Here is a 144,179-nt window from a genome sequence, read left to right on the forward strand (position 1 = left end):
CCTGCCATCTAAACCCTTTGGCTCTGATGGAAGTAACTCTGCATGAGCAGTCTGAATAGCCCAGACTAGCCTGAGCTTGTCAGAGTTCAGGCTAGCTTTGAAAAGCTCAGGCTAGTCAGAGCTAGCCTGAGCTAACCATGGATCAGCCATGGTTAGTACTTGGATGAGACACCACCAAGAAAGACCTGGGTTGTTATGCAGAAGAATAGCAACAAACCTTTGCTCAACTCTTGCCTTGAAAACCCCTAGAGGGGTCATCATAAGTCAATTGCGACTGACTGCCCTTAATTTGCCCTGATCAGGCTGGCTTGATGTCACCAGATCTTGGAAGCTAAGCAAGGACAGCCCTGGTTAGTACTCAGATGGGACTCCATCAAGGAAGTCTGGGAGTGTTGTTCAGAGAAGAAGGCAATGGCAGACCACCTCTGTTTATCTCTTGCCTTGAAAACCCTTGAGAGGTTGCCAAAAGGCTGTGTCTTGACAGCACTTTACACACACACAACTCTGTATAGGATTGTGTTATCAATATGTGGAGTGAGTCAGTAGATGCATAGATCCTAGGTGAAGCAAATAGTGCCCCCAGTGCCATTTTGGCTTGGGAAAACCGCAGAGGAAGAAATCTGAGGCCCCTTCTATCCATATTATTTGGTCCAAATATGAACAAGGATCTTGGGCACTTTAGAAACAAGTTCTCAAAGTAAGGTAAACTTAAGGTCGGGATCAAAGTGAGGTTGGGGAAACACTGACACAACATGTTAAAATTGTAACGTGCAGTTTGGCCCTTCGCATGTGTGTAATTGCAGCCATAGCCATTCTGTATTTCAGTTTAGTTTTCTGAAAAAGTGGCAGCTGTCTGTTCCAAGGAAATCTCAGTGGTCATTGGACTTGTTTTTTCTTCAAGCATACTAAGTATTACCTAAACCTGAAAAATCCTGTTTGAATGTGGCTTATTGTTTTATGTTTAAAGTATGTTATTACAACGGGGTATGTAGGTAGTTACCAGTAACAAGGAAGGATTTGTATTACTGGATCAGTCTATTTAATAGCTTGCATTGCTGTGCAATATTAATGAGAATTGTTGTGATGAAGCCAGTTCTAACATTATGCATTGTGCTTTCATCTCAGGGAGAAAAGTAGCACGGGTGGAGATCAAAGCTTTACATGGGGAGCTGCATTCCAAGATGGCTCTTAAGCAAGACCATGGACTGGATGTGATCTTCGGCGCTACTTTCATGAAAATGCAACAACAAAACAGCCAAAGAGGCAGAATGGGTCCCACTGGGAAATATGACACCATTAAATTCTGTAGAACTAGGGTTGGTCTGGATTGTGAGTCTGTATTCTTTTTAAGCCAATCACCTGTTGCCATCTACTGGTCTTTAAACAGTAAAACAGCTACCTTTTACAAAACAGATCTGGAGACAAACTACACCTTTGTGACAGATACTATTAAATACTAACAATTCAATCCTAAGCAGAGTTATACTCTTCTATTTCTACTAACTTCAGTGGACTTAGAAAGGTGCAACTCTGTTTAGGTTTGCGCTGTAAGCCTCTGCTTTTACAGTGCTTCATGCAAGAGTGGTAGTTTCTTTGTTCTTTAAGTGATGGGGAGGAGTAGAAATTAGAGGAAAAACTGTATCTGTTACCATGGTTCTTCAAGCTATTGTGACAAAAAAAGGAGTGGGAGCAGAGATCCAGAGATCTCCACAAGATCAGGATCTGATTTATTTGGCAACTTTAATCATATACGAATCAGGTTTTTAAAAACACATTCCCCCCTCTGTATGTTCTGGAAAGAAAGAAAAAAATTGGGACAATGTTGCTTAACTGTACATTGTAATTTTTTGAAATTACATAATTCCTTCAAGGAACTTAGTGCAGGCTATCTGGTTACTCCCCACTTTTGTCCTCACAAGAACCCTGTGAAGTAGGCTGACAGGTCCAACATTTCTCACAGAGCTTGGTTGCTGAAGAGGGATTTATTTTCTTCACCCTGACTGCTGGTGACTGTATCAGTTTCAAGTCCCTTTCCCTTTATGTGAAAGACCTTCTGACCCTCATTTTTGCTCTCCCAATTTGACACAATCTCATCTGATACCCAAGTTATCATAGGCAATTGCCGCATGCTTCGTGCCTGATCCTGGCTGGGTGAAGGGGGTGTGGGCATTGCTGCCTGTTCTGCTCCTGATCCTGGCTGGGTGAAAGCAGAGGGCAGGTATGGCCACCAGCTCCACTCTTGATCCCAGCTGGGTGAAGGGGGGAGGACATTTCTACCTGCTCCGCTCTTTTGAAGCTCCTGCCTCTGCACTTTCATGCCTTCTTCTACAAACTGTTCTTATACCGGTCAGCTTTCCATTTTGGAACAGTGCTGCAATGTATTTAAGCAGTGACTAGAGTAAGACAGTAGCCTACTTCTACAATCATACATAAGAGCAGGTCTTTTTTTCAGCGGGAACGCGGTGGAACAGAGTTCTGGCACCTCTTAAAAATGGTCACGTGGCTGGTGGCCCCGCCCCCTGATCTCCAGACAGAGGGGAATCTAAACTCCCCTCTGTCTAGAGATCAGGGGGCAGGGCCACTGGCCATGTGACCAGTTTCACTGAGGGCAATTTAAACTTTAAAAAACTCCCCCCTTGTTCCCACTGACCCAAAGTGATGTCATTGTGCAGTCTTGAGTTCTACCACTGAGTTCCACCACCTCTTTTCCCAGAAAAAAAGCCCTGGGCATAAGAGCATTGTTGCTTACTTATTACCATGCTGAAGAAAGCCTGCTTTATTGTTCAAAGGTAGAGAAGGGCCATGGCTCATTCGTAGAGCATCTGCTTTGCATGCAGAAGGTTCGAAATTCAATCCCCAGCATCTCCTGTTAAAAGGATCAGGCAGATCAATAGTAGGCGGTCATAGAGACTGTAGAGAGCCATTGCCTGTCAGAGTACCCAACATTGATCTTATGGTCTGACTTGTGTTCAAAGTTTATTTATTTATTTGACTTCTATCCCGCACCCCCGCCCCTGCAAGCAGGCTCAGGGCGAATTACAACAATAAAACATAATTTACATTTAAAAACATCAATAAAACAGCGGAATTCCCATTGATACCGCCCCCAGACAGTAGCCTTGCAACCACCCCCTGCCAGTAAAACACAAAGGGGTGGGTAAAAAGAGGGGAACAGGCCGGTTTGATCAGGTGGTAACTCACATGGGGGGGACACCAGATGCTCAAGCTGTAACTCATATGAGGGTGACAGATGATCACATGCCCCCTGCCCCTCCCGCACCGCTAGGAGGCTGGTTGGGAGGCTTTCTGGATGACTGCTGATCCAGCCTCAGCCATATGCCTAGTGGAACATCTCAGTCTTGCAGGCCCGCCAGAAAGATAAGAGATCTTGGCGGGCCCGCATATCCTCTGATAGAGAGTTCCACCAGTCAGAGCCAGGACCGAAAAGGCCCTGGTTCTAGTCGAGGCCAGTCTCACCTCCCTGGGGCCTGGGACCACGAGTAGATGTTTATTGGCTGATCTCATCACTCTCCAGTGGCCATGATGGAACATACTGTGGTGATGTGGATCTGAACCTGCCAGTCTGTTCAGAGAAAAGAATAAAGATGCAGCTTTCATTTGCGAGCCTTTCTAACCTCTGACAGATCATAGCTGCCACACTGGGGGAGGGGGGACTCTTTCACAATTTAATCAGCAACAGCAAACCTGGGAGGAGTCCTGTGAAATGCTGAGTCACATTTTTACTGCTAATGATATAACCAATGAATGAAAGCAAAAAACAAAACAAAACCCCAACCCCAAAGCAAAACTACAAAAAGTTGGAGCTCCCGCCTCATTTAATAAGAAATCAATTAACTCCTGGAAAGCCCAAAGACAAAACCTTTGAAGAACTGGTACATATGTTGAGACTGTTGGAGAATATGTGGCTGCTCCAAAACAGCTTTCTCATAATCAAAATTATGGTGCAACTCTGATCTGGCAGTTTTGGCCCATGCTAGCAGGGGGAATGAATGAAGAAAAATGCAGAGATGGTGGCTGTGTGAACAACAATGAACTCAGCTTTACAGCTGGACCTGGTCATGGAATAAGCAAACAAAACCTGTACATGATTTATAGGCATCATACCTGCAAAAACAGGGAACACCAAAATAAGTTCATAGGCAACACGCTGCCATGTATTTAAATTTGCAAAAAAAGTTCATGAAAAGGAAATGACAACACCTTTAGAAGGGTCTCATCACTGTGGAGGGATGCATCAAAGTCGCTCATACAATATTCAGTGTTAATGAGCAGGAAAAAAACCTGTAAATTGCCTCTGCTTTTATTGTACTGAATATGGACAATAGGAAGGGACCATTTGAAAACAGCATAGGATAGAATGTGACTCTTATGAGTCAAGCATCATAGAAGCCATATGAAAGAGGCACCTGGAGAGGCATTTTCATTGCAAAATAGTAAAATTAAATTTTGCATGCATAAGCAGTCACTTTTAAGATATTAGGAAGAACCATAATGAAGAATCCGCTGTATAAAGACCATGTGAGACAACTGCCAACATAGTGGTTCCACGCTGTGGTCCAAATTTACTTGATAAAGGATGGCTACATTTCAACCTTTCTCCAAATATCTCAGGGCAGCAATAGTTCCACCCCCACCATTGTTAATCTTCATAACTTTCTTTGAAGTACTTAAGCTGAGACAGAATGACTGGCCTAAGTTTACCCAGTCAGTTTTATGGCCCAGTGGTTTTTGAATCAAGGCTTCCCCAGCCCTAGCTCAACACTCTTAACTACAGAGGAGTTAGCCGTGTTAATCTGTAGTAGCAAAATCAAAAAGAGTCCAGTAGCACCTTTAAGACTAACCAACTTTATGGTAGCATAAGATTTCGAGGATCACAGTTCTCTTTGTCAGATGCATGGACTGGGATTGAATAGAGACGATGAATGGTTACTTCATTATCAGAAGTAACTGACTTCCTTAACAGAAGCAAACTGATCTCCATATCAGAAGCAGCGGTTTGCATCTACTCCTCCCTCCCCTCTCCACCTATATATCTGACCAGTTTCTTCTTGCCCTCCATGCATCTGACGAAGAGAACTGTGATTCTCGAAAGCTTATGCTACAATAAAGTTGGTTAGTCTTAAAGGTGCTACTGGACTCTTTTCGATTTTACTCTTAACTACTTTTCATTTGAACAGAAGAAAGGGGTACATCCGTTCAAAATTTCTTTAGAAAAAACAGGTGAATATCTGGCAGTTTTCGAAGAGGAGCTACTAAGTGCTTTGAAGGGCATAACTGCAACAACATATCTTAAACCCAAGAACCTACCGTGTCATCTTAAGCCCTAGTGTTTTAAGTTTTTTAATTGAAGCAAAAAGTTGGGACAGACTTGAAAAGACTTCAGGGAGCAGGTATTATTAAACTCGTGAAGACCGCAGAATGGGCAGACATACCTATATTAAAACAAGATGCCTCTGTAGGCATCTTCAGTAGTTGCAGATGGATTATAAATTATGCATTGCAGCTGGAAAAAGTCCTGTCCTGCAGCCAGAGGACCTGTTGGCATCCTTTGCTAGAAGGCAGTTGTGTACAAGACTGGAAAGGAGTCATACTCATATTGGATAAGGATTCCATGCAATGCATTATGATCAGCACACACATAGGACAATTTAAAGATTAGCATTCACCCTTCCTTACTCTGCTGTCATTCAAAAGGCCAATGAGAAATCGGCTCTGGGAATTCCTCATGCAAAAATATACCTTGCTGATGTACGCACTCTTTTTGGGAGAGAGGGCCCGTTGACTTTTACCTCGTAGCTGGCAAAATAAAAGCAGTTCAGGCAGCTGCTGTACCTATGAATGTCTCCAAGCTGAAAGCCTATTTGTGGTTTTAAAGTTATGGCTGCATCTTTTTTCCAAACTTATCAATGGTCTGCAGGCCTCTGTATATCATGCTTAAGAAGAATGCAACACGGCACTGAAGAGCTTTTCACGAAAACGAGCTTTTGAGAACACGAAGTGATTGCTACGGACCTCAGATACCAGTTTTAAATAAAGTTGGGGAGGAGTTTTCTTATTCAACAGAGGACGGATAGTTGAAATCAAATGATTCATCTGACCAACCTTGGGACTTGCTGAACAGTTCTTCATCACTAAATGGGGAAGGATTAGCTATTATATTTGCAGTACAAAAATATCATAAGAATGCACATGAACATAAATTTAAAATAAGCCCAGCCCCCTTATTTCATTAAAGAATGAAAGAGAAGCCATTCCACAAACAGCATGACTTATGACCTTGCTGGTCTGTGACTATGTGTAAGGTGCCATCAAGTCACAACTGATTTATGGTGACCCTATAGGGTTTTCAAGGCAAGAGACACTCAGAGGAGGTTTGCTGTTGCTTGCCTCTATGCAGCAATCCTGGACTTCCTTGGTGGTCTCCTATCCAAATACTAATTTGGGCCGATTCTGCTTTACTTCTGAGATCTAACGAGATTGGGCTAGCCTGGGCCATTCAGGTCAAGGCAGTCTGTGACTATCGCAGGATATATACAGTGCACTGATAGATTTGGAAATAGTGATATCTGGTTCCTCCCCAGGATGGGGAAGGGGTTCTATAAATCCAGCTAAGCCACTCCCACTATACCTTCCTGTTGCTTCAGCCACCCAGAGTTCTGTCTACCTGGTCCACCAATGGGAGAAGTGCCAATGGAAACCTACACTATCAACCTAAATGGAAACTCCATGCTCAGAAGTAGTATACATTTGAATACTAGTGTTGTTTTTTTAAGGGCCAGTGTTGTGTCTCTTATGGCCTTCTTGTAAGCTATAGAAAGGTGTGTGTGGCTGACAGTTGTGGGTTAGCGTGTCTGTCCCATTGTTACTTTTGTTTTCATTCCCTAAACACGGCTTTAGAGTCCAGCTGAAAGACAACACCTCTGTAGTACCAAAAGGCTTAGTAGACAGAACCCTAGAATTACTTTGTACAAATAATGGAATATTGGGAAAGTTGCCCTGAGGTTTTCTGCAGGCCAGAGGAGGTGCAGGATGCAGGGGTCAGGTGGGCCTTTTTGCTACAGTAGTTTAATATGTGCGTGTACTTATACAGAAAGGTTCATATAAGGTTGGGAAGTTAAAGAACCTGCTGCGTCACCCCTGGCCATAGTCTGAACTTATCATGGAGATTTCACACAACCCAAGCAGCCACCCTGGTTGGGGGATGCAGTTCCTTTACAACCCAGTGGGTTAAATACCAGACTAGGGTTGCCAGCCCCCAGGTAGTGGCTGGAGATCTCCTGGAATTACAACTGGTCTCCAGGTCACAGAGATCAGTTCACCTGGAGAAAATGGCTACTTTGGGGGGTGGACTCTATGAATTTATGCCATGTCAAGGTCCTTTCACTCCCCAAGCCCCACTTTCTCCAGGTTTCACTCCCTAGATCTCCAGGAATTTCCTAACTTGGAGCTGGCAACCCTGTATCAGACACTCCAAATAAAAACAGCTCTGACTATAATATGATGCCTCTAAACACAATAATTGAGGTTTTTTTAACACAAAAATGGATGTCCCTGAATTGAAGATGATCTGCCTGCCGGCTAGGTCCTAGGAAATGCTTCAGGACCAGCATAAGTGACCTGGTTGGCAAGGAGGGCTCATGAAGGCACACAGGCATTGAGCCCATCTGTCTGCTATGCCTCTGGGGCTGTTCCAGACCCTAAGACCTAGTTGACAGGTAAGTGGCATTGTCCCCCCCCCCAGCACTGCAGCAGAGATGCTGGGTGGTTTCCAATTAGCTGGGTCACATGACCCAGCAGTGCCTGAACTGAAGGCGACCTGCCTGTTTTAGAGAGCTAAAAATGTTGAATAATGTACTTTTGCTTTTGAGTCAATGCCCCTTTCAGCTTGCTGCATGTGTGGGTAATTTATGATCGAACTTTTATGGCCCAATTCAAGCATCGAGCCTCAAAAGAGGCTCTTTGAAAGGAACTAGATGTTAATTGTGGTCAAAGATAGCTGCAGAAACCTAAAAGTGGTGGAAGTACAGCACTGCAATCAAATCAAGCAGGTCTGGAGGATCCTGCAGAGCTTTCCAATAAAGATGCCCTTTGTTCAAAAATATACTTGGGAGCAAGAGCTTTTGTGTTACCAGTGAGTGCAAAAACAAGCAGGCAGCACATTAAAAGCTGATATTCATCATCTAAATCTATATACTTGCTTTGTCTATAAATAAGAGTTTCAAAGAATAAGTATTCTGGAAAGTGCTCCTGCTTCTCAATCCAAGCAATGTTCTCCAAGTGGCAGAAGTTAAAACTACATTTCCCTCCTGATCAATATTATACACTTGGACAGAGAAGCAAAGGCATTTAGTAAGGACAAATAATAAGACAGGCTATTACTTGGTCAGAAAATGAAGAGTGGGTGGGGGGAAAGAAGGTTGTTGAACAAATTGCATTCGTTTATTTAGTTAGCTCAATATTTAAACTACCGTGTTCCCATTATCATGGGAGGGAAGGCGGCATGGTATAGCCCAATCTTTTGGAGGCTCAGCAGGGTCAGGGATGGGCGACCACCAAGGAAGACTCTGCAGAGGAAGGCAATGGCAAACCACCTCTGCTTCTCACTTCCCTTGAAAGCCCCTAGCTGAGGTCACCATAAGTCGGTTGCAACTTGACAGCACATGCACACACATTCTCGTTATTAAATGGTGACTCCAGGGTCAGGTAGCTTAGGAAAGGAGATGAAAGAGCCCACCTGAAGAACTTGGAATATTCTTTGACATTAAAAATGCAGCCCCTGAAATGGCTGCACAACAAAGATTTAACAGTCTTCCTCACTGCTGTACTGCCATGAGAAAAAGGGTTGAACTTTTGCCTGTTACAGGACCTTTAAAGCATAGGACATCTATTATAAAATTGATACACCTCTCAGAGACCTACTTAAGGCAGTTCACTGAGTAAAGATAAATTAAGCAAAATTATTGTAGGTTGTGTCCAAGATTAATAAAGATTAAAACATTGAAAACAACATTAAGCACCCTATAATGCTATCAATAAAATAGCCCACAGGCTAGAAGCAGACCAGCACCCGCTAGAACAGAGCTCTTCAGTTAAAAATCAGGACAAAGAGGAATGTTTCTGATTTAGCATATAAGGGGCATCAAAACAGGCACCAAGTAAGCCTTAAAGGTGAAGGCATTCCACAGGCAAGGTGCGGCCCCTGAAAAAGCCGTCTCTTCCACCTACACACGGGTTCCACTCGCCTGATTTTCTGCAAACTATGCAAAACAGAATTATTCAGGAGGGCTTTCTACTCAGATTATAGGGACGAGTCATAAGAAATAGTTCAGAGAGATGCCTAGGCAGGGACAGGGACTATATGGTATGCTATTGGATAGTGTCCGCTGGTGTAGATATGCTCCTACTGGGTAGTCTCCACATTGCTAAAGGTTTTGTGTTAATCAGTTACGCTTTGTTTTAGAAAGTTTTCATCTCCATACTTCTGCTTTATGATTGTTTAAAAAAAATTCTGCCACGCCCTATTATGTCTGTTCACTGACTGTCCTAACTGTGGATCATGTTGTATTCCTGCTCAGTGAATGTCCTAGCTGTTGATTACTTTGTATTCACTTGCACTGTGTAATCCGCCTTGGACCTCAGCAAGCAAGCAAGAGTATAAACAAACAAACAAACAAAGCAGTTCACTCCTGTTATTTCTGTGTCAATGTGTGTTTAAGACATGTCTGTTTTCAGAGAATTAAAAAACCCAGCTCCTCTTCACTTACAGAAGTTAGGAGAGTTTTTACTTATTTATGTATAGTCCGCCTTTCTCACTGAGACCCAAGGCGGCTTACACAGTGCAAGTGAAATACAATGTAATCAACAGCTAAGCCATTCAGTGAGCAAAATACAAGAATGAACAACAGTCAGGACATCCAGATCTTTGTCACTCTCTCCTGCCACGACCGCGCAGCGAGACCACCACTGAACCGAAAATTGCCAGAGCACTAGGAAGGCTCAATTCCCCCCACCTTTGTTTTTTGTTACCGGTGCTACCGCGCAGGCGCGAAACCGACTCTCGCGCCTGCCGGTTGGAGCGACGCACGCATGCGTGCAGCAACTACCTCTCGCTTTCTTCTCTCTCTCTTTTTCTGTCAGTTCCTCCGGCCTCCTTCTCCTCCTCCCCTTTCCCGGCGTCCGCGGATGGGTTGACGGCGCGCATGCGTTCTAACGGGTTGCCGCCGCCGCTTCTGCCTCTTGTGTATGTCCGTCCCTCTCTTTCTCTCTCTCTCACTCGCCATGTTGTTGTGAGTCTCCCTCACGGCGGCGGCGGCGGTGGAGGGGGAGGGGCGGCGAGGGTGGCAGCTGGGGGCTAGTTCCAGGCAGGGGTGGTCCCGGAGGAGGAGGAGGAGAAGGAGGTGGAGGTCCCCTCTCCGCGTCCGTTACAGCGAGCAGCCGCGCCGCCAGACTAGCCCGTGAGTATTCGGCCGTTGGCTGAGGGGAGAGTGGAACGGAGCGCGCGAGGGGAGGGGCGAAAATTCGGAGGGGCGAGAATTCTGCCCCCTCCCTCGAAGCTCACGCACGTTCCATTGTTTAGGCCGGCGGAGGGGGGGGGGCGAGTGGTAGGAGGATGCGAGGCAGAAGGAGGGCAAAGGCTGCAGCTGCTCCGGGCCTGGCTGGTGGCTGCGCGCTCTCGTCCCCGCCTCCCTCCCTCCCCTCCCTTTGTGTTGTCGAAGTAGGCCTGGGCTGCTGGAGGCGAGGAAGCCATACAAAAGCAACAGCAGCCGCGGCGGCAGCGGGGGGTGGGAAGGAGGAAGAGGAGACAGGCGGTGTGGGTGTGGTGCTTGCAACATGGTGCTGGTGGGGACGTTGGAATGGGTGGGTTGCTTTGTGGTTTTCTTCCCCTCCCCGCGCCCCGGTTCAGAGAAGGGGCGTGTGCGTCTTTCGTAAAACGTCGGGAACATTTGAAGGGGCGAGGGTCTTGGTGGGAGGGAAGGTGAATTTGGGAGTGCGTGGGGCACTGTTGTGAAGGAAGTGGATGCATGAGCGAGAGAGAGATCTTGGAGGGGGGAGGGCGTTAAACGGGTTGCCGGTTTGGTCTGCAGGATTTTGAGTCCAGTGGGTATAAGTAACTTGCATGGGTTGTTTCTGGGGTGGAGAGGTCGAAGTCTTTCCTGCACTTCCCCTGCCCCCCCAGTTTGGGTGTGATTCGCCGACTTGAGGGGATGATGCGGGGTCTTGTAAATTGAATGGGTTGAAGGCCTGCTGTGTATTATGTAGGGTGGAGGGAGAGCTCTTAGAGCTACTTTTGTGTTTGTGGGTGGCCCTCTGCGTGCCAACATAAACCAGCCCAGTTCTTTTAACCTATTTAGCCCAGACCTGTTATTTAGGACCAAAATAGTTATTAATAGAACACGTGTGAAGGTTGCTTTCCTACGTTGCCTGGCAAGGTTACTTGTCTTTGCTTATGTTCTTATGTTCTTATGTCTTTGTTTGCCTGGCAAGAAAGGGATTGCTTTGTGTGCGTGAGTGTGTTTTGGTGCTCCTTGAACGAGGGTAGCTGCAACAAAAGAGTACGTGGAAGGGAAGTAGGCGTTTGATGTGGAGAAAGAAAACAGGAATGTTTTTGTCCTGTATAGAGGAAGGTGGCTTATGATGAGGGTTGTAGACATGCTAACTGTTGATCTTAAAAACCATTGGTTATGGCAACCCACAGATGTTATGGCTGTGGTGCTGTAAGCATGAATACTTATCAGAAGATTGAACATGTCATACTGAGGTGTTTTTTGCATGTGATGGAACCACCCAAATTGTATGCTGTGTGGGACAGCCCTTTCCCCTAGATTCTAAGAAATGCTTCCATAAAGATGTTACAGAGAGCCTAGGAGTTCATTCTGTTTTTTAAAAGCAGTAGCTGAATAATTTACTCAAAGCTCTGTAAAAAGAACTAGGGAGAAATTATTTTGTTGCTCGGGGTAAGAAAAATTGAGCGTATCTCTTTGGGAAAGGCCACAAGAAGTATGATATAGTCTGTCAAGAAACAGGAGCTACTGAGAGAAACGTGAACAAACTTTTATTAACAGTATCATGTTGTGCTGAGTAGATTTTTTAAAAAATCCTATGATACGAAAGAAAAATGGGATAATCAAGTAAAAATATTTCAGAGATCATAGTATTCAGGGCTTTTTCCATTGTGCAGTAGGGATGGAAAATTGCTGTATGTTAGATATTTGTTTACAATAGTTGTACGTATTGTGAAATGTTTTTTGTGAAATGACTGACATTTGAATAAATGTTCTAATAATTGTAACTTGTATAATTTTAGTTCATAAGACTGTAAGGTAATTGATTGCAGTGAAATGTTGGTCTTTAAATGTAAGCTGTTATAATGAGGACATTTTTCAGAACTATCGGCACATATCCTTTTACTGTATTATGTTGAGTAGGAGTAATATAACTATCTCTGGCTGTTTAAAATGAACAGTTGTTAAAAAACTATGTATTATATATTGTCCTGAAAAACGACACTTCCTCAGTTCTGTGTTAGCTATTATAATAGAGAATCTAACAAAATCAAAGTATTTACACAAGTACGTTTTAAAATTCATGTGATTTGTGTGTTGTTTCATTACTCCAAGGAAGCTTTCTAAACTGAACACCAGTAAAAACTTTAAATATATTCACATGATTAGGTTAATTGGTGTGGTTTGGTGGCTGCTTGTCTTTTGTGCTGCATTTCCACACTGATCAGAACTTGATATACAATCTACATTTGAATTGCTTTGGATGTGTCAAAAATTTGGGTTCTGCATATTACACTTACAAGTAATTTTGTTGTGAGTTTTAAGTAATTATGGTGTAGAGGTTAGCATATAGGGTTAGGATCTGGGAGAGCCAGGTTCAAATCTGCACTCTGCCATGGAAGCTTGCTGGGTGATCTTGGGCCTGTCAGACACTCCCAGCCTAACCTACCCTTACAGGCTCATTACGAGGGATAATATAGTGGGGAGAATGGTGAAAGCCACTTAGGGTCCTCATTGGGAGAAAGGCAAAGTATAAATGGAGAAAATAACTTGGGGAAGTTACAAAAACTTATTAAAGCATTTAGAAATAGACTAAATAGGTAATCATTTACTGTACATCCCCTTTCATATATGTTTGATCTGTTTCTATATGCAATACTATTTTCACTGTTTAAAAAATCAGCAGCTTGAAAAGAAAATAGGCTATTTCCTTCTTTGTGAAATAAATAACTTGCTTGTCAAGGGCCCAAAAAATGCAAATCGTGATTAAGACAGGCTGCAAAGAAGTTTATGGTTATACCATTTTGAAAACATCTCATTTTTTACCTGTGTTAGCTAACTTGCTTGTCAGAAGTATGTTATTTCATTTCTCTCTGTGTTGAGATAGGGTTGTTGGATGACTTAGAAAGCTGTGTATTAGTATTTATATTGGGGTGCTTGGGCAGGACTCTGAAGAAGTGGCATAGAAATATTCTAAATAAATTAATACTTTATAACTAGAGTATGAGTTAACTTTTAAAATTGTTTTTTAAAAAGATCTACCGTTGTTTAAAAATTTCCTGGGGAAGGCAAAAGTAGCTGGGTCTTTTTATCCAGGAAAAAAGTTACTAAGCATAACATAATAGAAGTTTATATGGGAAAAGTGAATAGAATAGAAGAATGTTCCTTGCACAATACTTGGAAGTGTATATCATCCTGTGAAGGTGATGAGCAGTAAGAACAGAATCAACAAAAGAAAGCACACAAGATTGCCTGAAGCAAAGCTATATAAGCATGGAAGCAAACTTCCGTATGTATGTTCCTAGCTGAGTAGAATAATAATAATATTAACAACAGCAACATTCGATTTATATACTGCCCTTCAGGACAACTCAACATCCACTCAGAGCAGTTTACAAAGTATGTTATTATCCCAACAACAATCACCCTGTGAGGTGGGTGGGGCTGAGAGAGCTCCAGTGAGCTGTGACTGACCCAAGGTCACCCAGCTGGCTTCAAGTGAAGGAGTGGGGAATCAAACCTGGTTCTCCAGATTAGAGTCCTGTCGCTCTTAGCTGCTACACCAAACTGGCTTTTATGCATGCAGATGGGGACTGCGCATGCAGTTCCCCAGTTCAGTGCAGGAGCTTTTGCGGCATACATTAGCCCTTACTGAAAATCCTGAATCACCCTGATCAGCTGTTTAGTAATGGAAACAGAATTGGATTCATTCCCCTTCCCTATTAAACAGCTGATTGGTGGGATTGCATATCTTTTTTACAAGAAGACTTAATTTACGTTGTTCTCAGTGCACAGTCAGTTATGTTGTGGTTCATGCAGTTAAATGATGGAATTATGACTAGTTCTTAAACAAAAAAACGGACACATTCATGGAGACTGTTAAATGGCTGTTAATCATACTAGCTAAATGGAGCTGCCATATTTACAGTATCTCTGAGTACCACAAGCTAGGTGCTTTTGCTTTCAAGGCCTGACTTTAAGCTTCCCGGAGATATGGGGAAGCTACTGTTGGAGATAAGAAGCTGGGCTATTTACATCGTGATTCATTCCAGCGAATTACAAAAAATATCTGCTTAATCTCATAGAATTTAAGTGTATTATTACAACCATAGTTGAAAAACTAAATTTTATTTAGGAATCGTAACTGCTACATTCATACACAGTTCACACAGTTCTCTTCGAACAGGTCTATGGATTTACATAGAAGATTGCTGATAATGTGCTTCATAGAGAAAACACAGAGTATTATATTAGCAGTGTGTGTTTCTGATAAAAATATGGTTGAGTGTTCATTGAAGTAAGAAACATTGCTTTCCTCTGTTTTTCAATAGCTGAAGGTAGAGATCACCACATATAGAATGATGAATTCTCACAGCCTATACTAGTTACATGGTGGTGGATACAGCTGTGTGTTCACTTGTCTTTCCTCTGCAATGGGAGAGTCCTAGTTGTACATGAAGCATGACCTCCAATACACCGGACTTTGTCAGAAAGTACTTCAGAACTGGAGTTGATGGCTAGATATATGCATATTCAGTCACATAGACTTAGCATCCAAATATTACATCTATAAAATGATGGCTTCTGAACATTTACAGTATTTTTAAGCCTTGGTTACCATCACATCTATTTTTGTTATAGCAAGTATAATTGAAATGACAGGCCTTCCACTAGCAATTTCAATTAAGCAAATCTTGAAGCATTTTTTTTGTTTCTGTTTTGAAATTACCACGGGATTAGGAGATGTTGAAGCACAGGGTACATTTGGTATCCAGTACCCTTGCCCTTCTGGGAGAAAAGTGAAAACACTGGCCTCTGTTTGATATTTTTTCATCATAAACTTTTTATTGGCATAAAATATAGTAAAATAATACAAACCAGAAAAAAACCCCGAAAGGTAGGTGTCAAAAAGGTAATATGAAATCTCAGCCGGTCAAAAACTATGGTAAGATAAAAAACACAAGAAAAATGTACATGGTAAAGTCTAAGTATTAGAAACTCCTGCCCTTAATTTACATACATGTGAAAGGAACTCAGCAACAGATGCAGCAATTTCAGGGGACTTGTCAGATAACAAAAAAATAATTTCATTAACAATCGTGGATTTTGCAGAAGACAGAAGAGGGCAAATCAGATGGTGACATAAAAAGGAGTAATGGGGACATTGAAGAAAGATATGTTGAACAGAATCAGGTTCATTGTATGAGCAAGAACAAACTCTTTCCTTGTAGGGGATACCCTTATATCTGCCTGTTAGGATAGCCGAGGGAAAGAGATTGAAGCTGGCCCACATGAAGGCTCTACGATGGGAGGCGATTACCAGATTAGAAAAGTACTGGGCCATAGAGTCATATAAAAAGGGAAGGCCAAAAGAAGTGGGGAACAAACTCCAGAGCAGCTAGCATTTTTTACATGGGTTTTAATGTCCCAAATCCTCCTTCAGACTGCCCGAAAAATGGCCATTTCTCCGGAGTTGGCCCAAGAATCCAGGTCAATGCCAAGGGATTTCGTTTTAGACACTATAGATTGTGACCATTTAGAAATATAGGAGTCAAGCAGGGAGGAGAGCAATAAGACTGTTGGGAGGGAGGCTAAAATGGAGGTGAAGCCAATACTTAATAACAGTGATCCACGCCCACGATTCAATAAGATGAAGACCCAACTTGGCGCAGAGAGTAAAGTAAGCTACAGAATTGGGAAGGCTAAGGATCCTGCGTAGAAAGATGGCATTAATACATTGTTCCTCATTGTTGAAGTTATGAATCCACACAGGAATCCCATACAGTAGGCATGAGATGGCTGTGGCCTGAAAAATCCAAAGCACAGCTGGGACAAATTGGTTACTTCTGATGGAAGAAGCGTGTTATGGCTGCTTAGTTGGTTAAATTAGTTAACCAAATGTCTCTAAAAGAGATGGGGTAGATAATTTTCCAAAAACTGAAACATTTTTAGGGGAAAATGTTTAAGTTTTTCCAGTTGCTTTCTCAAATTAGTAATAATAAATGGATACCATTGCTATTAGGCAAGCTTGTCAGTTTCAGAGTTGTAGTTAATACTTTTCAGGTGATTTTCCCTAGGAATTTTGTGAGTACATGTATGTTGTATTTATCCACAAAAGTAGGTTATGGATAAAATATATCAGTTTTTTTTAAAAAAAATTATGAATTTACCTATGCAGCTTACGTCAGAACCAAAGCTCAAATTCTTAATTATGTCTTCTCTTATATGGTGGGAAGAATATTATAATTAGTCTGATACTGAACTAAAAAAAAATGCAAGTGATAGTGAAATTTAGATGCCCCGGTGACCTCTGTGGTAGAGTTAAATTCTGTTGAAATAGATGAGTGGACAGCAGTTTCCATGATATATTATCCACCACTGTTAGGGTGTCTGAAAATTACAATACAATCCTGAGAAGTTGTACTGCAGTCAAAGCCCATTGGTTTCAGTGGGCTTACAGTGCAGTAACTCTGCATAGGATTGTACTAGTTTCAATCTTTGCCCCCACCCCAGCCCCCACTGACATAAAACTGTTATTTGGAGAGAGATAGGAACATTATTTTTAAATACACGTTTCTTTGTAAATATAGTAATGGCATTTAATGGATTTGCACATTCATATAACATCAAAAATAAATCATGTAAGGAAAGTACATGCTATATTTAAATTGTGGCTATAAGTCTAATAAAAATAATTTCCACAGCAGCATTTTTTTCCTAGTGAAATATTTCGGTTCGTGTACTTGTTAGTATTGGAACATAATATTAACATAGGGTACAATTAACATAGGGTACTTAAAAGTAAGTTAAAATAAACTTAATGCTAAATTTAATCATTCTCTATGTAGGGCTTTAGAACATTTTCTGATTCATATCTTTCTAGAAAACTCGTATCACTTTTCTCTAACACCATATAGAATACAGATGTCCTTCAAAAGGCTGAGAACAAAGGAAATGTGCAACAATTTTGAAGATGAGTTTTATTTGATAGATGAAGTGGAAGTGGAAGTCAAATTAGGGAACATAGCCTAGGGAGTATAGTCTTTTCCTATGCCATCTTTGGAAAGTACCTGTTTTTATTTACTGTGTTCAAGTACTTTCAGAACAGGTAGAAGTTCTAGTTAGCTGTGTTCATCTAAAGAAAAACCAAAACTCATGTGATACCATTTTTTACAACCAACGCAGTTGACTCAGAACTGTGTGCAGGCTTTCATGTTTTTTAGGACTCATCATTGGGCTTGATGGTTGAAAAGTGGGAAGAAAAAAGTTAAGAGTTACCGATACATTAAAACTGAAATTTTGTTGCACATCAGAGTACCACCAAAAACCATTCACAGATGAGTGTGGTATGGTTCTCAATAACTTTCACTTGACAGATAGTACCAGAACACTGAAAAGATTGGCCAGATATTCAGTCACATATTCACCAAAGACTTAGTTCCAATCTTTTTTTTATGGCAGGAACTCTTTAATATGTCTGTCATTTTATTTTATGTTTTATGAAGGACAGGACATCTTAGTACAGAGGTGCAAGTTTCCTGACCTTAGAATAAAGCTGACGCTTGAGCACATGTGTACCTAGTTATGTTGTTTGTGATGGGAGCTAGGGATTTTTTCCCAAAGGTGAAAGTATGAGGATTCAAGAAATAGGATTATAATTTGCTTCTAGGAAAAAATGTTTTTTATATATTGAGATCCGGACATCTGTTCTGACTACACATTTACTACTGGGTTATTATTTTATTGAATTTAACACACAGCAAGTTTCCCAAATTGCTTCGGGCTTTGCATTCTCTTAAGAAATATAGGCTCATATTTTTATCTACTTTTAACAGAATGGGGGTTGTGAATAAGACTGTCTACATTTGGATAACGGGTTTTTTTTTAAACAAACTGTGATTAGTCTATGGCTACATTCAGATGTGATGACAAATGGAGACAGAACACAAATACAGCTTGTTGCTGTGTTCATGTAACCTCTTTTTTCCTTCTGCTTCCTTCTGCATGCATAACTTGGTCCATAAGTTTCTGGTTTGATGAAGGTCTGGTTTATGGTGACATGAATGCATTTACCTTGACAAATTAGTTTACTCTCTACTCCTTGTTTGCACCTCTGTTTACCATCCTAGTTTGTGAGAAGTAAATTAATTCCAATTTTCTGAGGTGCCTCAGTTTGGATGTCACACTGAATTGGAGTTTGATGAAAAAAGAAAAAATTAAATTATATTCTGCAAATACAGGGGGATAGGAGGAGCAAGGAAAGTACATTACTACAGCATCAAGATATATTTATGCCCTAATAGTTTAATCTAACTGAATACAACCTACTAGAGGTAAGTAATAAATCTTTGTTCACAGCAGTCTTTCTTCCTTTCTTCCTACCAGCAGGGAGGTCATCTATACTGCCATCTCTCTGGCCAGGTTTCAAGGGGTGATGCTACTCAAATTGTGGCTTATGAATTCAGACATGGCAGCAGCTGTAGTTAGTAAAACATCTAAATTAGATTACTGCAGTGCACTCAACATGGGGCTGCTGTTGAATACTGTCCAGAAGGTACCAGCAGTGAGAAATACTGCAGCCAGAATGTTGACTGGAGTGGGTTCTAGAGAACATATCACTCCAGTCTTATTCTATCTACATTGGTTCCCAGTTTGCTTCCAGAACCAGTTAAGGACCATCTTCTTCCATATGAACATACCTGCCCACTCTGGTCATCTTTGGAGGCCTTGCTTCAGGTGCCCCCACAGGTGGCAACCCGAGAAAGGGCTTTCTTAGTTGTTTTACTGAAACTTCGGAACTCCCTCCCCAGGGAGTTTCATCTTTTTCCCTCTGTCATTGTCTTCCTCTAGCAAGTGAAGATTTTTCTGTTCCTTTGACGTTCCCCCAAATAAACTCACATTGGCCTGTCTTCCTGGCTGTGCCTGAATGTTTCTATTTTACTGATAAATATTTAGATATACATTTAAAATTCTGATCAAAATGTTTTGATGTCTGTTGTTGAGGGCCCTGTCTGGAAGGAAAGTCAGCATATAAATGTTTTAAATGAACAAATGCATATAAACTGTGATTAAAGAACTAGCCACAAACCCTGACTTGAAATTCAGGTAAGGCGCTAACCAGTAAATCCCAGTATGTTGTACTGTTTACAGCAGACTTAGCAACTAATTGGACTTTAATCAAACTGAACTTACCAAGATGTCTGAAGTGACTGACTTAAGGACATTCAGTGAGTTTATGATTAACTCTGAGGTTTAAACTAGTAAGTTGGATGCACTGTTTCCTATTCTTGACCCCCTACACTTCTTCTCAAATGAAGATGTAAATTCAAAGTCTTTGCTTGCCAGATGGTAGCTGTAGGGGCCTGATGGAAGAACTGATTAGTTCCTTTCAGTGTCTGTTTTTCAGTCCTGTGTCAATGAACTCTTACGTTTTGTTGGTATATGTTAGACTTCCTTTGTGAATAAATGATTATATATTGACAAAGTGAGGGACCTATCAGCCTTCCTGATTTTGGTTTTTCCTCCTCCCCCCTGGCAGCCTTTCCCTGGAAAAGCTCTGTGCGAGGCTGAGCCCAGTAGCATGATGCTGGCCACTGGGCTGGGCCCAATAGCACAGCAAGGAATCTGCAAAGACTTCCAACTAGCACCTCACTTTCCTCTATTCACTTCCCACTATTTCCTCTTTTTTCTTCTGGTGGCTCCCATGGCCTCATATTCCCATGCTCCCTTCTCTTCTTCCTACCCATCCACCTGCCTATCTTTAATCTTCCCATCTTCAGATTTATTTGCTCCATCTGTAAGCTGCCTTTCTCCATTATGAGGACCCAAAGCAAGTTATATTATTCTCCTCTCCTCTGTTTTATCCTCACAACAACCCTGTGAGGTGGGCTAGGCTAAGTGTGTGTGACTGGCCCATGGCAGAGTGAGGATTTGAACCAGGGTCTCTCAGATTCTTCTGTGAAACTGTAGCCCCTGCACCACAGTGGCTTTCATGGAGTGTCTGGTATTGAACAGTAACAAGCCACTGGACTTGCGTGAGTCATGCATGTTTTGTAGTATCAAGTTGCCTAGTGGTACTGCCAGGCCCGGCCCTGATAATGCTTTCCTCAAAGACCAAAACAGCCCTTGAAATGACCCTGCCTCATCCCTCTGCCTTTTACTGACAGTAACCAAGGCTTCAGCTGGCAATGCTGTACAGACATCATCTGTTTCTTAGAGGTACAAGTGCTGCTTATATTGAGGGAAGTGGATAAATCCCCACCACCACCACCACCACCGCCAGTGTAATTTTTTTTAGAATTCAGATTTTTCTGCAAACCTGAGATGTTTCTCAGTTATGTAGAACAATCTATATTTTGTTTGTTCATAATATCTGTCTCTGAATTTAAGTATCCGCAGATTTGGCCATGTTGAGAATTAGATATATTGATGGTTGATATAAAACATTTTATGTCTTGAGAATGAAATGCAGTGAGTGATTTTCCATATGTCTTTATGCTGCCATGTGTTTGACTAAATAGTGGATAAACTGATGCTAAATAGTGGAAAAACTCAGTTATAGTTCCAAGTAACTGTTGGTTTAAAATGTTGTCCTACAAATAAAAAACCATTTCAGTCATTGAACTTAATAAAACAGTATACTGAATTGGATACTGTAGAACATATAAAATTATTAACATTTACATTCCACCTGTCTCTTTTGACAGGCTCAGGGATGAAAATGAGACAATTACAGGACTGGAAAAGTTAGCAGTTACCTAGTTCAGTCTCTTGCTTTGAGGCATATGTTTGACAAAATATAAACAATATTTTGTTTATATTATTACAAGAATTCTCATGCTGTTTATAAAGCTATGTTTTGCTGCGTAGAGATTCAGAATTAGTGCAAAGTTGGAAACTCAAGTTGCAACTGCATCAATATATTCCCAATATATTTCTAATTTATACAAAACAAAAGGCATGTTTAACTGTACTAGCTAATTTTAGAACAACATATCTATTATTCAGCTTGAAATGTTAATTCCCAAAATAACTTGGCATATAAAGGGATTAGTCATAAATTGGTACTTTCCACAACTTTATATTAGCAAATGTACATGAATGTTAGTCATGTGTTCCACCAGTAAACTATAGAACCTCCTCCCCTTCAAACCTACTGTGTGTGTGTGTGAGAGAGAGAGGGAGAGAGAGAGAGAGAGAGAGATTTTAACAGTTGAACCTGGATTTATGATGTTTACTGTGGGTCTTTTTTTCTAATCAGTGTTATTGTTAATAATTCCAAAAGTGGGTAAGGGGAATTTCTAACCAGACTGTTTAAAATATTAAAGTAACATTTTGGGCACTGTTTTGTTATTTAAGAGATTTTTTGGCTAGTGAGTGACACAAAAGAATAGTCTGTTCATTAATTAAAAATTCACATGTTCGGTTAGCCAAAAATATTAAAATACAGAGGCAATCCATAAAGCAACCTATTGTTGCCAAATAAAAAACTTCCTCTTAGAGTATAAAGGGTGTCTTAGACTAGAAAAAACAAAACAGTATAAAATACATAAAGCAGTATTAAGCATAATGTGTCTATTAAATATTCAGCATAATTAACTGCATTCTTTAAAGTTCTGTATATTAAAAGTATGGGTTGTTGAATAGTATTTGAAAGATGGAATCCTGTAGCTTGATGACTCTCTTTCCCTAGAGTAATGCAAATTTAGTATTAAATTTTGTCCAAAGAGAAACTTAAGCTAGTGTTTCATATCAGTCCCTGTTCTTTATAGTTACCCTGACCTGGATAGCCCAGGCAAGCTCGATCTTGTCAGATCTTGGAAGATAAGCAGGGTCGGTCTTGGTTAGTAATTTGATGGAAGACCTCCAGCAAAGACCAGGGTTGCAGAGTCAGGCAATGGCAAACCACCTCTATTAGTGTCTTACCATGAAAATTCCACCAGGGGTTGCCATAATTCAGCTGTGACTTGACAGCCCTCTCTCATGTGAAATGAGCATTCCATGTAAGCTTCTAGGCATTAATGAGACATCCTGGTAGAAGACCAGTTGAATGTTGCAGTGATCTGGGGTTGGAGTTAGGGGTTGCCTCACTGCCAGAGTAATAATTTACTTCTATGTATATTTTCCATTAGGAGTTGTGAGTGTTAATTCACTCCTATGTTTGCAATAGAACTACCAGCACACAGATGGAAGAGCAACTGGGTTGTAGATGACACGTGTTTGTTTTACTAGGTAGCATAGTACCAGTATTCTCATTTGATCTTTTCATAGAGCTCCAATATCACTTTCTTCTTAGCAGCTTTCTACATTTTATTATATTTAGGAGAGTTCCTTTACTACTCTTAAAATCCTGTGAATTGTGCACAGGTTGGTTGCCCATTCCTTTTTCTTTTGGCAAAATAAGTACTCTTGCTATGATCTTTACAATAATAATAGGTTTGTTCTTTCTGGGTTTGTAAACCAGAGGGCACATGTGGGTATCTAAACTGTACAGGAGGTAGGATAAAGTTTTGAGGTTATTGAGTCCATATAGTCCATAAAATAGGGGCTTTGAGGTTGACCAGTCCTAAATGGGTGTAAGGCTTCTGGATGAAATCATCGTCAATATATCTAATTCTCAATATGGCTGAACCTCAGGGCTCTTAAATACAGAGACTGGGGCCGTGAACAGACGAAACGCATCTTTCTGCAAACCTGAGGAAAGCCGCGGATTTTCACAAAAATCTGAAATCTTAAAAAAGAAAAATAATCTGGGTTTTAAAAATAAAAACCAAATAGAAGCAGTGCCTGAAACTTTGGTTTCTGTCAGTAAGGCAAGGGGAGGAGGCAGGGCCCTTTCCAGGGATCTTTTGAGGGAGAACTCAATTGGGCCAGGTCCAGCAGCAGTCACTGGGCAACTTGCTGCCACATGTCTTGAATGACTGACCTGGCTGTTCACTGCAGTTCAACAGCAGCCCTTAGAGGTGTGAACCCCCCCCCCCCCAATCCAGGAGATCTGGGTTTCATTAATCTTCAAAAAATCTGGGATTCCTGAAATCTGGGAAAGATTCTGTAATCCTTTTAAGACAAATCAGGGAATTCCAGATTTATTCGGCTGTTATTCTCTCTCTCTCTCTCTCTCTCTCTCTCTCTTTTTTTGAATTTTTTTTTATTTTTTTTGTTACTTACATTAACTAACAATACAAAGGGAGAGAAGGGGGGCAGGGGAAGGAAAGAAAAAAAAACAGCAACATATAACAGCACTACACTACAAATAATGCTTTCCCTTCATACTGCCATTATTAAAAAATTAGAAGGATGGTTGTTGTGGGTTTTCCGGGCTGTATTGCTGTGGTCTTGGCATTGTAGTTCCTGACGTTTCGCCAGCAGCTGTGGCTGGCATCTTCAGAGGTGTAGCACCAAAAGACAGAGATCTCTCAGTGTCTCAGTGGAAGTTTTTGAAGCTGTGGACAAGTTTACATCGGGACCACAAAGCGTAGCATCCAGACAAGAATAAAAGAACATGAAAGACACTGCAGACTTGGACAACCTGAAAAATCAGCAGTGGCTGAACATAGCCTAACGCAAACAGGGCACAGTATCTTATTCCAGGACACCAAAATACTGGACAACACTTCCAACTACTTTGTCAGACTGCACAGGGAAGCCATTGAAATTCACAAGCATAAGCAAAACTTCAACAGGAAAGAAGAAACCTTAAGAATGAACAGAGCATGGTTTCCAGTTCTGAAAAACACCAGGCTAACAAAACATTCTATCCCCGACAATAGCCCTGCAGAGAAGATTAGCACATCAAGTACCAATCCATATGCAAAAGAACCTCCTCAGGATACAGTGAAGCCTCCCGCCATTAGCATTCCACACCCTGGGAAACTCTTACAGGATGACTCAGCTCAACCCCACCCCTCCTGAGTAGATACAAATGACCTACATCTTTTCCACACTGTGACACTGAGAGATCTCTGTCTTTTGGTGCTACACCTCTGAAGATGCCAGCCACAGCTGCTGGCGAAACGTCAGGAACTACAATGCCAAGACCACGGCAATACAGCCCGGAAAACCCACAACAACCATTGTTCTCCGGCCGTGAAAGCCTTCGACAATACATCAAAAAATTAGAACTTTGTAAGCTATTGATGGAGTGGTTGACCTTGCAAAATACAGATTACAATCCAAATTAAGTCTTCCTCCCCCCCCCCCCCCGGGCCTCGGACGCAGTTCTCTCTGAGCAACTGCAACCGCAGTGCTCGTTCCCCCCCCCCCTTCAGACTTCAAATCCTTTTCTTCTTGCTTAGTGTCTTGCTGAAATTCTTGGTTTTTGTCCTCAAAATCCCTTAGTTGATCTTCTGATGTTATCTTGTAAGCTTGATCTTTGTAACTAAACCAGATACCTTCCGGAAATAGCCATTTATACTTTATTCCACGTTCCCTCAGAAGAGCTGCAAACCTTTTATACTTAAATCTCCTTTTCCAAACTAGGAATGGAACGTCCTTCAGTATCTTAACCTTATTACCCAGAAAGTCCAGATCCGCATTGTATGAGTTATATAGGATAGTGTCTCGGATCCTCTTAGATGAAAAATCGATGATGATCTCGCAAGGCAGCTGACACTTCATTGCCTATTTTGAAGAAGCCCGACGGACTTCCAAAATGGCGCTTTTTACCTCTTCTTTAGTTGCCCTCGCGGGTGTCGCCAATAGTTCCAAGGCCAGATCCCTTAAATCCTCATTTTCCTCCTCTTTCACGTTCTGGAGGCGCAAAATTGTCTGTGTTCGTTCCACTTGTAGCCTGATCAGCTGGTTCTCCACCAGCTTTTTGTTCATTGCCCTCACGAGTGACGCATTTTCCCGAGCAGACTTCTCTGCCCCCTCCCACTGCTTCCTTAATGGTTTTCACTTCACTCTCAATTAAGCCCACCCTTTGATCTGTTTCATTCAGCTTGTCAACAAAGGGCTTTATGGCTTCGATAACCGACCTCTTCACCAAGTCCTCGAGTGACTCTCCTTTCCCCTGCAGGGCAGCCGTGATTGACTTGCCCAAAGCGGGATTCTGCTTTTTTGCCGCCATTTTAGGGGGGGAGGACCGCCAACCGAGTTCTGAAACTCAGCGAGGGGGAAGAAACCCGAGCCTTCTTAGCTTCAGATCCCACCACTCCTTCGCATGTGCTTGTAGTAACAGAAGGGATTCGCTTACTTACAGGCTTCTGCCTAGTTCTGCTCTTTGCCGTTTTCCATGGCCCGGCAGCACTCGAGGTGCCGCGCACGTCTGCCGGCCTCCATAGGAACAAACGGGCAATTTACCCCCTGCATCGATTTCAGGGGACTCTTCCCGCCACGTTCCGGACCCTGTCTCCCTCACTGGGAGTCCTGGGGGCTAATCTTCGCAGATCAGCCGCCCGGTCAGGCTGCTCGGGCGCTTCCTCCCGGACCTGCGGAGAGGAGCGTCCGACATGGCTGAGAAAATGAAACCGAATCCATTCGGCTGTTATTCTCTATGGAGAAAGGTACCTGAGTGCTAACTGGGTGGTGACTGAGAGGTCATTTTTCAAGAAAACTTCGCTACATTTGCAGGTAATCTACTCCTGACAATCCTCTAAAGATACCCACCCCAAAGTTTCAGGAAGATTGGGCCTGGGGTCCAATTCTATGGGCTGTGAAAAAGCGCCCCGGCCATTCTCCATTGTTTCCTATGGAGGAAACATTTCCAAGCAGGCTCACAGGCAGAAACACAAGGGCAAGACTGCTAGTGGAAAAAAAGTACACTCCCGAATGCAACCTCAACTCAGAGAGATCTCAACAGGAACAAACTGAAGTCCACCAAAATTCAAGTACTCCCTGGACAAGCTGCTCAGGCAGTCTCCATTGTTTCCTATGGGAGAAACACATCCAGACAGGGTCTTGGGCAGAAACATACAGGGACAAGGCTACCAGTGGCCATATGGAATCCTAGAAGAAATTGAAACCTGGTGTTTACCTGTCCCTGAGACTACACAGAGAGCAAGCCTTTCTTTTTCTTTGGAAACTAAGCAGCATATTTTTTTTTCAAAGCAAAGGACCAATTCCAGTTTCATTCCACCTCTTCAGTGACAAAGATGCTTCATAAGAGTGCAGGCAGTGTTTTCTTTGCATTTGCAGGACTTGTATTACAATAGGATGCTTGGCTTGGAATCTCTTGGTTATTTGCGATTGACTCCATCCTAGGGTTGCCATTTCCCCTCCAGAGGTGGGGGAATCCCCAAATCCCCCCTCCCCCCTGTGCCCACTTACTTGACTGGGGGGGGCGCTCCCGCACCACAAGAGCGGGCGGTGGCAAGATGCTACAGCAGCGGCAAGATGCTGCAACCACGGCTGCTCGCTCTTGCTGCCACCGCCTCTGTGCACCAAATGACAGCGGGCCATGGTCACGGTGAAAGCGAGCGGCCGTGGTCACAGCAAGAGCAGACGGTGGCAGCAACAAGGGCCCCTTTTGACCCAGGGGCACCCTTTGACCCTGCGTGATGGCATCACTCATGGGAGTGACGTCATCACACGAGCCAGGAGTGTGCGGGCAGAAAAAGGAAGCCAGGGTAAGTGCCAGCTCCCAATCCCTGCTGGGAGACTACAGGGACCTAGGGATCCCCTGTCGAGGGACTCCAGGTCCCTGGCAACCCTACTCCATCTTCATGACAGCCATTTTGTGGAGATGCTGACTACCATTTCTCAAAATTCCAAAAGAGAGGATAGGTTTGGAAAGATTGAAAATAGTTGGTTTGAGGGATGTAATAAGTTGATGTATTTGTGTATTTTAAATGAGCATTTTGTAAATGTTTATGTTGTGTTTGAAAAGGGCTAATATTGTACTGTTTTTAGTGTCAACAATTTTCTAGTTTAGGATGTTAGCGTTTGCTCCTTTAGGATTTTTCATGAGGTTAATGTGTTTGGGTTTTAGATCTTCAGAAATGCTGGATATGATTATTAGGCACCTTGGAAATGCACTAATCAAGTGATAGTCCTGCTAGACAAGTGTACTTTGTGCTGCAGTGTGCTTTTTTAGCCATTTAAAGCCAGTCATTTATGTCTTCTGTGCTGTTTTCATGCTCTGCTTCTTTAATTTTACTTGGAAGAATTCCAGTTGTAAATGTGACTAGTTTCTAAAGTTGTAATTAACATTTTCAGTTTAAATATGGATGTTCCATTCTAAAATATGAATACCACTAATGTAATGAAGGGATTTAAAGTTATTACGAGACTGAGAGTTCATATCAAGATACAAGTGGCTAGTGGGAAATAAGATTGTATCTTTAAGCAATAGATTAATAATACAACTTTTTACAACAATCATTTTATGGAATGCCATGTACGTAGCTATCTGTTACATTTTCAATAAAATTACTCTTGCTTGGGCTTGTAAATGTGAGTGAATCTGTGTTCAGTAAATCATTTAGGCACGTTCAGATATATGCTGATCACATTAATTTAGTGGTGGCATTCTGATGTTCCCTGGGATGTTTTCTCACATTTTCATAGTCCTTTTCCTACTGAGTAGATACGCCGTGAGTTCATTTTACTTTTTCCCGGCTTTAGTAATAAAATGTAGGGCATGTTGACTAGATGTGTTGTAAATTCTAAGAATGTGTAACAAACTCAACTTATATAGCCTATTATGGATTTAACATGAAATCACTTGTTTACTTGCTATTCTAATTTTCACCTTTTTTGTTTCTGCAGGCTCGCTCTGTGGATGAAATGAATCATGAGTTTCAAGCTCTTGCACTAGAATCTCGGGGAATGGGAGAGGTAAATACTTGTAGCTGCAGTTTACGGCATGGGTTATTTAACAATTTATAAACCACAGTTCCATTAAAATTGCTGCCCAAAGTGTTATACAACACTAAAAAAAGATGCAAGAACCATCCACTAAAATAAAATTAAACAGCACAGCTACATAAAATTATCCATAAAACAGAATTAAAACAAACCGCTGCAGCGTTTCCATTGCTGGAATGATTGCCACCCATGGAGTGCAACTTTTTCTTCCTCTACACTGTGACCCAAAATGTCTCCTGAAAGGCTGCTCCTGGGAGACCGAACACACAGGAACAGAGGGGGGGAGGGCATTTGGGGCTGAAGAGGTAGGTAAGGAGTGGGTAAGCGCTGTGCAGGCAGAAGTCATTCTGTTCTGGAAACACTCTGCTGGCTCCAAACCATTATCCAGATTTCCAGTTGGCCTGTAGAGATTGCTTATTTGAAAAAGCAATCTTATTGCTTATCTTCATTGTCCATATATCACATGTGATGGACTTTGCACATATGCGAAGTTTTGATTTGGAAACTTCTAGAACAAGCTTTTATGTGTGGAAATTCTTTTTCCTCCGAGGTATGTTCTTGACTGAGCATGCCTAAGGGGAGAAGTCATGTTTTCCTGCTCGTTCCTCTTCCACCTGCTGCAGCAGTGATATTTTTCTTTTTAAAAAATCTGTATATACAGTTAGATGTGTTTCCTCCTTTCTCTGTTCCTCCAGTTTCCTCATCTTTTAAAATCCTCTTCCAATTTATTTATTTACTTAGTGTATAGGCTCCCTTTCTTGCTGAGACTCTAGGTGGATTACAGAATATAAAACGATGAAATCTATAGGCTGTGCCTTCCTTCTGCAATGGATGACATGTCGGCTCTGTGCATTCATGTTTGCATTCCCTAGTTCAGCTCTGATGAAATTCTTCAAGGGCTTCACCCCCAAATACTCCATCTATACCACTGTAGGTATAACTAGTCCTGGCCCATCTAATGGGAAACTTGTGAACATCTGGCTACCTATGACTGAAGCCTCTTATATCCAGGGTCACTTCCCTGGTTGTAATATATTCAGCAAGGAGGTCCGGTGAACTCTGCATTGAGACACTCCTTAGTTGCAGCTTCATAGGGACAAGACTTGTTTTTTGCTCAGACAATTCCTTCCTGCCGAAAATTGTTTCTGGGTTCCATGTGAGTCATGATCTAATCTTCCCCTTAAGTAGTGCAGGTGGCTACATCAGTCCTGGAAAATGAATATGGCCCTGCATTCTTTAGGTTCCTGTAGGGCATTGTGCTTTTACTTGGATAGAGCTTCCACTTTCAGGAAACACCTGGGACTACTTGTTTACCGCTTGAGCTTAAAGAAAGGACAAAATGTGTCTTCCCAGTGGTTAAGACAGTCTATTCCAGCTATCATCAAGCTCTGCTATGAGTTGGCCCAAAGACACTTCCTGGAATACTCATAGTTTGTTTCACAAGGCCTGTTTCCACATCTCTGGCCTTCATCAGAAAGACTTTTTTTCCTGATATCTGCAGAATAGTGACCTAAGCCCAGTCTTTCACATTAGTGAATCAGGTTTGTCCTTCAACAACGCAGTGCTAAATGCATTCTTTCCTTAACTGTGCCTGTATCTGTTTCTGTGTGGGTCAGCTGGCTTGTCTTTTTCCATCATTTATTTGCTTCATTTATACCCCATCTTTCTCCTCAATGGTGACCCAAAGCAGCTTATATTGTTTGTCTCTCCTTTTTATCCTTACAAAAAAACTGAAGTAAGTTACACTTGCCTAAAATCACCTAGAGAGCTTTCCTGGCAAAGTAGGAATTCCCAGGTCCTAGCCCAACACTTTAACCACTTTGTGATGCATACAGCCCCCCAATGAAGAGAACAAGGTTGCTTACTTATTTCTGATGTCCCTTTGGTAGTTTGAAACAGAGTTATTACTTATTGACGAGAAGGAAAGGAAGTATTTACTAACTTGTTATTGTTGAAAGCGGCTTCTGTTCACCTTGATTGAAGTAAGCTTCAAGAATCTAGTACTGTGCCTGTGGCAGTGAAACTTTCCTGGGAAGAGGGCATGCTCTGGGAATTGGGAGGATGAAAATAAGATGTTTTCTGCAGTCTTTAGTTTTATTAAATTCTTTTCTGTGGCTCAGCTATATAACTCCCATAATATTGGCAACATCAGAATTCTCTTCATCACTGAGAAGCAGAGAAACATGAGACAAGAGTTGTAACTGGATTATTTATGTAGAAAGAGTAGAACATCCAATCTTCCTTTCAAACAGGAGACTGAAAGAGGTTATTTCACATTCACCCTTATTCTTTAGAAGTCAGTTGGCATTAGAATTCCCCTCTGTGGTCACACTTGTATGGTTATGATCAACTTTTAGTGTGCTAACTAGTTATGTTAAGATACAAAATTTCCAATGTACAGTTTTCTGATTCAGGCTGTAACAACTGCTAATTTTGAAACCATTGATGACAGACTTCAGAGCGAACTTTGTTTTGTCTCTGAGGGGCACAAACATCACTTGTTCTTGCCTGTTGCATCCCTCTTCTGTCCCCTCATGAGGGCTCTTGGAGGCTTCCTAGTTTTGGAAGATTTTAATCATGCTCTAATTTGCCGTGATACTCAAATACTGATGTGCAGGGAGGTTGGTGTGTGTTTCTTCCAGTTTGCCCAAGTGCCTACCTTTGAATGGCATGGCAAATTTAATCTTAATTCAGGGGAGGCTTCTAAAATTAGCAAGATTTCAGTTGCACCCCATGTGAGCAAAGGGAGGAATCAAAACCAAGTACGTGAAAATAGGCTGCATTCATGTTTGTTATAGACAGAGGTTTCTTGTAATGTTTGAAAATAACCATTGGTAAAATGGTGTGTCTTTTTTTCCCTCATAGCCAGAAGATGCTGTTATTCTTAGCAACTAAATGCTTGATTTTGTGTGCCAATCCAGTGTTCAAAAAGATGGCTCAAAAGAACTGCAAGCAGAGCTTTGCTCATGAGCCAGATATTTCCTTTCTACCCCTTCGCTTTTCAGTCCCCTGAAATCCTACTCCTGAAGTTCAGGTGATATGGGGATCTACAGTGGGAGCTTGCAAAAAAAAAAAAAAGTTCCTCTGTTTGTGCAAGTGGAAGTGTTATGTTGCTTGCAGAAGTATTTTAGATCTGACCCACAGTTACCAGTTCAACTCTTCAGGGTTTTAACCACAACTTTTCCTTGAGTTTCCCATGACGTTTGGGGAAACATTAACATCTTTTTTGCCTTCCAGTATCAACTTCAATAGGCTCAATTTTTCTAGCCTGTGTACTCTGCTGAGCTTTACTGTAACAATTCATCCATTTTTTGTTTTCAGTTTAGTAGTTCCCATGAAAGAGGATATGAGAGTTACTTAATAAATGGCATGTCAAAGCAGCGCAGTCACTTGGATTCTGCAGTAAATTCCTGCTAACAGAAGAGAAGTGGCAATTTTTGCCAGTTCCTGCCTCCCTCTGCAGATCTTCAGTTTGTCCCTCATGATGTTTCTGGAGATTTCCTGTCCCCCAGGAGCAGCCTTTGAGGCTTCAGTGGGAGGTGGGGAGAGTGACGAAGTCCCATCCCACAGGAGGAGTGCCTTCCATTAGCAAAGATTTACTGTAGGGGCCAACTGGGTCTCTTCAATAAGAAAACAGAAAACTATATCCCCTTACATATTCAATATACACACACACCCTGGTAGCCTCCTTCCCCAGAACCATAAAAAAGCATACAACGTTGTGTAGTAACACAGTAGTTTGTAAAACTACAAGCTAAGTGAGGAGGAAGAGAGATAAGAGCTATATAGCATTTTCCATGTGTTCATGGAAAGAGGCCTATATTTCAAAATACGCATTGAATCAGCACATTACATAGTTGTATAAATTTGGTTGTATTGCAGTACTAATATTTTTAGCAAAAAGATGCTGTGCTTATTAATACACTGCTTGTATTAATAGACACAGCATCCACTTCAGCTGAACCAAGGCTTCTAACTGCATAGGGCTGCAACCTATATTTTAAATTTCAATTTGGAATGCTTCATTGTATTGAAGTAGCTGACATTTTCTTTAGAATTAGTAACTTTGAAACTCGTCTATACTGAGTGGACTGTTAAATCTCCGTATATTTCCAGGAAAGCAAATCTATTTCTCATAGATCTAATAAGTGAATCATACTCAAAGTTCATGAAATATGAACAATTTTGAATGGATAGTAGTAGGTGTTTTATCCTACTGCATAACTGGAATGGTATGATAAGATCCTTTTCACACAAAAGTCTGAATGGGAATATGAAATCATTAGTTCTTTTTGGTGTTTTGTTACGTACTTCAAAAGTAGCCCATGTTAAGCATGTTGAAAGTGTAAAATGTTTCACAGATTGCTGTTTGTGTTACTGATAAACTTAAATAGTGCACCCTTTGAGTTAATGGTGTATCTTACAAGCGTTTTGTTATATAGCTCAAATGGGCCTGAATGCATGTAATAGGATTATATTGCTAACGATGAAGTTTGTGTACTAGCTTGTTTATGACTGAATTCTCAGCATCACATCATTTAGCATGGAATTGTTCCATTTGGTTTGATCCAGTGTTTCAGCAGTCTCCATATAGGTGGATACTGCTGGTTCTATCTAAAATATATCAAAATTGATCTGTAATAGTAGTGTTTTGAAAAAAAAAAATAGGGTGGACTTTGGCCAAATGTGGTGGTTGTGTTAATTATGTTTATTCAAAAATGGTAACTCAAACCAGCATAGAAATCTTAAGGAGGGGGTGTAAACTTTCCTTTAAAGCTGAAATATTTTAATTAAATTATGTAGTGATGGTATAAAATTCAGACCAGGAAATAGTGCCAAATGTATTGGCTCCTGCCAGAATGGTGTATGCTCGTTATTGTAAAGCCCACTACATTCTGGTGAAAAGTAACAGGTTCACTAAATACATGCAATAGGATCTTATGAAGGGAGCTTTCACTCTTGAAAGCTCCCATGATTGGAATCATGGATTAATTAAAGCATAGGAAATAGTTAAAATGGTAAAGTTGACTGTACTTCAACATTCCAGAAGAAGTTGGGAAATGCTGGTGTCTTATAAAATGGTATTGCATTTATATATTTTTAATTTGTGTAATTTGCATTTCAAATTTTTTAAAGGTTTGCAGAAGCGATATTTACTCACTTGTCTCTCCCATGAGGACCCCCTTCTAGCTGCTCTGTAGGATTGGAAGGCCCTCTAGGATAGCACAACGTGCCTTGGGTGATTGGGAAGGACTTGGATGAAACAGTTCCTGGACAATGACATCTCCCTTCTTTCTGTAGTTCCCTTCATCCCCACTTCATGGCACACTGTTCTGTAAAGTCACTTTCCCCAGAGGCCTTTTTATATTTACTTCATTTGTACCCCGTCTTTCTTCCCAAAGATGACTAAAAGTGGCTTACATCATTCTTCTTCATTTTATCCTCACAACTCTGTGAAGTAGGTTAGGCTGAGAGAGAGCAATTGGCCCAAGGTGACCCAGGAAGCTTTTGTGGTAGAGATGAAGTGCCTGATTGTGGGGAATGGGACGCAGGAGGGAGGAAAAGCAATAAAATCACTTCTGTGAACTCCATTGTCTTGGACTTTTAAAATGCTTGATAGCAAGTTTACTTTAAAAGGAAGTTGGAAACCAAGTTGATTTCTTAATATCTCTTTTATGCTAGAGCACAAAATCCTCAATTTATTATCCATATATGAGAATTAATACATATTTCATTTTTGTCATTCCCCTTTTTTGTTACTAGTTGCTACCTGCCAAAAAGTTTTGGGAACCAGATGATCCAGCAAAGGATGGACAAAAAGGCATATTCCTTGGTGATGAATGGAGAGAAACTGCCTGGGGAGCACCTCGTAAGAGATCTGGTTTTATGTATATATTTATACCATGTTTTTCTCCCCAGTGGGGACCCAGAGCAGCTGACAACACTGTTCTACCTTCCTCCATTTTACCCTCACAACTGCCCTGTGAGGTAGGTTAGGCTTGAGAGTATGTGAATGGCCCAAGCTTCCACAGCAGAGTGGGGATTTGAACCTAGATACTAGTTTGACACTTTCTTCAACTACTATCCCACGCTGCCATATTTCGTGGTGATGAATGGAAAGAAGCTGCCTAGGGAAAACCTTGTCAGTAGCGTACTTTCAAAGAACTCATGATCATTTACCTCCTGAAATGAGACTAGCTTTGCGGAAATTCAAATGAGAGTTACTTAATATATTAATTGTATTTAAAAAATTTCACTGAACAAGAATACCATTAAGTACAAACTACTTAATACTTAACTACTTAATAGATTGTCTTGTAAAAATGCTTAGACCTTTTATTGATGTCAGTTGTATCATAATAATTTTAATATCTTTTAAAAAAAAACAGATCACTCGATGTCCCAACCTATTATGGTTCAGAGAAAGCCTGGACATGTTTTTCACGGCAACAGTGAAGTGAATGCTGTCTTATCTCCTCGATCAGAGAGTGGTGGCCTCGGTGTGAGCATGGTAGAATATGTGTTAAGTTCTTCTCCAGCAGATAAATTGGACTCTCGGTTCAGGAAAGGAGCTTTTGTAAGTAACTTTGTTATATCAGCAAAAATACTAAATCAGCCACCAAATGAGCTGCACTGGCTTACCCATTTAATTTAGGAGTAAAATGGACTAAAATTTGGATTCCTGTTCTGATCTATAGGAAAGGGTTATGGTTTATAGAAGAACCAAGTCATCCTCAGCTGTAGCAGTGTAGTAACACCACACTGTTCTAAAAGCATACAGTGTAGATGGTTATTTGTACAGGTACGAGTATCCTCTGTTGCACACAGAAAAGAATAGCATGTCAGTGTACATGTGATGCTGTTGTTCATTTTACTTGTTTGATCAAAAAGAGTCCAGTAGCACCTTTAAGACTAACCAATTTTATTGTAGCATAAGCTTTCGAGCGTCTTGTTTGAGCGTCTGTCCCGTAGAGACCAGTGTCATCTTAGTAGACTATCCAAAGTACAGTATTCAGAGCTTCCATGTACCCAGCTAGGGCTTTTTACCATGAAGAGCAGCTTCCAAAAGTTAGGTGATACTCTAGAGTGGCTTCCAGTGTTAAGACAAGGGAAAGAAATCAGTCATTCTCCGTACTGTACATATGGAAGCGTTTGGCCGTGTCTCCATGAATCTTGGATAGTGTGTTGTTGACTATTACTCAGCTGATGTAGTAGTATTAGTGTATTTGCATATTTAAATTCACTGTTGAATTTTCTTCTCTTTAGCTGAGGACATGAGTTTCACGTTCATTCTTCTCAGTATTTAGAGGCCATAACTTGAGAATCTTTTTAGATAAGAGTGCATTTGCATGTAACTAAATGAACTAGTTGTATTCATTTGCTGAACACTTTCACATTTAAGGAAAAAATTAATACAATTTGATTTTTCATTACATTTTCATAACTTTTCATTTTACTTTATGTGATTTTAGTCTAGTGTAGTATTAACCATATTGTTAATAAAGGTTGAGTTGGTTCTTCTGTAAGTCCTAACAGCTTTCCTTCATATACTGGTAATAAATGTGACAAAGGAAAAACTGGAGAAATCAAAATATCTGCCAAATGCAGATTGACTTGATGGTGTTTACATTATAGTATAAAACTGGATTTTCTAAAGGAGTTTCTTCTATGTCCTGTTAGAAGATTTAGAATGAGGCAGTTTCTTTTTTCCTCAGGGCACTAGAGAACCTGAAACAGATGGACCCGAGAAAGGAGATCAGAAAGGCAAGTCTTCTCCATTTGAGGAGGACAAAAACAGAGATCTTAAACAAGGAGATGATGACGACGTTACTAAAATAAATGGCAGAGGTTTGCCGAATGGGATGGATGCCGATTGCAAAGATTTTAAGTAAGCCTTTAAATTTAAATTTAAGATGACAAGCGAGTCTAAGTATATCAGCCTCTATTCACTCTCCAATTATTTGTTCAAATTCTTTGTTGCTCTGTGAGTTGTAACATCTTGATGTGAGTTGCATGAAAGACAAATTCATCTGGTGGCTAATTGGGCTACGTTAAACTGTTGTCATCTAGGCTGTGAAGCATTTTGCATACTATTTCAGGCCATCTGTTAGATGAACAAAAATACATTTTTTGGAGATGAATAAAAACAGACTTGTATAATTTGATTGTCTGTTTTGTTACATCAGTGATTTACCTTTAAAACCTTTTATATTGTGGTTTATATTATAGTAACTGTACATAGCCTTTTACAATGTTAGTGGGGAAAGAATATATAAATATTTTAAATAAATTTAAAAAGGATAACATTAGAGGAAAACACAACAAGTATTAAAACCCAAGCCTTCAACAGCTGACCCATATAAAATGCTCAAAGATGCTTAGATGTCGAGTCTTCTGAGGAAGAGAGCCCTACAGTTGTGGAGCATCCATTAAGAAAATTTCTTCATATTACTCCATATAGGCGCATCTTCATATTAAGGCCATTTCTTTATTGAATCCGCTTTGGCTTTGAGATAGGATAATGAAGGAATGTTCTTCTGTGCATGCGTTTTGTGCAGTATGGTTATCTTGCTTTGTTGAGGGCTTATCCCCAAGGAAAGGTGTGTACAAAACTGTAAGGCTTAATAACCTTCAGTTTTTCAGCTTTATGCAGTACAAGAGATTTAGTTTTTTCAGAAGTCAGAAAAATGTTTATTGCATGCTGTATTGGACAGCAGTACAACTCTCTGTTCCAGATTTTCTCCCTGGTTCAGGGTGTTCAAGAGGGACCATGGCAGAACCTCTTATTTGACCAACATTACCTTTCCTATGGCTTTAACTTCTCTGCAGTTTCAAATCCTGCCCTCAGCAATTCTGGACAGTCATTCTATACAAATACTAATTGTTGCATGTTTATGTATTTGTGTAGCTTCAGTCCCAGAACACCTTCCATACTATATTTTGTTCTGCCCTTTGTATACAGAGCATAGAAATATCTCAGGGAAATCTTAAAAGGCATTGATTTTTCTCTTGTGGTTGAAAAATTAACCCTACTTCTTTCCGATTTGGGTCCTTTCATCTTTTATAGAGTAGCAGTTTTCACTGTGGCAGCCACAAAAAATTGGGCTCAAGCTGTGCTTAATGGTTGAAACTCCTTCACCTGTGTGAGATCCTTTCCATGACAAAAGATCTCTATATAATCAGATGTTTTACTTGGGTCCTAGGCATTTATCATGCTCTCTAGATGGAGGTCCCGTATTTGAGCCTTGGGGGCTTAGGCTCAGGACTCCAGCTCCTGGCCCTCGATGGGGCACCCTGAAAATGGAGGCACAGGTCACAGTGGTTGTCAGGTCTTTTTTCCATCTGCGCAGACCAGGCAACTTGTCCTGTACTTGTCAACCTGTGACTTAACTACAATGATCCAAGCAACAGGCATCTCTAGACTAGATTACTGCAACTCGTTCTACGCGGGGCTGCCCTCGAGCCTGACCTGGAGATTACAGCTGGTACAAAATGCAGCGGCATGTGTTATTATGAGAGTGGCGAATGGAGCACATATAACACCGATATTACGCGAGCTGCATTGGTTGCCTGTGGAGTACTGGATCAGGTTCAAGGTTTTAGTACTGACCTATAAGGCCCTATGCAGACTGGGACCAGCATATCTGCGGGACTGTCTCTCCCCATATATTCCCTGGAGGATACTCCAGTCAGGAGATAAACAGCTGTTGGTGGTCCCTGGCCCCAAGGAGGCCCACTTAGCCTCGTCCAGAGCCAGGGCCTTTTTAGTCCTAGCTCCCACCTGGTGGAACGCTCTGTCTACTGAGACCAGGGCCTGGCAAGACTGACTATCTTTTCGCCTGGCCTGTAAGACAGAGCTGTTCCGCCAGCCACATGGCTGAGATCTGGGGCTTCGCCTGCCTGAAACGAGGCTGGGGTGTGTGTGTGTATAAAATCTAACCCTCCCTGCGAAGGCTGTCCACCATCCTGTTTTAGTTTGTAAGGCTGACTGTATAACTAGAAATATGTTTTTATTTTGATGATGAATTTAATTGTTTTATGGAAATGGAATTTTATTGTATTTTAATGGGTTGTGATCTGCCCTGAGCCCACTTGCAGGGAGGGTCAAATAGAAATGTGAAATAAATAAAATAAATAAATAGGCTATTAGTCTCGGAATTCCTAATCTTTGCTTTCACAAATGTGGTAGTTTACATTGCTCCAAAGGGTTGGGGGAGACAGTGCAGAATATAGCATGGTGGGATGCAGCCAGAAGAGGAATTGGACTCCCTCTACCCACTTGTATATGTGTGAGCAAGCTCCAAAAAAGAAGCAAAAGGTCATACAACTAAGTGGAGAAGGTTTTTACTGATTCCCCTTCCTTTTTCAACCTAATCCCCAAATTCCCTACTGTTTTCTGATTATAGAGAGTGAGATACAGGAGGCAGCGCCTGGGAACCAGAGGAAGTACAGGAATTTCTTTCATGAATTTGTTCTGTTCTTAGAACTCATCTGTGAGACCTTTACTTTCTCCGAGAAATCAGTTTTAGGTGCTTGACCTAATATTAAGCACCAATAAAATGTTTAAACTTTCTCAAATTCCTTCTCTTAAAATGTTTCCTTTGTAAAAGCTGACATTCGTTTTCATTTTTCCTAAGCAGTCGTACTCCTGGAAGTCGGCAAGCCTCCCCAACTGAAGTAACTGAGCGCCTGGGACCTAACCCAAGTACTGCTGAAGGATTGGCTTCCCTTCCTAATCCTACAACCCATAAGCCTCTGGTAGAGGAGTTTTCAAACTCTGAATCTCAGAATTTGGATGCTATGGAACAAGTGGGTCTTGATTCTCTGCAGTTTGATTATCCTGGAAATCAGGTACAAATGGATTCTTCAGGAGCTGCTGTGGGACTCTTTGATTACAATTCACAGCAGCAGGTTAGTTTTTTTTATACAGGCATTTTAAGATTGGAACTACATTATAATAAATATGGGCTGCTACCCAAATGGCAGCTCCATATTGAGTTACTCCCCTTTGTGTCCTTTGCTACAATGCATTATATCATTTGTTTCCTCACGTTGTCAGCTCTGTGTCACTTGTTGATGAGGAAATGCCCAACATAGTGGTCTGTGCATCTTACTTAAAGAGGTGGGGAGCACGCAACACAAGACTGTCACTTTTAGCAGAAGCCTCATATAAAATTCTGTCTCACCTTCAAAATCCTTGACACTACTTGTGAATAGGGGTGTGTGCTTCGGGTTTCCGATTTGGAAAAAATGCCCAAATCGGACCTGATCTGTAAAGATTCGAGTGCTGGCCCCGTTTCGGAAAACCTGAATCAAAGCTTCCTGAAATGATTCGGGTCGCTTTCAGAAGCTTCGGGGCCCTTTAAACTTCAGCTGGCCTTCTGGGCATGCTGGAGGGGGGAAGAATTTAAAGAGAAAAACGCTCCCGCGCCGTTTGTAAACAATGCAGGGAGCCTTCTACCCTTTAAGTTCTCCCCCTCTCCCTCCAGCCAGCTGTAAAGGGGAAGAGCTTAAAAGGGTAGAAGGTTCTCTGTGCCGTTTGCAAATGGCATGCGGAGCTTTCTACACATTAAGCTGTTCCCCCGGCCCTCCAGCCATCTGGAGAGGGGAAGGGCTTAAAGGATAGAAGGCTCTCCACAGCGCACGGAGCCGTCTACCTGTTAAGCTCTTCCCCCGTCCCTCCAGCCTGCTGGAGAGGGGAAGGGCTTAAAGGGTAGAAGGCTCACCACGCCGTTGGCAATCGGCGCATGGAGCCTTCTACCTGTTAAGCTCTTCCCCCATCCCTCCAGCTGGCTGGAGAGGGGAAGGGCTTAAAGGGTAGAAGGTTCTGCACGCCGTTCGGAAATGGCAGCCATTCAAGGGGCAGGAAGGGCCAGAGGAGTCAGCTCCATGCTTCCCTGCCACCCAGTTGTTTGTGGCAGCAGAGGCGGCCTGGGCCCACAGGAGCCAGCTCTGCGCTTCCCCACTGCCCAGCTGGCTGCTGCGGCGGCGGAAGGGGCAGCACGGGCTGGGCAGGAGCCAGCTCAGCTCTTCCCTGCCACCTAGCTGATTAGCCTTCCCTCTCCCTGCCTGCCAGGTAAGTGGGGTGGGTGGGTTTCCCCGGGGGGGTGGGGTGGGGGTTGCTCCCCCTCAGTTAAGTATGCTCTGAATATTTACGGAGCATACCCAAAGCGAACTAAATACCGATTCTGGTAATTCGAGATTTCCCCCCCCCCCCGCTTCGGGTAAACCCCTACTTGTGAATGTTGATAGTCCTATGAACTGTGAAAGAACTGTGTGTGATTTAAATTCTAATGTCGTATTGTTTCAAAAACGATTAATGAAAATTTTAAATTGTTGCTTTCTCTAGCTTTTCCAGAGGACGAATGCTCTTACTGTTCAGCAGTTAACAGCAGCCCAACAACAACAGTATGCGCTGGCAGCAGCACAGCAACCACATATAGGTGAGATTTATTTCTCCAGCGCATGTCTGCTTCCAGTGCCAATGTGTAATTTAGATCTACTGTTAATGAAAAATGGGTTGATTTGGGCTGATCTGTTTGGCAGATGATATATCTTATTGTAAAAGAAAGTATGTAGGGTTTTTTAATATGCTGGTATTGGGTTATATCCAGTTCAACATTTCTGCTTGTGCTAGAGCTGTTGTGCAAGCAAAACTCAAGAAAAAGACTGTGGTAGCCACTGTGGTAGTCTCACTTACTGAAACCCTACTTGCATTTCCCCTTGTACTACCAATTTCTGGGCACTGTATAAAAGGGGTGTGCAGGGATGGGAAGATTCAGTTTTCCCACTTTGGAATTTCTGAATCAGAAATAAGCAATTTTCGAAGTAGCAAGCTGCTTCAGAAACCGCTTATTGACCTGCTTTGCCATGCAGCATAAACATTCGGAGCATATCGAAACTTCCCACCCCACCGGTTATTTCACCTAATGGGAGGGGGAGGAGGGGATTCCCTCCTCCCCCTCCCATCGGGTGAACTAAGCGGCAGCAGGATTTTCCCCACTTCAGCTGACCGGTAGGGGAGAATTCCCCCTCTGGCCAGCTGAAGTTTAAAGGGCCCTTCCCTGCCATTCAGGAAAGCCTAGAAAGGGCTGGTTCCCTGCCACTTGAGTGGCAGGAAAAGGGCCCTTTTAATGCCAGATGGCCTGCAGGGAAATCCCCCTCCCCTGTGGGCCGGATGAAGGCAGGAGAGGGCCTTTCCCCTAGGGCTTGCACAGCAGGGAAAGGGCCCCCTTTAAACGCCAGCTGGCCCACGGGGATCCTCCACAGATCAGCTGGAGCCAGCCAGAGTTTGAAAGCCCTGAAGCTTTGATTCAGCATTTCCAAATCGGGGACAGCATGCTGGGCCCAATTAGAAAATCCTGAATTTTTACAAATTGGGACTGGTTCGCGTATTTTTCCCGAATCGGAAACCCGAATTGCACATCGTTACTGTATAATACATGGGGGAAAGTACAAGATCCAACACAAGTAGAACAGCACTCAGTCCAATTAAGTTTCTGTTTGCGCCTTGCTGGATCCAAGCCATGGGATACAATATCTTACATTTGTTTGATGGATTTATGTATTGGTTTTAATGGCTTTTACAATGAGATTTTAATTTGTACGTTTTAAATTCATTCATTTCCCTGGTGGTCTTATGAGGGCAAAAAGATAGGGTAAAAATCTTAATTAAGTAATAATTGGCATAATCTGATGCTCTTAACAGTGTGAAATATTTTATAATCAGGTTTCATGATGCTGTATTTCAGTATATTTTTTAAAAATACCCACAGCAATCCAGAACTATGAACATTTCTTGCAGGTAACAACTATTAGATGGAGTAAAAAAGCGAAAGCATCTGCTCTTAAGTGGCTGGCTGGCTGGCCTTGAACCAGTTATAAGGACAATGTTTCTACATTCTCAGGGAGGGCTTCCCAAGTATATATATATAAATAAATATATTTGATATAAATTATCAAATTCTCTCCCCAAAGCTTAAAGACTTGGACATGCTTTAGGGGACATAGGAAGTTGAGCAGCTGAGAGTTGAAGTGTGGAGGGGCCATTAGCCTGCTGAAGTCACTGAGAGCTTACAGATTCCTGGGTAGAAAGAATGTTGGGTAGGATTCCAAAATCCCCCCCTTCCTGCCAGTATTCCTAGTTTGTCAGTTTTAGTAGTAACGGTGATGATCCTTTGCCCATCAGTAGGATAACAAAATGAGACCATTTACCAGGTAGAAGTTTCTGGATACTCTGACAGGAGAAGAGGGCTCCTCGTGTATAGAAAAAAATGTAATTTATAAAAAATGTAAAATTATGACTAAAAAGGCTTCTTGATGAACCCACAGGAATGTTCACAGTAATTGAGTGTCAAAAGGGGTAGAGAGAAAAGGTGCCTAATGAAGCCCATAATAGCCCAGAAAGGCTGGAAGGAAGTGGAATTAAGGTCGGAAGACTCATGCAGGAAGTATTCATTCCTTGACTACTGTGCTTCACCCATTATGCTGTATAAAAGTGGTCTAAAACCACAAAAGAAAACTCCTAGGAATCTGGCAGGGGAGTTAATTAGGACCAAAGGAGATGTCAACTCTCCTATCATCTCCTTGAGGTGTGAAGTTGTCAGAGCATCTAACAGTTTAGTTTTCTGGCATGGGAGGTAAATTTTGACTTAAGGAGCTACTTCTTCAGGCATTTCTTCTCCAACTCCACTTTCTTCATCCCCGACCAAGCAACTGTGCCAGATTGCTGATGTTCATGGCAAGGTGAGCAGGTGGATTGACTCATCCAGCCTTAGAGCTTAGTTGCATATCACTTTTATGGTGTGTGTGTCTCAATGAAGCATGATGTATCTGTGGCCTTTGCAATCTCATCAAGAGTAGAGTGGATTTCTTAAGACAGAAAAAAAAGATTGGTTTAATCCCAGTGACTGTGACGGTGAATGTGATGCTTGTTTTTGGTGAAATTGAACCTTTTGTTACTGTAACAGGTGTATTTTCAGCAGGCTTGGCTCCAGCTGCTTTTGTGCCAAACCCATACATTATCAGTGCTGCTCCACCAGGTGCTGACCCATATACCGCAGCAGGCTTAGCTGCAGCAGCCACACTAGCAGGTAAGAGAATGCCATTGCCAAAGTAATTTTTTTTCAGATACATTTCGTTTGGAAACTTTTTCTTATTCCTAGTGTCTGTAATTTGACCATTGGAACTCTTGAAAGATATAGGCTATTAAAGTTTTAAAATGGTACCTCCGGTCTCTAAAGTCTGAGATTAGAGTAGTTTGAGTGTACATAACTTCTCAGTACTCTTCACCCACTCTCTCCTGTTGCTGTGACTCAAATTTCATATTGTGAAACACATCAAATGTGAGGAAATTATCAATCCTAATAAAGATTTTGGTCCCAGAACACTCCGTCAGATGGGTTGTTCAGTGTATAGGCTTCAAATACCATTTTGTTGACTAATTTTCAAAGAAATTGCTTTTATTTTCTACAGTTTTTCAGTTAATTAGTGAGGGTGGTCATCTTACTTTCTCTCCCCCAACCTGCAGTGGTCATTGCTTACAGATCCAAGAGAATTGTAGGGAATTAGTCGTGGGAATTGTGGGAATTAGTTGTGTTTGGCTTAGTATTTTACTTCTGGGTGAAGATGGGTTATTGGGGTTTGGGAGCATAAGGGAGATAAATGTTGGAAACATCAGCCTTCTCCAACTACAATATGAAATATAAGCATAAAGAGAGGGACTCCTGCCCCCCACACCATTTTCCTCACCTGAAATGGCACCAGGGAAGTTAAATGCCTTCTTTGAGGGCTGCACATGCACTCAATGCTTGTACATCCAGCCCTCCTCAGGGCAAATAACAGTGCCCTGGGGCAATTTCAAGTTGGGAAAATGGCATGGAGAAGGGGAAGCAGGAGTTTTGCCTCCCCCTGCTCCATGGTCCTGATATGAATTGGGCCCTGCAGAGAGCCAGTTTGGTGTAGTGGTTAAGTGCGCGGGACTCTAATCTGGAGAATCAGGTTTGATTCCTCATTCCTCCACTTGAAGCCAGCTGAGTGGCCTTGGGTCAGTCACAGCTTTTAGGAGCTCTCTCTCAATCCCACCCACCTCACAGGGTGTTTTGTTGTGGGGATAATAATGACATATTTTGTAAACCTCTCTGAGTGGGTGTTACGTCATCCTAAAGGGTGGTATATAAATCAAATGTTGTTGTTGTTGTTGTTGTTGTTGTTATTATTACTTCTGAAAGGTACTTCTGAAGTAACAAGGCTTGCTTATTCAGTGATTGAATAGAATACTGCCTGCCTGTTCCTTCCTTGTATATTACCACCAGGAATACTTTGTGTACCATGGGTTGCTCTTTTAGACCCCACCAACCAGACAATCATTTCTGGTGATCTGCTATAGCTTTGCCGTTATTGATCGCCTCCCCGCTTTTGCCACCGTCTATGCTTGCTCTGCCCTTCTGAGGGAGGACAATCCCTTCCTTTTCTAGTTAGAGTCCAGGTAGCTGGCACCTTGGAGCATTTAGAGGAAGTGACACAATAAAGGGGTTCTGAGGAGAAGATCTGCATATGTCAGGTGCTGAGTATCAATAGGTAGGTCTCAGCTTTTTTGTGTGTTCTAATTTCTTTAGTTATTTTGAAGTTTGCATTGTAATCAGGACTTTTGTGTGTACTATTAATTACTAATACAAATTTTTTAAATCATGTTCAGCAGACCAAAATGTTGGTGGGTTTTCTTTTCAGGACCAGCCGTGGTTCCTCCTCAATATTATGGCGTTCCTTGGGGAGTTTATCCTGCCAATTTGTTTCAGCAGCAAGCAGCAGCTGCAGCAAACAACACAGCCAATCAGCAGGCTGCATCACAGGCACAACAGGGACAGCAGCAGGTAAATTGTGGATAGAAACCAATTTCTCTACTTGTTCAGTTTGCTGTATAATAGTTGGTACTATTGGGGGGAAATTACTGCACAAGATCTCTACGTTTGTTTTACTGGACAGTAACTTGTGAATGGACTAGGTTTAATTTCTTCATACATTACATTTTCCAATGGATCAGCAATTTTCAGTTCCTTTCCAAGGAAGAGGGCAGCTAGTGTTGTGAAAGCTCCTCCCCTGGTTTAAAAAAGTACGCCTTATAAACAGTGACTGTAGGGTCTCTGTTGAAGCAGAGGAGCCTCTCCCTTCAGTGTCCAGGTAACTTCCTCTCTTTGTATAGAAAGTAAGCTCCAACAGGTCTTTGCACTTGAATAGACAGATACAAAACAGCCCTTTCTAGCCTCCATTTTGCAGGTCTGAAGGGAGTGTAAGTGGGCTGCTGCCACATAAAACACCCCTATCAGCAGAAGTGATCACCACTGCTGCTTTCCTTTGCCTTTAGAGGGACAGAAACAGGTTACCAACCAGCAAGGGCTGTGAAGGAACCGGCGACAGTATTCTAAACCATGGTAGTCTAGTGCAAGACCTTGAAATTTCAGGTAATGCTCCAAAGAATGTCATAGGCCAAGAGCACGTGTAAAACCCAGGATGGGCACAGCTATTTCTTTACTTTGCTTTCAAAAACCATGGAATTGTTACCTAGACCAGGAAGTTCATTGGACTTAATCACAACACATTGGAATGATCTCTGTGACTCAAGATCAGGGTTTTTTACCAGCTGTAACGCGGTGGAACCGAGTTCTGGAACCTCTTGAAAATGGTTGCATGGCTGGTGGCCCCTCCCCCTGATCTCCAGACAGAGGCAGGTTTAGATTGCCCTCTGCACTGCTGGCGGCGCGGAGGGCAATCTGAACTCCACTCTGTCTGGAGATCAGGGGGTGGGGCCACCAGCCATGTGACCATTTCCGCCGAGGGCGATTTAAACTTTTAAAAACTCCACCCTTGTTCCAGCTGACCCAAAGTCATGTCATTGGCCTTGGGAGCATGCGTGCACTTTGCACGCGCACATGTGGTACCAGGTGCTCCACCTCCCGCCAAGAGTTGCCCCCTGTGCTGGCAACCCACTGAGTTCCATCACCTCTTTTCCCAGAAAAAAAGCCCTGCTCAAGATAGTGAATAAATGAACATCTTCTGATTTGTAGGCAACAGATTTCTCCAGAAATCTTGTAGGCAACAGATTTCTCTAGTCACAAAAAAACAGATTTTCCATGAACCGTGTCAGTCCAGTAAAATGTCTTGATATATAAAATATTCTCTAGGACTCTCATGTAATGGGCATTATAAAATATAGCGGGGTGATAGCCTCAGCTATGATTACATGGCATATATATGCTGTTGAGATAAGGTATTGTCTAAAAATGCACCTTCGTAAAGGCTTTTTTAAAATAAAGGGAACATCAATTTATAGAAATATTTGGTGTATGTTGTGTTTAGATAGATAATTCCAGTTAGTGAAACAAGTAGTTTGGATGATCCCAGATTGAAAAAGACGTCTCTGCCAAATCTCACTTTGACTAGTTTCCTTATGTTTTGATGTTCAGTTGTAATTAGCATATCAGCAGATAAATCATCCTTTCAGCAGTAGTTCTTGCATTTTTGTGACCACGGACCAACTGTCTCCTAACTGCACCATAGCACATTTTGTGTTTCTCAATAATGGCTAATTGTAATACTTTTTTAAAAGGAACAACCATAATATTATAAAATAGCGAGGAGAAGCTTTTCAATTGTCCAATACTCTTCATTAGATTTGACATTGTATCCCCTCCCCAAAGGGATGGGAGGGAGGGATATAACATATAATGAGAAACCTCCAAATTTGTTGACACTGTGTAGTTTGCTTACAATTGAAATCAGATGTTGCAGATTAACTATATTACATGGTGATGGGGAAATCAGATTTATCTGGATGCTTCTACAAAAAGCAAAACTTGAAGTATTTGTCTTTGAATTTATAAACACTTTCAGTTCATTAACCCTCTCCAATTTGTTACAAGAGACCTAGGAGTTCCAGATTGAATTTGATACGGCTATATTTTCAAAGATGAACACTTTGCTTTTGCTGCTTCCAATGAGCCTCTAGTCAATTTGATACCTGATTTGTACTTACTAGTTAAAAAAAACTAGAAAGAGAGTGCCCTTTTTGAAATGCTGCAGGGGTTTAAATTGGAGGCTTGCCTTAAGCAGGCTTCCATTTTAACCTGGCTTAGAGAGAGACATGAGAGACTACCTGGATTCTCTGTCTCTGTGGTGGTCTGGGACTTGGCTGGCCTTCTGGTGGACCCTTCTGGATTTTGGACTGCAAGAATTGGATTCCCTGGTGACTGACTGACTCATTGCTGGACTTCAGGAGACTGGTAGGAGAGTCAGTGACTGACTCACTGGGGTTTCTCTTTGCGGGGGGAAAACCCAGACTCACCGGGTTTTCTCTTTCCCCATAGGGAATAATGAAGAGTGGAGGAGGATGGGGCACCTTCTTTGGGAGGTCATAAAATAGCCTCCCCCAAAGTCCAATCTCCCTGAAACTTGGGGGGGGGATGGGAGGACAGGTAGGAGTAGGTCCCCTGAAAATGTGGTGCATTTTGCTTGCAAAATGCCACCCCAAGCCACTTAGAAAGACCCATTGTTTTTCCCCGTAGGGAATAATGGAGAGGGGAGCCATAACGTGCCCCCCCGAAGTCCAGTTGTTCTGAAACTTGGGGGGGGGGTTGTTAGAGGAGAGGTAGTAGAAGGTTCCCACCAAGCTTGGTATGATTTGGAAAGAAAATGCTCCCCCCACCCCCAGGAAGCTGGGAGCATGGTCCCCATTGAAAATAACGGCCAAATCTTTCCTAATCATATCTTAAGCGGCCCAAATAACAATTTCTGAAGCAGCTTGTCACTTCGGAAATTGCTTTATTTCGAATCTTTTTCCCGCTTCAGAAATACCGAAATGGGAAACTCAAACATTACTGGCACTGTTCACCCCTATCCATCAGTGGAAGGTGCTGATGGTCACTGACATTTTCCACATCCACCTCCCCTTCTGACTATGCAGAAATTTATTTGCAGGGTTGTGGGTCTTATGTGGACTAACAGTATATAGATCAGCAGGTTGCAGAGGGGAGAGGAATGGGGACGGAATCAACCTTTCTGATTCTATCAGCACAGCTTTGCTGATGGAAGGGGAAGGAAAGGATGATTTTTGCCCTTTCTTTGCTCTTTTGTGTATCATCTCAGCCTACATGGTCATTAATACAGGCCGGTCCCTTAGCCTAGGAATAACCTTTTACAGGGGCAAAAACACTGCTTGCGGGGGGCAGGAATGTGGGAAAGGTCCATGATCCTTGTACCTGCAAATTGGTGGATCCAAACCATTAAATGCTCTCAAAGACTCCCTTAAGTTCAGCCTTACTAAGTTTTGTAAAAAAAACGATGACAGGGGGTGATTGTCTTAATATGATTTGGAAAACCATTCCATAGAGACAGAGCAGCCAGTGGATCACCTGGTGACCGGGCAGTGTCGGACCATGGAGGAAAGAACAGTTGGGAGACCCCAGTGAGAAGAATCATGTTATCCTAAGTCTATAGTGCTTCCATATTTAGACAATTATAAAAGTGCAAATAAATTTTAGGGTTTTCCATTGCACTCTAAACATCTTTTCTTCTTTTTCCATCCCCCTTTTTTGTTCTTATGTCCAGCCTGGTGAAGAGTTTTGAGGGACCTGAACGCTATTTTCTGACATTTTGGTTGATCCTAATAAATAGGTATTCAGTTAATGTTTAGATTTTTTCCCATGGTCCAACATGACCAACCCAAAATTTTGGCTGTTTAATCATTTCATTACTCCAGCTAAGTAAGGGGGGGGGGTGGAGATCACCTTTATGTACGTGCTTTGGTTGTTGTTCTTGCATTACCCAAAGCAAACACAGGAGAGTCCTTAAATTGTTTCTTTGTTGTTTCTCAAGGGTGGCCATGAATTTAGCCACCTGGTTTCTTCCATTTTTTTCCTGGAAAAAGTCAAAATTGTATCCAGAAGTAGCGTGTTTATGCCTCTGGATATATGCTTGTTGCGTTGGACCCTCAGGTTCATAGAATTGCTCTTTTGCCTGAGGCAGGCATTGAGGAGTGTAGCTGTCATGTTTTTATTGTCATTGTTTCTGGGACAAGCATCCCAGAATCTTTAGCAGATCACCCAGAGGGATCCTAGACTTTGCAAACTGTAGGCAGTAGAGAGCCTGCTGCTTCAGTCAGCAGTGAAAATTGCCCTATCATCTGAGAGCCAAAGAACCTCTGACTTGTGAAGATGAGAAATGAGACATAAGAAAGAAACCAGTCTGGGATAACTTTTCTCCCAGGAATGCTTTCTCCACATTCTGGCCAGTGTTGTTGAAACTCCTGTAATCTGACCAAAAAAGATTAAGCTGCCAAGTGTACGCTATCCAGATTTGCAGGGATTTTTTTTCTTTCTACATCAGTCTGTTCCTTCTGTCTACCAGACTCTCTTGATCTTCTTTGTAAGTAATGGCGGTCATCCACCAAAATTGCACCATTGTTTGTGGTTCCCCTTTGCAGGCTCTACCTCCAAGATGTTGCTTCCCTCTGAGGTTGATGAGTTGCTTACAGATGACCAGCAAAAACATTGGGCTAGATGCTGCCTTAGGCTAAGGTTTTGATGCCTGAACTTTGACCCTAAGAGCTTTATCTTCAGCCTCAGTTCTTGCAAGGACAGAATTCACCTGGGCCGTTGAGATGCTATATGGATTACCTACACAGATCCCCAGGGCCCCAAGCCATGGTTATGTAGGATGTCCATTCTTTCTAGCTGATGCATCTAGGGATGGGCACCCTGTAGGTAGAAGCTAGGTCCATGGCTTACTTCTGGTGTGGTTGCCAGAAAGAATCTGTTGCTGTGCAACTGGACCTAAGGCTAACCTGGCCAGTGTTTCCTTGAGCTGCAATATGTTTGGAGACGGTCCCTGGAGAAAGTCCTATTGGAAATGAAATGAAATTTTTAATTAAAAGAAAAACTTCCCATCTCATTCTTTCTCAAAGACTTTCAAAGTATTGAAGAATACCCTCCACAGGATATAAACCCAGATAGAAACAGTAGATAAGAATCACAATATCCCATTCCAGAAGACTTGACTCCTCCACCAGTTTAGGTGCCACCATCACTGGTCTCCTGTGAAAGGGAGTCTGCCGATATCTGAAATGGTTCTATCAGTGGTTACTGGAATCCATTTAGAAAGGCTATGGCCTGGAGTTCGCCAGAATGTCAAGAGATCAGTATATCTAAATGCCCTTATCCAGTAATCCCTCTAAACATCACAGAATTTGAAAAGTAACGCTATCATATATGATGTTATCTTCATACTGTAATAATGTGTGTGATGATTCTTGGGGACCCAAATATAAGAATAAAGCGATTCCTTGCAACTGCCCTCTTACTAGAGATGTAACTATGAGCTGATAGCTCTACCTGTCACTTTTCCTCTTAGGGCTTTATAGGTCGCAAGATTCAGATGAATCTTAAATATCCCTTGCTAATCTTAGGCTTAGAGACTTCTAAATGAAGGCAAGCCCTCTTCTTGTGGCTGGGAGCAGGATCCTAGATTTATCCAGATTCTAACTGTAGGACTCTCATGTTACCTCTTCCATTTACAATACTTGAAACAAAACTGAACACGTGGCTGATTTGATCATGGTGAAACAAAGACAAACAAAACAAGATCCCCATCACAGCCTTTTGGTGCAACAGAAAGAGATTAAAAAGAAATTCTTAAACACAGAATACTTACCTTCTGTCATATTTGCAGAATTACCTCAAGAAATAGAGAGAGCTTGATTTTTACCTTCACAATTGCTACTTGTGGCAATTCTTAGAGAAGATGAAGAATAAGTAGCTAAGTCCAAAGAAAAAGTGAGGATAAATACAAGAATTTGTATATATTTGAAACAATAAGCCTAGATCCAGAGGAGTTAGCCGTGTTAGTCTGTAGTAGCAAAATAGTGAAGAGTCCAGTAGCACCTGTAAGACTAACCAACTTTACCGTAGCATAAAATTTCGAGAATCACAGTTCTCCCTCTGAGGCGGAGGACATCTTGGGTGATTCCCACCGTCCAATCGGGGAGGCAGGAAATGAAACATCTTTCTTCCTCTTCCCTTGTAGGTGGGATCACCCTTGGTTTCCCAGTTCTTTTCCTGCCTCAGGGGAGAGCAGTAGGGTATAGGCTAGCTCTGCTACCCTGTCCTACTCTTTATTCTTTATTCACCCTTTGCCTTTGCCTTTTCCCTTCCCACTTCAGCCTTAGAGGCTTACCTTTCCTTATTCAGCCCCTTTCACTACTCTGTGCTGTCTTCTTTCTTGGTCCATACCCTTATTCTTTTTACCCTGCGGAGAGGAGTCCTCTACTCGCAGGGAGACCAGGATGGCTACAAGGGAGTCTTCCGACTCTGAAGACTCTTTCATGGACAAGGCTGGAGACGGCTCCCTAGGACCAGTCCTTCCAGCGGCAGGGGACGATCCGGCGGGAACCGACGCGCCGCGGAGGCCTGATCGGTCCCCCGGGGAAGACTCGTCGAAGAGAGAACACCCTGCAACAAAGCGCCCTCGTCTGTCTTCACCCAAGCCAGAGAGGGCAGCGCGCCGTGAAAAACGAAAACAGACCGGCGAGATGGCGCGCAACTCGATTTCGGCGGGAACGGCGGCCAGCTGCGACTTCCCGCCAAAACGTGGCAACGTGCTTCCCAACCTCCCGGCGGGAGAACTTGGGCACGGATCGGGGCCCTCGTCGCAGGATCTCAGTGCGACGCCTTCAGGAACTCAAGTAAGTGATCCTTCTGAGGAACTGTCGCCCCAGATCTTGGCTGCCATCAGGAGGTCCCTTAGAGAGGAGATCTGGGCCATTAGTCGGGGGCAGACTTCAGATCCTGATCGTTCTCAGCCCATCCCAGACCAGCCTATTCCGGGTCCTTCTCACCAGAGAAGCACCTGGCCCACTAAGGCGGCCCGCAAACAACCTCTAGGCCCGACCACTAACAAGGTCTCGGCCTGCTATGATGAAGATCTCTCCCTCAGTGACATCTCAGAGGAGGGAGAATTTCTGTCGGAGGAGGAGCAGGAGTTAGACCCCACCACTGCCCATCCATCCAATAGGTTGTTCCAGCTGGAAGATTACCAATACCTACTCTCCAAGACCCTTTCAGCCCTGGACCTCAAGGATCCATCCGAGGGAGAGGAGGAGAGAGAGGAGCCGAAGCCCTCGGGCCTCAAGGCTAGACCCAAAGGGAACAGGGAATTCTTCCCCAGGTCAGACGAGGGTCCCAAACTGTTTCCCTTCCCTGAATATTTCGAGCGCCAACTCAAGGCTGAGTGGCCTACTCCTGCAGCCACAAAACAGGTACCCAACTATATGAGAAAGTTATATGTCTTACCTAACTTTGTGGACGAGCTCTTGCAGGTGCCTGTGATTGATGCCCCGGTGGCAGCGCTACAGTCTCAAGGTCTTCTCTCTGAGGACGGCCAAGGCAACATTCGAGACGGCCTGGATAAAAAAGGGGAAGCCGTACTGAAGAGGGCACACGAAGCAATGGCCATCTCCATCAAAGCCTCGGCCATAGCCTCTATGGTATCCAGAGCCTCGGTGGTGTGGATCAGGAGGATGATCCAGCTGCTTCCCAAGAACAACAGAAGGCTAGCGGAAGGAGCTAATAGGATTCTCAAAGCATCCACCTTCGTGGCGGACGCCACCTTGGACACCCTGTCCCTGACATCGAGGGCCATGGCATCTACCGCGGTCTCCAGACGACTACTCTGGCTTAGAACTTGGCATGCCGACATGCAAGCCAAGATTATCCTAGCATCTTACCCATTCCAAGGAGGGAAGCTATTCGGAGATCAGCTGGATAAAATATTGATAGAAACCAAGGATAAGAAGAAGGTCCTCCCAAGGTCCCTAAAGTACACCTCCAGGAGACCAAGCAATTACCAACCATTTCGCTCTCATCACACGTTGGCCAGAAACAGACAGGACCACAAGAGAGCCTGGAACCCTCCCAGGGGCCATCCCAAGCGGACTGGGTTTCACTCCAAGTTCAACAGGTCTCAGGGATTCCGCGGCAACCGACAGGAATCCGACGATAAGGGTCAGAAGCCCTGACTATCACGATGCCCCGGTGGGGGGAAGACTTCTCCTGTTCCGCAAGACCTGGGAGGAATCCGAGGCGGACGCATGGTCCTTAGAGATTGTGTCCAATGGTTACTTGATCGAGTTCGCCTCCCTTCCACCGGAACGTTTTATTCCTTCCCCCCTCAAGAAGAATCAGTCCAGAAACCACATAACCCTGAAAGCGATCCAACACCTTTTGGACATACAGGCCATCGAACCAGTGCCCCCTGCAGAGCAGGGGCGGGGAGTATATTCGATTTTCTTCACGGTTCCCAAGAGGAACAGGGACTGGCGGGCCATCCTCGACCTCAACTACGTCAATCGACATATCAAACTCAGACACTTCCGAATGGAGACTCTGCGATCCATTGCCGAGGCATTGCAGGAAGGGGAGTTCCTGACCTCGATAGACCTGACAGAGGCGTATCTGCACGTTCCCATCGCCGCACCACACCGACGGTTCCTCAGATTCTGCGTCAAGAAGGATCACTTTCAGTTCAGAGCACTTCCCTTCGGTCTGTCCACGGCCGCACGGGTATTCTCCAAGCTCCTAGTGGTTCCCATCGTCAAATTACGGGAGAAGGGCATTCACGTGCACCCGTATCTGGATGACATTCTGATAAGATCCGCCTCCGAGTCCGATTCAATCAGGGAGACAATGTTCACCATTCAATTCCTACAGAGCCATGGCTTCTTGATAAATCAACACAAGTGCTCACTGCGTCCTTCACAAAGACTCGAGCATCTGGGCCTGATGATAGACACAAAGAAGGGCAGCTTCTTCCTCCCGGAGGACAAGAGAGCCAAGACCAGGAAGCTTGCGTCACAGATAATCAGGCAACAAGCGTCTCCACTCATGGAACTCTCGAAGCTAATGAGTCTGCTCGTGGCCAGTTCAGAAGCCATCTACTGGGGCAAGTTCCACGCAAAGCCACTTCAGGCCTTCCTGCGCCCCTACCAATGGCAGATCGCCCAGAGGTCGAACATCAAACTCCAGGTACCAAGCTCGGTGAAGGAAAGCCTGGGATGGTGGACAATCGACGACAACCTTCGCCTAGGCAAGAGTTTTCTGTCACCAAAACTCACCCAACTCTTCACGGACGCCAGCCTGAAAGGCTGGGGAGCAACACTACACGACGTTCCTGCCCAAGGGGAGTGGTCAGAAACGGAATGGAGCCTACCCATCAACATCTTGGAGATGAGAGCAGTCTTCCTGGCACTGAAACACTTCCGGAGTGCGCTCAACCACGAGCACGTCCTGGTGCGGACGGACAACGTCGCCACCAAAACATATATAAACAAGCAGGGAGGGACCAAATCGTCCCGACTCCAAAGGGAGGCTCACAAAATCATGACCTGGGTGGAGCACAATCTTTCCTCCATCAGAGCGGAGCACATCCGGGGGATCCAGAATATCCACGCGGACTGGCTGAGCAGGGAGTCGCTCCAGCCAGGGGAGTGGTCACTGAAGAAGGAAGTATTTACCTTGCTGACGGAGCACTTCAGAACCCCGGTAGTGGATCTCTTTGCCTCACACAGGAACAACCAGGTCCCACGTTTTTACACCAGATATTTCCATCCACAAGCGGAGGACACGGACGCGCTCACTGCGTCCTGGCCCGACTCTCTGCTGTATGCCTTCCCTCCCTTACCAGTGATTCCAAAATTGCTAAGGAAGATCAGACAACTAGGAGCAACAGTCATCGTGATTGCTCCATGGTGGCCCAGGCGACCGTGGTTCTCCACTCTCCAGCTGCTGTCAGTCTCACCACCGCTGCAACTACCGGTGCATCCGGACCTCCTACAGCAGGGCCCGATCCGGCACCCTCATCCAGAATGGTGGGCGCTGACCGGATGGAAATTGAGAGGAACTTGCTCCAACGAGAAGGTCTTCCCTCGGGAGTCATCGACACATTGTTAGCGTCCCGAAAGAGCTCCACCATTCGCATATATAACTGTGCATGGAAAGCCTTCCATAGATGGTGCAGACGTAAGAAAGTGTCACCTCTGGATCCGACTGTCCACTCCATTCTGGGGTTCCTACAGGAGGGCCTCGACAAGGGACTTAGACCAGCCACCCTCAGGAGACAGGTTGCAGCCATAGGATCGGTCTGGACCACAGACGGAGGAACCTCGCTAGCGTCTCACCCGCTCGTTAGGAGATTCCTCAGGGGGGCCACGCTGTTGAGACCCCCGCCGGTCCATCATTTTCCTACTTGGAGACTCAATGTAGTACTCTCCGCCCTGACCAAACCACCATTTGAGCCGGTGAGAAGCGTATCCCTCAGATGGCTGCGGATCAAGACAATCTTTCTGGTTGCCATTACTTCGGCCCGCAGGGTATCGGAGTTGAGTGCCCTCTCGGCCCGTCCAGACCTGTGTGTCTTCCACAGGGATAAGGTGGTTTTGAGGACAGACCCTATCTTTCTACCCAAGGCGTACTCCACTTTCCATCGTTCTCAAGAGATCAACTTGCCATCATTCTGCCCGAATCCCAAACACCGTAGGGAGCGGGAATGGCACACTCTGGACGTGCGGAGGTCGCTCAAGGTGTACCTGATCAGAACGGAAGATATTCGACAGACGGACGCCTTGTTCATCAATATCTCACAACCAAAAAAGGGTCAACGCATGTCCGCCTCAGCGATCGCGTACAGTATTAGATCTTGTATTACGGAAGCCTACAAAGCACAGCGGATCGAAATACCAGCCGGAATAACTGCCCACTCGACCAGAAGCGCAGCCACCAACGCAGCTCTGAGAAGGAACGCCTCTGCGGAGGATATCTGCAAGGCGGCTACGTGGGCATCTTTAACTACGTTCATCAGACACTACCACCTCCACACCTGTGCCTCGGCGGACGCGGCCTTCGGGAGACGAGTGCTTCAACATGTGGTGGAAGACGAAGATACACTCCCACCCAGATCGTAAGGCACTGCTTTAGGAGCACCCAAGATGTCCTCCGCCACAGAGGGAGAACGGCGCCTTGGATACTCACCGTGAAGGGTCCTTCTCCTCTGAGGACAGGAGGACATCTTGCCCGCCCACGATCTTCGTCATATGGGCACTCCTCTCCGCATTGTCATATTTGCTTCTGTCTGATCGCGTAGGAGCCGAAGGGACACACTTGTTGGCTCTCACGCTCACTCTAACACTAAGTTACCTGTTAATTCTTGCATGCTGTTCGTATTTACTTACCTGATTATATTGATGTTTTCTATCTCACTCCTGTTGGGATCTAGTTTTTTTGATCTTTCCACAGTCTGTGTGGTACTGCTGGGGGGAGTCACCCGAACTGGGAAACCAAGGGTGATCCCACCTACAAGGGAAGAGGAAGAAAGATTTCATTTCCTGCCTCCCCGATTGGACGGTGGGAATCACCCAAGATGTCCTCCTGTCCTCAGAGGAGAAGGACCCTTCACGGTGAGTATCCAAGGGGCCGTTCTCTTTGTCAGATGCATGGAGGGTAAGAAGAAACTGGACATATATATATAGGTGGTGAGGGGAGGGGGGAGTATATGCAAATCAGTTTACCCTCCATGCATCTGATGAAGAGAAATGTGGTTCTCGAAAGCTTATGCTACAGTAAAGTTGGTTAGTCCTAAAGGTACTACTGCACTCTTTACTAATAAGCCTAGAGGTTCTCTCTCCTAGACTGATGCCTTGACCATCAGGCAATATTTCTTTATCATTTAGAAGCTAATTAGAAAAGAAGGCTGTGTTTTATATAAGGCTTGACCTTTGTTTATTCATATTCTTGAGGTGAAAATACCATCTTAATATTATTTATAAACTCCACTTTGAATTTTCCTGTATGTTTATACTAACCCAGAATGCCTTTTACATGTGCTTTGGCTGCCTTTATTTCCCAGAATGCAAGGTGTGCTGGCTTTTTGGCCTCAGGTTCGCCTCTTGCACTTCTAACCTACAACTCCTGGACATAGGTCTGTGCCTCCTTAATGCAAATGAGATTCTGGTTGTGATTGGGAGATGTCTAGGCATTTCCTTGGTTGAAGATAAGAGAGTTGGAATTCTTGGCTGACTTGCTTCTGTTGGTCTGCCCGCCCGAGTTCACTGTTCTCTGCTGCAGATTGTAAATCAAGCCTTATAGCTTCTACGTGTGCTAAAAATTAGGTCTGCTGAACCAGTTCTTTCCCTGGTAGTGGAGCATGAAGTCTTCTCTTCATTCTTTGAAATGCTGGAGAAAACAGGGAGACATGAGCTGTGTTAACTGAAGGTCAGCCCGTCCTCATCAAGTACAACTTCCTTATGCAATCTTTTAATCACTTTCTCTTAGACATGGGAAACCACCAAAGCTTACTTCCACATCCCCATCAGCAAGTGGAGATTAGATTAGCTACAAGTATCAGCAGTACCTATACTGGTACTGGTACATTTTGACTTGTTCTGGTGGCTTCAGTTTTGGTGTACATTGATGGATTGATGAGTAGTTCTCTGGAGAGCTTTGCACCCATAGCATAGTAAATTAGCACTAAGGGCTTGCTGGTAGTGAGAGGGACAATCTAGCTGCTTGCTTCCCAGAAGAGGAGGAAAGGAAATCCTGGACTTTAACTTTGAATTTCCTTGTCTCGAGGATAGCTTAGCATGTCCAAGTAGTCTTGTCTCATTCCCATCTTACATGTTACCTTGGGGAGAGGATGACCACAGAAGGCTTTGCAACTGCTACCTGACAACCTCCCTTCCTGATGTGGAGGGAAAGTTCTCTGTTCTTTGTACCTTTCAAAGTTGGCCAATTTTTAGCTGCGTATTGCAGCAGATGGGATTCTGTGTACTGTAGCATAGGACTTTCTTTACTTCAATGTTTGAATGAAGTGAGGCCCTTTTTCCTCCAGGTCAAACACAGATATTGCCTTCCAGTCCTCAGTATGTACTTTTCTCAACACTAGCTTCCCTTCTTCACCACAGAAAAAAGACAAATTCTCATAGGTATGTCCAGAATTTCTCTCTTCACCTGTGCTCATCTCTCCATTCCTGTTTTGCCTGATTTCTTAATGATTTTAGTATGAAACTGTTGAATTAATCATTTATGCACAATGCAAATTACGCTTTTGTGGGGCGGCAGCAATCAGCTATAACTTTACTTTTGATGAATTCTGTGGGAGGACAGTAATCCGAACTTTTCCCTATTACCGAAAAAGATTCAGTAAATGTTTTGTTGCAAAAATGTGTTTCCATTTGAGTAGTATGCTTTTTTAAATAATTACAGAAGCATGTTTTTAAAAGGATATTCATCGAAGTTAATGTCCAATTTTCTGCTTGAATTTTTACACACCACTACAAATAATAGTCAGTACACCTTAGACATGATGTAATAATCCCAAGTTCCCTTAACTGTGGTTGGGAGAGTTAGAGTATGGTCTCTTCCTTCTCCCTTCTGCTGTTGTCGTCAGAGCTAATCTCAGTGTAAGCATTATATCTTCATAGGTGTTATTGCCAGCCATGGTTAGAAGAGCATTTGCAAAATTGTTTGAGCTAACTACCTAATGTTAGCTTTAGTGCAGACTTAATGCTACACTATGGTTAAACTCGAGGAGGAGGAGAGTTCGCATGTGAGCAATTTAAACATCATTAGATCAGGATCATGATATCTGCGTCAGATCTTAGATAACTGACTGGTCTATCAGTTACACAAGACAAAAAGTAACAAAAAGCTCTTAATAGCAATCTATTAGGAACTTAATTTGTATATCCTTTCTTAGAATGGTTGTTTGGCATGGATCAGTGCCTGAACATAAAATATTGACATCTAGTCATGCTATACTTCCTCTCAAACAGATAATCTACGAGGAAAGAATCATAATTTATGTTCTAGCTTGTCAAAGGAATTTGAAGAAGAAAGCAGCCTTTGGGACAGGGCGCGAGAGTTTTTAAAGAATTGGACATGAATGTTTTTATTATCTGGGCGTGGGCCCAGTGTAGATATAGCAGCACTTGCTGGTCCGTAACAATTCGAGAGATTGGGAACGGCCTGCCAGACGAAGTGTGCTCCCTCCCTTATTGTGTCACATCAATTCCCTCGCGCATGACAAGATTTTAAGCCCTGGTTCAAAACTGGTTTCAAATCTTAAATTAGGAGTCCAGCCTGGCTTGCTTTACCTGTGACTGATATGACTGAGCCCTTAACTATAAGCTGTGGTTAGGGGAAGTGAAAGGAAGCACTGGAATAAGAGCATGTGATGTCCCAATCCCACTTTATCAGTAATTACAATTTTATAATTAATCTTAAAAAGTTCTTGCTGTTTCATTTATTACTCAGATATTTTGTCTTGGCTATATATTTCTTCTGGTCTCTTTTCTGTTTCTGCACTTCTATTTAGTAGTACTGAATTACAGAAAGACTAAGACCTTGAATTTGTATCTTTTATTCCATCAAAGTAGTCTTTGCCTGCTGTAAACATTTTCCTTGTTTATCTGTAGATTTTTTAAAAAAAATAGAACCCCAGATACAGTCAGTAGATGTTCCAGCATTTTATAATTTCCAGTTTTGTCCTTCAGATATTAAGCAAATAGTGTCGTCATTGGTCTTTTGTAGGTTCTTCGTACTGGAGGAAGTCAGCGCCCGCTTACTCCCAATCAGGGTCAGCAAGGGCAGCAGGCAGAGTCACTTGCAGCAGCTGCGGCAACAAATCCAGCTTTGGCTTTTGGTCAGGGTCTTGCCACAGGCATGCCAGGTATATAATGATGAGTTAAGGAAACTAAGAATAGTTTTAAGATGACTATCCTAAAATCTTGTGTTCACACTATACTGTTTGGATATGATCTCTTTATCATGTGCTTTTTTTTAGTTAAAACTTTGGACTTTCTACGCACTACAAAGTAATTACTTCTTAGTGGGATATGTTAAGTCAGAGGTTCACAACTCAGACCACTGAATGCTGTCTTACATTTTTACATGTCGAGGGACACTTTTAAAAAATGTGTATGCTTGCTGCAAGATTTAGACATATACGGTAAGGTTTATAGCCTATTTGGTGAGGCTGGACCCATGAAATGCCAGTGGCGTTGGAACTATATCTAAACCACGAGGAAGAAATGTGCTTTTATAGAGCATGTTGATGAGGATAATGTTAGTGAACACTGAGCTAGTGAGCATGTACAGTTTTGACTTGGGCAGAATTTGGCCATTAGTCCCGTCATTTATGTACAGCTGCACAAGATCTGAGCCTAGTTGAGAAGGGGAACCCTGGTTAACATTCATCATGATTAAGGCTGGTAGGATAGTGGCAGGATAAGAACATAAGAGCCTTGCTGGATCAGACTAGTGGTCTATCAGGTTCAGCATCCTGTTTCACATAGTGGCCAACTTGTTGCCCCAGAGACCCATTAAACAGGGCATAAAGGCTTGATGCTGCCTCCTAGCACTGGGTTTCATGGTGTCTGAATATGGAGGTTCACTTTACTCACTTGTAGCCTTTGATAGACCTGTCCTCCATTATTCTGTCTAACCCACTTTTAAAACCATCTTGTGAAGTCCACAAATTAATTCTTCATTGAATAAAGTATTTCTTTTGTCTGTCCTGTACCTGTTGTCCATTAACTTCATTGGGTGCCCTTAAGTTTCACTATTATATGGAAGGGGATATTCATGGAGTGTGGGAGGCATGCATTATTCTGCAGCCTAGTCCAAATGAGGAGGTCATCTCTGCATAAGCCCTAAGATCAGTAAACATAATGCTAACTTGTTTTAAGCACACTGTCAGAAAAAATGTGGATTTAATGGCTTCAATCCAAAGAATCACAGCTGGTGTGAACAGTAGGCTTTCTTGCCATCAGCTCACTGCAGCTCCTTGAATCCTCTAAAGCTTGTTCTTCCAGGTTGAACAGTCTTCCAAAATGTCATGTGGTCTGTAAGGTTTTGGGATGCTCCCTTTGACCACAAGCAGAACTACCTTTTACTTGTACAAGAAGTTCCTAGGATGGAAGCCATTATAAACGTCTTAATATGTTTCTGTATGGCATTATATGCTTGCTCACGCACGCACACAGACACACACAGACACACCCTCCCCCCCCCTTTCTTCAGTGCTGGTTCTAAAAAGTGCTTCTCTGAACAGCTTTTCTTTTGACCATATCAACTTCCTGCTCCTGGTGAACAGGTAATGGGATTTAGTCAAGCTGTGGAAGCAGTAACTGTGTATACCTGTGTAACTTTCTTTATTAGAAGATGAGCAGTGGCATGCAGAAATTGCTGCTTTTGCTCATGGGGAACATGGCAAAGGAAGAAAAATGAGTCACTATGATGGCGCATCACTTAAACTTGAGCCATTGCATAATCACAATGCAGCTTTGCTTTTATTATTTGCTCTGTAATATTTCCGTGACTCCGTTCTAGACAGCAAACAAAATCTTAAACACAGTTGCAGGAATCTTCTGACATTCAGAGTTTGGAGTATTCTCAAGCATTTAGGTTATTCTGTGACAATTTCAACTAAAAAAATGTTACTTTCATCTTTTATTGCTTTATCAGTTTATGGCTCTAAATATATCCAATCTAATGGAGATGTTATTTCGAGACACACTTAATCACTCACCATATTATGTGTGGGAAAGCTGTTTTATATAAAACCTATTTGCTATAGTTAGGGCAGATAACTTTTCAAAGTTTGAATCATTTTCTTTGTGCAACACCTTTTCACAGAATTTTTTGTAATGGTTGCCATATGAGATTGCAGTTCATTACAAAGTGTGTAAGTGAGAAACAAAGCGTGGAAAGGAGATAACTGTTTTGTGTTTTCAAGTACAAGAGTATTTTATCTGGCCAATTAGGTGCTGAGGAAGAGAAAATTACTTGCAAAAAGAAATACATAGCCAGCAAAGATTTTGATGAGTTAATAGCCCTTTTCAGTTAGAACAAAGATCCTCCTGATACATGCAATCTCCTTTTTTTCTGGAAAGGGCAACACATGGATTTTCAGCCCCATGCCTGATACTGGCATACTGAGGCTGAGAATTCATATGTTGCCCATTTCAGAGGAAACAGCAATTGCATGTATTGGGAGGATTGCATGTAGTGTCTTTTATCTGTATGAAACTGCTGAAAAGGGCTAATATAATAGTTTGTTTATACACACACCCGCACTACTGCACTGGAAAAATGATGAAACTTTGGAAGAAATGTTGAACTTCTTGAAGGGGGCTTAAAGAAATGAGCAGGCTTACATTCTTGGTTCTGTCGAAAATAGTACAGAGACTGACAGGCCATGGCAAATAATTGTGTCTAAAAAATTGATTTTTAACTATGTTGCTCGCTCTGGAACTTCAGGATAAAAATGGAGGCAAATTACATGATTGTCAGAACATAACTAGAGTAGTAATCCTTGCAAACAAATACCAAACTATTCAAGATAAATCTAAAGTAAGTATGGTAACTTTTTATGAGGGTTGTTTAGAGAAGATGATAGATCAGATGATTTTGTAAAAGAGTAACACTTGCTACTTTGTGTAACATTTTACAACAGCTCTTCCAAGATCATTCATTATTCAGCAAATTTAAAAACAAATGCAGTCCACAAGTGGTCTTTAGATGTTGAGGGCGAGAGTAGTTTATTTTTGCACCTTGAGAGAATAATAAGCAGTGCATTGCTGAGTTAATTTTTGGGTTGGATGGAGCCTGGGCAGATGTCAGCTTTGCTGACAGAAGAGGGAAGAGAGGACAGTTTCACCCCTTTCTCATTGCAGCCTTCCAACCTATGCAGGTCACACAGCTTTAGAATAAACTTTTCTGGGGTCATAAAATGCTGCTGGGAGGAATACCTGTGCACCTTGCATCTGTGGGTTGGAATGCCAATCAGTTGACTGGTAAAATAGTCAGATATGCCACCAAGTTAGGAGTGCCCTTGATTAAATATCAGCCTGTGATTTGTTGTTTTGCTATGGCAGGAGTGAGATTCTCCAGCTCTGCAGAAGTCAGGAAGGATTATACTATCATAATGCCCTAATTTAGGAATAGGCACCTCTGTCCTACAACTTTCTCCATAGAGCTTCTACTCACTCCTCAGTTTTAAACCACATATTTTCACTTTGCCTATTGGCCATGTGGTATAGCTGCCTGCTTCTCTTTTCAGGAGCGCAGGTCAGTAGGAACCAAGAAATGTGTTGCACCAAGCTATCATCCTAGTTGATTGTGGGCTGGGATTACATGTACCTAGGAATCAAAATTATCTCAGCATTTACTGCAGTTGCCATAAGGATGCGACCCTTTTGTGTGGTCTGGCCGAGGGTTCTGTAAAGTCCGTTAGAGGGACTGGACTCACAAGCCTCCTCAAAAATTCCTTTTACAATTTAGCATAGTTCTCTCTGTCCAAATGAATCAATGTGTTTAATACTTTTGTTTAACCAGTATTTCATAAATATGTGAGCTGTCAAATGCCAGCTTTTTTTTTTTTTTGCTCGTGTTTTGTGTCAGGTTATGTTAGCATAACTAAAGCTAATATATAAAACAGCACATAAATGCTATTTTTAGGAAATAAAGTAAATTAGATATTTCACATCCCTGTCAGTTTTCTAAATTAAGTTGGGTTCAGACTTTTAAAGCTTGTCATGCCCAATATCAAGCGTATACTAATAAATATAACACATGACCTATTGTAATACTTGATCTCAAAAGGCAATTTTTTCCTATTGGTATATTTACATAAAAGAATAGCTTTTAGCTCAGTATGTTGTATATGTCATGTATTTGACAGTTGTGGATTTGGTTTCAAAAATTTTAACTGTAAGATTGAACTAGTTTACATCGTATGTGTGTTTCATTTTAAACTTCAATAAGTTTAAGGTGGAACTTGTGGAAATGTTAAAATCAGTTCTAAACTGTCCACATCTTTATCTTTCCTCTGGTCATGTTTACATTTTGCAAATTATATGTGACTTGCCAATACAGAGTCTGACAGGGATCCATTTGAAGTGATACTGTACAAGTAGTGCTAATTAACATACTACTTGTTACTTAATTTGATTAGGAATTAAGTGGCTAGTATTCCAAGCGTTTGTACACAAGAATAAAAAATTCAGAGACCTAGATCTATGACCTGAGTCCTAGGTTGAGGTGGAAACATCTACTGACAGAGAGAAGATCTGACCATACGGGTCTGCATTTTGGGTGACAGTTCCAGCAATAATCACTTTCCTAGGTGGTTTATGTATTAGCAAGCCTCTTGCTGAGTCCTGAAAAAAAACTAGATGCGTAGTAATTCCTACTTGCCCAGTGATAGGACCATTGTTCATGTACTCACAGGATCACTTGTAAGTACTTGTGCAGCCAGTACTAGTGTGTTGTAAGTTTATATGTTCATCTGTAAAGGGTTTTTTGTTGTTGTGTTGCTTGTCACATTTATCCTCTAACAATGTATTCTGCATTCTTTACAGAAGAGCAGTAAAGCAGAGTGCAGTCAAAGCCTGGCCATTTGCTAGCATGTGAAAATGGTAGTGAAGGTAGTAGAACAGAACAGCACAGTTTAGTTTTATCAGTGCATTTGTAATATGAAATTACTGTTGCTCAGATGACTATATGTTGCCAGACAGATGGTGTATAGTTAGATGTTTACATGTGTCCGGCTCTCTGTCCCCCTGCTTGCTTGGGCATGACCCACCATTTCACCTGTGCTCACAGCTCCATGTGTGAGTACCTTGCCTTGACATTGCATGAGGCACAGAACACTGCACCTTGCCATTACCTCAACCAGGAGGCCCATACACATCTGTAGAGAGAGAGGACAGCCCTGCTCTTTTCCCAGGACTGCATATGCAGTCTACTACCACTCTGTTAATGGGTAACCTGTTCTTTTGAAGCAAGGGGAGGAAAGAGTGGTTATATTCTCCTTTGGGAAAGGCACACAAAGCTTACTCACAGTGGTGCTATAATTGGGTGTGCATTACTTAGAGTCAAGTTTCCTGTAGATGCATATGCAGATTAACCTTAGGTTGGTTATTTTAAATAGGGAAGCACTGGAAAACGGTATGTTGTCCACGTTGTATTACTGAGTGCTTCTTATGAAGGCATTTGTATCTCCTGGAAAAAGAAACATGATACCAAAATTCTGGGCCAATTGTGAATATACATTGTACACACAAACATTTCTGGGGCAACATACTTGGCTCTTAAAATTGACATTAAATGTACATTTAGGGCAGTACTCACCAAGAACTTCTGGCACTGGGGTTGTGCTTAATCCTAAGTGAATATTATCCAGCTGTGGAAAGCTAAAAGTAAAACATGCAATGATTCAGTGGGTTGGTTATGTTCATGTTCACCATTTAATTATCTGCTATAACACAGGAAAGCAAAATGGTCACAAACTGCTAATTATTAAGCTAAAAATTAAAACAGGGCAATAATAACAACATTCGATTTATATACTGCCCTTCAGGACAGTGTAACGTCCACTCAGAATGGCTTACAGAGTATGTTATTATTATCCCCACGACAATCACCCTGTGAGGTGGGTGGGGCTGAGAGAGCTCTGGAAGAGCTGTGACTGACCCAAAGTCACCCAGCTGGCTTCAAGCGGAGGAGTGGGGAATCAGACCCAGTTCTCCAGGTTAGAGCCTGCCACTCTTAACCATTACACCAAACTGGCTCTAATGTATAAGATGATACTTGTGAGCTGAAATAGAACTGCAATTATAACTTGGGGATAGCATCCTCCAACCCCTTAACTTTTGTCTGCATGCCACTCTCCCTCCACTGTTATCCTTCAGATCCCTGTTAGGCAACTCACGCAACATCAGTATCTCTTTAGCACTCTAGGAAGAGCAATATTTGGGCGCTCTCTCCAGACAGGCTGCTGGGAGAAGCTTATATGAGGAGGGAGGAACTGATGCAGTCACTTGCACGCCAGTGGGCAGTTTCTGTTAACTTCAGGCAGATGGATAAATGGCAAGTGGCCTCTGAGTCAAATATTGGGCGTTCTAGTTGTGTGTGCAGGTAAAGTTGGGAAAGAGGTTTGGAACAGCATTAATAGACAAAATAGCTTAGCAATCATCCCCTAGCTCACTGCTATAAATTTCTGGTAGACCCAAAACAAAGTGTTCATCCCCAAACAAATGACCTTACTAGCGTATGTTTTGTATTGGTTAGGCTATCAAGTGTTAGCCCCCACTGCCTATTACGATCAGACGGGTGCCTTGGTGGTAGGTCCTGGAGCCAGAACTGGACTTGGAGCACCTGTCAGATTGGTGGCTTCGACACCCGTCATCATCAGTTCTGCAGCTGCACAAGCAGGTAGGTAGATCTCCCACAGTGACTTCTAGCTAGTAGAGAAGCAGTAATTGTTATTGCTTCCTCTTTTTTTCCCCCAGAGAAAACACTCACATGCTCATATTTTTTCCACATAACGGACAAAAATCTCATATTGGATTGTTCATCTCAAGATCTGCATCTCTTCCGTGTCTTGATCCCTTTAGGTTCAGAGGGGTTGGTGCATTCTTTCTTGAATAGGGGATTGTGTGAAGAAGTATCTGGGTGAACCAGGCTGCATGTGGCTATGGCCAGCAAAAGGCTAGTAGCAGATATTATGCTGGCAACACGTTGCAATCGTAGTTGGCAACTTATGAAGAAAATGCTGGTGTCTACAGCCTGCACAATATTTCTGTAAATGATGCCATATCCTGGAAGCTCGTGGGAGGAACAAAACTTGCTGCTTGTCCAGTTCAGTGCTTTGAATAATTTTACTATACACTGTGGGTTAGGTGAAGAGGGAGACGTTTTCTCTGACTTTTTATAGATAAGCTGGACAAAATAGAGTAAATAATAAACGGTGGTTATTTTCTCATGCTCAGTTTGGTATTTTCTTTTAGTATTTAGTGAATTTTTACATTCGCTTCTTATACCCCAAGAGAGAGATGCCAGAAGTGATTAAAATACTGTCTCTGTGGTGAGAGTGGAGGTTTTTCCCCTCCTTTCATGCTGGCCTTTTGCAGAAAAAGCACAGTTCTCACTGTTTCCGCTTTCCATGAAAGTCTGACTTGAAGCAAAAGACACTCTGCCCCTCCCTTAGTTCTTTGCACATGCTGGGTGGGTCGTCTCCAAACAGGGGCTTAGCAGAAATGGCACAAATCTCATCGCTCCTCCCTTCCACAAAAGGCCTAGTGGAGAGTGAGAGGCCCTGCAAGTTCTCTGCAGTTTGTGGAGAACTCAGTGGAGACCATGTTTGTGAAGCCAGGCATCTAGAAGCACAGCTGGCCACGGGAGCATGAGAGGCTGTCAGATATGTAGAATATATTCACCCTGCTCAAAGTAATTTTGCCTTGTGGACTAGAAGGCGACCGTGCAGCTTCACTGAAAGTCCTTTGCCTAAAGCTTTCTGTGATAGTGGTGATTTTTCTCATTGGCTTTTGCTTCTGTGTAGTAGTAAGAATTTTCTCTCAGATTTATGAAATAGCCTGTTTTTTAGAATGAAAATGTTTTTGAATCCTATTGATGATGATGGAAAATGATGTGTTTTGCAGCTGCAGCAGCCTCAGCTGGAGGAACAGCAAACAGTCTTACAGGAGCCACGAATGGGCTTTTTCGGCCCCTGGGTACCCAACCGCAACAGCAACAACAGCAAACAAACAGTAGTCTGCAGTCTAATTCATTTTATGGCAACAATGCTTTGACCAATAACTCCCAGAGCAGTTCACTCTTTTCCCACGGTCCTGGCCAGCCAGGAAACACGTCCCTTGGTTTTGGAAGCAGCAGTTCTTTAGGTGCTGCTATTGGTTCAGCGCTTGGTGGATTTGGATCATCAGGTAAGCTGATTTTTTAAAAGAGGTTGTCTGAGCAGCTATGATGGAAAATTTGTTTTCCTATTCATTGAATACACTGTTTAATTTTAAATAAATGCTATACTTAGATTTGTAAGGAAGGTAGTTTGTCTCGCTAGGCCTTGTGCATGAGGAATAATGTTGAGTGTGTTAGTGACTGACAGCTTGTATTTTGGGCTTTTTTAATGGCTTATTTTTGTGATTGGTTGGTCTTGTACTCCTCAAGTTTATGTCCTTTAAGTGTAACTAGGGCTGCATTTGTCTGAGCAGTGGGCAAGAGAGATCCCCTCCCGCTGTCCATCACCCCAGCAACATCAGTGATTGGGAGTACTGTTAATGGAGGTGAGAAAGTGAGTTTCCTTTCTCAACAAATCACTGTGTGCTCCCCGGGCACATTTGCGGTAGCAATTTACCTACCATCCAGGATTGGGTTCTTTATAATGCTAGAGAATTGAAGTAAATGCATTCCTTTCCTTCTGTGCAGAGGTAAGGGGACTTCCTTTTGCCAGCTGTTAGTCTTTCAAAAACCTGACAACATACAGGCTTTACTTTATTCTGTTCAAAAGTGCTTAATTATTGTCATTTTATTTCGTTTTTATTGTACCAACAGTCTTTCTTACTGCTTTATTCACTGCTTGATAACATAAATGCATATATCACCCCTTTAAAATCATAAACGTCAATGTGGAGATTGGTTTATTCTTGAAGAAAATGTTAACATATGGTGAAACAAACCAGAACAGTCAGTAGTTGTTTTCAGTGCCGAGGAGGAGGAGAAGGAGGTATGAAAGCATACACAATTCTGTGCACTTTGCAAATGAATAGCAGTGAGCTTGCACACCTTGACCTTGGAAAATGTCCCATGGGAAACAATTTTTTAATATTTAGGACTACGTGTTAGAATGCTTCAGTTTCCCTTCAGTATCTTTTCTTTCAGTTGGTAAAGATGCCCCATTAAAATGAGCTGGCTGGCACAATGCACTGTAACAGATATCCTGCATTAATATGCAGAGCTTAAAATGTTTTAAATCGGAAACTATTGCAAAAAGTTAGGGTGGGGGAAATTAGAATTGTACTTCTGTCATTTTGGCATAAGATCAAATATTTAAATATACTCTTATGGCTAGCTTTTTAGGATTTATTTTCTCCAGTATTTTTAGTATGGTACAGAATTCTGTTAATAAAATAATCTTCTGGTCCTGCATAATTGGTTACTAGGCAGTCCTGTGCCATTTCAGAGTTAGTTTTGCTTATGCAAATCCTCTGTGATCACAAAAATATAAATATATTCAAATCCCTTTTTTTAAAAAAAATCCTGATTATAGCATCACTTTAAAATACACTTTAAAATATTTTTTCTATTATTGTATTTGTAAAAAAAGAATGTTGAGCTACATTTGAATACTAGTTTCTTGAATGACATATTCTTTTTTTAAAAAGTTTAGGAATTAGCTGGATTGTTATCAGTAAGATAAAAGTTTTACTTTTTTAACACATTCTTACCCTTTCTCCAAGATGCTTGGTGTTGCTCTAGCTTTACAATAATCCTCTGAGGTAGGAATAATAGTGACTTGCTCAAGACCATCCAGTGAGCTTCAAAGCTAACTTGGGATCTGAAACTGTTTTCCACATATAAGTGCACATTACCACATTATATATACACCAATAAAACTGTTATAAAAGTCTTTCAAACTATAATATCTTCACCCAAATGGCTTATTGTGCCATGTTAGTCTCTTAAGATAGCACATACCTCTTTTTGCAGATAGAAATTAATAACTAATCCTCAAGAACATGATACAATAAAGTTTAAAATAATAGATGGCATAATTGAAGACAAGAATGTTTATAAATCTTTTGCTACAGGAGAAAATACCCTACCCCAAAAAAACCTGTACTGTGTTTAGTCATATATGGCTGGTGGGCATTAGACTGAATCTGTGTGATTTAACAGTGAATTGCACTTATTTGGGCCCCTGCAACAGTTTTTAATTCAATGCAAAGGGGAAGGGAAAAATTTGACTGAAACGGGGGAACTCGCGTTTTTCAATTTAGTATATTGTCTCATACAAAACGGGGGTGCAATATTAAGATATTGCTATTTTTGTAGGTTCACCAGATAGGTAACTAGGCCTTCTCAGCATCTCACTATTGCACAACTTTTACAATGGTTATAGTTGAAGGTTTGTAAAACTACTTATGTGAAATGTATTCTGTTATACTGGGGAGTATGTGAATATTTAATTTAACTAGCATTGATCTAAGCTTCTAGCCCGTACATTATCTTCTATGAAGAAATTCTAGTTCCCTGTTTTACTCGTTCTACCCAGCCCTGTACTGTGCTTCTGCAGTCCATATCCTTTTACAATCTGCTTTTAAAATACTGTTGAACTTTTTGTTTACATCCAAGAATGCTTTCTTAGAGTGTGTGGTTGGTTTGTATGTTTTTGAGAAGTACAGTTTCCAGTGAGATTTTTATTTTAGCAGCAATTGTGAAGTGGATAAAACAAAATATGTGCCCTGTTGAGCCTTTCATGCAAAACAAATCCTTTAGTGTATCTAAACCAGCACCTTCAGGTTTGTCCCTTAATACAGTAGTTCAACTGAAACAAAAAACGAGGGACTGTTTGCAGAAATTAGTTCAATTTAAATGTCACCTTCATTGGTTCAAATGAACACAGTACGACATACCTGACTATTGGTCCCAAAGTCTGACTCCAGAATATTGAACTCTTACAAAAACTTATTAGCAAGTCTTAAGTGTATCAAGACTTGGAGGTTGTTTTAAAGTTCCTTCTTTATGTGAGGAATGCTTGTATTCATTTTGTGACTTATTAAAGCATGTGTGGTTATCACAGTAATTGTCTCTAGAATGATTTGATTGTTATAATGATTGTGATCACATCTGTTATTGCCCAGCTGTAGGTTGGGGCTAGGTTTGATTTGGTTGACACTGTATGTAATAGGGTCTTTTTATTTCTTCTTCAGTTGGCAGTTCTGCAAGTAGTAGTGCCACAAGGAGAGAGTCTCTATCTACTAGTTCTGACTTGTACAAAAGATCTAGTAGCAGCCTAGCACCCATAGGGCAGCCATTTTACAATAGTCTGGGATTTTCCTCCTCTCCAAGCCCAATAGGCATGCCTCTGCCAAGCCAAACTCCAGGACATTCACTTACGCCACCGCCATCACTTTCATCACATGGATCCTCATCCAGTTTGCATTTAGGTAAAAAAACCAAAGCCCTTTTTTGTTTGTATATGTATGTGTGTATATGTATTTATATATGTGTATAAATATTTTTATGTTGGGTTAAATGTGTCAATTTACCTCTTCAGTGAATCAATACTGTGTAGTGGGCTTAGTCCCAGAAAGTTGCTCAGTGCAGTCCATTTTTACTGATGTCGTCATTGAAAGTAATCAGCTGTGGGAGCAATAGCAGTTTTCCCTAAGACCCTCCAGACTTGCAATATAAAAACAAAGCTTGCTGCTTAGGAAAAAATCAGGTGGTGTTGTGTTTTTGTTGTTGTTGTTTGACAGGCAAAGGTATTTTCCTTGTTTATGTGTTAAAACATTTGTGTGCTTTTATGGAGTCAGCTTTAGGCTAATGTTTGGTGTGTGGTAATGATACAAGTTTTGAATCTTTGTTAAAGGAAAGCTCAAGTTAAGGTTCACAGTTCTGAAAAAGCTGCTGTCAGAACAACCAGGTTAATTATTTTGCAGTAAGTCTTTAGGAAGTCACTGTCAGACAGTTGGCAAAAATAACCTAATAGTGTGAGGGGAAATGGCAGCAGTATTTAGTTTATAATGCATGCTTTCCATTACGCCTACTACATCAGTAATACTTTCATTTTATTTTGTTTACACTGAAGTGTTTGAGCCAGTGACAATGTATTGCTGGCATTAGCATTTATTTATTTATTTATTTATTTATTTATTTTTTAAAGTTATATAATTGTGTACCTGTATTGGGGAGGAGGCGTAACTTACCATTTGTAATTATATATTCACCTGTTAAAGCCATGAGTAGTGAGTACCTTACATTTGTATTTTCTGCATTTCACAAATGTTACAGTTATTAGGAGTTTTATTTGAGTAGGACTTCTCCAGCATAAAGCAGGATCCAGAAGAGTTTCAGGAGGCTATTCACTGTTATGAAATGTTACTTAAGCAAGTATTGTTTGTTCCTTTCCATTCACATTTACAAATAGGCGATTAATACTTGGGGAAATGAGTTGGATCTTAAGTCACAGAATAGATCTTTCTCATCTCCCCATTCTTGCTGCATCCTCCGTATCTTTCCTCCAAAGAGTGGCCCGTGGGGGTTCAGGTACCCTCGGGGAGGGGAGGAGATGAGATGTATGAGGGAGGCTGCAGCTTGAGAAGAAAATCCATGAAAGTCATCGAACTCCCCCCCTCCCCACTTCTGCCTTATGCAAGTGGAAGTCTTTTGTTTTGTATAAGTATATCCATAGTATTGAACTTTTTAAATACATTATTGGTTTTAAGAGAATTCCTCAAAGAACTGGCAGTGGATTTGTTACATAAATTATGCTTTTTCTTTATTCCATTTTTCCTAGCTGGAATGCAAGGAGGCCATTAAATTTATCTTCTGCATGTACTTATGATTATTATAGCAAGATATCAAAGTTGGGAACTTCAAATTTCTGAGTATCAAGAGTTTGAGGGCATGTTAAGATGTTGTTTGCCATGGAGAAGTCTCAGTTTAGTAAACATTTCAAGGGTGTTTTTGTTGTTGTTGTTTTGCTGCACCCTTTGCTGGATGGAGAAAGTAATGTTTTTTTTCAGGCAGATGCCTTTGGATCTTTCCTTTGGAAGAATATAGAGGTTGTTTTATTGCAGAAGAACCCACCTTCAGATAAACTGTGGCTGGGATGCAAAGTGAACATGGTTCTTCCAGTCACCATTTCTAGTTGCCGCCCCTGGCATCACCCCCACCCTTTCTGATGATGAGCGGAATCTTCCAGAACAGGTTTCAGCATGCTGTAAAGGGAAATAGCCTTTCCTTGTGGACTGGAAAATTGGCATTTTGGTCCCACAGTGGTTCTTTGGATCACAGCTTGGATTAGACTTTGCTTTCTATCCACAACTGGGAGCATAACAGGTTCCAGGGCTCTCTCCAGCATGTGATTACATCCCTGCAAAAACACCTTCTGACCAGTAGGTAGTAGTTAAGCTTGTGTGTATGCTATACTGAAAGGGAAACTTACTTACTGCAGTAGTGCAATTTCTGCAGCAGTGAAGACTGACTGCTATGGTTTGTATAAATTACATCAATTAAAAACATGAGGCTATCTCACTTTGCATAGTTGTTCAGCTAGTCGTGTGAGCAGCCAAGAGCTTTAAAATGGAGGAGAGGAGAATGTGGTAAGCTGCTTTGGGTCCCCATGAGGAAGAAAGGTAGAATATAAATGAAGTAACTTTTAAAAAATTGTGAGGCACTGAAGTCTCACCCTTGCTGATCAGATTATTCAGCTATTTTTCTGGCTTCTGAGATTATACTAAACATTATGCCAAACTCTCTTAAGCATATCTTTGCAACTTTAATAGCTTAGAAACTTGGCTCAGCTACATATACAGCCTTTTTCTGTCCCAGGTAGCCTTCCTCCAGTGGAGAAGGCTCCACTCTTAGCTGAGCAGAGTTGAAGTATACAGCCCGCTATTCCTAGAAAATGAAAGTTGTGATTCGTAGGACGCTGAAGTCAGTGGCATGTATCCAGTGCACGAGCAGAAAGAAAAATATACTTAGGGTAGTTCTGCTTCCACAAGCAATAGCACAAGAGGTATAGCAGTACATAGCACTTAAATATAATATTTAACACAATAGTAATTTGCATACAAAATAGAAATAGTACCTGTGGAACCACAAGTGCTTTCACTGGTACATATGCTGGCTTTTTATGCTTGTTTAGACTTATAACACACACACAGTAGAATGAAAATACACTTTCGTTAGGAATCCAGTACAGTAGCCTGAATTCATGCAAATTTTAAAAACCAGTTGTATCTTTTAGTTAAAATTGGTATACATTCTTGGCTAGACAGATATCTGTTCTTGGATAATAAAAGGAATCTTGCTAGCAGAATAAAGAGATGCCACAGATTCCTACAAAGATCCATTTAGATGAGTATCAAGATTTTCTAACAATTTAATGTTTGGACTATTACCTTTGGCATGTGTCTATTTTACTAACCAAGCAACAGTGATTGCTTATAGACTGGACTTTTGCATGCAAATAGCTAATTAGTAAATGCAGCAATGATAATGCTGCAAAAGAGCAACCCAGATTGAATCTCCAGATGAATAAGCCTCTTATTGATTTATTAAGTAATTTCCATATACTATCAGGTGGGTAGAGGTATCATAGGATCAACATTACCATCTTTTTGTGGTGGCTAATGAGTTTTGTTTGATTCATTGTTACTGAGGGCACTGTACAGGGACAAAACTGGTATGAGTTCTATTATAGAATTATACTGTTGAAAATTTTTCAGTTACAGTCAAAGATGATCTCTCAGCTTGGAATTTTCAGCATCAGAAATTTTACACACACACACACACACCAGTTCTGTGTGCCACCGCTGACTCTCATCCACTGGAGTTTTTTGTTGATGGATTTCCTTCCACAGACTATAACTTCTTGCCCCCTTTTCCCCACTGTGGCCCCAAATGCTGCTCCTGTCCCCTGGAACAGCATGAAAGGGGGGGGAGGGATTTCAAGCTGCAGCAGGAGTGAGGAGGTGAGAGAGTTTTACTCTGGGCAGAAATCCTTCTACTCATGAGAAAATTCTGGTAGATCCAAGTAAGGGATTTAGAAATACTTAACTCTCAGATAAATGCTGTTTACTGGTAGGGTATTTGAATTGCCTAATTTGTTTTAGGAATCTTTTCTAGGCCCCATCAGGATTTTTATCACATTAGCAAAATTATGCCGCATGGCAAACACAGTATCTGTAGAGCTGTCCACAGTAGCAGCATTGAAACAAGAACACTTCATATATGAAATTATTTTCTATAGACTGGCAGTGAACTGAGCTGTCAAAACGCTTTCAAGTACCTCGAATTTTTACTATGGCTTTTTATAGACTAATATACTTGAATTGCTGTTTGATTCCAGATTTTACAGATCAGGCATCCTTTGAATGCATTTTCACCAGCACTATTTGAAATGGAAATATCAAGTCAAATGAATAAAAAGGAGGCTTAAGTAATTGTATGTGTTTTGAGCTGAATACACTTCATGTATATTTGTTAATTTTAGGCCCTGATGCAGAAAGTCCCTTTAGGCATGCAGGAGCGCGTGTATGCTAAGAGTTCTCACTTTTAAATTTCCCATTGCAGCTGTAGGTGCATTGAATCAACATGAACATCTGCAGGTCCCTCTGCATTTCAGGGGCAGCCTCTTGGTCAGTGTAAGGGACTGATTCCGGAAAGCAGGAATGTGTGGTATTCTGGACCAGGACTATAATCTGCTTAGCATTAACCCTGCTGCCACAAAGGAAAAAGTACTGGGAAGAAGTGTGTTTGCCTTGTTCCCCAGTATCAGAAAGGCATGGGAGTGGTCTTGATCTTGGAGGGTTTGCTTCTACATTTATATTACCATGCTGGAGAAATGGAAAAGCCCTAAGTTTTTTTCAAGACATCAGTTGCATCTCAGAGTACAAATGTGTTTGCCAGCTCCAGTTTGGAAAATTCCTGGAGATTTGGGGGCAGAGTCTGGGAGAGACAGGGAGCTTAGCAAGGATATGGTGCCATGGAATTCCACCCTCCAAAGCTGCCCTTTTCTCCAGGGGAACTGATCTCTCTAATCTGGAGATCAGTGGTGATTCGAGGAGAACTCCATGCCCCACCTAACCCCAAGTATAAGTTCATGTCCTCTCATTTTGTGCACTGTTCTGATCTCTCCCCCTTTTATGGATTGCCTCCATACCCTTTTGCTGATTCTCTGCTTCCTTACTTGCCTTGTCCCCATCTTCAGCTACATAGAACTACTGTGGCCATGTCTGCTAGAGCTGTATGTACCCTTCTGTCATTGCCTTCCCTCCACATACTGAAGGAATACTCATTTTCTTAGAGGAAGAGAGAGGCTTATTCTACAAAGCCTAAGATCGCATGGAAATTGCAGTGAAAATATCAACTGTTTGATTCTTTGTCACGTTTTTTAAAAATCACCAGGGCAGGATTTTCTGTAGAAGATGACTGAAAAAAAGATGAGACCCCATTCAATCAGTTTTACCAATAGTTGCCAAAAAAAATTGTTTCCAGGGACAATTTTCCAAAAAAGATTAGGACAAATGGTTTATATCCTTAAGCACGTGCCAGATGTAGATGTGATCGTGTTAAGTAATCTGTTATCTAGGAAACTTAAATTTAGTGTAAGTACTTAGCTTTATAGGGTTTTGTTTTTTAAAGTGTGCAAGATATTCCTAATTTATCAGTTATGCCTTGATTGTGCGTACTGATAAAACTATGAGGTGAATAGGAACTGAATTCTTGTGTCTCACACACACACCCATCACTATTAAGGCTGGGAATAGAAGTTATTGTGCAGATCAAAAACACAAATTTTACACTGTGCACTTGAAACACTGAGAGAGCAATCCTGTACTGTTCTCCAGCAAACTTGTCTGCCACCTACTGGCTTTGAAATTGTTACTTTTTAATGACCATATTCTCACATTTCAATCAATATTTCGTTGTCCATAAGCAGGATAAGCATATGTAGCTTCCTCTACATAATATCCAGAACAAGAATAGTAGATCATTTTTATTCTTCTGCACCTTCAGAAAAGAAGGCAGAAGAAATTTTTGGGAAATAGTCTGACATGCAAAGCTGCTTCATGACCAAGTCCTCTTTTTTCTGGGTGTTTAAGTAAATGCAAAATTAATGTTAATTTTTAAAATTTCACTTGTATATCATTTTTCTCCTAATGTCTCTGAAAATAGAGTTAGAATATTAAAATGACTGAAAGGGTTTGAGTTATTTGAATAGTTTATAACAATGTAGTACTATGTTCTAACTCACAGTTTGATTTATGGACCCATCTCATAAGTATTAGTCTGATGTTTTAAAGTTGTTTCATAGTCTAGCAAAATGTGGAATATATTCCCCTGTAATTGAATATGTTCTATAAGACAGTTAAACATACTTATTTATAATGAATGAATATCCCAAATTCTGCAAATTATTTTTAATTACTTGGAAGGTTTCTGCTTTTCCATAATAACTTGATTTAGCAAGCTTGTAATTTATTTTATTGATGAGACAACATCTTGGATTGTTTTGATTGGGCTTAACTAGCAGTTATCTACATTAATTCCTATTAAGCAGTCTTGATTTGTAGTTAGGATTAACAACTCATTTTTCCCAAACAAAAATTCACTTTAAAAATATTTATATCAAAGTGTTGTGCTATGGATTGGATCCATACTCTTGCCTCTCTTTATTGGGGTGGGGGTTAGGTATTTTAGTCGATACCTCGCTCCAGTCCCTTACTACATTTTATATCATTTCAGGGGTTCTTGACATTCAGAAGTACTTTGGGAGGGGCAATGTAGGGGGCTACAGCAGGAAAGGGAAGACAGGAAAGTCCCATTCCATTATCCTGTCCTACATTTCAAGTAGCTGTTCGATTTGCCATACTTTCATATCCCACTCAGTTAGCTCTGGATTGGCTTGACCTGTTGCTTTATAGGGCTGACGCTGTACTGGTAAAATTAGTGGTTATTTGCCTTATAATATTCTACAATTATCTTGTAAGCCTCCAAACAAATGCTTAAATTATATGCAGTGCATTGACTGCTGGCTAATTCACATGGTTAAGTCTTGGTGGAAAGTCTGCAATGTTAATAGTTCCTTCTGTTGGCAACTGTTTGATATGGAAAGAGGTGAGGTCTCATGTTTGCTTATCATGGAGCAGTTACATGGGCATTTAAGAGAAGTGGTAGCAAAACAAGTCAGAGCTAGATAGGTACAAGTTTGAACTTTGGAAACTTTTCCTGAATACCTCTTAATCATAATTTTATACACTTACTAGGTTTTCAATATTTTCTATGCAGTAGTGAGATTAAGAGGCAGGTGTAGTGAAGTGCTATAATGTCTTTAGAAGGAAAACCTAAATAACAGAAACTCTGGAGTGTTCAGTAGTTGACACCCTGATGATGTACTGTAATGTGAGATATTCCTTGGAGAGACTTGAAAAGGGTCGTTGGAATGTGTCTCGTCTGACACTGACAACCAACATACAAGAAGTTACGTTTCCTTTGATTTTGAAAAGGAAGATGCAGCGTTCTTGTTTTATGTTAGAGCTGTCTCAGTTTCGGTACTTCCTGATCATCATTAAGATTTGCTTGTTCCTTTCTGGAAATTAAGTGAAAAGGACGTGTGAAAAGACACTTTCTCATTATTCTATCCTTTCCTAGCTCTAGTATAACTTTAGTATTTTTCGCACATTTAAGAATTCTTACTGACAGAGCTGCTTTGTTGTAGGAGGACTGACCAATGGTAGTGGTCGCTATATCTCTGCAGCACCTGGAGCAGAAGCAAAGTATCGCAGTGCAGCAAGTACCTCCAGTCTCTTTAGCTCCAGCAGCCAGTTGTTTCCTCCCTCACGTCTTCGCTACAGTCGGTCTGACATTATGCCATCAGGACGTAGTCGGCTGTTGGAAGACTTCCGAAACAATCGCTTTCCTAATCTCCAACTAAGAGACCTGGTTGGACACATAGTTGAGTTTTCACGAGACCAGCATGGTTCTAGGTAAGCATTAGTGATAGTGCTAGACAGAGTAGATTTATGAGAAGAATGATTCCTTCCACTGGCTTTTTGAGGAAACCCGATTGATTTCTGTCAGTTTAACATTCAACATTTGTACTAGCTGGAGGCTCTGTTCAAACAGTACTTCTGAGATATCCACGGAAAGGGAAGGGGAGGTAACCGAGGTTACAAGCACCATTTTACTGAGAAGATCAGTATATGAAACTTTGTCAGTCCCATGCTGTTTACACTGGTTTCATCCCACAGAAATTGATGAATGTCTCTTTGAATTTCTCTTTGAATTGAGCTAAAGGGGTAGGAAAAAGAGGGATCTGATTAACTTCTAAAAACCTTTCAAATCCATAATAGAAATCCTAACGAAAGTCATACATTGTTTTAGGGCTGCCTCAAAGCAGCTTGCTTTGCTGTTTAACTGATGTTGAAAAGTAGTTTATTCAGTTTTTTTCATAACCTTTTTAACAAAACTGGCTTTGTGGTTTGCACAAAGGGGTAAAAAGAGGGAAGGAAGAAAGGGGAGGCCCACTTGGAAGAGGAAACGGACATATAGAAAAGAAAGGGGGAAGATATAGTCATGGGGCAAATAATAGGGTGCGCTCACAGCAAAACGGTCCAATTAGAAAATATCCCATTCCCTCATTAAAAAACAAGAGTTGGTTTCTATTTGGTCTTCGACTTCTCTTTTGGTTCTTGCTATCAATGCCTTTTGAAATTTTACAGTCCTTTAATGTATAGTGTCATGTAAATTTCTGGTGCTCGCAGGTTTATTCAGCAGAAGCTAGAAAGAGCTACTCCAGCTGAGCGCCAAATGGTGTTCAGTGAAATTCTGCAAGCAGCCTATCAGCTGATGACTGATGTGTTTGGCAACTACGTCATACAGAAGTTCTTTGAGGTAAGCGTGCATGGAAAGTGGTCTAGGACCCTGCATACAGCTTATGTCATAGGCATGCTGCAGTCTCTCATATGTACTAGATTGGTGCAGATTTCTAAAAGGTTCTATAAGATGATCTGCTTAATTGATTTTTGAATTGCATCTTAAACTTATAGGTGAAAATAGTGTGTGCACATGGTTGCAGTTTTAATAATCTAGTTAAGGTTGGTGTATGATTAAAATATATAAATTAAAGCATTGTCAATTGAGTTGAGAATTTCTGTGCAGCATGTGTGCAGAGCCCTGTGGCGCAGAGTGGTAAGCTGCAGTACTGCAGCCCAAGCTCTGCTCACGACCTGAGTTAGATCCTGGTAGAAGCTGGGTTCAGGTAGCCGGCTCAAGGTTGACTCAGCCTTCCACCCTTCTGAGGTCAGTAAAATGGGTACCCAGTTTTGTGGGGGTAAAGTGTAGATGACTGGGGAAGGCAACAGCAAACCACCCCGTAACAAAAGTCTGCCAAGAAAATGATGACGTCCCCCCAAGGGTCAGTAATGACTTGGTGCTTGCACAGGGTACTACCTTTACCTTTAAAATAACGCTAGTGTATATTTTTGCTGTGTTAATGCCAGGAAGTTGTATGTGTGGACTTTTTATCTGTAAAATTGCTATAAGGTGGGGGATGTTTGTTTTCAGAGCCAGTTGGGCATCTGAGCAATCAGCCTTATTGGAGTAGGTCTGGAATGCCTTGCACACTTGAGTCTCACTTTCATTTCCAGCTAGAACTGAACAGCTGAATGGAGATTTGCAGTTCTCTCATATTCTCGGCATTGTAAACATACATATTTTATTCTTACATTCCCCACATACATAAAACCCCAAAAGATAATATAGGTGAAGAGGCACTAGGAAGAAGAAAATTAGTGATAAAGCCATTGGGACTTTTCAGTGGCCAATCAAGAAAATATCGGGGGGGGGGGGGCTTTGCTGTCCTCAGTATACAGTTCATAAAATCTGGGTCGCCCAATTAATGTCTGAGATCCATAGCATTCCTGTGTTGAAATGAATATTTCAAAGGTTACATTTTTGAGATTGTAAAACACAATTGAACTACTATCCCTCTTGAACTTTTCTTCAGAATCTCATGCATGTCTTGCTGTTATTAATAATACCTTCCTTTTTCTTCTAGTTTGGAAGCATTGACCAGAAGCTAGCACTTGCAACACGCATTCGTGGGCATGTTCTCCCATTAGCGCTACAGATGTATGGTTGTCGTGTCATTCAGAAAGCACTAGAGTCTATCTCACCTGACCAGCAGGTAATTGTAAGTTAGAACAATATTTTTGTATTCTATTAAAATAACTTTTGCTTTGCGCTATTGTGAAACGTGTATGGAATTAAATATTGCATTCATTATAGAAAGTATTAAGTTTAGAGTAGTATAATTTTAAAAGCATACTTCAGGGGAAAGTATATACGATTTGCTAATGATTTCCTTCTTTTATAGAATGAAATGGTGAAAGAGCTAGATGGCCATGTCCTGAAATGTGTGAAGGATCAGAACGGAAACCATGTGGTGCAAAAATGTATTGAATGCGTCCAGCCCCAGTCACTCCAATTTGTTATTGATGCTTTCAAAGGACAGGTAATTAGTTTTTTAGTTGCTTTTTTGACCGCGTGAGTGTTGATTGCTTTCCATAATTGTATGCTGTCGCTAATATTGCCAGAAATCATCAACTTTGTAATAGTTTGATTCTAGTTATATAATCTTGATTTCATGAAGAGCTAATAATTTTCATTTATTTTGTGAAGAAATTGGTGATCGTGGGAGAAAAAGTGGAACTCAGCATTAGAAAACAGATAATTTCAGGGAAATGGGAAGGGTCTGATTAATATCCTTTTCTTCTGTGTAGAAGATTTCTTGTATTAATTTGTCTACAATTGATGCCCGTGCCACATTTTTAGCTAAGGTGAACACTTGACAAGAGAGTCTTCAACAGCAGTGTCAGGCTGCAGAGACTTACGTAAACCCCCCAGCAAAACCTGGTAGCCAGCCTAACATAACCAAGTTAATGTGGGAGGATCTCTGTTCTTCTGTCCCTTGTCTCTCCCCCCACCTCGCTTGTAAAACAGTTACGTAGTCATCCTGAATCTCCCCAGAAGGGGCAGTGTGTTTTTATTTTAAAAGAAAACAAAGGAAATATTTTAATGGAAAAACTAAAAAAAAATTTCTTCACTTTAGTGCTTCATGATGCTTTAACTAGAAATAATAGCTTGCACTGAATGCTTGCAATGATAGATCAGAAAATCTGGGACCATCCACCATATTTCTTTCTTTTCTTTTTTTGCTCAAGAGAAACTTTTGTGGAAATAGGATTGACCTTTTTAGCTAGATAATGTGTCAGCGGTAACAATATTTTTTGTTGTTTATCTATTTAACATTTGTACTCTACCGTTCCACCGAAAAAGTGTCCCCAAAGCAGTTACTATCAATACACTAAATATTTACATTTTTTAAAAAAAAAATTAAATTCAAAACTATATTTAAATAGTACAAAAATAATTCAGTGAAACACATACGCAAACCCACAACACCAAGGTCCTCCGGAAGGGTGTCTGTGGTGAATGAGCACAGATTCACAAATTTCCATGTATTGTTCTCTGCTCAGAGAATGGTCACTGTGTTCAAAAGTTTGTCTAGTTGACCCATCAACTGCTGGGGTACAATAGAAGGTATTTGGACCCAGAGACACAACTGGCATTAAGCATAGGAGTTCTCTGATAGGGATATTCTGTCCTTTATAGCCACTGGATCTTCATGTCACTGGCAACAAGATGCATAGATCCCCTACACAGTGGCATGGGGTGAGTGATGTTTCTGGTCACAGGATAACAAAATGTTGCTCTTCTCTGTCAGAGAAGCTTAAAATTCATATTTTGTGTGAACTGCCATTCAAAGTAGGAAAACAGCTTGTGTTTTTTTTTCTTTTGAAAGCACTCCATATATAGTCGGTATCTGAAATCTCCACAATAATAATCATTGGACTATGGCAGATTGGTTCTGTATTAAGGAAGTAAAGTATCCCTGTCTGAGATACTGTCTTACTTCCAGGTGGGTGAGATAAGATCTTTGGCAGTTCTGTTGAGTTTTCCCATATGCTCAGCAGTTCACTCATGTGTCAAGCTACATGTGGACCGCTCCTGTACAAGGTGTTAGAGGGAAGTACCTATTTCATGAAAGCCATTGATTTTTGTTACGATACTTTATACATGTTATGACATGGTTGGAGACCAAAATATCTGTTTCTGTACCACTTATGTCGTGTGGGCTTAAGCTTCTTCCTATAGATGGGATCCAGATTTGGGTATAATTAGTCTCACCACAGGAGAAATATGACCTCATGTGTCAAATGTTACACAATGAGTTCTGAAATGGAAAACAAGAATCACTCCCTCCCCCGATGTTCTACCTTTAAGCTTGTGTTTTTCTTTTTTAAAGACTACAGCAGTCTTTGTTTCATATGGAACAGAACAGCTATATGGCAGTATATGTGAGTAACTGTAATCGTGTTCTTTTAAGGTGTTTGTGCTTTCAACTCATCCTTATGGCTGCAGAGTAATTCAGCGTATTCTGGAGCATTGCACTGCTGAACAGACTTTGCCCATTTTAGAAGAACTGCATCAACATACAGAACAGCTTGTGCAGGTCAGTGTATATTGTGAAATATTGTGACTACAAAATAAATTACAAATTGCTAAATTTCGGTTACTAACGAATGTTAACAAAATAGAGCTTGAGCATTAGAAGTACATTCTAAAGAAAGATCGTTCCTATCTTCAAATTATTTTTTTAGGTTTTGGCTCAGGCATGATTGTTTTGCCCATATGACATCCAGTGTTTATATACTAGAACACAAAATGCATGAATAGTCTCTTCTTTATCTCAGCCAGTTGGGATTTTCCAGAACTGTATGTATTTAGTACATTTTTATCCATCTCTTCCTCCTCAGAGTGGCAGAAGTTGTTCTCCCCTCCTGTTTACCCTCACAACAACTCCAAGTAGGTTAGGTTGAGAGTGAGCTGTTGTCCCACCGTCATCAAACAAGCTTCATGGCACAGTTGGGACTTGAATCTGGTCTCCCAGATACTAGTCCAACGCTAACCACTATTCCATGTTATTTCATCACTGTGAGTCAACAAGTGTAACAAAAACTAACTTAAAATTATGTTACTTTCAGGATCAATATGGAAACTATGTTATCCAACATGTGCTGGAACATGGGCGTCCTGAAGACAAGAGTAAAATTGTTTCTGAAATCAGAGGAAAAGTTCTAACTCTAAGTCAGCATAAATTTGCCAGGTATGATTGATTACAGTGGGTTGGGTCCTTTTCTCCAATTGACTTTGCAGGCCCACATTGTTACTCAGGGTCCCCCAGTTCTTAGCTATTTTGCAGGGAACACAGTATAAGGCAAGGGTGTGCACCTGAAAGAGATTTGGTTTTCCCAAAACAGGAAAACAATTTGGAATGACCCAAATCCTGAAGCAGCAAGCTGCTTCGGTATTAGGTATTTAAACCATTTGCACAGCAAGAAAAGTGCTGCTTTTAAAGCTTCCCACCGCCTTCTTTCACCCAATGGGATAAGGGAGGAGGGAACCCCCTCCTCCCCTCTCCCATCGGGTGAAAGAAGGCATCAGGGAAGGTCAAAGTAGCGCTTTTCTTGCCATTTGCAAGGCAAGAAAACTGCTGCTTTCAAAGGTTCCTGCCATCTTCTTTCACCCGAAGGGAGAAGAGGGAACCTCCTCCTTTCCCATCAGGTGAAAGACGGTGTCAGGGAAGTTCAAAGCAGCGCTTTTCTTGCCGTTTGCACAGCAAGAAAAGTGCTGCTTTCAAACAGCAAGAAAAGCACTGCTTTCAAAGCTTCCCACTGCCTTCTACACAAAGCTTTCTGAAGCGTTACAAAGTGTTTCGGAAAGCTTTGCTTCGGTATTTCCAAATCAGCTCAGCAATGCTGAGGCTGATTTGGGAATACCGAATCTAACCAAACTGAGCCCAATTTGGGTTAAAAATCCAAATCAGAAACCCAAACCCCAAATATAAGGGTCAGGTCAAGACAGCAAAAATGCATTCTGCAAGCAGATCTTGCAGTTATTTGGATCCAACCCAGTAACTGAAAAGTTTTTTTTTTTAAATGTTAGGTGTTGAATGATTCTTGCTTTAAATTTTCCATGTTTTTTGTCCAAAATATATTCTACTTCCTGCCATCCCATGATCTATACCTAGGAGTGATTGCTTCTCTGTCGATTGTTCAAATAACAGGCTGGAGCTGAACAAGGAGACACTTCCAACTTCCTCCTGCCTTCATTGTAAATGGTTGCAGGTTCCAAGACCTAGCTTTCTTGTCCAGAATTTGGTTGCACCGCAGTAAAAAGTGGTGCTGTTGGAAGTGCAAAGCAACTTGAAGTCTTATGCTGCTTTCTTACACTTCAGTACTTGGAAGAGAACCTTACTTCCGGGTGACTAGTGTGGCAGCCTTAAACAGAAATAAACGTTGGAATAAATGGTTTAAATAAAATGAAGTATGTCCTGTCTTTAGTGCAAAGAGGTTATGTAAAAGCAAAAAATGTACATTGATTATTAACATGTGCGTGAGGAAATGCGTCACTTACGGAATTCAAGGAAGTCAGATTGAAAGTTTGTTTTAAAGCAGACTATTGAGGTTGCAGTGATAGTCTATTAAAAGCAAATATTGAACTTATGATTGTAGTGGGGAAAGTTTGAACTTCCACTTGTAGCATATCCTAGAGGCTCAAAAATTATACAGAAATGAAAACTGTAGAATTGATGCTTTTGTAAGCAACTTTCAAATGTTCAGGACTCTGATTATATTGTTCAGTAAATCAGAGTTGGGGCTAAACGCAAAATAATGGCAGAAGCTCTGTGTGTCCCAGTCACAAAGAAAAAGAGGGGCAAAGGATTGAAGGCTATTAGCAAAAGAATCTTTTAGGTGAGTAGTGCAGAACCTTCCTCCTGCCCCACCCCCAAGCAGACTTTCTTACAGTCTCTTCCCTGGAGGAGCTTGTCTTCACCACTGAGCTCTGGTCCTTAGAGCATGTTGGCTGATGGGGAAATGCTCAGGAACAGGAAGAAGCAAACTACAGCCATGGAGAATATTCTGTTAGGCCATCCATATGTATACTCTCAGTTGCATTTTACACAGTTCAGGTATATCCTTGTGATGGCATATCTGCATTCAGAACATCTAGCTTCCCCATTCGATGCTTGTCAAACTGAAGTTCGGGGCCCTGTCCTCACATTACCTTTGTGACATGGGAGCTGTATCACAGGCAATGCTAGCAGCGTATGGCGGTCTCCTCATACATCTAGGTCTTCTGATGGAATGCAAAGGTGGTTACACAACAATGGTGTCCACAGTGCAACGGCTAACTAAAGAACAGAACCTGCTGGAATTGAGATTAGTACAGCATAATGAACGTTACAGTGCTTAGTTTAAGTAGCACTCATAATTGTCACTTCAGATACTTTTGAGTGCAATTTTTCTGTTAATGACACCGTTTGTAATCTTTATTTTGTAGTAACGTGGTGGAGAAATGTGTAACTCATGCATCTCGTGCTGAAAGAGCTTTGCTCATCGACGAGGTGTGTTGCCAGAACGATGGTCCTCACAGTGCCTTATACACCATGATGAAGGACCAGTATGCAAACTATGTTGTTCAGAAGATGATTGACATGGCTGAACCAGCTCAGCGTAAGATTATAATGCACAAGGTAACTGGATGCATGTGCTTCACAGTTTTGAAGATCTTGTTGTCTTTTGCACCCAGGCAGGAACAGTCCTGTAACACCTTAACTAACAGATTTATTATGAGATAACCTTTGTCGACTAGAACCTATTTCAACATGTGTAAAAGATCATGCCCCAATCTGTTAGTCATCAAGGAGGGACAAGAATAACACAACGGTCACACTGAAATTTAAATTCAAGTTTCACATTTCCCATCCTTGACCACCTTATGACTCTTTATGACTGTTTAGTACTATCATCCTGCTGTGTTTAACTGTTTCATTCTGTAAGTATTTGTAAGCAGATTACTAGGATCTAGATTCTATATCTTCCTTCCTGCTTGCACAGTGCTGTCCTCTGTTGTGCTCTCTCAGCCCCACCCACCTCACAGGGTGATCGTTGTGGGGATAATAACAACATACTTTGTAAACTGCTTGGAATGGCCGTTAAGTTTTCCTGAAGGGCGGTATATAAATCTATTATTATTATTATAAATATGTGGACAAATAAACCTACTGTTCCCTCTTCTAATAAGATGAATAACCTACCAAGTTCTCCATAGTCACTTCTTCATAACTTTCACTGATGGTCTGTACCTATTAGTGTGTATGAGTTCACATAGTACTTCAGGATTCTTCTGCATTCATACTGTGTCCAGAGAAAGGTTGGGGGGGCACTTAATCAAACTGCCCTTATAAAATGCTCTTACTGTCAACCAAAATAACTTTGCTTGAACCTGTCCTTTAGTTGGGGTCACCTTGAATATTACTTGTCACTCTAGGTGTTGAAAGTTCTAGCACATGGATATGAGTTCATAAATATTGAAGGTAAAATAGTTAATCTGAAGGCGCTCTGTTTTAATAGCTTGGAATATTTCAGTAAAATGTCGTTTTTCTTGTTACAGATTCGGCCTCACATTACGACCTTGCGTAAATATACCTATGGCAAACACATTCTTGCCAAGCTGGAGAAGTATTACCTGAAGAACAGTGCAGATCTGGGGCCTGTTGGGGGGCCACCCAATGGAATGCTTTAAACACAAATTGGAGCAGCAGTCGGGAAGATAAATTTTATTGTGAATGATCAAAACATGCAACTTAACTGAAAATGTTGTGATTTTTTTTAAATCTATTTATTGACTTTTCATCCATTTGTAAAAAATTTTATTCATGTGTATATTTTTGGGGAATGAATTGCAACATATTGCCATTTCTTATCAGACCTACCGGATTGCATGGCTCACAAAGCACAGAATGCCTGTAAATGATGTACCTATCAGAATAGCTCTCACATTTTGTAAATTTTTACCTTGTAAAGTCACTGAATAAAATAGTTTTTAAAGGGAAAAGTACAGTATTCTTTTAATATACTGGCTTACAATCTGGTAGGTCTACCCAGCACCATAGCACAACATGTTTATATAGTTGTATATAGAATTAGTTTTCATTTCTTCCCTTTGTGTGGAACCTTTTTTATAACAGTTGAAAATGGAGCAAATACCGAATTATTATTTACATGTTCCAAAAAGTTAAGTTCTGTATTTTGGTGGTTCACAATTTGTAATCCAAATAGCAATCAGGGCACTGCAGATACCAGTAAGAATGATAAAATGTGAACATTAAGGAATAGTTTCTACCTTTCTTTCTCTGGAAACACTTTTTTTACTCACAGTGCCCTTTTTCTCTAGCAGTGTATAAAAGCTGTGTATATACTTAAATATTTAATTGATGTGAAGGGTAGGGGAATAAAATCAAGGTGGTACTTCTGTTCAACAATGTACTGTCTAGGGGGGAAAAAAGTAAACTTGCGTCGAATCAGCAGGCAGTCTGGCAGTGCAAGAGAAGCGTGTGTGTTGCTTTGCATATATAACTAAGACAGGATTGGAAAATGTTGAGCATATGTTTTGTGTTCATGGTCAACACAAACCATTGGTGGTTAACGGAGGAGAAAAGGGGCCACTTAAACTTGATAGCTCAACATCTAAAGCATGATTAAATATTCAGATAGCTTTTTGCTTCCTTATAAATATAAGCATTGTATAAGTATAGTTAATAGATGTAAGTTTACAGTTTGTAAACAACTTCTGTTTTCAATGTTTTACAAGCTTTGCTAATTGAGTAGTGATGCTTACCTTTGGTTGTACAGATGTACATTTGTAAACCTTCATGCTGTAAATGTAATTTGTTTTACCCCTTTTGGGAAGAAAATTTGCATTTTAGTGTATATTCATATCCCTGTCCCTTATTGCCCTGACATAGTGTTGTATAATGTAAATTTATTTCGGCAAATCAAGACTGATTTTTTAAAAAATCTATCTTTATATGGTTTCAAAAATATGAACCAGCTTTCTTTGATCTATTGTGAGAAACTTTTTTTGTTTATAACCTAACTATTCTGTTAATATGGACATTTTGGGAAATAATTCATCTTAAATATGAGAATAAAAATTAATGGACTGAAATGCCGACCACACCAAACCAGTGCTTCTTCCATCTTAAATGTGGCACGATTTGTTTTTGTACAGAAGAGTACTGTATTTTTGAACAGCTTGTTTCATCCTAAAGCAAATATGTATGATACTGTCAATTTTTCTCTGAACATGACACTGTAACAGTAAGATAAAGATGTACATTTACAAGCGGCCTTATGTACATTTCCCAGTTTCCTTTTTAAGGCAGAATTGTGACCATATGTGTATAATTAAAATCCTTTTTAATCCTTTGCCTATGAAAATGTTTTGGAAAGAAGCTTACTTTGTATATTCAGTTTCTGAAAGATAAAATACTTTGTATTCTGTTCAAGTCAGTATTTTGTGTAAACCCTTCTTTGTTTTAAGATAGGTGCTTTGTCTCAGTGGTTGGAGGTAGTGACGACTAGATCATATGAAAGCCTTCTGTGGGGAGGCAGGACGGTAACACATCTCATGTATACAATGCTGTTAGCTTTTTATCACACTGCCTACAGTTCATTGGCTTTTATTGCATCTTTTGCTGCCGTGTGGCTTGACACAGGCTTCCTTAATATTTCAATTTAAATGTATGTCTCATTTGAATTTATATGGCAGCTTCTTCCTTTTTCCTTTATATATAACTTTTAAGATACCAAATTAATGACAGTATTTATATAAATCTCTTTTCCAGTAGAAATAAAAACCAAGTATTCTGCACTGGATTTTCATCAAAACTTGACCTTGTCATCAAGTAGACATAGCTGTTCACTACTTCATTGGGACTGGGGAAAGGAGGGTCATAAATTCTCCATCTTCTATTATATATAAAATGATCCCTACATCTGTCTTAAACAGCCTTACAACAATTCAGTATTGTTCAGTACGCATCAGTCTGTTGAAGACCCTTTGGATGGCTCAGTGGGATATTTATTCTCTGATCCAGAATGCTCTCTTTTGTTACCTGACCAATGGTTTTCCCAATCAGTTTAATTAAATATATTTGCACAGTAGATATGTGGGAAAACGGGAGTACTTTTTCTCACAATATTTAAGAAATGTCTTTGGTTTTAAGAACCGCTATGCTTGTTTTCCCTTCAGTCTTTTCTCTGATGTAGATTTGGTTATGAAACATTTTGCCTAGTCTGTTTAGGTCTGCTGTGCCTCTAGGCTGCTCTTAGTTTATATTCAATAATGTAATGTTCACTTGTAATATGCTGTAAAGAATACAACAAAATGAAAAATGTGTGAATAACTTTATGCAACATGCTTGGTCTTATGTTTTGATTCCTACCCACAATTGTTGTATTATGCTCTTGGCTGGCATTGCTGTTTAGTTTCCTTTGGAGACCCATAGCTGCTGCTATCAGAAAGTTAAAACTGCAGATTAAATTTTCTCTCTTTTTTTCCCTCTGGGTTCAATAAGTTGGCAGACAAATGCATTTTTCCCTCCAAAATTTCCCATATTTTTATACTTGCTGTTTTGACCTTTCCCTCCATATCATTTAAATCCAAATGATTTAGCTGAATTGACACAGTAAGAGTTGTCCTCTAACCAAAAGGCTTTCTTACCTGACCATGTACTGGTGTCATTACTAAACAAGTTTAAACTGGGAAGGGAAAAACGTGATAACCCAACATTTTACATAAACTAACCTAAATTGCTTGTGTTTGCAGTTCATGCTCAGGGAAAGTGTTGTTCTGCTGTATTAAAATACTAAATAGAATAATTAGCTACAGAATCTGTTCTAAATATTCCCTGGCATTTCTTTTGTTGTCACTGCTATTCTGTTTTCCATCTGTAAAAATCTATATAAAATAGCAGAAGGCGAACAAACAGCACAAAGGAATCTTTGAGTAGATAAGCATAAAAGAATGTGCACACTTCTGGTTTTAGGAACTTGTTTGTCCTCCTTTCCATCCCAAGTAGCTTATCTACTGCAAACCATCTCAGCTTACAATTAAGTAAAATACTACCTTTAGTGTCATGGCTCTTGCTAAGCTTATTTGAAAAGGTAAGCTTATGTGATAGGTTAGCAAAACTATATAGACATGCTGTACAGTTCTCTCCTAGAATGCCACCTAATCATTGATCATTCGGTAAATTACAACTTTGCTAAATCCCCCTTTAATACTTTATTTAGATGAATTTGAAATAGTACTGATTGTGTGTCAGAATACAGCGGCAATCCTATGTAAGTTTGGAACTGCAGGACATAACCATTAAATAGGTCGAAGCACTCTTATTACTCAAGGCTGGCAAAAACGTTCTGATTCAATATAGGAATGAACAAATCAAAGTCAATGATCCCAACAGCCACTGTAAGAGCTTATACGCCCTCAGAGATTGACTATGCCTGGCAGAACTTTTTATTTGGAACAACAGACCCTTTCAGGCCGGATCACAATGCTTTTGAAAGACATTGGGGTGTATGTTTGCATGCAGAGGAACTGTTCAAGAAATTACTCCAAAGCCCCCTTGTGGACAGTCAGTATGGTGTAATGGTGTCAGACTAGGATCGGGGAGGCCCAGGTTCAGTTCCCTGATCCCCCACTCTGCCATGGAAGCTCACTGGGTGATCTTGAGCCTATCACACCTTCTTGGTCTAACCTAACTCACAGGGTTGCTACGAAGATAAAATGGAGGAGAGGCGATTGAAGGAAGCTGCTCTGGCTCCCTATTGGCGGGGGGCAGGGAAGGGTATAAATGACTTCAATAAATACATGAAGAACTAGTGCTCATTCTTTGGATCCAGATCCAGGTTCTTACAGTAAACTCTTGGAGTTTTAAGTGTCTCATAATGAGAATTGCCCGGTCTTGGGTGGCCCAGGCACCTCAGCAGTTAAGCAGTGTCCACCCTGGTTAGTACTTGGATGGGAGACCACTGAGGAAGACTGGGGTTGCTATGCAGAGGTGGGCAATGGCAAACCACCTCCTGCCTTGAAAATTCCAGCACAATTCGCCATAAGTCAATCGTGACATGACAGCTCTTTACACGCACGCACGTACGTACGTACAATGAGGTTTTTGTTCATCCTTAGTAAATTACCTGCTTTGGAGAACAAGGAGGTGTAAGCTGTCAACTTGTGCCTTTCTGTTCCCTAACTGATCTGTCTGTAATATAATGTTTACTCCATTGAGCAACTGGAGGCCACCTACACTTCCTTGTTGTCGGGTTCGCCAGCAAGATTTTCATTTGCATTTTGCTGTAGGCTTTCAGATTAGTCTCTCCGCCCTTTCTTGTCTGTGTAATGTTGAGTCATACATTGCACTGTCAGAGCCACACCCCTTTGTTTAATCCGTCTACATGAATTCAAAGGTCTCTTGTTCATTTAATTTCCTTTGACAAGACTCTGTGCCTAATCGACTATCCAACTACCTGCAAGGAGTGTTTTCCACTTTCAGAGCATTGCCTCCTGAAAAAATTGGACATTTTCCAGCCATTCAGGTTAAAGGTGGGAGTTAAGTTTTAAGTGAAGCATGAGTATTAATTGTACATGCAGGATACTGTGTCTCTTGCAACAAATTAAACAGTCATTTACTGGATGTTATTTAAGAGATTAACATACCATCCGGTTGAACTAAATGAAACAGTTGCTTTATTTTCATTTTATATTGTTTTAATGTATAGTCCATCTTTCTCACTGAGACTCAAGGCAATTTGCAAATGCAATCAGTAGGTCAATTACAACATATGCTAGCATTTGAATGAAAAAATGTTTTGTGCTCCTGCAAACCAACATTTTTATCCATCTTCCTGATTTCCCAATATTTCAAGCACAAATGCAAAGCATAGTTGCTCTGGGATGGGAGTGCCGTATAATCATTTTTACCTGCTAAAACAAAAAACCATGAAGTCATCCCAGGACAGGAAGAATTGCAAAATATGTGTAAACAAGGAATTCTCAGGGCTACCTCATCCACACATCTTCCTCCTCAGTAAAGAACAGCCCCAACAGAAGAGCTGCTCCTGTGTATCATTGCACAACTTCTAAATTGCAAAATGTTCACTCTCTCCAATCAGAATGGTGGAAATCATGAAATAAATAGTTGACTGGGCAAATGTGCGACTCGACTCTCAAGCCCCGTGGCATTTTTATGATGTGTAGATGTCAATTGTAAAGTAAACTTTTTTGTTACTAGAATCTGTGGATTGCAATGATTCCTGAAAGCAGTAACCATTTTGCTTGTGTTGTCTTACTGAAGAGTTGATTGGCTGCTTGCAGTGGGATAGAAGGGGTATGACATCTGCATAGGATCAAGCCAGATGAGTGTCTGGATTGAATGACATTTGTGTGCAGAAACCCAGAGGATAAAGCAGTAGAAAATAAAAGTTGGTGACCTAGGATCAAGAGACAATATCCAGAAAAAGAGGGCTTGGAGAGAGTGGAATTGAGAACCAGAAGTTCGAGGAAGGGTGTTAAGAGAAGGTGATTTATTACAGGTTGTTTAGACATGGTCACGATTGCAGTTCATATATCAGAGAGATCCTTCAAGACTAGAAGAGAAATGGGTCACTGCTGGAAGATCGGTGATCCTACCTCAAGGACATTCTGCTTGTTGAAGACTTGATAGGATCAAGGAATGATGTTCTCTAGTGCTGGCTGGACCCATAGGGTCGTGGACCACAAATTCTAGGTACAGTGGTGGACATTCTAGGCTTGAGCTTTATATTGCAGAACCTATTCAACAAATGAAAAGTTTCCATTTACTTGATCAAAATGCTTATGGTATAGTCATGAGGGCTCTTGCAATTCTGGCTTGTCCTGTCCCCACCTTAGATCACAGGCATTTATTTATACAGATAGAGGCGTACCTTTCCCTCTAGAGGAATTGTAATTGTGCATTGTAATAGATTTCTTTTGGATACACTTTATTAGAGATGAGGTCACAGGGGCAAGGGGTCTGCTCCTTTCATCTTCTCTACACTGTTGACTATTACTGTATTACAGTATCAATTACCTGTTTGTCAACTTTCCAACCTGACACCCATTTCTAGCAATAAGGGTCTTGACTATTTCAATCCATTTTTCCAACTGAGGACTGTGTATTTCTCATTCATTGTTTCTACTTTTCTTGTTTCCAAATGGGAAATCTTGCAACCTTTTCAGCTCTACTTTCTGTGGAAAATCTTCCATTCTTATTCTTTTCTGCAGAACAAGTTTTATTGTTGAGTATCTATTGACAACCAGTTAGGGCTAGCCTTGCCTGTCACTTTATAGAGTCTTGCTCACAGAAATGATACATTTTGCATGTTCACAGGAATATGACTCAAGGGATGTGTAGTGGTTTAGACAAGCCAAATGTTGCCAACTATTCTCTACCACTAGTACTTCAAGGTGAGCCATTAATGATATTCTATTAGGTACAAATAGGTAGGTGGAGGATGCAAGCATCTGTCTCCAGATTAGAATGGCTGAAATTAGACTCTAGCCTGATGGGGAGTTCACAAGAATTTGGAAGCTCTTACATGGTTTTATGTTGTTTTATTTGGCCGTAAGAAAAAAGTATTGCAGGAGATACGTTTTTGGATATTGCTTTGGACCAATGTGGTTACCTGAAACATCTGTTTTGGAAAAACCTGAATTTAACCAATAGTGAGAGAGATTCTTCAGCCACTGTAACAACTATCACATTTTCTCCCTCTGTGTTCAGTAGGATCTCAGAGCCAAACTACACAAGATGAATTACACGTATATGACACGTAAATGCACTTGCACATTTCCCCCTGTTGCTTTCCTGTTCACTCGCTCACTGCGATCACACTGCACTTGATCTGCACTCGATCCCATTCTTGAACTGGTACATTTCTTCTCCATACCACTCAGACAAGAGATGGTATCCTATGATGTACCTTCTCTTCACGCTTGCTCAAACCTTCCTCTTTAGCTTTTCTGAGAGGGAGACTTGTTTACATAATTGGACTTATCAGGTGAAAAAACCCTCTGGTTTTCTTGAGGGGGGACTAAAAAGTGGGGGTTCCACACCTCTGCTAAGATCTTGCACCCTGGACTGCCAGGAAGTGGGGCATCTATGCAAACGGGGGTGGGAAATCCCCATGTGCAGGGGACTTACTCCTAACTGTCCTCTAACGACTCCCCAAGTTTCAGGGAGATTGGACTATGGAGAAGTCATGATCTATGTTTTTCTCAGTTGCTGTCAGTTTTTTCCCCCTGCAATAGGAACAAATGGGATGGCCAGGGGCACCTTCTTTGGGGGGGCATAAAATGGCTCCCCAAGGTCCAATCTCCCTGAAACTTAGAGGGTCTTTAGAGGACAGTTAGCAGTAGATCCCCTGAAAATTTTGTAAATTTATTTTGTAAAATGCCACCCCCATACATACCCCTGGATAGCCTCCATATTTTTCCCCATAGGTAATAATGGAGATTGGGAGTGGCAGGAAAAAGTTTCTCCAGTTGCTGTTTTCCCCCTGAAATAGGAACAAATGGAGTGGCTGGGGGCACCTTCTTTGGGGGACCATAAAATGACCCCCTGAAGTCCAATCTTCATGAAACTTGGGGAGGTCTTTAGAGAACAGCTAGGAGTAGGTCCCCAGCAAATTTTAAATAGAGAACTTAAAATAAAAAAGCATCAAGTGAGCCACTGAGGTACTAAAATCTACAGGGAGTTCTCGTGCTATTTGATCACATCGTTTTACACTGGGTAAGCCGCCCTGTATCTCAGGGGAAAAAGTGAGCTACAAATACAATAAACAAACTTATTTTACATATCCAAAATAAAAACAATGCAGGCCTTGGGTTTCCAATTCCAAAAGAGGAAGTGTGTGTTAAGCTTGTGTGGTTGGCTTCACCTCTTCTGGTAATCATTTTGTGGATGTGATCATTATCCTGTGTCAGAATTCCAAAAGTATCTGCAGGCTTGAAAAGGTTGGAGACCTCTGCTCTGTGGTAAAACCACAGTGTTTCTGATGATTTCTGGGAGTGGCGTGACCTCACTTCCGAGTTTCCCCCAAAGTGATGTTGCGCTGTAGTGCTGATGCTTTGCCCCATGTCACCATCTCCCACTGAGTGCCAGCCATTGGTTGGTAAACCTACTTGGGAGTCCAAGGAGTTTTCCACATGGGTTTTTCCCTTGGTTTCCCTCCAGCTTTTCCTTCCATTTATCCCCTGATTTCCACATATATGGTTTTCACTTCAGGTTTTTTGCTTTCCCTGATTTTTTTCTGGTTCTTTTTTTTGTTTGTTTGTTCTTTTGAGAATAGAAAAAATCTATTCTAAGTTGGCTTCCAGAAAAAGATTAGGGTGATAGATTTTTTCTTAGTGATAATGTCTCTTTTAGTTTTGTTTGTCCCGCCCTCTCCCACCTACCTCCAAACCACTTTTCGATGAGTGAGCGTTCGTCATCATCAAACCACATCTTTTGTTTTTTAATCTTTTTTGTCATTTCCATATCAACATATCAACCTACTTTTGTAACAATGCATGCAGCAGATGCTCTGAATTCTCAGCTTTCATTTTTTAAAAAAAGTAAGTTTCTAGCTCATTGTGGATATATTCCTTTTCCCTTATATTCCTGCAAAGGGAATTCAGAGAATCTGTTACATGTATTGTTACAACAGTAGGTCTATACAACACTACGAAAATGTTTTTTTTAATAAATAATTTTTTTCAAACAAAACACAAAAAGCATCATCTAAACCACAGACATAACACACAATTTTGCATAAAATAATAGAGAACAGAGCATATAATAAAAGAAAAAAGGATTAAACAATAAAAGAGAAAAAGGAAAACAAGCTATGTTGAATCAAACTGTGAATAGAGGACTTTTCACATTTATCTTGCACACTATAAAACATAGAGAGGAAATCATTAAAGGCATAGGGGAGGGTTTTTCCCCCCTGAAACTTTTCTATATATACTACAAATCGAATCTCTTTCCCATAACTTGAGGAAGGGTTTAGATAAACGTTGGTTTGGGGTACTGTTCTGGTTAGTATATGAAATGAAGTCTTGCCATGTTTCATTAAAATCTGACATTCTGGCATTACCTTTAACAACTCTGAGTTGATATGACAATTTTTCTGCCATAGCAGAGAATCTGTTACATGTATTGTTACAACAGCAGGTCTATAAATACTATGAAAATGATTTTTTAAAAAAAATTGCAAAAGGCCTGAGAACCCAGTGCAATGCGAGGAGGTCACTTCTAGTACCAGAAAAAGCAGCGGAGTTTGAAAAGTACACAGCCGCCACTGCTCTAGGCTCTGTCCCAATAGAGGTTGGCTTACCTCACCAGTGTCAGCCTTAGCCTCTTGGCTCTAGGTCAACACGGTTGGGGCTCTCTGGTTTGGAACAGGGGGGTGGTTTTTAGGTATTATCAGGGCTTTTTTTCAGCTGGAATGCGGTGGAACGGAGTTCCAGCACCTCTTGAAAATGGTCACATGGCTGGTGGCCCCACCCCCTGATCTCCAGACAGAGGAGAGTTTAGATTGCCCTCCGTGCCGCTCCCCTCTGTCTGGAGATCAGGGGGCGGGGCCACCAGCCATGTGACCATTTTCTCCGAGGGCAACCCACTGAGAGCAGAACTACAAGTGACAAAAGGCACAGGTTGGACACTTGTCAGCTTCCCTCAAGTTTTGATGGGAAATGTAGGCAACTTGGCGGAAAGTTGGACAAGTGACAGTTGAAAAGTCCATTGGACAGCAGTCAGAGAGCCAAGCTGCAAGACCAGGACGCCTACATTTCCCATCAAAACTTGAGGGAAGCTGATAAGTGTCCAACCTGTGCCTTTTGTCACTTGTAGTTCCGCTCTGAGTTCTACCACCTCTTTTCCCAGAAAAAAAGCCCTGGGTATTATTATTAATATTAGTTATTTGATTTATAGCCCTTCAGTGGTGGAGCTGATCCCCTTTTAGGCTTCCCCAAGACTTGTCCTTGTGTTCATTTTTAATCTTTTTAAAAAATCCAACCCTTATATCAATATAACATTATAATTTATAAGCATGCACAAAAAATTAAAAGGGGGATCCTGTGATGTCAATACTGACACCACCAATGATGAAAGTACCTTCACTTGAAAATCTTGATTAAGGCATGTGTAGAACCAAATGAACCGACTCCACAGCTGTAAAAATGCAAACGGAGGGCAGACACAGGGAAGAACCATACCCAAACTGATTCCAAGGCTTGGAGATTGACAAGAAAATCAGAAATAAATGCCTGGAAAAGCCCCAAATTGTACATTTATTCAGAGCTGGCCCATAACATAAGGAAAAGGGAAATGATGGTTCTTCGTAGAGGAACAAACTCCAGAGATGGAAGCTGAAGGTCATAGGACTTGCAGAGCAGTTTAGAATAGGGATCCCCAACTTTTTGAGCCCATGGGCATCTTTGGAATTCTGTCCCAGGATGGTGGGCACCACAAAATTGCTGCCACAGGAGGTGCCAACCACAAAAAGGCAGGGAGCGAGGTTATGCATATCTCTAATAGTAGCTCTTCAACATTTATACCTCTGGTGAATGACAAGAGGTGCTCTCCTTGTAGCTGGGAATTTGCAATAGCCAGGAGTTTGGAATGATGTCCACCAAAGCCAGGAGATGGTGACATCTCTCTAGCTGTGAACAAAAGGGCCATTGTCGGCTTGAACTTACAGATAGAAAGAGGGCTAAAACTTGGCTATCTAGCATTAGATGGAAGGGAGATTGTCCTTTGGGGTCTGCTGCAGAACTGCTTCTGTTGTGCTATACTGGCTTTATTTGTAAGCAATGGAAATATTTTTAACATTACATACATTTCCAATGCCTTCTCGTTCTAAGGAAACTGAACCTGGTAGTGCTGCCTATTTAACTACTAGAAGCAGGGAGTACACAAACAATATTCTGGTTGTTTCTTTCCTTACTGCATACTTTATTCAAAAACACAGAATGGGAGTTGTCGTTCCGGACCATTCATTTCAAGAGATTACATAACTGCTTTGCTAAGAGCACGGGAAGGGAATCCCTGAACAAACGGGGGGAGGTCCTTCAGCCTGGAGCTTGTGAGTCATAGCACGTATCCCAGAAAGTGCCTACAAGAGGGTGGCTGAAACGCTTGCTCAGCCTGGACAAAGGGATGGCCACAAGCACAGAGCTGGCTTCAAAAGGGGGTTAGATAGATTCACGGAGAAGACGTCCATTAACGGCTACCAGCCACGGTGACTAAAAGGGATCCTCCATATGCAGAGGCAGCAAACTTCTGAATTCCAATGCTGGGAGGCAACACCAGGAGAAAGTCTGGACCTGTTGGCCCTCCAGAGCACTTGGTTGGTCACTATGTTGACCTACATGGACCACTGGTCTGTGTCAGCAGCAGGCTCTACTTCTACTGCGTGTCTGTGAATCTCTCTGAAGACGTGTGGCTTGGGGCTGAGTCATACTTGCTCGTCCATATTCAGTGCCTCATCACTCACTGACTCACTGCCAGCTGCATGAACAGCCTCTGTTGAAACACAGTTTCAGATGCTAGGGAAGCTCTGGCAGCGATACTTGAGCCTCGATGGCCACTTTGGAATCTGCAAGTTCTGACAGGACAATGGAGTCATCATCGCCATTCATCTATGAACTGACTCACTGTCCGCTTGAAAACAGCGCTACATAGAAAGGAGAGCAAGCGGGCCCCTTCCATTGCTGGCCTAAAAGTTATTGTTCGCAACCAAGGGGACCCGAAGGAGGACCCAGTGTGAAATGGCTGAATTAGAATTCATTAACAAGTTCAAGACTACCACCCCCTCCACACACACATCAGCTTATCTTGTACTAGATTTTGTGTTAATCCTACTTTGTCTATCTAATAACAGTTGGGGGATGGTCCTTACCCAGTGTGAGTAATCTGGATACTCTTATCTATTAGATCTTGCTTTAAATCAACCTCTTTCTGTGCCATCTCTTCCCCGCCTTCTGTTGTGAATTTTAAAGCATCAGACTAATGGCTATATACTCCCAACACATCCGATGAAGTGAGCTCTGATTTATAAAAAGCTTCTGCTGGAATAAACTTTGTTAATCTTGAAGGGGCCATTCCATGCAGTCACCCATACTTACCAGCTATTTCTTCATCCTTCCACCCCTCCACCTCCCACAGGAGGGAAGGTACCAGTCCTGGAAAGATTGAATAGGAAGTGGCTTGAAGGGAAAGAATTAAGCAGAGTCTCCCTCTCTCCCACCCCCTCCTGGTCCCTTGCTCTGGGATCTGCTTTACTACTAATAAAAAAATATCGAGAGAAAGGGAGACACAGCTTTATGCAAAGTCTGGCACAGAGATATATTCGACAATATATCTGGCACAGAGACTCAGGTTTGGGTCACACCTGCAGAGTGATAAAATGTGTGGTGCCACATCAGGCCACAGCTGGCAGGATCGTCTTTGGGACTGCCTCCCCCCCCCCACCATAGCAAATAGTAAAGCAGCGCAGTAAACAAAAAGAGGAGTAGAATTTTTTTTTCTGTTGGCCCTAGATTTCTGGCTGCACATGAAGGAACATTTAAAGCTTTTCGCTAAGAGTTAACTCACTGTGTGTGTGTGCTAACAAATTGTAGCTATTCTGCGTGGTTCCGAAATTCACCATAAGCAAAATAATGGTTACCAACTAATTATAGCAAAGCATGCTATAAGTGATCCCAACGAATGTGATCAGTAAAATCATGCCCAGGGATATGCAGCTGCACATTTTTGCCTCTCATTAAAACTGCTAGTATTACAAGGAAAAAATTGGCCTTTTCATCAAGAAAATGGATGCAGACATGAAAGGAGGAGGAGAAAGGTAAGCAAAATTGACATACAACATTGGTGTGAATTCAGAACACTTTTTTAAAAAGGTGGTGCTGCATAACTTTGCAAATCTTCTACAGTCACACAGATATCAAATTGAGACTTGATACTCAGCCATGATACCCACAAGTGTGTTTCCCAATGCATTTGCTTCTTACCCAAAGGCATCCCTTCCTGAAAGCAGAGCCAGTCTGAGCCTACCTCTGCTTCACTGGAATAGGAAGTGGTCCAGAAGAGCTTGTTCACAGGGATCACTCATTTAAAAACAGCTGCCTTCATGCCTGGCTTGGAACTAGGGTTGCCAGCCCTCCCCCCCCTACTGGAGATGGGGAATTCCCCTCCAACCACTGCCCCCCCTGCCACCACTCACCTGGCTGGTGGAGGAAAACACAGGCCACAAGCATGCAGCAAAATGGGTGCACATGCACTCCGCAGCGGGCCCCAATGATGTCACTTCCAGGTCAACCCGGAAGTGACAGGATCTCACTAGGGCCAATTCTTCAGAAACTGGCTCAAAACAAAGTGAAAATGTGATGCGCACAGCAATTACATCTGGGTTACACTAGAGCTGATGTCATTGGGGCTTGCTGTGGAGCACGCACACACTTTGCACATGAGCATGGGAAGAAGACCTTCTACCCTAGAACACTCTTATAGTGGACAGCCTGTTGCCCTGCAGGTCCAACAAAAAGGAGATAGATACCAAGACCCTTCAATGCTGTTGCCTCCCAGCACTGGTATTCAGAAGTTTATTGCCTCTGTATATGGAGGCTTCCTTCAGTCACCATGGCTAGCCATTGATGGACCTGTCCTCCGTGAATTTAGCTTGCCTTTTAAAGCTATCTATGCCATTACTAGCTTCAATGGTAGTGAATCCTACCGTTCAATTACTCATTGAGTAAAATACTTACATTGGTCAGTCTTGAACCTATTTGCCAACAACTGGGCGCCCCTAAGTTCTAGTATTATGGAGGGGCACCCTTTATCTATTTTCTCTGGTGGTGGTGGAGAGTGCCCTCAAGTCATAGTTGACTTATGGTGACCCCTGGTGGGATTTTCATGGCAAGAGGCAAGCAGAGGTGGTTTGCCATTGCCTGCCTCTGCAACCCTGGTCTTCATTGGAGGTCTCCCATTCAATTACTAACCAAGGCCAACCCTGCTTAGCTTCTGAGATCTGATGAGACCAGGCTCACCTGGGCTATCCAGGTCCATAATTTTATAAACCTCTTTCACGTCTCCCCTTTGCATTCTTTTTTTTCTATCCCAGAAAGTCCCAGACCTTCCAATCTTTCCTCATAAGGTGCTCCAACCCCCTAATTATCTCAGTTGTCCCCGGTACCTTTTCCAGCTCTGCAAGTGTACCTTTTGAGATATGGTGACCAGAACTGTACGCCATAGCTGTACAGAAGGGCATTAGAATATTGCCCATTTTATTTTCAATCACTTTCCTAATTATTTCTATCATTCTATTATTTTTTACGGCTCCTGCACGCTGGGTCATCATTCATCAGTCCCTCCACTACAATCCCGAGATCTTCATCTCAGGCAGTTCAGATCTCATCAGCCTATATTTTAAATTAAGTTTTTTTGTTCAAATATTCACTGCCTTGCATTTATCCACACTGAACTTCATTTGCCATGTTGTGGCCCACTCACCCAGTGTAGATAGATCCTCCTGCAGTTCTTCACTATCTGCCTTGGTTTTCAACATCTTCGATAATTTGAGATCATCTGCAAACTTGGCTACTACACTACTCACCTCATTCCAAAAGTGCCCACAAGTTCAGCAAGGCTCTAGTTTTCTTACTGCATGTGCAAGATGTGTTGGAGCACTTCTAAACCACCATTGCTCACGGCTGTCTGCCCTGAAGAGTGAAAGATCAGCAGCGTAAGCCTTTCCTTGTTTATTGCGACATGGTTGCCAAGTACTTTGCAGATAAACAAACAGCCTCACAGACATACTCCAGACTGGATGATGTTGCTTTGTTGTTATGGCTTGGAATGCATCAAACACTTGCAGTCAGAACTTGCCAATGAGGTTGTTTCGGGAGAAACAGGAGCTACCACTTGACTGATCATATCCAGCCAACGTGCAATGATCAGTTGAAGTCTTCATCGAGATAAGGCGTGGTCTTGTGTTGTGTTCACAGCTGTGAAACTATTCCTAAAGGAACCTCCCCTGGGGACCTTAATGATATTTCTGATATCAGTCAATCGCTTTTGGGACAAGTTGCTGATACCTGGATGACATGGATTTTCTAGGCCCACTCCAATCCGGCTCTCAACTTGATTTTGAAATGAAAATGTCCTTGTTCGTCTTACTGGGAGACAGATGGAAGAGCGTGACCCTGTGGGTTTTCCTCAAGTCCTCAGCTGCCCTCAATACCATGATATCCTTTCTCAAGTCCCTCACAGGAGTGGGGGGTTGGAAATACCGTGCTCCAGTGGTCTCATTAGCAACTGACCAACTGTGGTGGTCCTTCTCAGCAAGTCCTACCTACTTTTCATTCTTTTAGAAGAGATGCTACCTTAAAAGTCTATAGTAGTTTCATTCTTTAATATTTTTTCCTTTAAAAAAAGATTCTGCCGTAAACAACCTTTCTGCAGAAGTGTCATAGATAAATCTACAAACACCTACGACAGGTGTATCGGGTCGATCGTTTCCTCAGGCAGCCCCATCCATCTCCACCGCTGCAGTTAGTTCTCCAGTAAAGAGAAGGTTTGGACTAAAATGCAGGTGTGCGCCTGGGGGTGGGAGGAGGCGTGTTAGGAGCAGAGAAGAAACAAGAGCAAAAACCTGCATGGTAATTAAGAACAACAACAACATTGTATGTATATACTAATTTGGATAGATTAGAGCCACAGAGCGGTGAACAAAGCCAATATTATTATTATCCCTGCAGTGGAGCTGGGGCTGAGAGGAGGGGCTTACCAAAGGCCACCTGCTGAGCTCATAGCAATAGTGGGAGTCAAACTAGCAGAGTGCAGATTCGCAACCCAGCCACTTAGCCACTATGCTACAGTATCTCTCTTAAAGTCCTTATTTAAAAGAAGACAATCTAATTTTCTAAGGAAAATTTTAGGACTGCCGTCATGTGTGCCCTATGCAGCTATTTGTTTGGAGACCAACCAAAGACATCTTGAGACAAAAGCCTGAATTCTAACAATTAAATTCTGGCTGCGTTTGCACTTCAGGAGCAGCCCCAATAGTCTTATTGCATACATGCTAACTGAATTCCAGTCTTCTACATGGTTAGCTGATGAAAAATCTCTGTAATCGGGCTTTGCCTGATGAATTAGTTTTTCTTTCTGAGAGGTCTGCATTTGCTTTGATTAAACAAAGACTGGTAGATATTGAGATGCAAGAACTTAGGAGCCTCACCTCTGGTAGATGTTCCCCTCTGAGATGGGGGATTTCCTCTACTGGTTCTTTGGCAGAGTATTTTTCTGGTTTGACTTCCCCTCACCTTTGGAGAGCATTTATGTTAACGCGCTTTAATGTTCTTCCTTCTGTGGTACTCCATGGGAGGTTTAAGAAAATTCCTTACTACACAAGGTATTGTGCCTGTGGCTTGAGGGATATAGGAAGTACTGAACATGTACTCCTGTACTGCTTATTGTATTGTGATATCCATGCCATTTATCTAGAACCTTTGCTTCAAAACCATGAAGGTCAATTGGACGACAGTAAGACACGCCTTTTACTATCCACACATAACCCTGGGATCATTGAATCTGTGGCTAAATTTCTTTGTTGTGCACTGAAGAGGAGAAGAATGGTTTAAGTGATGGGGCAAGGGATTTTTTTTGTCTCCTTGCTGACTGTGCATATATATGTCCTGTTATGCCAATAAAGGTATTCGATTTGATTCTTCCTTTCTAAAGACTGGCTTGATAAAATATATGAAGTGGCAATAATGCCAGAAGTTTTTTTTTTTAAGGATTATTGGTCTATTAAAATCCAGTTCGATCTTTTACCTCTCTTAGCAAAAACTAGAGTATCATCTAGTTCTTTGCAAAAACTTAGCAAAACCCAAGTATTTATAGTTATTTAAAACATTTCTATGCCACATTTCTATCCAATTCAGGCTCCCCAAGGAAGCAAACATTAAAACATTAATACATTTCAAATATTAAAACATTTCAGACAATAAAAAGCATTTAAATACAAATATGTAAAATATTGAAAACAGACAAAGGATACACACACACAAACAGTATTTGTTAAATGTATTGTCAAAGGCTTTCACGGCTGGAGAACGATGGTTGTTGTGGGTTTTCTGGGCTGTATTGCCGTGGTCTTGGCATTGTAGTTCCTGACATTTTGCCAGCAGCTGTGGCGAAACATCAGGAACTACAATGCCAAGACCATGGCAATACAGCCCGGAAAACCCACAACAACCACAGTATTTGTTAAGTTTGAGAGACATTAGATTAGGGGGTTTCTGGAATGGCAACTGAACCCTTCTATGCTAACCTAAAGTTGAGAGCTGCTGTACCACAGTGGTTAAGTGATTTGCTGTGAAACAGCACTCTACTGGTTTGAATCCCACTACTGCCATGAGCTCAGTAGGTGGCCTTGGGTAAGCCACTCCTCTCAGCCCCAGCTGCATTGTGGGGATAATAATAACACTAACTTGTTCACTGCTCTGGGTGGGGCACTAATCTGTCTAGAAGAGCGGTATAGAAGTTCTATTATTATCATCCTCCAGTCCTCCTCCTCCTCATTATAATAACCAGGGGAAAAATATTGCCAGAATGGGTTGCTTGCCAGAAGAAGAGTTTTTATTGAAGGTTAGGAGTACTGTTTTCAGCTAGATGCAAGTGTGAACTTGTAGCCTACACATACACACTTAGAAGCCAAGTTGTCAGACTCAGACCCAGCACAGCAGCATGTATAGTATGACTCCTTCCTTCAACCCTTCCCTGTATTATGTCAGTCCAAAGGAGGTAAGGGTGGGTGATATAATCTAGTAACTTGGTAGTGCCAACTTAATGTTGCCAGCCTCCAAGTGGGGCCTGGAGTTCTCCTGGAATTACAATTGATCTCCAAACTACAAAGATTAGTTCATCGTTGTGTCTTCTGTGCAGTCCCACATGGGAACTGCACATGCACAGACCTGGCCTGCGCATGCACAGTGGGACTGCACAGAAGACCACTCAATGAAAAATAATTATAGATAGGTGCAACCCTCTTTTCATCATCATGTCTTCTGTGCAGTCCCATATGGGAACTGCGCATGCACAAGGCTGGCCTGTGCATGTGCAGTTCCCATGTATCCCTGCACAGAAGAATACTCGATGAACAACAGTTACAAGTAGGTACAACCCTGTTTTCCCCTGGAGAAACTGAGCTGCTTTGGAGGGTGGACTCTATGGCATCACATGACTGCTGAGGCGCCTCTCCTCCCTAAACTCCACCCTCCCCAGACTCCCCTCCCAGATCTCCATGAGTTTTCCAGTCCAGTTGCTGGCAGCTCTAACTGGCAGAGGGCCTACTACCTCGCTACAGTCCGTCTACCCTGCTGTCATTCCTGCCTTAGGACCAAAGCACAGCATGGCCTCTAGGCAGGCAAAAGCTCACTTGTGACGGAACCCACTAGGGAAAACCCCAGAGAACACACACACACACACACTCAGAAAATAAGGGAGGAATTGGGATTCGTTTTCGTTTTCGCGGCCATGTCGGACGCTCCTCTCGGCAGGTCCGAGAGGAAGCGGCCGAGCAGCCTGACCGGGCGGCTGATCTGCAAAGGTTAGCCCCCAGGATTCCCAGGGAGGGAGTCTGGGTCCGGGACACGGCGGGAAGAGCCCTCTGGCAAATCGAGGCAGGGGGTAAATTGCCCGTTTGTCCCTATGGAGGCCGGCAGACGTGCGTGGCACCCTGTGTGCTGCCGGGCCACGGAAAACGGCAAAGAACAGGACTAGGCGGAAGCCTGTAAGTAAGCGAATCCCTTCTGTCACTACAAGCGCATGTGGAGGAGTGGTGGGATCTGAAGTTAAGAAGATTCGGATTTTTTTCCCCCTCGCAGAGTCTCAGAAGATTGGCGGTCCCCCCCCCCCCGCTAAAATGGCAGCGAAAAAGCAGAGTCCTGCTCTGGGCAAGTCAGTTTCGGCTGCCCTGCAGGGAAGAGGGGAGTCGCTCGAGGAACTGGTGAAAAGATCAGTTATCGAAGCCATAAAACCCTTTGTTGACAAGCTGAATGAAACAGATCAAAGGGTGGGCTTAATTGAGAGTGATGTGAAAGCCATCAAGGAAGTAGCGGGGGGGGGCAGAGAAGTCTGCTCGGGAAAATGCGTCACTTATGAGAGCAACGAACAAGGAGCTAAAGTTGGTGGAAAACCAGCTGATTGGGCTGCAAGTGGAGCGAACACAGACCATTTTGCGTCTCCAGAATGTTAAAGAAGAGGAAAACGAGGATTTAAAGGATCTTGCCTCGGAACTTTTAGCGACACCCGCGAGGGCAACTAAAGAAGAAGTTAAAAGCGCCATTTTGGGAGTCCGTTGGGCTTCTTCAAAATATGCAATGAAGCGGCAGCTGCCTCGCGAGATTGTTATTGAGTTTTCATCTAGGAGGGTCCGGGACAATATCCTATATAACTCATATAATGCGGACTTGGACTTTCTGGGAAATAAAGTCAAGATACTGAAGGACATTCCATTTTTAGTTCGGAAGAGAAGACTTAAGTATAAAAGGCTGGCAGCTCTCTTGAGGGAACGTGGTATAAAGTACAAATGGCTATTTCCGGAAGGAATCTGGTTTAGTTATAAAGATCAAGCTTACAAGATTAATTCGGAAGAACAGCTAAGGGATTTTGTGGACAAAAATCAAGAATTTGGGCAAGACACCAAGCAAAAAGAAGAAGATTCGAAGCCTGAAGGGAGGGGGGAGGCAATGAGCGCTGCGGCTGTAGTTGCTCAGAGAGAACTGCGTCCAGGGCCCAGGAGGGGGAAAAAGATTTAATTTGAACTGTAATTTGTATTTTGTAAGATCAACCATTCCATCATTACTTTATTAAGCTTTAATTTTTAATTATGGCAGTATGAAGGGAAAGCATTGAAGTGTAGTGTTTAGTGTTTGTATGCTGCCTTCCCCTTTTTTCCACCCCCCCTTCCCCTTCTCTTTTTTCCTTTTTTCCCTCCCCTTGTATTATTGTAGTTTCTTGTAGTTTACTGTTTTAGATGTTAAAAATAAAAAATATATATATAAAAAAAGAAAATAAGGGAGGAATTAATATAGAGAGCTACCAGTGGGTGGCAGAAGGTGAGTCTGCATTGTGAAAGACAGATGAACCGTCTATGGATAACTCTGGTAGTAGAGGTACACCAAGTGCTAGGTGCAAAGGAGAGTGTTTGCACATATCACACACACACACACACACAATGCAGCAGGATGCTTCTGGTTTCATAAACCTTACATCATGGACACGTACACACCAAACTTTGATTCTGCAGCCACCGCACCAGGTGAAATTGTACAGTTGCCCACACAGGTATGTAAAAAACCAATCATGGGACAAAGATGTGAATGGCCATATCATGTGATGATAACAGCAGCTCCCCATGGAGTACAGCATAGTAGTGAATGGCCACCATCCCTCAAAAACATATCGTTATCATCCACAGGGCCCTATGCTGTCTCCCAATCCCTTATAAGATCCTAGCACATGTGCTGGGAAGAAATGAGAGGACAGGTAGGGTGTCACCTTTATTACTAGCATGGAGCTACCACCCTGGGGAAATCTACTCTCTGTGGTAGCACAACATGGGAGATCTTGTGCTCAGCACCCCAGCACCCTGCTGTTGCTCTGTGGACCAGCAGGAGCAAAATGGGTGGGGGGATTGGAGTTGGTACATCACTTCCGGCATGAACCCAGAAGTGACATCACTGCATCAGGGCAATGTTCCAGGATCCAGAGCCAGTTTGGCATAGTGGTTAAGAGCGCGGGACTCTAATCTGAAGAACTGGGTTTGATTCCCCACTCAGTCACAGCTCTCTCAGCCTCACTCACCTCTCAGGGAGATTATTGTTGTGGGGATAATAATAACATACTCTGTAAACCACTCAGAGTGTAATTTTAGTGGCACAGTTTATGCAACCAACTAAAGAAGACTCTACCACTTGTGTACCTCATTATTGTCAAGTGCTGTAAATATTCAAAAGTGTTATACAAATGCTAAATATGATGATGGTTTGTAACTCTAGATTCTGCCTCTTGCATCCTCTACCTTTTTGTCCCTGCCTTGTCCAGGTCACTACCTGTTGGTGCCCCTGATCTTCTCCATTCTCTGCCTCCACCTCCTCCTGCCCTCATTACCATTCACTCACCCACCCACTTTTCACCTCTCCTGTCCCCACAGGGCAGGGTGCCAGTATGGAGAGACTCTGACCTGGCACACCTGCACGACTTTTTGCCGTCGTCTTCCTGCTCAGTGCTCACCCTCCAGGAAGGAAGTGGCACAGCCTAGACAGATAATTCATTAGGAACTGGATCGCCACAAGGCAGACTGACTGGCAGACTAGGGAGATTAAGATGCACATTGTTTCAAGAGATGTGCAAAAGGCCAGTCTCTGGGCTGAACTGGATGGAGGAGTCTGCGAGACAGACTGAAGGAAGAAATCTTAACAGGTTGCAGTTGGAGAAGGCTAAGGAAGATTTTCCTTGCCCCTTTTTCTTTTGATCATTCAAATCGATGAAGATCTCTGGAGAACTTGAAAGCTTGCACAGTTTGCTGTGTTAGTTTTGATGTTTGGGTTTTGTTTTGGGATTTTTCTGTGGATCATTGCTGTCTCCTGCGTTTTCTGTCTACTCTGGCAATAAAATAATCTAGCCAAGTTCTTCTTCTGTCTGCTGGTCATGGGATTTCAAAGGGAAAGGGGAGTGGTGGAGGGGCAGAGATTCTCAGCTACATTAATGCTGAAGTGAGTCACAGTCTCTTACCTCCTTCCACACCTCCTCCCAATTTCATAAACTCAGTTTCTCTTCTAAGCTAGCCCCAATCTGCTTTTGTGTCTCAGGACTGAATCTGTACAGATTCAGATATTGTAGATACAAAATACAGAGCAAATCAGTTTTGGAAGGCACAGAGGTGTAGCAATTGCAGCCACTCTTTTAAACGCATGCAAGAAGGGCTGGATCAGGGCCTTACTTGCATGTATTTCAAAGTCCAAGCAATGGACACACGTTTAAAAAATAATCTGCTCCTCATGGCTTTCATACTTCATTATCTGTGTAACAAATATAGTATGTAAGAAGCAGCTCTGAGTTTATGAACAAGCTAGAAACAGCAATCCAAGGTAAGTTTTTGTTTTAATGTACAATCGAGTGGGCTCGTGCTTATTTATATATAATTACTCTTTATCTTCTCTAGACCTTGGAAGAGAGCAGGGTGCATAAATTAAAGAAAGTACAGTTTCTAGCCCCAGTTAGGAAAGAGGCAGAAATATTTCATTGTTTTGTCTCACACAACTCACATTAGAATGCAAAACCGGGCTTGCCTTCTGCAGGCATATTACTACAAGGTCTTACAATCGCTTCAGGGAAACAGCAAACTCTGGTTTGAGGAATCCTGTAAGGGCCAAGCTAGAAGTGATGAATTACACTTGAATGGCAAGTGAACAGACTCACATGTATTCCTCCCTGTTCACTTGCGCTCCACTTGATCGAGTGGAGCGCAAGTGAACAAAGAGGAATACATGTGAGAGCGGGACCACAAGTGACGCCTGACACAGGTTGGACACTAGTCAGCTTCCCTCAAGTTTTGATGGGAAATGTAGGCATCCTAGTCTTGTAGCTTGGCTCTCTGTCTGCTGTCCAATGAACTTTTCAACTGTCACTTGTCCAACATTCCGCCAAGCTGCCTACATCTCCCATCAAAACTTGAGGGAAGCTGGCAAGTGTCCAACCTGTGTCAGGCGTCACTTGTGGTCCCGCTCTGAATCTGTACACTTGCCATTCAAGTATAATTCATCATGGCTAGCTTGGCCCTGAGTCTCCCTATCCCAGAACACACTAGTTCAATCTGACAAGTAGGAGCATCATGCCTCATGCAGCACAAAGATGGGAAAGGAATCCTCCACAAGAATTAACGAAAGGAATAGCATATCTGTTACTAAAGAGATCAGGCATATAGTATATAATGGTGCCTTTTAAACACGATACAAGTCAGGTGTTTGTGCAAATGGAGAACCACACCTTATATATCGGCTACATATTTACTGGTCATCATGAGCAAAGCATAAGCAGAAGGGAATATGGAAAAATGGTGACAGATCAAGATGGGTAACCCTGTTAGTCTGTCTGGAGCAGTAGAAAAGAATAAGAGTCCAGTAGCAGCTATAAGACTAACAAAATTTGTGGTAGGGGTATGAGCCTTCGTGAGTCACAGCTCACTTCTTCTGAGACAGTTAGAATGTGAGTCCTTCCGTCCTTATATCTTGGTGAGTGGAGTGATTTCAGATGCTGAATGACAATAGCAGGTAAATGACAAAATCCAGTGAATGACAATAGAAGGCGTGATTGGATAAGGGTGGGATATGCAGAGAGGTGATGGGTGTGGAGAAATCAGCATTGGTAATGAGACAGGAAGCCTAGTGTTGCTTCCACATGTCCTAACGTCCTGCCACATGGAACGAGGGCGTCTTCCTAGCCTGATTTCTGACATCATCGCGCCACAATCCTGTTTTCGTGGCACAATGATGTCAGAAATGACGCCAGGAAGACGCCCTTGTTCTGTGAGTGTGACATGACGTTAGGACGTGTGGAAACGACCCAGGTCTTGATTCTGCTCTGAACCCCTGCTCTTTCATGGAAGCTTGCTGGGTGATCTTGGGCCAGTCACCATCTCCCAACCTAACCTACACCAGAGGGTTGTTGTGAAGATAAAATGGAGGAGAATGACATGAGCCAGTTTGGGTCCCCATTGGGTTGAAAGCCAGGGTATAAATGAAGTAAATAAATAAATCATGGCAAAGAACTTGCATTGCCTGGCGGGCAGGGGGGGGGAGAAAGAACATGAGAACTCTTGCTTCAGTCTCCTTTCCTCTGGTCCACACCTTTATAAAAGGCAGTAGAGTGGACTGTTCTGTAACTGCTTGAAAACTAGGCAGGGTCTCTGTTCCTTAAGCCCAGTAAAGCAATATGGGTCTCACTTACTCTCTTTTTCGGCTTTGTGGCTTGCAATATGGCTGCCGTGCAACAAATATCCAGTGACTGATAGGTGACATGCCATGGTATTTAGCATCCCTCCTGGTAACGTGATGCCGTCCTGCCTGTAAGTAGGATCATGAATGAGGCAGGGATATTTAGGGGGAAACCCAGGAAGGCTGAGTATAGTAGGTAGAGTTCTGGCCTCGGACCTGGAAGGCCCGGTTTGAATTCCCTCCTCTGCTTTGGAAGTTTACTGGGTGACGTTGGGCCAGTCACCCCTCTTTCACGAGGTTGGACTTGGTCCCTAAATCTTTATTCATTATTCCTTCCAACCACAAATATGGAGGATGTTAAGAAAGCCTCATATTTCAAAAACAAAACAAAACATGGACCACCAGAAATCATACAACCCATTATTCATGGGATTCTGACCGACACATCACCTTACAGGGCACAGTCTCCAGCGTGTGTGGGTGCATGGAATGGGGTGGCCCTAAGCTTATTTGGGGGGCACAGGTATCTCCAGGGGTTTTTTTTAACCAGCATTTCTTCTCCAGGTATGCCCCTATGGAGCAGTTAGATGAACAACTGAGCTCTATGACCAGGTAACAGCATTTGTAGATCAGTGTCCCCCAATGGGGACGTACGACTTGTGCTTTGTCCACTGCTTATTTTGAGGTTCAGAGCCAAGCCACAAGTGACGAATGACACTTGCCTGGCAAGTGAACAGACTCACCTGTATTCCTCCCTGTTCACTTGCGCTCCACTTGCGCTCCACTGTGATCAAGTGGAGCACAAGTGGAGGACAAGTGAACAGGGAGGAATATACGTGAGTCTGTTCACTTGCCAGGCAAGTGTAATTTGTCACGTGTGGCTTGGCTCTAAGAGTTTTCTAAGGACCATTAATATTTGTGGTTGGATTCACAACTAAAGAACAAAGAAATGTAATTAAACAACTGGGAACCAACTTTAGCCCCCTCCTCTTTCTCACAGGGTGGTGGTTGTGAGAAAATCAGCGTATAAAAAAATAAGCTGCAAACTTTGGAAAAAAACTCCTTTACCATCTTCACCATTTGAGTCCAAAGTGGAAAAGAAATTCTTTGAGTGAGTGACTAAATAAGTAATACTTAGGGAAATGCAGATCCCATTGTCCTCCAGCAGTGGTAGAACATGGGGTGGAGGAGGGGGGCTTGGTTAAGGACACCGACCAACCTGAAGCTGAAAGAGTCTACACGGGGAATTAATCAGAATAAAGGGAATGAATTTCAATAGTCCCACTTAGATTCAAGTAGGTAGCTGTGTTGGTCTGCAGTAGAACAGCAGGATTTGAGTCCAGTGGCACCTTAGAGACCAATAAGATTCTCGGGGTATACGCTTTTGAGTGTCAAAGCTCCCTTTTTTAGTATCTGAAGAAGGGAGCCTTGATTCTCAAAAGCCTGTACCCTGAAAATCTTGTTTTCTCTAAGGGGCCACTGGACTCAAATTCTGCAGTCCCGCTCACGGAACTTTTCCGCTGCAAATGGTTTATAGGATCCTGAAGTGGAGAGGGGGGCTGAAATTAGAGTTGGGGTGCCCAGCTCCCTCTCCCCAAAGCTCTTCCAGATAGGGGGGGAGGGAGAGATTTTGTTTTGATATTTAATAGCCACTGTTGTTCAATGCCACTCATGTCTGGGACTAAATGAGGCGCAGTTTTCTACAGACTGTGGCAGGATTTACAGTTGTGAATCTGAAGTTGTAAACCTGTGCATGTTTACTTGGCATCAGTGCCACTGAAACAGTGGGATTTTCCTCTCTGTGGACATTGATAGGCTCAGAAAGCAATTCATCCATAGCAGTTAACAATTTCTACAAGGTATCTGAAGAAGTGAGCTGTGTGACTCACGAAAGCTCATACCCTACCACAAATTTTGTTAGTCTTACAGATGCTACTGGACTCTTGCTCTTCTCTACCGCTACATGGTGAAATTGGAAAACATGCAAAAATCTCCATCTGCTTACAAGGTCTGTCTTTAATAAATAAACGTTCCCTTACACTCTTCACAGATCAAGGGATGAGTTTAATACTTGGAAACCTGTTGAGATTTCTAAGGAACGACTCGCCACTGGATTTTCTTCAGCGTTGTTGGACTGTTCCCTTTAGTTTAGGTGTCATACCAATCCGAGTCCACTTCGGGTTGCCAACTTGTTCTAACAAGGGTACTGTGCCTTTAAGAGCGACCTGACAGCTCGGAAAAACCTTCGCGTCATTCCATTTCCCTTCGAGCAAAGTAGGCAGGTGTTAAAGGCACGGGAGCCAGGAAAAAAATAAAAGCAACACTGCTCCTTTTAAGTCTAATAAAAAGATATCACGTTACCTAGATTTCAAACTCCTCCGGGGTAAGGAGCTCCCCCGCCCGTGCTTCTCCTTTTACAAAAATAAAATCTGCCTCTCATTCAAAGCGAAAGATTTGAAATCTTGACCCAACGTGTACCCGACTGAAATCAATCAGCCTGGCCCGAATCGACCTCACCAGTTTTAAATCCAAACCATGGTCCTCAAGTGCTTTGGGAGCTCGAAGACAGCAAAGAAAACAAATCGACCAGGCTCCGATCGGCGTAACTTTGAATAAGTAGCAGGCGGCCTGCCGTGTCACAACATAACTCTACCCAGAAATACCGCCCCCCCCCCCGTGTTCAATAGGGGTAAACGTGCAGAGAATTGCACCCTCGCGGTGCAAACCGATATACGTTTACTCAGAAGTGACTCTCACTCGGGCTTACTCCTGGGTAAGGGTGCCTAGGATTGCAGTCTGTTGCCGTAGCACCAAAGAGAACGAGAGATCCCGTACCCTCCACTAGAAAGTGATCAAAGGAGCAATCCTAAACAGGTCTACTCAAAAGGAAGCCCAACTGAATTAAACGGAGGAAAGTGTTTTTTAGGACTGTAGTCTCAACGGGGCTTCCTTCAGTTTCGGATGAGATTTATTATGGGCAGAAACTTCCGTCCCTATGAATTTTTCCAAGGGTACAACATTGAAAACCAGGACGCGTATGCTCGTGCTTACTTCGGAGCAAACATCCTCGGGCTGTTTAAACACAACTGAGGACATGCGAACCGAACCGAACATTCGCAGAGCGCAGCGTCTTCGCTCGGATTGCTTTTCTGTCCCTCCCAGGTGCCGTTCATCCTCTTATTGGCCTGGAGAGAACGAGTTTTAATCCTCGGGGAGTGGGATTAGGATTCCCCCTTCTTGCGCTTTAGATCCCGCTAAAGCCTCCCCTGCTTCCCGATTCTGAGGCTGGGGGCCAGGCAAGTCCGCAGCCCCAGCCGCGCCAAGGCACCCCGCGCTGGTTCTCAAGGGCAGGGCCGTGTGAAACGAGCGGGTTGCGCAACCCACCCGTGGAGGTGAGGCAGACGCAGTAGGTTGAGCAGGCGATGCCCGCGTTTCGCCAGACCCGGCGGGCGGAGGAAGCGCTCCTTATGGTCAGAAGGAAGAAAGGCGGGGAGGGGGCGTGGCTGTGTCCTCCGGTGGGCGGGGCCTGCCGGGTAGGTGAAGGTGGAAGCCTTGGATTTATCTTAGAAGGCAGGCAGCGCTCGAGCTCCGTCGCGAGTCCCCCCTTGGGTTTGCCAGCCGCGGCGCGATTGGGAAGCGAGTGCTCCAAAATGGCCAAGAGGCTCCTGCTGTGCGCTTTGCTCTTCAGCTTCCAGGCAGTCTCGGCGGTAAGTGAGGGAGGCGGGACGGTTGCAGCGATGCGGCTCTGCTGGCCCCTTTCGCCTGCTTGGCTACACGTGGCCGGGAGAGGAGCGAGAAGGCGCCCGCAGCCTCCGGGCGCCGGGGTGGGCTCTTCCCGAGAAGGGAGTCGTGGGCGCGCGGAGTTGCTTTCTTTCCTTTCTTAAGCCGGCGGGGAAGTTTCCCAAGCCCCGGTGGAGCTGGAGGGAGGCCAAGGAGAAGAAAGAGCCCGCCGGTGCCGTCCCTTCTCCCCGCGCCCGCAAAGCGGTTCCAGCTGGAGCGGAGGGCAGAGTGCGCGCGAAGGCGCTTTCTCCCCCGCCCCCCTTGCTTTCCCCGGGCTGCGGGCTGCGCCCCTCCCTTTCGGCGGGGCTTGCAGGGGCTTAAAACCCGGTTTTTTGAGGGGGGGGGCTCAATGGCCTATTGTGTCGGGTGTGTGTGAGGGGGGTGTAACCCAGCCGAGGCTGCCCCTGAAGGCTTAATTCAAAACAGACCGTTGACTCTCATAACCTGACTGGAATTTCGCTCCCCTCAGCCTCAAAGCTTTCCCCCGGTGTTGAGCCGCCTCTCCCCTTCCCTTCCTCTCTGAAGCTAGCCGGATGTTCGCTGAGGTGGTGCTCTCTTGCCACCCCTGGGTTTGAACTCTTACCCCCCCCTCAAGGCAGAGTGCTCCCCAAACTGGCCACCTCTTTTACCTGTTAGCTTTTCAGAGTGTGAGCTTTTGAGAGTCAGAGCTCCCTTCTCCAGACAGAGGGTTCCCCCTCGAAAATCTTGTGGGTCTCTAAGGTGCCACTGGACTCAAATCCTGCTGTTCTACCCACACGGCTGTCTACCTAAAACGACATGGAAGATATTTCTCCAGATTAGAGCGAATGCATTGTGTGTGTGAGAGAGAGCTCTACTCATGGCAATGCTTCCCATCTGAAAAAGACTGCATTTTCACATCATGGGAAGCAGTGATGTCTGCGAATGAGTCATGTAAATGGATGGCCTTGGGATGGCTGTGCACAGGAGACTACTTTACAAAGATCAAAGTTGTTCTGATATCGTTGATGGAGTTAAGTCTTGGAAAAGAGTGTTGACTGAGTATGTGTCATGGCAGCTGCTAACCAACCCTGGTAGTTCCTATTGTGGCTTGTGACTGTTTCTCTGGCTTAAGGAAAAGAAAAACCAAACGAGCACTTCACCAATATTCTGAGCTTAAGTATGGCAGGTTTCATTCTATAGTAGTATAGAAATGTGCAATAGTCCTCTACCTTTGGAAGGAAAAGCAGGAGATATCATTTACTGGATAAATGGATCCTTAAAACCAAACTTGTTCTCTGTGTGGTCTAAATAAGAAGAATAGTAGAATAGTCTTAGCAAAAAAAATTTAAAACCTCAACACCTAAACTTGGAGCACTAATACATCTTCAAAGAGATTCCCCCCCCTTGTGCTTGCACAAGCAAGAATTTTGTGTCTTGTGTATTTGACTTGGTTTGTGTGTGTGGTTTTTCTCCCCTTCTTCCCCCAAGATTATTAAATCAAATACCTTAGATACCAGCGGTAAAATTGACACTTAAAGACCAGAAGGCAGACGGGAATTTTCTCAAGAGCATTTGCTTTCTTGGTGTCCTCCCAATTAAACATAATGATTAACTTGCTGCCCTGCTGTATCATCAAGAGAGGGCATAGGTGCTTGTTAAGTTGCCGGCAGCTTTCTACATCGGTGCCTCTCAACAGATGAAATTCTGTATGCTTAAAAAATTGCTTGGTTTTCTTGTTGCTGGGATTAGAGTGTGAGATCTGGATGCAGACACTAAAACTACTTTCTCTGCACCTTCTCCTGTTTGCCTGCATGATACTTGTTGCTTGCTGATCTCAGACATGGCTTCCCACAGTATGACATGTGGAAGACTTTCAGGCTGTCTAGGCATGTTGACTTGGGAGTGAGTCCCGTGGGCAAGAGGGTGTAAGGTTTCAGCACTGAATGTCAGAACGGGTACCTTGTATTTTGGCAAGCGCAGTCACAAGTTGCTTACATGCTCCCAAAGAACTTAGGTGGTCCCCCACAACTTTTACTAAGTGATAAAAACTGAGACCGTGAGTCTGCAGCTGTATCCTTCTGAATATGCTACAGCTGCCAAAGTTTGGCTGTAGCATCTCTCTTACAAGCTGAGGGCCTCCAAGGAATCATGGTTGGAGTGTGTAGGACAAAATGATTGGGAGAGAAATCCCTGTGTCCAAATATTTCAAGGTCAATTCCTGTTCCTTGGAGGATGCTCAGTTTCCCTTAACATCTCAAGGCTGCTTGAGTATGCTCATCTTCTGGCTGTTTGGTGGGAATTACCTTGAATTACATTGTCCTGCCTGTCTAAGGAGTGCCATGGAGTACACAAAAGCCCTGACCTTGGCGTGGTTTCACTGCCTTCCTGATAGGTACTTGACCATGAACTTCATTGTTAAGAGGGAATGATTGGTAGGTTTTTTTTCTCCGTACAGCAGCCAGCAGATGTCACCACTGAATAAACCATTTGGTAATTTAGAACTGCCACTCCCCGAAGCTTTTAACTTGACTGTAGAAAGCCTGCATTTGGAAACTCCTTTTAAAGCCTCATAGGCTATTGGAATAACTGCTGCAGCACACATTTCTTCAGCACACATTGCTCCACTAGAAAATAAAAGTTTAAGCTATATGTATTCTGTATCTGCTTTCAAGACCAAGGCAACAATTGGTGTGTGTGTGTGTGTGTGTGTGTGTGTGTGTGTGGAGATCATCTTATCCAAATTTCTGCAAGGGTTAATCCATGGGCATGCGTGTCATTTCTTGTAGCTTGTACAGATATTGATGGCTTGTAGATGGATGAATGTACAAATTGACTTCACCAAATCATTGTCCTGGGAGTGAAGTGAGAGGTGGTATCAAGTTCTCTGTGAGTTGATCTGCCTCTGGTTCATTCACACATGCAGGTATTCATATGATGAATGGGCATGCCTTGGCTGGCCCTGAGGCCTGTTGGTGTCAGAGTAATTATTTCTAAGTTATAGTTCTTGTGATCATGGCTCAAGTGTGCATAATTAAGAAGGTATATCAGATGCCTCAGGGGTTAAACTTTAGGGTCATACTGATGCACCTCTGGAACAAGCTCATCTATTGCAGGGATCCCTAACCATGTTGAACCTGTGGACGCTTCTGGAATTTGGGGGACAGACGATGGCTGCTGTAACAACATAGCTGCTATCAGGTCTGGTTCCAATTACAAAACATTGGGAAGTTCCAGAAAATATTAGGAGGCTTTAAGCCAAGCCATCCCCCTATGAGGAAGGTAGCTGTTTCCCAGGGAGAACTGCGTGCTGATCACAGGCGATGCCTCTTGGTCTGTTCTGAACCACGTCTTCCAGTTCAGGAGACAGAAGTCAGGGCTGGTCCTTTGCCTTGGGGAAGCAGCAAGGGGGGGGGGGTACTAGTGGATGCCATGTTGGAAACCACTGATCTCTTAAGTACCTGTGTGAGAGTGAGATGCAGAATAAATTACTTAGCATGCTTGCAGCTCGACTTAACTCACTTAAAAAGATCCCCTGGGGCAAAGGTCAGGGTATGCTCCCATTTCTTGCCTATATAGATGCAGATGCAAGCGACTTATTGATAGAGCAATAAAAAAACAGCTAATACAGTTTCCAAGGACACTGCTGCCTCATTTCTGTATGTTGAGCAACAAACCTGCCACGTTGACAGAGAGCCAGGTAATGCTCCAACTGGTTCTTCCTCTACTTCTTGGTTTGTTTGTATATGCAAGCTTCAGTCTTAGCGTGCTCCAAATGTTAAGATTAGAGTTGACATCTCTGCTGCAACCATGTCTTTATTTAGCTGGCATGCTTACTTGAAAGTAAGCGATTAGCTCTAACGTGAACCTGTTTAAGATCTTTGTGTATAATGTGCATTTTTCTGTGAACATGCCTCAGATCTCATGTATGGGCATTCTGAGTTCTGTAGTGGCATAAAGAAAACATTTTCACTTTTTCTGGTAGTACTTATACTCACGAAGTTTCTCAAGTTTTGCTGCAATTCTGAGAACAATTTCCTGGGAGGAAACTTCATTCAGTAGAATGGAGACTGACTTATGATCATACCTGCTTAGGATTGTTCCTACAGCTGTCCTTGGTAGACTTAACTATCTCTCCCCATCTTGACTTACACCTACCTGAGTGTTCCATCTCTATTTTGGGGCCTGTAGCTGTCACTATAACAATGGTGATGGATAGACAGTTGAGGCATGTAAGATAGTTTGCAGCTCTCCTAAACTTGAACGATGAGTTACTACAGCTTTAATAAGGCTGCTTATTACTAGAGATGGGCACGAACCGAAATATGAACCAAAATTAAGCACGATCCAGGCCGGTCCATGGTTCGCGAACTGCGGTTCGTCAGATCCCATTTCTGACAAACCGCAACAAACTTTAGGCTGGTTTGTTTGGTTTGTTTTTTGGTTCGTAACTGCAGACAGCCTGGTGCCAATCGATCAGTTTCCTAAGCAACGGGATGGACTTCCTGCAGACCTTCTGCTGGCCCGGAAGTGACTTTCTGCTGGCCCGGAAGTGATGATTTTCTGACCCGGATGTGACATTTTCATGAACCAAACGAACCGGTTCTCGAACCAGGGGCAGGTTCTTGAAAGTTCGTGGTTTGTGAAATTTGATGAACCACGAACCACATGGTTTGGTTTTTTCGGTTCGTGTCCTACCTATTACCTGAAACTGCTTTAGTGATGAAATATTAAACTAAATTGGGGCAAAATATTGAATCTTCCTATGGCACAGTCTCATCTGTGTGAGTCTAAGAGAGGTTTCTAACAGTGCCCTTTGGAATGCCACCTTCGGACAAACTTGTCTCAAACTGGCAGTAGGTACTACAAAATCCAACTCTTATTTTATTTATAGCACTTCCTTTCTGTAACAAAGGACTCAGGTAGCACCATTTTAGGCTGCAGGCAGGGGAGTTCTCTACTGCATGCTAACATTGGCTGTGCTGAGAATTTGGGTCAGGGGGAAATATTCAAATATTATGTCCGTCCCCTCCTGCTGACTTGGTGCAGTCTTGCTCAGAGCCTGAGTTTTTCTCTCTGGAAGTTACCAGGTATTGTGGTAGAGGTGGAAAAAATCTGACATCTGAAATGAGTCATTTTAAACAGCTTTTCCTTCAGCATGTACTCCTTTGCCTCCTCTTTGTATGCCAGGGGCAGGAATGTGTAGCCAACCATCTGAGGTTTTTGTATATATACGATTTTAATTGCTGAATTTTATTGTAAAATTTGCTATACGATTGTATTTTATGACTGTTGTCCTGAGCCCGTCCTGAGCCCACTTGTGGGAAGGGCGGGTTAAACACTGAATAAACTAAACTAAACTTATACTGCTGCAACATTGGTTTAGACTCTCAATCAAGTCACAGTTCACTGTTTAACTCTCAACATAGATATCAGTACAAAATGAGCATTGTGATGGTACATTACTCTGTCTAAGGGCTATATAGTGCACATCAACATACTGGAGAACAATTCCTGATAAAAGCTTGGCATGTCAGTCTTTACATTCTGAGAGTTTGTATTCTAGAGCCAGATTTGATGTATTTATTCAAACCCTTTCCCTTATTACTAGAACAGCCTGTAGGATTCTGCCTCCAAAGCAAATCAAGAAAGATAGTATGTCAAGAACAAAGTTACTGAAGAATGTACTTGGTGCACTTGAATTTTGCATCCCCAGAATAACACCTGGGAACTTCTGTCCAACAGATAAAACATGAATAAGCCTGAAGTCTCTGAATAATACTAAGCAAGTCTGAATCTGCATGGATCTAATAATGTAATGGAACCGAGCAGATCTTTAGAAGATGTGATAAAAATCTTTAGTGCATGAGATTCTTGAGAGAGAACATCTTGGCACCTCTTTCTTTAAAAGATCTCCTTCAAACAAATACAGTTCTTATAATTGCCATTCTCTCCGTCAGTGCCTTTTAAAGTTGCCCCTCACTACATGTGCTGAAAGTTCCAGCTCTTTTACTAATTCTTCTAAACTCAGTAGCAGACTTTGGCACACATTGTTTCTTTTGCAACAGTTTTGTATAACTTTCAGTCACAAAATATTAGAAGTTGTGGAATTGGGTTTTAAGGCTGCATTCTAGATCTTCTGGCAGTACATGTCTATAACTTTCACAATATCGAACAGTCTGAAATCAGGCGAGAAACATAATTATATATTACCTCTTTTGTGAAATAGACCCAAATCTTTAATTTCCCATGTGTTATGAATGGAGCTTAGCTTTGTAAGTGGTTAATTAGAGAAGGGATTGGATCTCCTTAATTTAACTGGGAAAGTAGTTGTTGAGGGAATATTATGTGTTTGACACAAGTGAGGCTTAATGATGCAGGGTAAAATGAGTAGCTATGTATACATCTGATGGAGTATAGTATTAATCAGGGCTTTTTTCTGGGAAAAGAGGTGGTGGAACTCAGTGGTGGAACTCAGGACTGCACAATGACGTCACTTTGGGTCAGCTGGAACAAGGGGGGAGTTTTTTAAAGTTTAAATCACCCTCGGTGAAAATGGTCACATGGCTGGTGGCCCCGCCCTCTGTCTGGAGATCAGGGGGTGGGGCCACTGGCCATGTGACCATTTTCAAGTGGTGCTGGAACTCTGTTCCACCACATTCCAGCTGAAAAAAAAGCCCTGGTATTAATATAGTTGGAAACATGCTTGGATTATTAATCTGTAATGCTCAAAGGGTTGAGGCCCACAATGGTGTAGAAGATAAGAGTATTAAGATCAAATAAGGGGGTCCTAGATTCAAATCCTTGCCCACCGGGTGGTCCCAGTTAAAATGGAATTAGGTGGGAAGACTATTTTAAAATTTGGTCACTTCTGTTAAAGTACATGTTTTGATAATAACAGTTGTTTACACCAACTACCTTGTCCTGTTGGGCTAGCCGTCCTAAAAGTATAGTTCTTTTTTGGAGTGCCCGATTGCATCAGGAATGCCAGCTGCAAATGGATTCCCAGCGAGGATTACCCTTGGAGGTGTTTATCTAGATCAGAAAAGTACGTTGCACAAGATTCAGCATGTACTCTCCTTGCTGTCATCCAGCTAAGAAAATAGCACAAGTACATGGTTGTCATGTTGGCATATGAATACAGACTTACCAGTCTAACAAGGAAGATATGTTGCCCTGTTTTGCCTTCTTCTGGGAAGTTCTGGCATGAGCTGGCACTTCTTGTTACCTTGAGGCTGCTCAAGATTAACTGACTTTTCAGTGTTTCTCAGTGTGGTGAGCAGAATTACCCCCTGTTCTTGAACTATGAGAACTGAACTCTGAGCTTCATGTCTGGTTTAAAATAAAACCTGGAGTCCAGCAGCACTTTAAAAATTTAACAATGGCTGATTCCGCACACGTTGGATAATGTACCTCCAATCCTCTTTATAGATCATTTGGAACAGATTTTTTCGTGTGCAGAACAAAAAATCCACCTCAAGTGATTGATAAAGTGCATTGAAAGTGCATTATCCAATGTGTGCGGAATCAGCCCCCATTTTCTCCGGCTCAAGCTTTCATGAGTTGGAGGTGATGCCATCAAATGCATGCAGAATTTATACTTAAAGGTGCAGATAAGAGAAAGGTGGTTGGTGAAGGGAGTTATTAGAGAATGGCCAGCTTAAAAAGTATCCAACCAAGAGTGATTAATTCAATGGAACTGGATGAAGTTCATTCTCAGCTATTTCAGGAGAGTGGCCATGTTGGTCTGTAGTAAGAGAGCAAGATTCGGGTCCAGTAGCCCCTCAGAGACCAATGTGATTTCCAAGCTACAAGCTTTTGAGAGTCAAAGCTCCCTTCAGGTAGCTGTTGTTCTTGTATTAGAAACATATCTAGTTCCTCCTACAAAGGAATTTTAGGCCCTCTAACATAATGTATCCTGGTTATCTGTATGGTCAGGAAATAGTTGCAATCAAATAGAAGAGTACCGGCTGTTTGTCAGATTACTTAAACTGGCAGAAAGTATCATCAGTGCTATGGAGTGAGTTTTCTGTGTATAGAAGAGTGATTCCGCACACGTTGGATAATGCACTTCTAATCCTCTTTATAGATCATTTGGAACGGATTTTTTTGTGTGCAGAACAAAAAATCCACCTCAAACGATTGATAAAGTGCATTGAAAGTGCATTATCCAATGTGTGAGGAATCAGCCGAAATGCTGATTCTGTTAAATGGTCTTTACCAGCATGCACGCATGATTTGATAATGCCTTGAAGTCAGTGTACTCATTGTAAGAAAAAATGCATATTGTATGAAGATCATAGAAATGTAAGGCACAGTAAACCACTGACCACCTGAGATTTAAACTGTAATATTGGCCTGTTCAGATGCATAAGCAAAACCTATTTGGATGTGGCTATTCATGATGCAGAGTAGAGGGAAATAAAACACCCATGTCCATGTTAGTAGGGACAGCGGTAACATTGTATGGAGTATCTCTTTCTGTACTCCTGCAGTAACATAGGATACTTGCAGCAGGGGGGGGAAACAGCAGCTCTTAAACTAGTTTGACTTCTCCAGGGAGAATGTTGAGAAACCCTTGCACTCAGAGCACCTGTCTTAAACTTTGACTGAAATGGCTTGTCAACTGTTGATGCTAGTGTTACTGATCAACCTGATACACTCTTCCTTCCACCAGTAGCCAAAAACACAACTCTTGTGCTCTAGGCTGCAAGATGCCCACAGTTGGACTCTCAAAGCATTGTGCGAACTCAGCTGATCTTGTTTGGCATGATATAAAGCCTAAGGTGATATTGGATGATCTTAAAACACCAGCTAGCAGGCAGTACTTGTTCTTATAAGGCCTGTTCAGACTTGATGGCGAAGCATTTTCTGTACATATCGAGGAACCTTTCGGATAATGGTGGACTGGCCGTTAATTAATTTGATAGGAAAGAACTGGTAGGCAAGGCCTGTACTTGTAGTCATGTTGTATTTTGCTGAGCTAGGAGCTTGAAGTGTGAAGGCCTCTTTGTGTAAATTTTCTCCAATATGCACCTATATTTAGACGTATGGCTTTAGGGTTTCTGTGACCGCATGATGGGCTAATGATGTCCTTAATGTGCTATAATTCTCAAGATTCTCCAGCCCATTAGATTCTCCCATCTTCTCTCTTATCCCTGCCATATCCTTTGATTCTGAACTAGGCAGAGTAGCAGCTGCTCATAAATGTAGGTACTCCTTGCTGCTTTATGGGCAGTTTTTTTTTTTAGGCAGGTAGCATATCCTTTGCAACGTGATTTCCCCATTAATTCCTTTCCCTTGTGTTCTGGCCTTGGGACAGCTACGTGATTTGATGTCACAAACTCCATCTCTCCCATTCTGTATTAACATTCAGATGCTACGGAGATAAGTGAAGAATTCTGCACAGAGGAACTTCTCATCAAGCCTTCTAGAAAAAACTACAACTTCCTATCTTGAATCTTGGTCCCAAATTTATGACTGTCATTTCTAACAAATACGTTTGCGCTATAGTGCAAAACCATATTTATTTGATGAGCTTCATTTCGAATATTTAGGGGTGCGCTTCAGAGAAAATGCAGAATTCAGATATGCAGGTTAAACATGGCTTGGCTGCAAAAATTGTCAGATCACTGAGACTGCCATGTTGTGTCTTTTCCATTGAGTTGCTGACCGTAGTGACTGAACTGTTCTAGTCAAAAGAACTGGCAATTTGGAACTATGCTCCAGTAATACTATATCCGTGAAAAAGCACCAAAATGTCAGCTTGAAACAACATAATTTGTAGTGGCTACTTTTTTGCTTGATGCCGAAATTGTATATGATGCCAAAAATGCATGCTGACAGTACAGTGTGTGTGAAACCAAAATGTTTGCTTCTGTTTAGATGAGTGAACCTCTGGTAAAAGTGTGGCCTTACTAGGCATACATACATATCTTTTAAAAATGTAGCTCAGATTGAATCCCCTTTCTATACCACCAGTTTGGCTGATTTACCAGTAGTTCTTCCAAGCTTTAAGGAGGGGAAAGCCAGAAATGTAATGTGGCTAAATTTGTTAGATGACTAGAAATGGAGAAAAATTGTCTTGTGAATGAAATTGGCTTAAAACAGTCAAACGTGTTGGCTTGGTGAGGGCGTTCGTGTTGAAGTAAATGTCATGAAAAGGTCCTCAGCAAAACAATGCTTGCTTGGATTTCATGGCTATGGATTTCATAGCTGAATTTAGACTAGGATTTTAGAACTAGTGTTGCCTTCTCACAATATCCCAAGCAACTATAAAAAAAATGGTTAGTGTACAAACTTTCCTACTTTGTGGATACTTGCAAAGGAGTTTGCACTGGATTCTCCTACTTGTTTATTGAGCGTGCAAGATAATTTATGTTGCATTCATTTGTTTTATGTCTTCAGAGATTTGGGTAGCAGACTTAACAGTTGCATTATAAGTATATGCTTTCACATTTATTTAAAACTGTGCTTCATCATGCAAGGGCCCTACTCTGTACAATACTTGGTATGCCTGAAAAAGCTTTTTCCTAATGATCATATTGCTTGGGACTGCAGACATCCTAAAGTATGAGAGCTATGTGTGGCACTGAAGCAGTGTTGCAACTGAAGATAGTACCAATTAGAGTTCCCAGTTCCCAGTCCCCCAGTGGGGACAGGCTGATCTTTCGCTCTCAGCCTCTGCCCCTTGCTGCCTCTTACCTGGCCAGTGGGTGGAAAAAAGTTGTAGGGAGCGAGCTCTGAAGTCACTTCGGGGCCTTTTTTGTCCCCCTGGGAAAATTATGTCAAATGACGGTAGTACCATGTGCATGGTAAGTTAACCCTGTGCGCAACCCCCTCTCAAGACCCCCTCATCCTCCGTTTGAACCCTGGGGAAACTGGCAACCATAGTACCAATATGCTGAAGTAAACAAAGCATTTTGAAAATCTTAAAGTTTTTGAGTTTAAAGTAGTTGATGTTCCCAGTCACTTGAAATAAGGACACAGTTCATACAAATAGAGCCAAAGTTTAGAGAAATAACAAACACACCTTGGTTACACTTGAGAAACTAAATTTGTCTTACATGTAAACATATTTGAATCCCATCTCAGTGTGGGACAAAGGTGGGACAATAGATGCTTAAAACAAAAAATGAAATATGTATGGGAAAACTGAAAACAATGGCGAGTTCTGCTGTGTGTTGCAAATGTCTGATCAGATTTATAAATTCAAATGAAAGCACAGCAGTTTCCCCAACAGCAAGGCTGAAATGGGCTACAGACAGGTCAATCCTATTAGAAACTGGGTGGTAAAATTACTCTGAAAATATATCATTGGGGTGGGTGGAAAGGTTGGGATGATACGTGAAACTTCAGGCACAGACTTCCCTGCATATAAAGAATAGTATGTTCAGGAAGGTTAGTCTAAATCTGATGCACTAAGAGCAGAACCACAAGTGACAAAAGGCATAGATTGGACACCTGTCAGCTTCCCTCAAGTTTTGATGGGAAATGTAAGCATCCTAGTCTTGAAGCTTGGCTCTCTGACTGCTGTCCAATGGACTTTTCAACTGTCACTTGTCCAACATTCCGCCAAGCTGCCTACATTTCTCATCAAAACTTGAGGGAAGCTGACAAGTGTCCAATCTGTGCCTTTTGTCACTTGTGGTTCTGCTCTAAGTGTCTATGTGAAGGAGTTCAGGAGCTCCTGACTTCCCCGATCTGTGCAATGCACATTTTCAGTATACCTTTCCACCAAGGGCAGGCAGATGGTGCTTCTTTCCCATTTTAGCTATCCTATGACGTAGGTAAGGCAGTGAGTGTGACTGGCCCAGGATCACACAGCAGGCTTCATGAATGGGTGATGATTTGAACTTCGGTCTCCCCTAGTCTGATGCTTGAACAATGATAAAACACTGGCTTCTCTCTAAGTGTTTATGTACACTCAGTCCTCCGCTTGTATAATGTAGCTTTACCATTTGATTTTGTTGGTTGCATTATTCCTTCCCTGATGTTTCTAGAATGCTTTGAGCAAAGTGCTTCCTATTACCTTGGTAATCCTTACACACTAGCTCTGTGAGGTAGGTAAGTGTTGGCTCCTTTCAAATATGGGGCTGAAGCAAGCAGACTGGTTTTTCTTAAGGCCACCAATTAAGTCTGCCTTTGTATCAGAAATGAAGTCTCCATTCGAGTTTCACTTGTAGCCTGGAAACTTCACTTCTAGCTCCAAGGGCCAACTGTGCAACAATTTCAACACGTTGTTCAGACCTATTTCTGTCCTGCATAAAGTTTGAGGATAACACCTTATCCATTTTAATTGCGTCAGGTTCTCTGTTATAAACCTTGAGGGTTGCTCATGGAGACCGTCAGTGGAAGGTCCTCTGCCTACGCACCAGTGTCCGTGCCAAGGCAAAAAGCTCAGACTGTTCAATGTCATTGAGCTGCCTTATCTCCTTTAGCAGCATATACAGAACAGTGGTATCGGTGGATAACCTTCTCAGTTCTGGGTCAGTAACCTCTTGGAGAGTGAAAAATGACATGCTACTATGTAGTATGCAAGTCTGGCTGAGCCCTCTTCCCACACCCATGGGAGAGAGCTGATGGGCGGGACATGTATGGTCTGGGATGGGGTAGAAACTTCCAGACTGGCTGTAAACTTTGTTTGCAGGCCTAAGCCAACTATAGATGAACTCCACTGGCATAATACTTGTTGATTACTCTCCCAACCATAAGATAAAGCTGGCTTCACACTGTGGTTCATGGCCTGTGATCTGGGAACTCCTCAACTCAGATTTCAGCTCTGCCATGAAATTGCTGAGTTGCCTTAGCCAAGTCGCTTGACCTTTGAATTTCAGCTCTTCTCTCCTCCCAGCCCCAGTAATGTAGGGAATATATGCTGGCCTGCCTTACAAAATGGTAGACGGGTTGCAGAGGAATTGTGTGTATAAATGCTGTATAGTCCTCTCCTTAGGAATCTGGCTAGATGGACACCCCTTTCCTATAACTAGATTCAGACCATTGTCTGCCCACTGACCATTTGTGTCTGCCCTCAGGTCACTGAGGATTCCTTGTGAGTAAGCCAGCATGGTAAGGAATGCTCTTTGCTGTGCTAGCTTTTACACTTATAGTTTGGTCTTTCAAAAAGACAAATCAATTATTGAAAGTGGATTATTTATCTCATACCACCACCTGCAGCCAGAAAATACTATAGGACTTTTCTCTGCTACTTGTATAGCTTGGAACTCACTCTGTATGAAGTGCTTATGTGTTGTGTCTAGTGGTATACATGTTAAGATTTTACAATCACTGGGCCAGAGAGCTCTAAGCTCAGCTGTGAATTTTTTTTTAAAAAAATATTCAGTTAACTGGATTGTAGCAGTTCCAGCTTCTCTATGTGCTGTGGGAGTCCCCAATATTTTTCAGCCTATGGGCAGCTTTGGAATTCTGATGCAGGGTGGTGGGCACAACAAAATGGCCGCCATAGGAGGCAGAGTCAACCACAAGATGTCAGGAATTGATATTCACACATCTCTAATCCTAACTCTTCAACATTTCAGGTGGAAGCTTTGCTGAATGCCTTCTAAAATGGACATAGTATGTACTTTCTTGCATATACACGGCTTCCTTTCAGTCACACAGTGAAGAACCTCGTGCTGTGTTGGCGGCTGCTACCAAAGCAATTTTTAAAAATTTTGCACAGCCAGTCAGAAGCCCTGCTGGGCAAAAGCCCCTCTTTCCCTGCCCATTTCCTAAACAAACTTGGCAAGCACCACGTAGAGGACCCTGGGATATACACTACTCCCTTTACTAGAGACTGTGTTTAGTAAAAGAATGGAGGGCTGGATGGGCATATAATACATTCTGCCTCTTGAAGAATATTAATAGGCAAGTGTGTGAGGTTTCAGGTATTTATTGACTCTTCTAAGAAGTGGGTTATAGAAATAAAGGTATTTAAATGCCATGGCTTTCAGGGAATGGGAAACAGTAGACCAGTTCCCCTGAGTTTGAGCTCTGTGTTTATCCTGATGGAGATCTGCAGATTAGATTGCTGTTGTCTTTATATATGGATTCCTTGCATTTCCAAGTTTCAGCCTATAATGCTTCCTTCACTAAAAGTAGAACAAATACCAGCTTTCCCTATGGGAACTAATAGAGCCACAAGGCTCCTGTATTTGCTGCAGCTCAGCAACGTAACTAACCCTTCGTAATGACGTGGATTTTTTTGCAGACTTCTCGTAACGTGCCCTCCGATGCACCGTCTGGCCATAACCATGTATCACTTGATGTGCTGAACAATACCTTAGTGGCCTCCTCCAAGATAACTCTTACTGATGAACTCCTTGAAGTGGTTGAATATTTAGAAATTAGCTCATGGATAGGTAGTCATTAGATCAATTTAAGCACTGGAATAATGACTCCCCCCCCCCTCCAGCTATTTAAAAAAAAGGGTTGTACAGGAGACTTGGAGACGGTGAACTGGAAAGTGTTCATTGGTGACACCACTAATTGTACAAACTTCATTGTGGACACCACTTTTCATTGCACTGTTCAATGTAAAACACATCCCACTGTTTCTAACTTCAAAGGTCTACAGTTCAAGAATGAATAGGGGTGAAGGAGCAATTGCATGGGTTGTACATCCATCCATTGAATATGGGAATTTTCCAAGGGAAAAGATTGCTGCATCTCATAAAGCTTGCTTGCTTTATTTTACAGCATCCAGTTCAGAAGTACTGTTGTTGGACAGGGGCAGCCCATCTGCCTCTCCAGAAGTGTCTCTTCCCCCACCTCCCCCATGATGGTGGTCCAGGTTGCCCAATCTCACCAGATCTCCGAAGCTAAGCAGGGTCAGCCTTGGTCAGTATTTGGATGGGAGACCACCGGGGAAAGCCAGGGTCACTGTGCAGAGGCAGGCAATGGCAACCCACCTCTGAACATCTCTTGCCTTGAAAACCCTACAAGGCTGCCATAAATCAACTATGACTTGATGGCCACCCCCCCCCCCCCGAAACTCTGCAAAATACATTACCATCTGCTTTATAATATACATAATATTTCTATACATGAACACTGTGGCTTGTAGAATTGTTAGGAACAACGCACAATGTTGTTCCAATTCGGAAGTATTCCTCTAGCCTTGAGTGAGTGAAAAAGATCTTTCAGTGGCTGACTTTCGTGCTGGTGATTATATCACAACTGGCTAAATGGTGGGATTAAAACCTTCTGATGGGGGAGGGGTGCCTGGTCACGGTACAGACAATGAACATCCCTCGCACTCAAGGCCGAACAACATAAGCCATCATCTTGATTAGGCGCCTATCGCAAGATTTCCCTGTCTGCAGACGGGCATCCCCGCAAAGTGTCCAGTTTCTGCCTTGTTGTGTCTGCGATGGTAGCAGTGACTCAGCATGGAAACTTTACCTTGTGTTTCCCTCCCAAGGACATCCCTGCTGTCTGATCAGGCACATGCCAAAAATGTCTGAGGTGTGGGAGGCAGGTATAGCAGTCACAGCAAAGGGAAGGTGATAACAGCGATAGCAAAAGTTTCCTGTTGGTGCGCAGCTTAAGCCTGCTTTTCATTTGGAGCATTTGACAAGTTATCTGTGCACTTTTAACAAAGGGCTGAATCTCTTTTTCCTTTTTTAACCTGCTCAGGCTTGATAAATTATATTGGTGATGTGGTCGCTTCTGAAGCATTTTCCGTCTGCTTACTTTTCCACACAAGGCAGTTTGGGTGGGTAGCCTTGAACTGTGTGATTAACATTAGGCCAGTGTTGTGCCTCTGGTTGGTAATGTTGCCTCATTGTACACACTGGGATGATGTGTTGTAGGTCAGGTTCAGGGGTCACCAATCATCTGTTCGATGAGCTCCTTCTAAGTAAAAAAATCCCAAGCTACTAAAACATCTCTTCGAAATTTCTCTGTTAATATATGGAATTTGCTTCCCCAGTCTGGCATGTTAGCAAGTTTTTTACTGTCCTTGAAATAACGTAGACTAGGAAAAGCGCCAGAAATGGAAGCTTTTGGCTAAGCAGCACAGAGGAAAATCCTATGAAATAAAGCTAATTGGGGGCGGGGGGGGGGATGCAAAGCAGATCTTTTTGCCATGTTCCCAAGTCTTCTAGGGAGTGCCCATGCTACTATGGCCTTGTTCATACTAATAACTATAGGAGACAAAACTGTTGGGATGGTTCCATTTCTTCCTATACTGCAGGCTGCACCTCTATATAAGGGTGACAGATTTTGCGGCAAGGAAGGTGATGGGGGGGTGGGGGTAGAGAATTCTGCACTAGTTGTCATATTCAGGGATTTTTAAAACTTGAAAAACATTCAGTCATGCAAACCTATGCCCATAGTTTAAAGTGATTTACCCCATTACAGCCTGTCTTGTGTGATCATAAGTAGATCGTTCATGAAATGCTTTTATTCTGATTTCCATTGTACTTCATTTATACTCTGCCTTTCTGCCCAGTGGGAGAAAAGCAGCTTACATTATCTTTCCTCTTACCCTGTGAGGTAAGTTAGGCTGATGGAGAATGACTGGCCCAAGGTCACCCAGTACATTTTATGACAAAGAAGAATTTGAACCTGGATCTCCTCAGATCTAGTCCAGCTACTAGACTAAAACCGTTTCTTTAGATACCTTGATTTTGCTCCCAATGGAGACCCAAAGCAGCTTAGATTGTTCTCCACTCTTCCAGTTTGTCCTCAACAACAACAACCCTGCGAGGGATGTTAGGTTGAGTGTGTGAGACTGGCCCGAAGTCACCCAGCAAGTTTCCATGGCAGAGTGGCCATTTGAACCTGGGTCTCCCAGTTCCTAGCTTGGCATGCTATCCATTATGCTATACTGGCAAAGGTAAATATAACCATAGTAAAATAGCAAGATGCGGGTCCCGTAGCACCTTAAAGACCAACTAGATTTCCAGGGTTTGAGCTTTTGAGAATCGTGCTTATACCCTGGACATATAGTTGGTGTTTAAGGTACTACTGGACCCAAATCTTGCTCTTCTACTGTAGACCAACACAGCTACCCACCTGAAATGATCTTCATAATAAAATATTTATTGTTCTAGCATTCTTCTCTAATAACCAGTAAGGGATAGGATCATCACCAAGCAGCTCAGGGTGGACTAGAAACGGTCTAGACACCAGTTTCTTCAGAGCCCCATCTGGCAATAGATCCTTCCTTTTTTTGCTTGGAGGTCTGCTACTGCTTTATAAGCAACTTAAACGAAGGTCTGGGGATTTATACAAGCAGCTGAAAAACTGCTGGAAGCACAATAATTGGCTACAGTTGAAAAGTGAATAGTATCTTACAGCTCATTAGGCATTTTGCCTGTGGAATAAGTAGAATGCAAAGCTCTTCAGTTGGAGTCCTTCAAGGCGTCTGTTCAAAAGGTAAAGATTGCATACTTTGCCATTCCCTTTTTATATAGCTATCCTTAACTGGGGTTCAGAAATAGTTGCCAATCACCTTCTTATGCTACGCTTGCTACCAGATAATCTTCTCTTAAGGTTGTCTTAAAGAGACTCTTATTTTGTGTATGGTCTTCTAGTAGCAATATAGTTCTGGCTGGCTGCCTTACTCTCTAATGACAAGTAGTACGCCTTTTTAGGGGTGTCCTTAAGATGTAGTTGTAGCAGTGGACTGTGGTTTCAAACCTTCCACCCTTGAGTCCCACTGAGTGGCAAGCGTATGGCAGGAAGAGGAGGAGCCAGCATTACAACCTCACTGGTGTCTAGTCTAAGGCCATGGGCATCTGACCAAGCAGTATTAGGAGCTAAAGTAACTTCTCTTTGTATGGGCTTAGGAAGCAAACTTTCACACAATTTTAAGTTAAGATTTTTTTTAAAAAAAACCTTTTAACAATTAATACAATACAACTATTTTTTCTTTAACTAAACACATTAATTGCAACCATATAGAAACTTTAACCAACAATGTCTTTGAAAAGGTAAAACAGTTCAACTTGTCTGATTCCACCAAGTGAGAGAGTCTTTTCCCACAATCCTTCTAATTTGAAGCAACTGGAACCCAGGCTTCTGTCCTCTTCTTGGGGAATTACAGCCTTGCAAAAATAATAGAATCTCAGTAGCACCAACCAAACACAATACACAAACATCACTTTTAGTCATATTGTCTACATACAACGTTTCTGATTACCTTATTCAAGGTGATAAGAGCATATTAATTATTATTAAGCTCCTCAGCAACCAGCTTCTTCCTCAGCTGCCTGTTTGGTGTAGTGGTTAAGAGCAGCAGAACTCTAATCTGGAGAGCCAGGTTCGATTCCTCACTCCTCCACTTGAAGCCAGCTGGGTGACCTTGGGTCAGTCACAGCTCACTGGAACTCTCTCAGCCCCACCCACCTCACAGGGTGATTGTTGTGGGGATAATAACATACTTTGTAAACCGCTCTGAGTGGGTGTTAAGTCGTCCTGAAGGGAGGTATATAAATCAAATGTTGTTGTTGTTGTTGTTGTTGCCTGGCTCTAGCTACTGACTCTACCATACTGGGCTCAACCAGTTACCTCATAGGGGTTACACCAACCCTCAGGAATTGTATTATAGTGAGGAGCAGGCTAAGGGTTAGGGCCATGGAAGAAATCCTCTCCATCGCCTTGCCTCGGCTGCTCCTCTCAGTGGGCAAACTGTAACATCTTCCTGCTTTATGTGAACAGCGTATCAGCAGGGGCTTTCGATGGGTAACAAAAATGTCTGCTCAGGTGCTTTCAACCCAACAGGTGGAACCCTGGACCTACTTCCCAGCCCTTGAGTTGAAAACCACTCATGGGCCCCTTCTGTGTTAGGTATTTTTGCTTGGCATAATGATTTGTTCAGATGGCTTCATGTGTACCAGTTTCTTTCCTGTAGGACAGGGATGCCATTCTCTGTAATTGTCTGGCTGTAAAATGAGATGATTGGTTTGGTGGTGGGGGGCGGGGGGGAGGATGATCTCCCATTTAGTTCATTTTACCCACATGGGAAGCTAGAAGAAATGGCGATCCTTTCTTTCTCCCCAGACCTTTTGAAAAGCTGTGCAGCCAGCTGTATGTGAACACTATTTTTGGCTGCCTCTTGACAGGGCAACCAAAAGGGCAGCTGAACTCATACAAGGGGAGGAAATCTTGCAAGAGTTCAGGAAGCCCCTTAGGGGTCCATACGTCGCATGCCATGCTGGTATTAAAGAAAGCAAGGGCAGAAAAGAAGTCAGCAGGTTTATCTCCAGGGTGGCAAAAACAGTAGCAAGGCAGAGTGCTGGTGGTTATGGAAACTAAGCCAGAGGTCAATACTTGTTTGTGCATTCTTTATAAGGATTCCTGCTCCTATTCCCTACATGTAGCAGATCATTTTCTTGTCACCCTTTTTGAGTGCTACATAGTTCAACTGTCTTGGTGACAGAGGACAAATGGGATTGTAAGAACGCTGCTAAAATGCAGACCTCTGTAAAACAGCTGAGGGCTGGAAATCGAGTTGTTATTGGAAAATTGGCAGCTGTTTTGATTGTGTGTGGGAGATTTCACTTCATTAGCCTCCGATGTGCAGCCTTAGAACTCATAATGCTACCTTCTCATGCATGTGTAGTCAAAATTGCCTGGGGAGTGTAAAGTAACAAGCGCTGCTGAGTAGCTCATAAGAGTGTATCTTTCTACCAGCGGTCTGCCTCCCATCTAGCTACTTCCAATTTCGAGAAAACTGTTTTAGCAAACCGCGCACCTACATAAAACAAGATTCTACAAGGAGGGGTTCCAAGAAGAATCCACACTGCTTGGCTGGTTTAGCTACAAGGGTCTGCTGTAAACTCTTCCAACTAACAACTTGTTGGAAGCCATTTTAGGTCTTAAGGACTTGTTACACACAGCTGGTTAGGAATTGTTAACTATTGAATGCCTTAGGACTATCTTGAAGATGTTTTCTGTATGGTTCTTCTGGGACAAGTGAGAGCTCATTCTCACTTCGCAATCTGCTTTCTCCGGTGAAAGCCAAATTTCATGTGAGCTTTTGTAGAAGTAAGTTAGACTTCCGTGTCATATCGAATTAGACCCATGTAAAAGATCAGAGCACTGCTAAAAAATAAACAGCTGCCTTCTAATTCATGACAGAGGCAAGTGGCATTATCTGGCCATTCTTCTTTATGCAGCTTGCCTATGTTTGGCTTCTATGACAGTAGAGGTGCTGTTGCAGATGTGGTAGGGTACTATTCAACATATATTTGATGGGTTCTTTGGTAACGTGGGTAATAAGAACAGAAGAGGAGACTTTGAGACTGAAGTCAGAGTTGCGATGTTCAGGAGTGGGTTCAGAAATGTGGTGGGCCAGTTTCAGTGTGCTGTGCTTCATGTATCCCAGTGGTAGGAAAGGGGCTGCAAAGAGCTTTAAGTGGCCCATGTGAATGCAGCCTCAGTGACTCTCTATGGAAGTAACCGCATGGAAGAGTTCCTATAATCTGCAGAAATTGTAGCAGTCAAATTTAGCATTGCATTCTGGAGTCGACCTCCAAGAGAGGGGTTGGAGTTCTCCAGGAATTAACAGCTGATCTCCAGGCTGTAGAGGAATTGGCAGCTTTGAAGGGGTAAAAATGATGGTATCATACCCCCACTTGGACACCCTTGCATACAGTCTGACCGCCTCAGGCACTGCTCCCAGATCTCCAGCCAGTTCCGAAGCCAGGGTGGGCACTCTTAGTTGTTTCTGTTTGTTCTCTGGTGCTGTCAACTTATCCCTTTTACTGCTTCCCTTTAAAGGCTAGTTTAATTTCTTCCAGGAGCAAGCTGAACTCAAGAAATATTAAGCAGATGTAATTTTGCATTATTCCGAGTTTAAATCTTGGCATCCTTTACTGTGTGTTTGCTACGCATTGGGTCCAGCAATCTATTTGTATGAGGATCATGGATTTGTCTTCAATTTCCCCTGCCCCTCGGCAGCCTTTTCTAATCTGGGAAAGTTAGCTCCTTGGCAGAGATGGCTGCGGGGGAATAGGACAGCCATAACCCGTGGCGGTTCCCAGTGGCTCTTATTTGTGGCAGCTGGTGGTGGCAGCGGGGAGGACTTTTAGCCTCGATAGCGCATCCTCCTATATGCAAAAGATTTTATTCATTTTTACAAGGGAAAGGAAAGCACTGTGGTTTGGCCTCTTGGTTCTGTTGGAAGGCAGCTCTTGCCGTCACGAGTGGATGGCTCAGCTACCACTGAGACAGAAGTATAATGTGTGCAATATGTTTGTGAACAGAATGCACAAGCATGACCTGTGTCCACACCCCACACGGCACAATAATGGACACTGTACTAGAATGCCTTTCCTTTCTCCGTTTGAAGCTTTATTTTTATTTTATTTATTTATTTATGACACAGTGCTCTTGAGCAGCCAAAATAATTATGACTTGCAGTGCAATCCTATGCAGAGTTACTCCAGTCTAAGTCCATTGAAGTCAATGGCCTTAGACTGGTGTAACTCTCCATAGGATTGCACTGTTAAAGGTGTTAAAGGACTGAAAAAAACTGGCTACTGATAAAGTAACATTGGGATCTTTGTCACAAAATAAAAAAAGACAGTGGCTCTGAATTAGGAAATTCAAAGTGATGAGCTAAGAGAAAAGCAATAAAAATGGGCTCTAAGATCCTCAAATAACAGAATATGAAAAGAAATATCAGTCCTACCTAGAGAGCATGGACAAAGTTGAATGGAATATGGAGTATTCAAATGGGAAGGCATAGCGAGGGGTAGTCAAATAATGTGCATTCGACAGAAGAATTCTTGGGGGAGGGGGGGAAGACCAAAAAATGGAGAGGAAAAGACACAGCGTGCCCTGAACCTGGTACTCAGAGTCAAGGTTTACAGTACATTTCTTAATCAGAGCAAAAGTCTCTTGACTTCTCATAGATCTTCATCTGTGCAAGATTTCAGTAATGTGTCTAGATGCAAGTGCTACTTTTTTAGCAAGATGCCCTTTGTGGAAAACAGTCACTTGGATAAGTTCTTAAAATAGCCACTGCTTCCTATCTTACAGCAAACCACAGATATCAGTCTTCCCCCTGAAGATCTTGACTCGTCAGGAGATGACGATGACGCTTTCTCTGGTTCTGGCGAAGGTATGTTGGGCTGACTAGTTGTGAACAACACTTTCTTTCTGACCTCTGTGTTTATTCAGAATAGTGCCATGAGGTTTGTTTAATCTGCATAATCCCCTTTTATAAGTCTCATATCAGTATTAGAATATTTCTAAGTGCTTGATACCTGGGCTAAGACTTGGCAGGAAGGATTTAGCCACCAGAAATAAGGTGGGTGCTTGGAATTCAGGTTTTTTTTAAAAAATCCCAATCTGCTTGGGCATTAAGGAGTTATGTTCTGTTTACCTCCTTTTGGTGAGGAAGATCAGTACACAATGGATTGGTTACTTAAGGTGCGCTCATGAAAATGGAAGGTATTTCCACTCACTCAAAAAAGGACCTGGTTTTTATGAACTTCCCACACCAACTGCAGTCCATTCTAATCCCAAGGGCCTTTCAACACGCAGGATTAGCTTTCAGGGTGGGACTGCAAAAAAGAGGAGAAAGCGGTAGGAAAAGGGGAGCTGTGTTCACAGTTTTTTGGAACCCAACCTCGTGTTGGCTGGGTAGATTAAAAAAAAGACCCTAACTAATTTGTGTTAAAATCTTCTTTGGAATCTTCCAAAGTAAAGATGGAAAATATTTTCCTTTTACAGAAAGCAGGGGGAAATAATAGTGAACCAAATGATTCTTTGATGCCCATCAGTAGAGTTAATAAAATTTTAAATCCAGATGCAATCCTGGGTCTGCGTGTTAGTTTTAAAAGAGGGGGAAACAAGTTCTTCTTGTAGTACTGATAAGTATTGCTATGAACTATCAGCTTTGGGGGAAGTGGAGTTGTGAAGTATAGTTCCTACAAAAATTTTCTATTCCCTTGTCTGGATCTTGTTTCATAATCCCCTTGGTGGTGGGATCTCCACAATATTGGCTAAAGCAAGCCTTGATGTTTTAGGTTCTCTGCCCCATGGATCTGCAGTTGCCTGGAACGTTCCACTGCAAGACAGCGTAAACTCATCATCGAGTCCTTCAGTGGCTATGGATTTGGAAGATCAGGAAACTGAAGCCCATGGAACAGAGAGCCCTTCAGAAAACTATGACAGAATACCTGTATTCCCAACAAACATACATGTGTTCCTGCCGAACGATCCAGTGACTGATAAGCCAGCAGTAACTGTTGAAGAGGAAGTGGGCGTATTCACAGAGCAAGCTACAACAAGTTCGGCAGTTGTAACAGAAAGGATCCCAATAACACATCATACCTCTACACTGAGAATCACTACTTCACATGATAGTACTGTTGAGCCTGTGTTTGAGCCTGAAGTACACCTTGATGTCCACCATGATCTAAGTGGCAGTGACAGAGGAGCACCTACTTTTGATATTGCGCCCACTATTCACAGTCTGGATGCTGCCAGTTCCACTACAACATCCTTTGTTCTCACCAAGGATATTTCCTCTCAGCCTGAAAACGTTTTGCCACCTGAAGATGGATCTGGAGATCAGGTAAAAATTCAGTTAGTTATCCATGCAACTTAATTTTATCCAATTTTATGCTAATACTTGTATGTTGGACCTAGTTGATGACCTATCTGTTAAATGTTACTTACTCCAATTGTTGCATTGTTTCCGGTAAGTCATAGAGCGTTTTCTGGGTTGCATTCTTCTCTAATATCATAACCTGCCAGGAGTCTCTGCGAGAAAGGCAAGCTATAAATGAACCAGAGAGAAGAAATGTGATGTGATTGTTCTCTGTTTTCAGGGAGATTTTACATTTGCTGTACCGGATGAAAAAAAAGAACTTGAAATGGAAGACAGGGCAGTGGAAGAACTTGGGAAAGGAAGCAGAGCAGCAGATCCTGGAGCAACAGAGACGAAATCTGCAGAGACCTCCCAAGGACTTATGGACAGGAAAGATGTTCTAGCAGGTATGCAGGGATGCTTCTGTGACGACAATTTGCCCTTTCTCCATGTAGTTCAGATGCTCCATATTTTTATGGGGTAGTATTGGATATTATACACCTGCAGTTAGAGCCAGCATCAGCGTTGTTTTAGAAAGCTTCATTGTGATGGATAACATCATGAGTTCAAGGGAACTCCACTCCAGTTGCATCCTGAAAGCTGTTACGTACAGTGGCTGTTGACCCTAGAGTGCTGTTAACTGTGCTTGGACCGAGGTTGAATGAGTTAGGGCTGTTATTTGCCCAGGGATAGCAGGCAAAGTCCTGCCCTGGGGCTACAAGCCCCATTGGGCCTCTTCACTCCAGGGGGAGCGAGCAATGATTTGAGGTGGGGGACTACATCCCTTCAGGTTGTGCCTGGAATTGACATCAAGATGCTCTAGAAATTCCCCAAATCTCTGTGGTTCTGACCACAGAGAACAGGGAATTCCTAGAGCGCCTGGCAAACTTATAACGAGTAGCTGTGTTTTGCACTAGCAGTAGTGTGAAGTAATTTAGCACAGGCTTTGTAGATATCATGTTGTATTACCGTGGCGGTGTTTCTTTTATTACAAGGAAAATACAGAAGAGATCTTCATTCACTGCCTTTTGCAGTGTCTGTTATACCATGGAATAAAAGGATCTTAATTCAGTTGTGTGCTGCAGCTCCTTAAAACGTTTGGCTATAGGCTGTCTTCCAGAGCTGAAATCTGGATCCTGCTCACATAAGAATTCTATTGAATTTGGCAGCATGAGACAAAGGGATAAGCCCCAAAGGTTGATTGTATGCAGTTCTTCATCTGGTTCGTGAAACTTTTCCATATACATACTATTTGGTGGCTTCCCTCTGTTGTGCAAAGTTGTAGTTATTTATGAACAACCGGAAAAGCATGGTTATTTGTTTAATTATTGCTACTCTGAAAAACAAACAAATCTCTAATCCTTGCTTTTTTTCCACAGGGGTCATTGCTGGTGGACTAGTAGGCCTACTGTTTGCCGGTTTCCTAGTTGGGTTCATGTTGTACCGGATGAAGAAAAAAGATGAAGGAAGCTATTCGCTGGATGAACCAAAACAATCAAATGGGGGCTATCAAAAACCACACAAACAAGAAGAATTCTATGCATAAATGAACTGAATTTCAGGACACTCTTTTTTTTGCTTGGATTTCTCTTCTGTCTCTGGACATCATGAGTTCTCGCTGCATTTTAAAGGGGGGGAAAACCAAAGCCATAAGACTGGGTGCAAACCTCTGCCTCCTTGCCATTGGGAATGACTATATTTTTCCGAGTCAATCTGGATGAATAAAACCCTAACCTGCTTTCTTGCACAGAGATTACCTGTCAAGTTGGACGGGGGGAGGGACTACCCTTTGTCTTATCTAAGGACTCCTGGGGGGAGACCAAGAACAGATTTGTATATAGCCTTCACGTCTTAGAAAATGCTAAGAAATTAGTAATGTGTATATTAAAGACCCGCCCCTCCCTTCAAACTTTATTGGCCACAAGTGAATCTCGTTTTATACATTAACAAAGCTGCTGTGTAGGTCTGAAAGGGAGAAAACTGCACAATGATTATAATGCCAAGTCACTTACCTTGCAGCTGAACATGAAAATCAGGTGGAAGGGAGAAAGTCCTCCCAGAAAACTAAAATATTTGTCCAAAGTGGTGAGATGCTTAAACCATGGCCCTCGCTAGGGCAAAGGAGACATTCTTCTAGAATGCCTTGAGAAAGAGAGATCAAGGGGAGAAATTTATACACTGTGCTTTAGAATCTGAAGCAACACCAACTCCTGGGGAGTGGGTATTTTGAAAAGTTTGCATTTTTTCCAATTCCTTCTGGTCTTACTGACTGTGGTGTTATTCCTGTTTGCAGTGTATAAAGTCCATGGTAGTACTCCTGGGGCCACCACTTGGTTATCTACCTCTTCTGCATTTTTTTTTTTGTGTGGTAGTGGCTACTTCTCGATTAGATCTCCAAACTCACCCTACCGTGCAGCACCTAGAATACTGGGGTGTGGTATGCCGCCATACAGGACTGAGCACGCTAAGAAGTAATGAGGGTTCCTTCGGCTGCCAAGACCCAGGGACTAGAATCATATTAGATTGGCATCTATTACATATAGTATGATTCTCTGAGTATAGGCTCAGCATGCTGAGCCTAGGGGGAGTTAACATCTGTTATGTAAATGCTTGGCTTTTATCTTGGTCCAACTCGTGCTAGAGCATTAACATACGGTTTGAAGAGCAAACGTCCTCAGAAGCCGTTCTGTGTAGAAGAGAGTTAATGATGAATTGTGTGCCTTCATCTCCTGCGTGTGCCCCAAATGTAACGCAAGGTCCTGTTGGGATGCATGTTGGTGGGACCCAACCCATGAATGTCAGCACTTCCAAAGCAGTATTTAAATGTTTTAAGAACACTGTGTATATGTGCTGGGAGGGAGGAGCTCTCTTGAAAACAGTGGCTGATGTAGAATAGGTATAGATGTATGATTTCTGTTGTGTACAGGATGACATGGATATGAGCTATGCTTAAACAGATTCTTTTTTTTCTTTTTTTCTTTTTTGTAAAGGTTCTGGATTCTTTGGGTTTTTTAAAACAACAAAAAAATAGAACTACCACAGGCTTTCCTTTTATTTCACCACTTGTTAGTTTGCAGAATACTTTTGCCTGTAAGCCAAAGCCTGAGCTGACACTGGGGTACTTTGCATATAAGGTGGAGGAAGGGGGACTTTGCATATAAGGTGGAGGAGGAACGGCAGGGGGAAGATTAGGTCACCATAATAGTCTGCGCTGCCAGTCCAACAGTTAATGCCTTCCAAATCTCTCCCTGCCCCAAAGACCTTCATCTTTCTTCTACTGATGGACTAAACACTAGTTTCAAGTGTGTAAACCAGACTCTTGACATAATCAATACAAAGCAAATATCCATTACTGCCTTTTTACAAATGTGTTTTTTAAGTGTTGGTGTGTCCTTTTATGTTGTGAAAAGATAATGACATTGATATTTGTGGGCATAGGAAATGGCTTCTGTTTGGCAAGAATGACTATAAAACTGGTGGGTTTTTTTTATAGTCAAGCGGAAACTGGAACCCAAGAACTGTAAATGGTGCAAATGAATTGCTAATTTCCAAATGCAAGTACTTCATTTTGGTTCCTTTTGTATTCCACAACCATACACATGCAATAAAAAGACACTCTGCCAAATTAAATTGCTTCATGTCATTACTTCAACCTTTTTGTTACCATTCCTTGTCCAGTGTCACCCCACCCCACCTCCGGGATACTTCCTTGAAGCAATCCACTAGATTTAAGATGCTGATGTGGAATTCTATCAGTGTGGTACTGCTGATAACTTGGCTTAAATTTCAGTGCACTTGAACCCAAGTGTATATGCGTCTTACCTTGGGTGTGCATGAGTGGCCAGGAAAATGTATTTGGGTTCAGTTCTACTTGTACAAACAATAGTGCAAGAACTGCCTCAACACAACACTTCACTGTAATTTTTACTGTTACAATGTGCATAGGGCACAATGGAATGTGCAAGAGAAGCACATTTATTTCCTTTTGAAATTATGTCAAGAAATACCTTGCGCTGTATGGCGCATATTTTCTGCTTCTCTTCCACGTGCACAATTGCTTTCAGTTTGCACAAGCAGACAGCAAGGAGTAATTTCAATGCTGCTACTTGCACAGGGGCAGTTGTATGCAAGAAACTTTCTGGGGGACACATGAAGGGCTTAAGTGGCTGATTAATGGGATTTTTTAAAGAAGAATCTAAAGACGGCAAAGTGTGCAGAATTACACAACTATGCTAAGTTAGACCATGGATCTGTTCCTCTAAAGGTATAGTGGTTAAGAGTGGCAGGATTGTAATCTGGAGAGCCGGGTTTGATTCCCCACTCCTCTGCTTGAAGCCAGCTGGGTGACCTTGGGCTAGTCACACGGCTCTCTGGAGCTCTCTCAGCGCCCCCCCCCACAGGGTGATTGTTGTGAGGATAATAATAACATACTTCGTAAACTGCTCTGAGTGGGCGTTAAGTTGTCCTGAAGGACGGTATATAAATCGAATGTTGTTGTTGTTATTCCTTCAATGCCAGGAGAGTTTGCTGATGCAAAAGGATCTTTTGCACCAGCTGGAATTTTCCTTACGCTAGAAGAAGGCAGCAGCAGCGTAGTGGGACACATCAATGGGATCTTGATCGTTATCAATACAGTTCAGCAGATGCTTAGAAATGAGGTAGTGGGAAGCGAGGTGCTCATTCTATATAAATCCTATTGGTAATTACTTGGAAGTAGGCCTTGCTTTCAGAAGCATTGACTTATAAGTGTATGTAGAATTATTGCCTTTGGTTGCCAGCAAACCATTTTGGTTCCTTTTCTAAATTATCCAAAGGTGCTTCTTGGCCAAAGCAGTAAAACCCACTTGCCCCAGATTTTAAAAGGGGGTCTTATTTGGTCTGCAGAGCAGCCAGCAATTTGGG

General features: G+C 42.3%; 2 protein-coding genes and 1 long non-coding RNA gene across 11 annotated transcripts; 2 read left to right on the forward strand and 1 right to left on the reverse strand.

Moving 5' to 3' along the window:
• Positions 1-10,237: 10,237 nt before the first annotated feature.
• PUM2 (pumilio RNA binding family member 2) lies at positions 10,238-89,424 on the forward strand. 9 transcript variants are annotated; one of them, XM_054987277.1, is made up of 21 exons: positions 10,238-10,475; positions 28,230-28,298; positions 34,092-34,197; positions 34,718-34,905; positions 36,044-36,216; positions 38,966-39,239; positions 40,678-40,771; positions 43,298-43,420; positions 45,057-45,199; positions 59,954-60,092; positions 66,497-66,640; positions 67,867-68,148; positions 71,152-71,388; positions 78,672-78,939; positions 79,717-79,846; positions 81,012-81,146; positions 81,330-81,467; positions 83,403-83,528; positions 84,061-84,182; positions 86,420-86,612; positions 87,533-89,424. In XM_054987277.1, the coding sequence occupies exons 2-21, from the start codon at positions 28,248-28,250 to the stop codon at positions 87,662-87,664; spliced, it is 3,198 nt and encodes a 1,065-aa protein (XP_054843252.1). In that variant the 5' UTR covers positions 10,238-10,475; positions 28,230-28,247; the 3' UTR covers positions 87,665-89,424. The 9 variants fall into 9 exon arrangements, with proteins under 9 accessions (XP_054843252.1, XP_054842924.1, XP_054843092.1 ...); XM_054986949.1 differs by lacking the exon at positions 10,238-10,475 and adding an exon at positions 10,860-10,878; XM_054987117.1 differs by lacking the exon at positions 10,238-10,475 and adding an exon at positions 10,860-10,878 and having other exon boundaries at positions 81,012-81,140.
• Positions 89,425-92,720: 3,296 nt separating this feature from the next.
• LOC129341455 (uncharacterized) lies at positions 92,721-102,702 on the reverse strand. Its single transcript, XR_008598125.1, has 3 exons — positions 102,604-102,702; positions 100,118-100,174; positions 92,721-93,757 (listed from the first exon to the last, which is right to left on the reverse strand). It is a non-coding gene; the product is annotated as an uncharacterized LOC129341455 (long non-coding RNA).
• A 12,816-nt stretch (positions 102,703-115,518) lies between these two features.
• Positions 115,519-142,294, forward strand: SDC1 (syndecan 1). Its single transcript, XM_054989123.1, has 5 exons — positions 115,519-115,695; positions 137,720-137,801; positions 138,712-139,262; positions 139,519-139,684; positions 140,657-142,294. The coding sequence occupies exons 1-5, from the start codon at positions 115,639-115,641 to the stop codon at positions 140,821-140,823; spliced, it is 1,023 nt and encodes a 340-aa protein (XP_054845098.1). The 5' UTR covers positions 115,519-115,638; the 3' UTR covers positions 140,824-142,294.
• The last annotated feature ends 1,885 nt before the right edge of the window (positions 142,295-144,179 follow it).

The sequence above is a fragment of the Eublepharis macularius genome, chromosome 1 (genome assembly GCF_028583425.1).
Source record: "Eublepharis macularius isolate TG4126 chromosome 1, MPM_Emac_v1.0, whole genome shotgun sequence".
NCBI lineage: Eukaryota > Metazoa > Chordata > Lepidosauria > Squamata > Eublepharidae > Eublepharis > Eublepharis macularius.

Excerpts from the sequence above, each read along its gene's own strand:
- PUM2 (XM_054987277.1), top strand. The coding sequence starts at position 28,248 with ATGAATCATGAGTTTCAAGCTCTTGCACTAGAATCTCGGGGAATGGGA. Across the intron at positions 39,240-40,677 it reads ATTACAATTCACAGCAGCAG|CTTTTCCAGAGGACGAATGC; the intron begins GTTAGTTTTTTT and ends TGCTTTCTCTAG. Across the intron at positions 84,183-86,419 it reads AGTCAGCATAAATTTGCCAG|TAACGTGGTGGAGAAATGTG; the intron begins GTATGATTGATT and ends TTTATTTTGTAG.
- SDC1 (XM_054989123.1), top strand. The coding sequence starts at position 115,639 with ATGGCCAAGAGGCTCCTGCTGTGCGCTTTGCTCTTCAGCTTCCAGGCA. Across the intron at positions 115,696-137,719 it reads GCTTCCAGGCAGTCTCGGCG|CAAACCACAGATATCAGTCT; the intron begins GTAAGTGAGGGA and ends CCTATCTTACAG. Across the intron at positions 139,685-140,656 it reads CAGGAAAGATGTTCTAGCAG|GGGTCATTGCTGGTGGACTA; the intron begins GTATGCAGGGAT and ends TTTTTTCCACAG.